Here is a 144,179-nt window from a genome sequence, read left to right as displayed (position 1 = left end):
TGCTCTTGCAAAATTTTATCATTCGATCTCCGGCATTGTTTCTATCACCAAGGCCATATTTTCCAACTACCCATCCTTCTTCTTTGTTTCCAACTTTGCATAAGAATACATAATATCTGAGGTGGAGCCAAAATGGCGGAATGGACAGACGCTTCCTTGAGCCCTCTTTACAACAAAGACCTGAAAAAAACAAGTGAAGCAAGTGTATTTGTGACAAGCTGGGAGCCCTGAGCATTAAAGGCAAGCTTAGACAATGAACTGAGGGGCAGGAGGAGGAAGAGGCCGTTCCAAAGTGGAGAGGAGTTACTGGACCTGAATCATGGGAAGCCCTCAGGCACCACTCCCGGAGCAGCGGAAGCAGTGGGGGGGGGGGGCTGGCCCTAGCATTCAGCCACAGTTTCCTCAGAGAGAAGCAGCCAGCCACACAGCCCACTCACACCTCCGGATCCTGAGGAGAAGGGCGCTCTCGGCAAAAGCTAAGTACTTGCATATATTTTACTGCCTCCCCCCCCAAGCCGGCTTCAGTGGCTGAATCCCTGGGCCTGGGATAGACCCTGGTGAGCACCTAGAGCCATCCTCCTGGCCTGGGGGAAGGAAAAAATTTGCAACTGGGGGGAAAAGATAATTTGCTAGCTCCGTTAACTAGGGGAGCTCAGGACAGAAGTGGCTCCTGTCTAGGCATAAACTGTCCGTGGACCTTGAGCACCTTTCCCTTCTGCATGAACCTGTGTGGGCCTATTTTGGGAGAATAGGCCCTTGTTGGCAAACTCCAACCATTTCAGCTGTGCGGTGGAGAGGTGGCTCTTTGACGTTTGACATTGCTTTGCCTATTAAACAAGGTCATCACCTACCCACATCAGGCACCTAAGGACTGGTAGCTCCACTCAGGTCACCCAGCCACACGTTACAGTGACCCAAAGATAACTGGTACCTCCCAGTCCTTACAACAAAAAACTTTGGGTGCCCATGGTCCCTCTGCAGAACCCACCCACCAGCATGCTCTAGGGAACAGAGATGCGTTTTCCTCAGAGACAGTTGGGGGTCGGTTCTGAGCCCCTCTGCCTTGTTCAGAGCGTGACCCCCTACTGCAATCAGATACCGGTATACACACCAATCACCCCTGCCCCTCTAAGACTGCAGGACAGGGCCTGTACCACACACTTGATATCAGCTATGTGGAAGCCTGAGCTGAATTCATACAAGAAAACTGAATGGACTTCTAGACTGATATACCTGATAACAGCTCTAGCCAGCTGGGGACAGGACACCAGAGCTCCAAATGTGAAAATAATCAAGCTAGCTCACTCAAGCAATGACACGGTAAGCAAGCATAAACTAATACAATAACTTATTGATGGCTTGGAGACAACAGTCAATATCAAGTCACATAAAGAAACAGATCATGATCACCTCAACAGGCTCTCAAAACAAAGAATCCAGGGATCTTTTAGATGAAAGTGCATTCCTGGAATTACCAGAGGCAGAATACAAATGTTTAATATACAGAACGCTTCAAGACATCAGGAAGGAAATGAGGCAATACGCAGAACAAGCCAAGGAACACACAGATAAAGCAACTGAGGGAATGAGAAATATTATTCAGGAACATAATGAAAACTTTAATAAGCTGGAAAAATCCATAGACAGACAGCGATCAGAAATTCAGAAGATTAACAATAAAATTACAGAATTAGACAACTCAGTAGAAAGTCAGAGGAGCAGAATCGAGCAAGTAGAAACTAGAATTTCTGAGCTAGAAGATAAATCACTTGGCACTAAAATATTTGAAGAAAAATCAGATAAAAGAATTTAAAAAATGAAGAAACCTTAAGAGTCATGTGGGACTCTATCAAGAGAAATAACCTACGAGTAATTGGAGTACCGAAACAGGGAGGGATAACAGAAAATACGGAGGAGAGTTTTGAAGATTTGTTGGCAGAAAACTTCCCTGATGTTGTGAAAGATGAGAAGATATCTATCCAAGATGCTCATCAAACTCCACATAAGGTAGATCTTAAAAGAAAGTCACCAAGACCTATTATAATCAAGCTTGCCAAAACCAAAGATAAAGAGAGAATTATAAGAGAATCGAGGGATAAATGAAAAGTCACCTACAAAGGAGAGCCAATAAGAATAAGCTCAGACTACTCGGCAGAAACCATGCAGGCAAGAAGGCAATGGGATGACATATTTAAAAAATTGAAGGAAAAAAATTGCCTGCCAAGAATCATATATCCATCAAAACTGTCTCTTAAATATGAAGGTGAAATTAAGACATTTCCAGATAAGCACAAGTTGAGGGAATTCGTAAAAACCAAACCAAAACTACAAGAAATATTAAAGGGAGTTCATTGGTTAGAAAATCAATAATATCAGGTATCGACCCAAGACTAGAACACTGGGCAGAGCAACCAGAAGTCAGCTCAGACAGGGAAATCCAAAAAACAAAGCAAGGTTAAAAAAAAAAAAAAAAAAAAAAAGCCCAACACGGGATAACGGTGATGTTATTATATAAAAGAAGACAACATTAAAATAAAGAGGGACTAAGGAATGTAATCATACGCCTGCCATATGGAGAGGAAGACACGGCAATACAAAGAAATAAAAGTTAGGTTTAAATTTAGAAAAATAGGGGTAAATAATAACAAGGTAACTACAAAGGAGACAAACTATCCTACTCATCAAAGTAAAATACAAGGGAAAAATACAGACTCAGTAGAAACAAAACCAACAACAACAAATATGAGGAAAGGACAATATATAAAGAAAATCTACTCAGCACATAAAATCAAGTGGGAAAAAGAAACTGTCAACACAAAAAAAGACATCAAAATGATAGCACTAAATTCATATCTATCCATAGTTACCCTCAATGTAAATGGAGTAAATGCACCAATAAAGAGACAGAGAGTGGCAGAATGGATTAAAAAACACGATCCATCTATATGCTGCCTACAAGAGACACACCTCAGACTTAGAGACACAAGCAAACTAAAACTCAAAGGATGGAAAAAATATATCAAGCAAACAACAATCAAAAAAGAGCAGGAGTGGCAATATTAATCTCTGACAAAATAGACTTTAAAGTTACATCCATCAGAAAGGATAAGGAAGGACACTATATAATGATTACAGGGACAATACACCAAGAAGATATAACCATATTAAATATTTATGCACCCGATGACAGGGCTGCAAGATACATAAAACAAACTCTATCAGCATTGAAAACTGAGATAGACAACTCCACAATAATAGTAGACTTCAACACACCACTTTCAGTGAAGGACAGGACATCCAGAAAGAAGCTCAATAAAGAGATGGAAGATCTAAATGCCACAATCAACCAACTTGACCTCGTAGACATATACAGAAGACTCCACCCAACAGCAACCAAGTATACTTTCTTTTCTAGTGCACATGGAACATTCTCTAGAACAGACCACATATTAGGTCATAAAGCAATCCTTAGCAGAATCCAAAACATTGAAATATTAGAAAGCATCTTCTCTGACCATAAGGCCATAAAAGTGGAAATCAATAACAGGAAAAGCAGGAAAAAGAAATCAAACACTTGGAAACCTGAACAATACCCTGTTCAAAAAAGACTGGATTTTAGAAGACATTAAGGAGGGAATAAAGAAATTCATAAACTCCAATGAGAATGAAAACACTTCCTATCAGAACCTTTGCGACACAGCAGAAGTGGTGCTCAGAGGCCAATTTATATCAATAAATGCACACATCCGAAAAGAAGAAAGGGCCAAAATCAAAGAATTATCCCTAAAACTTGAACAAATAGAAAGAGAGCAACAAAAGACACCCACAGGCACCAGAAGAAAACAAATAATAAAAATTAGAGCTGAACTAAATGAAATAGATAATAGAAAAGCAATTGAAAGAATTAACAAGACGAAAAGCTGTTTTTTTGAGAAACTCAACAAAATTGGTAAACCACTGGCCAAACTGACAAAAGAAAAACAGGAGAGGAAGCAAATAACCCAAATAAGAAATGAGATGCACGATATTACAACAGACCCAACTGAAATTAAAAGAATCATATCAGATTACTATGAAAAACTATACTCAAACAAATTTGAAAACCTAGAAGAAATGGATGAATTCCTAGAAACACACTACCTACCTAAGCTAACAGAAACAGAGGTAGAACAGCTAAATAGACCCATAACAAAAGAAGAGATTGAAAAGGTAATCAAAAAACTCCCCTCCAAAAAAAAGCCCTGGTCCTGATGGCTTCACTGCAGAGTTCTACCAAACATTCTGAGAAAAGTTAACACCACTACTACTAAAGCTATTTCAAAGCATAGAAAATGACAGAATACTACCCAACTCATTCTATGAAGCCACCATCTCCCTGATACCAAAACCAGGTAAAGACATCACAAAAAAAGAAAATTACAGACCTATATCCCTCATGAACATAGATGCAAAAATCCTCAACAAAATTCTAGCCAATAGAATTCAACAACATATCAAAAAAATAATTCAGCATGACCAAGTGGGATTCACACCAGGTATGCAGGGACGGTTCAACATTAGAAAAACAATTAATATAATCCACCACATAAATAAAACCAAAGACAAGAATCACATGATTTTGATGCAGAAAAGGAATTTGACAAAGTTCAACACTCATTAATGATAAAAACTTTCAGCAAAATAGGAATTGAAGGAAAATTTCTCAACATAATAAAGGGCATTTATACAAAGGCAACAGCCAACATCACCCTAAATGGAGAGACCCTGAAAACATTCCCATTGAGATTAGGAACCAGACAAGGATGCCCTTTATCACCACTCTTATTCAACATTGTGCTGGAAGTCCTAGCCAGAGCAATTAGCCTAGATAAAGAAATAAAGGGCATCCAGTTTGGCAAGGAAGAAGTATCTCTATTTGCAGATCGTATGATCTTATACACAGAAAACCCTAAGGAATCTTCCAGAAAACTACTGAAACTAATAGAAGAGTCCAGCAGAGTATCGGAATACAAAATAAACCTACAAAAATCACTTGGATTCCTCTACACCAACAAAAAGAACATCGAAGAGGAAATCACCAAATCAATGCCTTTTACAGTAGCCCCCAAGAAGACAAAATACTTAGGAATAAATCTTACCAGAGATGTAGAAGACTTATACAAAGAAAACTACAGTACACTTCTGCAAGAATCCAAAAGAGACTTACATAAGTGGAAGACCATACCTTGCTCGTGGATAGGAAGACTTAACATTATAAAAATGTCAATTCTACCAAAAGCAATCTATACATTTAATGCAATTCTGATCCAAATCCCAAGGACATTCTTTAATGAGATGGAGAAACAAATCACCAATTTCATATGGAAGGGAAAGAGGCCCCTGATAAATAAGGCATTACTGAAAAGAAGAATAAAGTGGGAGGCCTTACTTTACCTGATTTTATGAGATACGTAATATCTCATAGTGTTTTGTTAAGACTCAATGTGACATTTTTTGTTAAGTACTAAGCATGGTATCTGGTGCAAACTAAATGATGACTGAATATTGGCAAAGAACTATGAAATAAAATTAAAGAAATATATCAGAGCATATAGGGAGAGACTCACATATTGCTAGAATACAGACAAGCAGCGAGGATCCAAGTCTAAAATCTTCCAAGGGAAGAAAGTTTCCATAAAACAAAATTGGAGACAATTTATATTTCTCTTCCTTTTAACCAAGAAAAATTCCTTCCAGAGCTCTTCTTGGATCACACTTTAGAATACTTTTGATTTAGCAAGAGTAGGTATTTATTTCCACCACTTGTCTGTCAATTTGTCATACTGTGGTGGCTTGCATGTTGCTGAGATAGTGGAAGCTATGCTGCCGGTACCAAAAAAGAATTGATTGACATTCAGCACTTTCAGGACATAGCACAAGATCAAGAACTGATGGTGCAGAAGGAAGAAGTCCAAGCTGTTCTCTTTTTTTTTTTTCTAAAGGCATCGCTAAAAAAAGGCTCCAGGAATTGATGGGATACCAATTCAGAAGTTTCAACAAACACTTATAACACTGGAAGTGCTTACTTACCTTTGCCAAGAAATTTGGAAGACAGCTTCCTGACCAGCCAGCTGGAAGAGATCCATGTATGTGCCCATTGCAAAGAAAAGTGATCCAATGGAATACAGAAATCATTGAACAATATCATTAATATCACACACAAGTAAAATTTTGCTGAAGATGATTCAAGAACGATTGCAACAGTACATTGACAGGGAACGGCCAGAAATTCAAGCTGGTTTCAAAAGAGGATGTGGATCTGGGGACATCATTGCTGATGTCAGAGGGATCTTGCCTGAAAGCAGGGAATACCAAAAAGATGTTTAACTTTTTGTCTTATTGACTAAGGAAAGGCATTTGACTGTGTGGATCATAACAAATTAGGGATAACATTTCGAAGAATGGGAATTCCAGAACACTTAATTGTGCTCACGTGGAGCCTGTACATAGACCAAGAGGCAGTCTTGGAAACAGAAAAGGGGGATACTGCATGGTTTAAAATCAGAAAATGTGTGCATCAGGGTTGTGTCCTTTCACCATACTTATTTGATCTGTTTGCGAGCAAATAATCTGAGAAGCTGGACTATATGAAGAAGAATGCGATATCAGGATTGGAGGAAGACTCATTAACAACTTGCAATACACAGATGACACAACCTTGCTTACTGAAAAGTGAAGAGAACTTGAAGCACTTTATGATGAAGATCAAAGACTACAGACTTCAGTATAGATTATAACTGAATGTAAAGAAAACAAAAATCCTCACATCTGGACCAATAAGCAACATGATGATAAACGGAGAAAATATTGAAGTTGTCAAGGATTTCATTTCACAATCAAAGCACAGGGAAGCAGCAGTCACGAAATCAAAGGACATATTATATAGCCAATTCTGCTGCAAAAGACTTCTTTAAATTGTTATAAAGATGTCACTTTGAGGACTAAGGTGCTCCTGAACTAAGCTATGGTATTTTCAGTCGCCTCATATGCATATGAAAGCTGGACAATGAATAAGGAAGACAGAACAAGAATTGATACGTTTTAATTATGGTGCTGGCAAAGAATATTGAATATACCACGGACTGCCAGAAGAATGAACAAATCTGTCTTGGAAGAAGTACAACCAGATGCTCCTTAGAAGCAAGGACGGTCAGACTTCTTTTCATGTACTTTGGGCGTGTTATCAGGAGGGACCAGTCCCTGGAGAAGGACATCATGATTAGTAAAACAGAGAGTCAGTGAGAAAGAACACCCTCAAGGAGATGGATCGACACAGTGACTCCAACAATGGGCTCAAATGTGGCAAAGGTTGTGAGCACAGGAGCGGGCAGTGATGTGTTCTATTGTACATAGGGTCGCTATGAGTCAGAACCAACTCAATGGCACCTAACAACAACAAAAAGGATTTATTTGGAGGCGGGTCCAAGATGGCTGACTAGGCAGACGCTACCTCGGATCCCTCTTGCAACAAAGACTCAGAAAAACAAGTGAATCAATCACATACATGACAATCTATGAATCCTGACCATCAAACACAAGATTTAAAGAGTTGACCTGAGTGACAGGTGAGTGAAAGGCTGCCCCCTGAACCAGCGACCGCTTCTGGAACCTGCGACCCACCCCAGAGCCTTGAGCCCCCGCGGTTCCCCGGTGCCGAGTGGTGGGTCTGATTGAGGCTTGCTGAGGCAGGGCAGGCACAGGACACAGCCCTAACCCCTAACCCCCTGGGGTAATATCCGTAGAGACTCAGCCAGCGCAAGCAGGCTGCACACTGACGGGGCTAACGAGAGAATGAACAACCACGGGGAAGCAGCGACTGTTTTCGGAGCCTGGAGCCAGCATCCCAGTCAGAAAACCTTGGCGCCGGGCTTTGGTCTGGGCGCAGGGGAGCTGAGCACAGCATCCTGAGACGGCACAAACACGGGGCGCAGCCCTAGCCCCCTGAAGTGACCCCGGGGGAAGCCCAGCCAGTGCACACAGGCAGCGCAGTGATGCGGCTGACAGGAGGAGAAGTCACCGGGAGGCAGCGACTGGTTCTGGAGCCTGGAGTGCGGCATTCCAGCTGGGTGACCTTGGCGCTGGGCTTTGGACTGGGAGCGGAGGGACTAACCCTGGCTTCTGGGACAGCACAAGCCACAAGCACAGGACAGGGGCCTGACCCTCGGGGGCAGTCTCTACCCAGCCAGGGCACACAGTTGACACGCCCCTGGGGAATCTCAGATAAAACAGTCATCCCAAGCAAGATAAGTAACTTCGTCTATATTCCTGGGTGTACTTTCTCCTATCTATCTGATCCCTCCCCTCCCCTTCCCAGGCGGCTTCATTAACATTGGAATTTCCTGGGCCAGAGAGTGAAGTGCTCAGAGGTTTTTTCTTTCTTTCTTTCTTTTGTCTTTTCCTAACCCATTCTCCTGGTCTGAGAGAAGCAGCTACAAAAAACCCAGGGACCAAAAATCCTTCCCTGACTTCCCAAAATTGGACTAAAAATACAGAACGAGCTCCAGCCAAGGATTTGTGATCCACAGTCTTGGGCTTTCATCCCTACAGGGAACAAGGTGGCTATTATAATGCAAAGGCAATTCTGATAGTGATCTGACTGTAATTGTTTTATCAGATTACTGGAAAGACAAGTTTCCCAGGTCTGATATCTCTGCATATTCAACAGAGCCCTCACTGACCCACAATGCGGAACTGAGGGCTGAAGCTCCACCCAAACCACCTAGCCTCCTGCCATAGGGGTCTGAGGATAGTGACATCTACCAATCTGTAGAGGTACATGCATTGGGTGCCTACGGTACAGCTACAGAGCCCACTCACCAAAGTGCTTTAGGAATAGAGACACACCTACCTCCCTGGCACTTGGGGGAAGCCTATTAGCATCCTGCCCCCTCTGAAATGTGACCCCCTGCTGCTACTAGAATCTGGTGCACACAACTATCACCACTACTTCTCTAAGTGAATAGGTGACAGTCTACCCCACACACTTTGTGACCCAAAATCAGATTCTACTCAAGAATAGTGAATGGACTCCTAGTCTTATATTTCTGGTACCAGCCCAAACCAGCTGGAAGAGGACATAAGTGATTCAAAGCCTACAACAATCAAGACAGCACAATCTAGTAGCCCATCTGCATATACTGAAAGAAAACAAAACAAGATAAGACTCAGTGAGCAAATATAAAATAAATCATTACAATATATTATAGATGGCTCGGAGACAACAGTCGATATCAAACCACATAAAGAAGCAGAACATGATTGCTTCTACAACTCCCCAAATTAATGAATCAAAATATTTCCCAAATGAAGATACAATCCTGGAATTGCCAGATGCAAAATATAAAAAACTAATTTACAGAATGCTTCAAGACATCAGGAATGACGTCAAAAATGAAATAAGGCAACCTACAGAAAAAGCCAAGGAACACACTGATAAAGCAGTAGAAGAAATCAAAGAGGCTATTCAAGAACATAGTGGAAAAAAATAATAAGCTACAAGAATACATAGAGAGACAGCATTCAGAAATACAAAAGATTAACAGTAAAATTACAGAATTAGACAACTCAGTTGGAAGTCAGAGGAGCAGAAGTGAGGAATTGGAATGCAGAGTGGGGGAGCTGGAGGATAAAGCAATTGACACCAACATAGCTGAAGAAAAATCAGATAATAGAATTTAAAAAAATGAAGAAACCCTAAGAATCATGTGGGACTCTATCAAGAAGAATAACTTGCGTGTGATTGGAGTTCCAGAACAAGGAGGGATAATAGAAACTACAGACAGAATAGTTGAAGATCTGTTGGCAGAAAACTTCCCTGACATCATGAAAGATAAAAGGATATCTATCCAAGATGCTCATCGAACCCCATATAAGACTGATCCAAAAAGAAAATCACCAAGACATATTATCATCAAAGTTGCCAAAACCAAAGACAAAGAGAAAATTTTAAAAGCAGCCAGGCATAAAAGAAAGGTCTCCTACAAAGGAGAATCAATATGAATAAGAATAAGTTCAGACTACTCAGCAGAAACCATGCAGTCAAGAAGGCAATGGGATGACATATATAGAGCACTGAAGGAGAAAAACTGCCAGCCAAGGATCATTTATCCAGCAAAACTCTCTCTCAAATATGAAGGCGAAATTAAAATATTTACAAATAAACACAAGCTTAGAGAATTTGCAAAAACCAAACCAAAGCTACAAGAAATACTCAAGGAAATTGTTTGGTCAGAAAATCAATAACATCAGATAACAACACAACACAAAGACACAGAACAGAACATCCTGATATCAACTCAAATAAGGAAATCACAAAAACAAGCTAAGATTAATTTTAAAAAGGAAAAAATGCTCAAAACAGGGAATCATTGAAGTCATTATGTAAAAGATCACAATAATCAAAAAGAGGGACTAAATACAGGTGGCATAGAACTGCCATATGGAGAGGAAAACAAGGCAATATAGGACGATACAAGTTAGGTTTTTACTTAGAAAAATAGGGGCAAATATTAAGGTAACTACAAAGAGGTCTAACAATTCCATAACTCAAAATAAAAACCAAGAAAAACATAATGACTCAGCAAACATAAATTCGACTGCTATGAAAATGAGGAACACACAATTTACAAAGAAAAATGTGTCAGCACAAAAAAGTAAGTGGAAAAATGAAATTGTCAACAACACACACAAAAAGGCATCAAAATGACAGCACTAAACACATTCTTATCTATAATTATACTGAATGTAAATGGACTAAATGCACCAATAAAGAGACAGAGAGTCTCAGACTGGATAAAGAAACACAATCTGTCTATATGCTGCCTACAAGAGACACACCTTAGACTTAGAGACACAAACAAACTAAAACTCAAAGGATGGAAAAAAATATATCAAGCAAACAACTATCAAAAAAGAGCAGGAGTAGCAATATTAATTTCTGACAAAATAGACTTTAGACTTAAATCCACCACGAAGGATAAAGAAGAACACTGCATAATGATTAAAGGGACAATTCACAGGAAGATGTAACCATATTAAATATTTATGCACCCAATGACAGGGCTGCAAGATACATAAAACAAACTTTAACAGAACTGAAAAGTGAGATAGACACCTCCACAATTATAGTAGGAGACTTCAACACACCACTTTCGGAGAAGGATAGGACTTCCAGTAAGAAGCTCAACAGAGACATGGAAGACCTAATTGCTACAATCAACCAACTTGACCTCATAGATCTATACAGAACACTCCACCCAACAGCTACAAAGTATACTTTTTTTTCTAGTGCACATGGAACATTCTCTGGAATAGATCACATATTAAGTCATAAAACAAACCTTTGCAGAATCCAAAACATCGAAATATTACAAAGCATCTTCTCAGACCACAAGGCCATAAAAGTGGAAATCAATAACAAAAAAATCAGGGAAAAGAAATCAAATACTTGGAAACTGAAAAATACCCTCCTGAAAAAAGACTGGGTTATAGAAGACATTAAGGAGGGAATAAAGAAATTCATAGAATGCAATGAGAATGAAAACACTTCCTGTCAAAACCTCTGGGACACAGCAAAAGCAGTGCTCAGAGGTCAATTTATATCGATAAATGCACACATACAAAAAGAAGAAAGAGCCAAAATCAGAGAACTGTCCCTACAACCTGAACAATAGAAAGTGAGCAACAAAAGAATCCATCAGGCACCAGAAGAAAACGAATAATAAAAATTAGAGCTGAATTAAATGAAATAGAGAACAGAAAAACAATTGAAAGAATTAACAAAGTCAAAAGCTGGTTCTTTGAAAAAATTAACAAAATTGATAAACCATTGGCCAGACTGACTAAAGAAATACAGGAAAGGAAACAAATAACCCGAATAAGAAATGAGATGGGCCACATCACAACAGACCCAACTGAAATTAAAAGAATCATATCAGATTATTACGAAAAATTGTACTCTAACAAATTTGCAAACCTAGAAGAGATGGATGAATTCCTAGAAAAACACTACCTACCTAAGTACCACAATCAGAAGTAGAACAACTAAATAGACCCATAACAAAAAAAAGAGATTGATAAGGTAATCAAAAAACTCCCAACAAAAAAATGCCCTGGCCCGGATGGCTTCACTGCAGAGTTCTACCAAACATTCAGAGAAGAGTTAACACCACTACTACTAAAGGTATTTCAAAACATAGAAAATGATGGAATACTACCTAACTCATTCTATGAAGCCACCATATCCCCTGATACCAAAACCAGGTAAAGACATTACAAAAAAAGAAAATTATAGACCTATATCCCTCATGAACATAGATGCAAAAATCCTCAACAAAATTCTAGCCAACAGAATTCAACAACATATCAAAAAAATTATCCACCATGACGAAGTGGGATTTATACCAGGTATGCAAGGCTGGTTTAATATTAGAAAAACCATTAATGTAATCCACCATATAAATAAAACAAAAGACAAAAACCACATGATCTTATCAATTGAGGCAGAAAAGGCATTTGACAAAGTCCAACACCCATTCATGATAAAAACTCTCAGCAAAATAGGAATTGAAGGAAAATTCCTCAACATAATAAAGGGCATCTATACAAAGCCAACAGCCAACATCATTCTAAATGGAGAGAGCCTGAAAGCATTTCCCTTGAGAACAGGAACCAGACAAGGATGCCCTCTATCACTGCTCTTATTCAACATTGTGCTAGAGGTCCTAGCCAGAGCAATTAGGCTGGACAAAGAAATAAAGGGCATCCGGATTGGCACGGACGAAGTAAAATTATCTCTGTTTGCAGATGACATGATCTTATATGCAGAAAAACCCAAGAAATCCTCCAGAAAACTACTGAAACTAATAGAAGAGTTGGATTCCTCTACATCAACAAAAAGAACATCGAAGAGGAAATCAAAAAATCAATACCATTCACAGTAGCCCCCAAGATGATAAAATACTTAGGAATAAATCTTACCAAAGATGTCAAAGACCTATACAAAGAAAACTATGAAGTACTAGTGCAAGAAACTAAAAGGGACCTACATAAGTGGAAAAACATACCTTGCTCATGGATAGGAAGACTTAACATAGTAAAAATGTCTATTCTACCAAAAGCCATCTATACATACAATGCACTTCCAATCCAAATTCCAATGACATTTTTTAAAGTGTTGGAGAAACAAATCGCCAACTTCATATGGAAGGGAAAGAAGCCCCGGATAAGTAAAGCATTACTGAAAAAGAAGAAGAAAGTGGGAGGCCTCACTCTACCTGACTTCAGAACCTATCATACAGCCACAGTAGTCAAAACAGCCTGGTACTGGTACAACAACAGGCACATAGACCAATGGAACAGAATTGAGAACCCAGATATAAATCCATCCACATATGAGCAGCTGATATTTGACAAAGGACCAGTGTCAGTTAATTGGGGAAATAATAGTCTTTTTAACAAATGGTGCTGGCATAACTGGATATCCATTTGCAAAAAAATGAAACAGGACCCATACCTCATACCAGGCACAAAAACTAACTCCAAGTAGATCAAAGACCTAAACATAAAGACTAAAATGATAAAGATCATGGAAGAAAAAATAGGGACAACGTTAGGAGCCCTAATACAAGGCATAAACAGAATACAAAACATTACCAAAAATGACGAAGAGAAACCCGATAACTGGGAGCTCCTAAAAATCAAACACCTATGCTCATGTAAAGACTTCACCAAAAGAGTAAAAAGACCACCTACAGACTGAGAAAAATTTTCAGCTATGACATCTCTGACCAGCACCTGATCTCTAAAATCTATATGATTCTGTTAAAACTCAACCACAAAAAGACAAACAACCCAATCAAAAAGTGGGCAAAGGATATGAACACGCACTTCACTAAAGAAGATATTCAGGAGGCTAACAGACACATGAGAAAATGCTCTCCATCATTAGCCATTAGAGAAATGCAAATTAAAACGACAATGAGATTCCATCTCACTCCAACGAGGCTGGCATTAATCCAAAAAACACAAAATAATAAATGTCGGAGGGGCTGCGGAGACATTGGAACTCTTATACACTGCTGGTGGGAATGTAAAATGGTACAACCACTTTGGAAATCTATCTGGCATTTTCTTAAAAAGTTAGAAATAGAACTACAATACAACCCAGAAATCCCACGGCTCAGAATATACCCTAGAGAAATAAGAGCCTTTACACGAACAGATATATGCACACCCATGTTTATTGCAGCTCTGTTTACAATAGCAAAAAGCTGGAAGCAACTAAGGTGTCCATCAATAGATGAATGGTTAAATAAATTATGGTATACTCACACAATGGAATACTACGCATCAATAAAGAACAGTGACGAATCTGGGAAACATTTCATAACATGGAGGAACCTGGAAGGCATTATGCTGAATGAAATGAGTCAGATGCAAAAGGACAAATACTGTATAAGACCACTATAATAAGTTCTTGAGAAATAGTATAAACTGAGAAGAACACATTCTTTTGTGGTTATGAGGGCGGGGAGGAGGGTGGGAGAGGGTTATTTACTGAGTAGTTAGTAGATAAGAACTACTTTAGGTGAAGGGAAGGACAATACTCAATACAGGGAAGGTCAGCTCAACTGGACTGGACCAAAAGCAAAGAAGTTTCCAGGATAAACTGCATGCTTCAAAGGTCAGTGGAGCAAGGGCAGGGGTTTGGGGACTATGGCTTAAGGGGACTTCTAAGTCAATTGGCATAATAAACTCTATTATGAAAACATTCTGCATCCCACTTTGAAGTGTGGCGTCTGGGGTCTTAAATGCTAACAAGTGGCCATCTAAGATGCATCAATTGGTCTCAACCAACCTGGATCGAAGGAGAATGAAGAACACTAAGGTCACACGATAACTATGAGCCTGAGACAGAAAGGGCCACATGAACCAGAAACTTACATCATCCCGAGACCAGAAAAACTAGATGGTGCCTGGCCACAACCGATGACTGCCCTGACAGAGAGCACAACAGAGAATTCCTGAGGGAGCAGGAGAACAGTGGGATGCAGACCCCAAATTCTCATAAAAAGACCAGACTTAATGGTCTGACTGAGATTAGAGGAATCCCGGCAGTCATGGTCCCCAAACCTTCTGTTGGCCCAGGACAGGAACCATTCCCCAAGACTACTCATCAGACATGGAAGAGACTGGACAATGGGCTGGAGAGAGATGCTGATGAAGAGTGAGCTACTTGTATCAGGTGGACACTTGAGACTGTGTTGGCATCTTCTGTCTGGAGGGGAGATGGGAGGGTAGAGGGGTTAGAAACTGGCAAAAAGGTCAAGAAAGGAGAGACTGGAAGGAGGGAGCGGGCTGATTCATTAGGGGGAGAGTAAATGGGTGTATGTAGTAAGGTGTATACAAGCTTATATGTGACAGACTGACTTCAGTTGTAAACTTTCATTTAAAGCACAATAAAAATTATCTAAAAAAGTAAAGAATTTATTTGTAGAGCTTAACTGTTCTACTCACATTGCTGACACAACAGTTACATGAAGTTATACATAATTTAAAATAAGGTCCTGTTGAAGGACACGCATTTAACTTTGGAGCTTAGAATGATTTGAAGAATGATACTGCTTGATTTTGGTGGAGGGGTCATCAGACTTTACCTTCAGATTACAGTGGAAAATAAATTTATTTTCAGGAGCTTTGGTTAGAGGTTACCATTAAGGCATGCTTCTAGCATTTATACTCTCCTTCAGTTATTTCAGTAACACAAATCATTTCCTCAAAGAACTAGCCCCCACCCTGACCTCAGGGGCTATATCTTAAAATCTTTGTCTCTCAACAATAAATATAGCACCCCAAATCTCCCCCAAATCCGTCTCCATTGATTGGATTCTAACTCATAGCAACCTTACAGGACACAGTAGAACCACCTCATAGGATTGGCAAGGAGCTGCTGCTGGATTCCAACTGCCACCCTTTTGGTAAAAAATTAACCACTGCGCCACCAGGGCTCCAAATGCAGCACCAAACCAAACCCTTTGCCGTCGAGTCAGTTCCAACTTATAGCAACCCTGTAGGACAGAGTAGAAGTGCCCTCCCAGAGTTTCCAAGGAGTGCCTGGTGGATTTGAACTGCCAACCTTTTGGTTAGCAGCGGTGGCCCTTAACCACTATGCCACCAGGCTTTCCAAATATAGCAGCAGATACATTTCTTCATTACTTTTTATTGGCCTGGGTTTGGTGGTGCAAATGGTTATGCACTTGCTAATAAATGGAAGATTGGTGATTTCAATCACCCAGAAGTGCCTCAGAAGACAGGCCTGATGATCTGCTTCTGAGAGGTCACAGCCTTGAGCACCAAATGGAGCGCAGTTCTACTCTGCACACAAGGGGTCGCCATGAGTCAGTATTGATTCCACTGCAACTGGCTAGGCTTGGTTTTTGGTTTCTTGACACACCTTCATTTTCGCATAACCACGTGTTATGTAGTAGCTCTTTGAAAAGCCTTCCTTTACCCTGTCTAGACATGACTTCTCCCTCCTCAGAAGACTGTGGCCCAGTCTCTGTTTCTCTCTAATGACATTTGCACTGTACTGTTTAGATTAGTCAGATTAAATAAATTCACTGTCCTTTATCATCACTGATATGCTTGCACTTCAAATTGTCGTGCAGGTTCTTGGCCATCATGGCACCACTCTTAACCAGCCTATGGTGCGTATTATAAGACTTGGGCGAAGCCAGCAAAAGTTCACAGGGGTCAAATCCGTAACCTTTATTTTTTGGTGTCATAATGTGACTGTGGCCATTCTCTCAGTGATGATTGTATTTTCTAGCAATACTTTGTGCTGTGGACTTCAACTCTTTGGCAGGCTGGATGATGAAGCAGAAGTCTGAGCTTGGGTCAAAAGGTTTGAGTCTGAGTCTCTCTTGATATTTTCCTTATCTGAAAAGCTTTAACACATGATTGTGAGGAAGTGTAATATAAATAAAATAAGCTCTCCTCCATAAGATTTTATATTTTGAACATTTTTAAGGACCTTCCAATTTTTAATTACCAAACTCATATGATTTTTTCTTTTAAAAAGTTGAAAAAGAACATTTACACAGAGAGAGAGAGAAACCATTACAGGGATATAAATGCTCATGCCTTTAGAAGTGATACTATCTATAAAGTGACAAAGCTCTCCATGTATGGGTCTAGGCCCCCTGTGCCCTCCCTTAAGAAGTTTTGACTTGGAATTCAACTTTATGAGTCATGAAAGTATGAATTCCAGCTAAGTAAATTATAATTACAGTCCCAAGTTCTGATTAGGGAATTTTAGCATTGCTAAGCTGAGGAATGAAGCTTAAAGATACAATTAATATGAGCTTATATTAAAGGTTTTAGTGGACTTAATAAGTCTATAACAATAGATTATTACTCAAGCTTGAACACAGGCAACAGGCTCTAGTAGTCAATATATTGCAAACCAGCCTACCTTCTATTTGCTGCTTTTGAATCGTGGTATTTTATCAAATAAAACCCTGTACTCAGTGTAATTATGAGAAGCTTGGATAATTTTAGTGGAAAATAAAGAAGAAGGAAAAAAACACACACACAATTGCACAGACGAGAGTTTCCATGTAAACCTCAAATAAGAAAAATGCAAGTCCCGGTGCTGTAATATGTAATATGAGGGCAAGGACAGTGGAAAGACAAACAAGAGTAATTAAGGGGATGGAGTGCCTTTTCTTGGAATGACTAAGAATATATATGTCTAGATATATTCAGAGGACAATAAATTAAGAACTGGAATTTGTTTAGAGTGATGGCCACAATGTATTGGCTGCTTCATTTACTTAGGGCATTTCTTATCAATATAGAGAGCAATTGGTTGATACATTGAGGGGAAAATAGTAGTGACTTCTTGTTGAAGTATCCAAGCAGTTTACTGACATAAATCCAAAGAGCTGTTTGTATAAAAGCCTCAGAATTGTCAATACATCTGACATTAATAAATTCTGTTTTTGTTTAACTCAAATATTACCTTTCTGCAGGAATACCCAACAACAAAAGTGGCAGGCATGTTGTCCAACTGGACAATATCTTTTCAAATAAAGATGATTACATTCTGCCCTCCCTCTCAAATAAAAAAAAAAATAACTATGTCGAAATTCTCTTTCCAATGAAGAAACAATTATTAAGTACACTTCAGGAATATAAGAAAACAGGAGATTGTTTTAATTTACTCATGGATGGAAAGTTTGGATGAAGTTAAGGATATATTTCCTGGAAATAATGCAAGAAGCAAACAAAAATCGAATTAAAACTGGTAAAACATGAATGTGGTCATTGACTCTGTATGACCCACATTCACACAATTAAAGCAATGGAAGCATCTTATTGATATACGACTTTTGGAATCAACTATAGTCACTGCAGACTGTTGTAATATTATGCAATAGAAGTAAATATCATCAAATCAGAGGGGACAGGAGCTCAGAGGTGGAAATTTGGAAACAAAAACCACCAGAAATGGAGGCATGCTGGTAAACTCAGTTGGCAGAATGGGAAATGCAATGATACTATCTGTGTTGACAGAGTAAGGAATAAATATGGTAGGAATATATTTAGAAATACATCACCTAGTACAATTCCACAATCTTTTACCCACAATTTTAAAACCCTAAGAGCTCTGAAAATCAGAAGTTTTTTCCCCCTAAGTGATTAGCTACAAACTTTTACCTGATCTGAACTCATTTGGTGACAAAACCTTCCAAAAAACATGAAGCTCTTTATAAATTTTGTTTATAACATTTGTGAGGGTATCCATACATTTTTCTATAAAAATATGGACAGATTTTAACTATGGTTCTACAAATCCTGCAGGAAGTGTTACATGCTATATCTATATAGATATATATAGTATTTTTATTTAGTATATACAAAGTAATGTTGTTGCTGTTAGGTGCTGTACAGTTGGTTCCGACTAAGCAACATTATGTACAACAGAACAAAACACTGCTCAGTCCTGCGCCATCCTCACAAATGTTATGCTTGCGGCCATTGTTTCAGCCGCTGTGTCAATCTATCTCATCGAGGGCCTTCCTCTTTTTCGTTGACCCTCTACTTTACCAAGCATACAAAATAATGCCTTCCTTAAATTTGAAAAGTTCTGAATTCCAAAATATATGACCCCAAGGGTTTTGAATCAGACATTATGGACAAGTATTCAAAGAATAAAAAATTTATATGAGAATAAAAAACACCAAATTCAAGATGGTTCTTGTCTTTGGGGGGAAAAGTAAGGAGAATATGATTGGAAGGTTTGCACAGAAGACCTCACTGTATTTGCAACATTTTATTTACTAAGCTGGGTAGTAACCACATATGTATTTTTTATACTAATTTATATTCATTTTCTGTGTCTGTAATATTTCATCATAATAAAAAGCCATCCAAAAGAAAAGCTAAACATGATATAACCATATTGAAAGTACATGGAAAGAGGAGATGAAGCAGTAGTTTGAATGTGCTAAATCTTTATTGGCCATAGCTGGAAGACAGTAGACAATTACTCCACTTTCATAAATCAAGGATTAGTCATACATGTATATTATTTAGTGACATGGAGGTATCTAATAGAATAAATGGAGCGCTGGTGGTGCAGTGGTTAAGAGCTCAGCGGCTAACCAAAAGGTCAGCAGTTCAAATCCACCAGCTGCTCGCTGGAAATCCTATGGGGCAATTCTACCTTGTCCTGTAGGTTCACTATGAGTTGGAATCAACTTGATGGCAATGAGTTTTAATAGAATAAATAACAGAATGAGCTAGAAATCATTGCCTTCAGGAATTTGAAGTGGGAGTGGGAGCAGAGTATTGCAGCTTTAATCACGTCCACATATTACTTTGATGATAAATTTAAAATGTAAGTTAAAAATCAATGAATGCAAAAGGACAAATGTATATATTTTTTAAAAAAGAACCAATAAACATTCCTGGGTGCTTATCAAAGAAATTATATGAATGAATACCATCAGTTTTTATCATTTAAAAGAATAAAATTTTTGTTCTTTTATAGTAAAATGGGGTCTATAGGAGTCATCATAATTTAATGGAAAAGATTGTTTTAAGAATATAATAGATTAGTGAATGTGAAATGTACATCCTGTAAATCATTTTATTTATATATATATATCTTCTGGTAGTGCCATGTTCTTAGATGATTCAAAGTCACATGGAAAATGGTGTATTTGCAAAGAAAATAGAAGTTTCACTCATTTAATACAAATAAGCTTCTTCCATATAGAGACACAGGTTAATACGTTCTGTAACACTTAAATAACCTACATTATCAATAAGTGTTTCTAAAATATATAAATCTATACCACTAATCTTTTTGGTGGTAGATGCGTCTTTCCGATTTTTGGTGTAGTTACTATATATCCTTTCCTTCTCTCATCATCAAGCTTCTTCCAAATCACTGCCAGGGCTTGCTGCCCTTATTCTTAGAATCTTTGGCAGAATCACCATTAACTCAAACTATGTTTTATGGGACCTCTGTATTAAAATTTCAGAATGGATTTATAAACAAAATTGGGCATCATATAATACTGCATTGTTCCCTGGGCATAGCCTAGTATCTTTTCTTCTTGTTGCTTCTGTACCTGGTATGTGAGCCACCTAGAATCCCTCTCTCTCCTTCATATCTTGATATTCAAAACCCCAAAACCCAACTCAAATGCCAGTTTGCACACAATGAATTCCTTGATCACCGTAAGGAAGTTATCTGAAGGTTCTTTGCAATTTGGACCAGAGAAGAGAAAATGTGACTAGGCTTCAAAGGCTCATGCCCAAAATGTTGTAGTCGTTAGGTGCCATGGAGTCAGTTCTGACTCATAGTGACTCTATGCACAACAGAAGGAAACACTGCCCAGTCCTGCGCTATCCTCACAATCATTGTTATGCTTGAGCCCATTGTTGCAGCCACTACGTTAATCCATCTCATCGAAGGTCTTCCTTTTTTTTCGCTGACCCTCTGCTTCAAGTATGATGTCCTTCTGCAGGGAGTGATCCCTCCCGATAACATAGCCAAAGTATGTGAATGATGTCTTGCCATCCTTGCTTCTAATGTTTTTTGATGCCCTAAATAGCACCCCCAATTACATAAGGGTTAGAAGACAATTAGGAGGCAAGTTACCATTTATTGACTCATTCATTGATTCAGTCAGCAAATATCTTAGAACAACTACTATGTCCCAGGAGTAAAAATGTTTCACTTTCCATATTTCTAGAAGGAAAGCAGAATATGTATCACTGTGCAAACAGCCAAACCTTTTTATTGAGCAGGTCCAGATCATACCCATTGACATGTTGCCCCGTTGAGTCCATTTCAACTCACAGCAACCCTATAGGACAGAGTAGAACTGTGGTTTCCAAGGCTGTAATCTTTATGGAAGCAGACTGCCACGTCTTTCTCCCCCAGAGTGGCTGGTAGGTTTTAATCACCAGCCTTTTGGTTAGCAGCCCAGCACTTAACCACTGTGCCACCAGGTCTCCTTGGTAACATAACAGACCCATAAAAATAGTAGGTATTTTCATTTTAGCTGTGATCTAACAGCATATTAAGTGCAGTTCATTGAAGCTAAAGGCCACAGGTGTCAGAAAGACGAAGGTGAGGGTCATAGCTTCACCTACGCTCAGACCATGGGGCACAGACTTGACCCTTTCTGAACAATTATTTTCTGCTCTGGCAAGTATGTTCTTGAAGATCCTTGATCATGAACACAAGCGTATGGCGTTAAGAAGTTTAAGTATTAACATATGTACAAATAGCAGCTTTGGTTTTCCGGAAGTATTTCTTCCTAGTTTTATAAAATCATTGTCAACTAATTTTCAGACTCTTACCCAAGACATGAACAGCCTGCCTCATTCATTTGACATTTGTCACACTCAGCATTAGTTGTAAATATTATAGGAAAATACACTTATTTCTTTAATCTTTGACTTCTACAATGGCTGGTACTACTTTGGGTATCTCTAGATCTCTTGCAGTATTTGCTTGGGGCATCACATTACTCATGCGAAGTGCTCAATTCTTTTTTTCCCCAGAAGAAAAGGAAAATAGAAATAAAATATTCCTCTCCTATCTTAAGCTCCACATTCTAAACTTAGCTCTAATTCTTATGATGACCTTGATCTAGATGTTTCATACATTGAAACACGGATGCTGGTGAAGATTATTTGCAGTTGCTCTAAATAATTCTAAAACCATCTAATTAATAGAGATGGTATTTTTTGGGGGGGGGGGATAGCAATTTTAATTCAGCTTTTTCTTACCTCCTTGGACTTTATATCTCTTTGACATTTTCTCTTAAATATTTAAAGAATGACAACAATGTGCCAGCACTTTTATGGAAGTAATTTGAAGAAAGTCTCTTTAATTTTATGGTTAAGAATTAAAAACACTATATGTAAGCAGATTCCTTGGTCTAGTTCATTTTTGTAAATGCCTTAGTTTTAATCCTTTAGACATAAAAATATGCCAGATTTTAATGCTAGTCTTCAACTGGGGCAGGGGGGTGGAGGAGAGAGGGGAGAGGAAAGAAGAAAGGGTGGAAAGGAAGGAGCAAGGGAAGAAGAAAGGAAGAGGGGAAGGAAAGAAAAATGATAGAAAAATAGATTAGAAAGGTGGATGGATGGATGGATGGATGGATGGATGGATGGATGGATGGATGGATGGATGGATGGATGGATGGATGGATGGATGGATGGATGGGTGGGTGGATGGATACTAGTAACCGTAATTCAATCCTATCATTTCCATGAAAACCCTGGTGGCGTACTGGTTAAGGGCTATGGCTGCTAACCAAAAGCTCAGCAGTTCAATCCATTAGGGTGCTCCTTGGAAACCCCATGAAGCAGTTCTACTCTGTCCTTTAGAGTTTCTGTAAGTCGGAATTGACTTGATGATGGCAAGGGTTTGGCTTGGTTTATCATTTCCATGGCTTCTTATTTAATTTCCAGTACCAAATTGTTCCCCATATCTCAGCTTGGGGTTTTCAAGTAATTCTTAAATGATTTCCCATCTTTTCTCTTTATTTTGCCATTTCACCCATATAACTATTGTGTAGCCCAGACTTCCTCCTGGTTTATGTATCAGAACACTCATCTTTGCAGCCTTATGTTTTGAATAAATCTAGAGCAATTTCTTTGTCATTGTTTTAAAATCTCACTGCCTGCTTATCTTAATTTTAAGGGACACTGGAAATAATTATTTGAATGCAAGATATGCTATAAAGGGAAATTGCTTGATAACTATATATCTACAGCTATATCTTAAATTTACACCAAGGTTTCTATATAATTTCTCAAGTGTACAAATTGCAGATAGATTATCACGTAGCATCTGATGGCTCCCCTTATGCTGCAAAGAGTGTTTTCAAAAATAATTTCCTGCCACATTCCTGACTGTATTTGCAGCCTGAGTTGATCCCCTTCCCTGCTGTTCTCTGATCTGCCCCTGGGTTACTAACAGCCCCAACAGACAGACTGGCTGGTGCTACCTGCTGCTCAGACACAGATTAACTCACTACCAGCCATATGGGCTTGCGACTTCATAAATTCCTCTCCTTTTGCTTTTGGCTGTTAGGGAAGTTAATGGACAGTTTTCTGGTGAAGAGAAAAACAATCTGGTGGCGTGCAGACTGGGCAATAATCACCTGCACCCGACACAACTGGCACCTCCATCTGCCTTTCGGCAGCTATTTGTGAGGGGAATGGATTACTGCTTTCAATGCTACTACTGCGCTGTTAGCTGCTGCCATTTGCCTCAATTAGAAAGTCAAATGATTAAACGCCTAACTCATATTTCTATTATTTATGATAATTATTGAATGCATTCTTTGTTAGAGGGGGTCTCAAAGTTTTTCCAGAGTTAAAAAGAAATTTAAATAATTTCTATATATTTTTATAAATGTATTCAAACATATCTGCTTATTTTTAAATATAACCAAACAAATGCTCTAAGCAATAGCATGGTAAATTGAAAAGGTGATGGACTGTTCATCCTTCTTCTGATTTGGGTTTATCGTGACTTAGCGCAAGTCCATTTCTGTGTCTTAAGTCCACGTGAAATATCTGAGTTTGTGAAAGTACCTTGTAAGCTGTACGAAAGCACTGTAAAATATCATAAAAGGGTGTTATTACATGTTGGCTTGATTGAAAATAAAGGCAGAGGTTCTCAGGTAATCTATTCTGAATCTACAGTGTATTAACAGTACTTTTCATTAGCAAATGATTGGTAATATGATCATAATTGCTGGCGTGGATATACAAGTTCAGGTATTTAGCGTTGCATCAGCCTTCAACTCATCTTGCTCTCTATCCCTGGAAAGTAGCCTTTTATTGATTTTAGAGACAGACAGAATAATTACAATTGAAAAATTTGTTTTAGAATTTATAACCAATCAGAAAATGTCTTGTTTCATTAATTGTTTTTTCTTTGCTAGAAGCATAGCTTTCTCAACCTGTTGACTACATAATACCCATAGACTGAGACACTTAATTAACATTTAATCATTTTGGTGGTTTATGTGAAGGGGATAATTTGGAAGTCAGATACAAAATTATTTTAATAGCTCTTTATTAAATCTCTCATTTCCTTTAAATTTAGATTGCATTGAATTCATATTATTTTATTCATTATATTTATGTATATATATACATATATATAGTGTGTTGCATGATGTTTATTTGATAGTATCTGTGTGCACATATATGTGTGTGAATATTCTTAAAAATATACCTTTGCTCAGGAACAAAACACTTTAAAAAACTGGTACGTACTTAAAATAAATCATGCATTCTGCCTAATGAAAATGTATTCTGTTACTCATCCTAGTCTTTATTTTTAATTTTTTAATAAATACAAGGAGTACATCAAAATTGACTATATAGATCATTGTATATGAGAGCCTGATATTATTAACGACACTATAAATCCTTAATTGTTGTAATATTGAATGAGAACAACTGAGAATACAGGATATTTTTGTGCTCTCTTCTTATTATGATATGAGGAGTTGTATTTGCCTGGCACATCGTAAACCTTATAAATTACAACAAATGATTAAATGAGTAAGTGAACAAATGAACTGCAAAAACATATGAATGACAGACCATGGCTAATATTATGGGCAGTGACCCCAGCTGAAATTTATTAGGTCCAGTACTTATTACTTTCTATTTAATTGTTAAGGGAAAGTTTTTGGTTAAATTTTGAAATTGGCCATTTACTGTATCAATCTTGATGTTTAAAAACAATCCACAACTTCTGGTCTGTACAAGACTGCATACACCATTTCTTCCTAGTCTTCTCCAATAAGTACAACTATAAGCTCTGGAAATAATGTAAAAAGCAGCTAAGGAAGAACTTTGAAAGGTGGTAAAAGGAAGGTGATCTGGGATTCCAGGACCGAAGGAACAACATAGCAACAGGAAGTCTTATGGTTCCCTTCACCCCACTCAACAGATAAGGTTGATCTAGGCATTCCCCAATCTCCAACCCCCAACCTAGCAACGGAAGGCAGTCCAGTTTGGCTCATTTCTTCCTCCAATTGAACAGGAATTCCACTGAAAACACCAGACAAGCATGGCACCGCAAGCAAGGGAGATAAATTGGGAGACCTGATAACGATAAGCAGCCAGGGGAAGCTCTCTCCTTCCAATCCATGTTGAGACTCCCTCTTCCACCAAGAGATCCTGGATAGCTGGGGAGTACCAGCAAGATGGATGTTACCACAAGCCAGGAAGCCGCCATGCTCCTGAGTGTCTAAGACTTTCTCCTCCACCAAGAGACACAAGGGGCAGAAGGAGGAAGTACTATTAGGAAGGAATCCCACTATTACAGTGTTCTCTAACCACCATAGAAAAGGGGATCCCACTGCAAAAAAACACCTGGCCAGGAAAGTCTCTGTCCTAGAGGGACTGAGACTCCCCTCTCTTACTGAGAGACATATGGCCACTCTGCCAGGGGAAATCTCTTCTGCCCTCCTGAGGTAACATCATCAGGGACCAGTGGAAGCCTAACAATACCCAATAAACTAAACAAACCAAAATAATATGGCAAAGGCTTTGAAAATTAAACTGTTGAAAAGAAACAACAGCCCACAAAAGTATACCAGGAGCAGGGTGCTAAACCTAAACATGGTGCTTTAAGATAATAGGCTCCAGAGTCTCCTAATATAACAGACAAAATGTCAAGGATGCAACAAAAAAAATCACCCATCATACAAAGAATGAAGAACATCACAACTTGAATAACAATAAACTGACAACAACACCAAGATCAATCAGAAGTGGGAATTATAGGACAAAGATTTTAAAGCGGCTGTTATAAAAATAATTCAACAGTTACACATTCTCACGAAAAAAATGAGAAATAGAAAATTTCAGCAAAGAAATAGATGTTACAAAAAAGAACAAAATAGAAAGTATAGGCTGGAAAAACGCAATCACAGAGATACAGAATTCACTGGGTGTACTTTTTTTTTTTTTTTTACTCACTAGTAGAACGGAGAGGGCAAAGGATAGAATTAGTGAACTTGAGAACAGATCAATAGAATTTATCTAATTTGAACAAAAGAGAGAAAATAGAGTGAAAAATAAATGAAAGCACCTCAAGGATTGCAGACAATAACAGGTATCATCAGAGTCCCAGAAGAGAAAAAAATAGAGTGGGGCTAAAAGAGTTTTCAGAGAAATAAGGCCTGACCACTTCCCAAATTTGAAAAAAGACACAAGCTTACAGATTGACGAAGCTCTATAAATCCTATATAAGATAAACCCAAAGAAATCCATACTAAGCTATATCATAATTAAACTTCTGAAAGCTAAAGACAAAGAAAAAAATGCTGAAATCAGCCAGAGAGAAATGAGGCATTCCATGTAAGAGAACACCAATTTGAATGACAGCAAATTTCTCATACCATAGAGGCCAGTAGGTGATACTGTAGCATTTTTTAAGCACTGAAGTGTCAGCCCAGAATGAATAAAATGGCAATAAAGACATTCTCAGACTAAAAAAAAAAGTTATATATATATATATATATTTTGCCCTAGCAGACTTACCCTGAAAAATTGGCTAGAGGAAGTTCTTCAAGCAGAAAGGGAATAATAAAAGCAAGACTCTTGGAGCATCAGGGGAGAAGAAAGAACAACGGAAAGAGCAGAAATATTGGTACATAAAATAGATTATCATTTTCCTTATGAGTTCTATAAATCATACTTGATGATTGAAATAAAAAATTGTAACAAAGATGGTACGTAAATGGAAGTCAGGTGTCCACACTTCATTTGAAGTGGTAAAATGTGATACGCAATGACTACGAATTGAACAGAGATACACTCAAAAACATAATAAATAAATAAGTAAAGATGGAACTCTACAATATATTTATGTAATCCACAAGAAGGCAAGAAAAGTAAAACAGAGGAACAAGAGCCAGAGGAAACAACCAAAAAAGAAATAATAAACTGGCAGACTTAAGCTCTAATATATCAATAATTACAAAAAATGTAAATGGTCCAAGTAAACCAATCGAAAGACAGATTGATAGAGTGGATAAAACACAGACACACACATACACACACATAACTATTTTCTGTTTACAAAGACCTCACTTCAAAATCAATGACATAGGTTATATTGAAAGTAAAAAGATAGAAAAGATATGCCATATAAAGATTACTAAGAAAAACAGAAACAAGTAAATTATATTAAAGTCAGATAAAGCCAACTTCAGGGGGAAGAAAACTGCTAGAGATTGGAGGAATAGTAAATAATGATAAACAGTCAATCCACCAGAAGACTTAGCATACATGTAGCAAAAAAGTGATATAACTGAAAGAAAAAACAGACAATTCCACAAAGTTCACATTGGGCATTCAACTTGCCCTTTTCAGCAATTGGTAAAATTACTAAACTGAAAATCAGCAAGTATATAAAGCATTTGAAAATAATCTCCAGACCCAGATGGCTTCACTGGAGAATTCTACCAATCATCTGAAGAAAAATTAATACCAGTTTTATATACTCTCTTCCAGTATTACCCTGATATCAAAACCAAAGACAGAAAAAAAAAAAGACAGATATCTCTCATTAAATCAGACACAGAAATTTCCAACAAAATATTAGCAAAGCAAATTCAACAATGTATAAAAAGAATTATATGCCATGACAAAGTAGGATTTATTCTAGGTAAACAGCATTTGAAAATCAATCAATATAATCCACCACATCAACTGGCTTAAAAAGAAAAAAAATCCCATCCTCGTATTAATTGACACATAAAAAGCATTTTAACCTGGGGTGGAAAAGGGAAGTGTGCTGTCACATTGTGGGGATTGCAACTAATGCCATAAAACAATATGTGTGTAAGTTTTTGTATGAGAGATTAACTTGAGCTGTATACTTTCACCTAAAGAACAATTAAAAAAAAAAAACAAACACGTTTTCATATCCCTCAAATAAGAAGTTCCATAGAAGTTTCACAGGAAAAAAAAAAAAAAAAAGTGAAACCAAATGGTCCACAATTACTTTAAAACAAAGATGAGAATAGAAGGGGGCAGAAAAACTAGATTAATGGAAACAGAACAACCAGAACAGAAATAACGAGAATGTTCACCATTGTGAAGAGTGTAACCAACGTCACCGAACAATTTGTGTAGAAATCGTTGCATGGGAACCTAAACTGCTGTATAAACCTTCACTGAAAACACAATAAAATATTATTAAAAAATAAATAAAATCACTTTATAAAATCCCAGCCCCATTCCTGAAAAAAAAAATTCAAAAAGCTATAGCTAATTGTTTTTAACAGTAATAAAAACGAACATTTATTTAACATTTTTACACAGTACTTTCACATTATAATGCTATTGTATATCTAATCAATTTAATAATATAAGTTGATAAAAAAAATTTTTTAAGACACGTATAAATGTATTCTTAGCTATAAAATATCATAGATTATTAATATCATTGAGCAAGTGTGGTTTTAAGAAAAGTCCTAAAAGTGGTATTACTAAGTTAAAGGTTACAATATTTTTTTTATTCCCACCATAAGGTGCGCCTGACCCAAGCCATGGTATTTTCAATCGCATCATATGCGTGTGAAAGCTGGACAATGAGTAAGGAAGGCTGAAGAAGAATTGACGCCTTTGAACTGTGGTGTTGGCGAAGAATATTGAGTATACCGTGGACTGCCAAAAAAATGAACAAATCTGTCTTGGAAGAAGTACAGCCAGAATGCTCCTTAGAGGCAAGGATGGCGAGACTGCATCTTACATACTTTGGACATGTTGTCAGGAGGGATCAGTCCCTGGAGAAGGACATCATGCTGGGCAGAGTACAGGGTCGGCGGAAAAGAGGAAGACCCTCAAGGAGGTGGATTGACACAGTGCCTGCAACAATGAGCTCAAGCATAACAATGATAGTAAGGATGGCTCAGGACTGGGAAGTGTTTCGTTCTGTTGTGCATAGGGTCGCTATGAGTCGGAACCAACTCGATGGCACCTAACAACAACAACAAATAATGTGTCTAATTTCTTTGAAACATTACACAAATTTATAGAATGAAGAGAATTATGTGTTCTTATTTCCTCATGGTCTTTTAACTTTTTTTGTCATGTATGTGAATTTCTGCTAATTTAAGGGGTGAGAGGAAGTACCTTAAGTGGTTTGGAGCCCTGATGGTATAGTGGTTAAGAGCTATGGCTGCTATCCAAAAGATCAGTAGTTTGAATCCACCAGCTACTCCGTGCAAACCCTTTGGGGGCAGTTCTATTCTGTCCTATAGGGTCACTATGAGTCGGAATTGACTTGACGACAACGGGTTTGGTTTTTTAAATGATTGTAACTTGTATGTCAAGAGTGGTTTATTATTTTTACTTCTCGTTTGCTCTGTTCTGTCCATTCATATTCTTTGATGCTTTACTGTTGCCAATTGCCTGTACTTTTTTGATGCTATAGCTGATTTTAATGATGAAAGACTGAATTTTTTTTTCCCTAAGTTTAGGAACAAGACAAGAATGTCTGCTCTCACCACTCTTATTCAACAAGTACTGGAACATCTAGCCACCAAAATAAGGCAAATAATGAGTGAGCAAATGAATGGATAAATACATAAGTAAGTGGTATGCAGATTGAAAAAGATGGAATAAGGCTTTTTATTTGCAGATGATATGATCGTCTATGTAGAAATTCCAAAAAAATCTATGGAAAAAAAACTCTCCTACAACTAATAAATGAGTCTAGTAATGTTACAGAATACAAAACCAACACAAAAACAGAAATTGTATTTTTACATGCTAATAATGAACATATGGAAACTAAAACTACAAATAGAATGCAATTTATAATTACTCCAAAATTATTGAATACTTACACACTTAAAAAATCATATACAGGTACTATATGCTTAAAAATTACAGAAATAAAAGAATACCTAAATAAACAGACAAAAATACTGTGTCAGTGGCTTGAAAGATTCAAAGTAATAAAGATGTCAAATCTCCCCAGACTCAACTATCAGTCTTTAGGTTTAATGTAATTCTTAGCAAAATCACAGCAAGGGTTTTTTTTTTTGTTCATTTTTTGTAGACAAAAATAAACTCATTCTTAAATTTATATGAAAAGGTACAGGGTCTAGATTAGCTAAAACAATCTTCACAAAGAATAAAGTAGAAGGAATCACGCTGCCTAATATAAAGTTTACGTAAGCTGCAGTAATCTTGGCAGTGTGCTAATGGCGTAGAAGTAGGCTCACAGATCAATGGAACAAAATAGAGAACTCAGAAATCGACCCTTGCAAAAATGCTCAAAATTTTATTGATAAAAGTACAAAAGTTGTTCAATGGAGCAAGGATATCCTTTTCAACAAGTGGTGCTAGAGCGATTGTACATTAGATAGGACAAAGTAAAACAAAAAATCTTTTTCTCACATCTTATACAAAAAAAATAATAACTCAATATACATCATGGACTTAAATGTAAAACTATAAAACTTTTGGAAAAAATTTTGGAGAAAATTTGCAAGGTTAGAGTTAGGCCGAGATCTTGGACTTGACACCAAAAACATGATCCATAGAAGGAAAATTTGATACTTTAGACTTCATCAGAATTTAAAACTTCTGCTTTGTGAAGACTCATGTGAATAGGATGAAAACCAAGCTACACAGTCTGGGAGAAAATATTTTCAAACTAGATACTGAACAAAGGGCTATTGTTGATGTTGTTATCTGCCTTGGAGTTGGTCCCACCTCCTGGCGACCTCACGTGTTAGAGTAGAACGGCTCCATAGGGTTTTCTTAGCTGTAATCTTTATGAAAGCAGATCTCCAGGCCTTTTCTTCCACAGTGCTGCTGGGAGGGTTTAAACCACCAACCTTTCAGTCATCAGCCAAGTGCAAACTGTTTCACCACCCAAGAACCTTAAATTATTGATACATGCCACAAATTGGACAAACCTCCAGGGAAATATCCTGAGTGAAAACAGCCATTCTCAAAGATTAAATACTGTATGATTCCATTTACACAGCATTTCTGAAATGACAAATTTTTTAAAATTGAGAACAGACTAATGGTTTCCAGGAGGGATGAGGGGGGACAGGCAGGAGGTGGGTATTGTTATAAAAGGGCAACGTAACAGATCCTTGTTACGATGAAACCGTTCAGGATCTTGACTGTGGTGGTGGATACACAAGCCTTACGTGTGTTAATACTAGATGGAACTCAATATACACACACTCCCTCACCCATCTGTCAGTCTGTGGTACTGTGGTGGCTTGAATGTTGCTCTGAGGATAGAAGTTATGTCATCACTATTTTAAATACTAGCAGAGTCATCCATGGTGGACAGGTTTCAATGGACCTTCCAGACTAAGACAGCCTAGGAAGAAATTCCTGATGATTTACTTCTGAAAATTAATCAGTCAAAGCCCTACGGAGCACAGAATATTGTCTGAGACTTCGACTTGCTTACTTTGGATGTGTCATCAGGAGGGACAGATTGCTGGAGAAGGACACGATGTTTGGTAAAGTGGAGGCCTCGTGAAGGAGGGGAAAACCATCGATGAGATGGACGGACAGAATAACTGCAACAAAGAACTCAAACACGTCAATGATCATGAAGATGGTGCAGGACTGGGCAATGTTGTGTTTGGTTGTACATAAAACTGCCTGAGTTGCAGCTGACTCGCCAGCAACTAAAGACAGCAATGTACACACACTAATGTGTACAAGTAAAATTGGAAATCTGAATAAGATTGGTGGATTGTATCAATGTCAACATCTTGGTTTCAATATTGCACTACAATTTTGCATGAAGTTACTATAGGGAGAAATAGTAAAGGGTACATGGGATCTCCCCATATTAGTCCTATAACTGCATATGCATCTACAATTATTTCTATAAAAATGTCAATAAAGAAACTTCACAACTACAAAATACTTTCTAATGTTAATATTAGTGGAATGGTGCTGTGGTATTACTGGTTAAACATAGAGTTATCGAATATATTGGATAATGGCTCTAAGAATAAAAAAATAACATAATTTTAATATTGAGGGTTTGTCACATAACTTCATAGGATAGGGCAGCATCTTTTGGAAGTCAGGATAATAATGGAATTTTATGAGCATTAGGAAATAAGTATATCCTGGGTGTCATACGTTAATGCTCCTCTCCTACCAGTAGGCTTAAAAAGGTTAGTAACAATAATAATCACCCATTATACATATATAGTACTTTATTGCTTAAAGTACTGTGACATAAAGTATTTCATTTAATCGTTAAAACAACAATATGTATATGCTTAAATCTTTGGTTAAGAGCTAAGGCTGCTAACCAAAAGGTTGGCAGTTTGAATCCACCAGGTGCTCCTTGGAAACTCTGTAGGGCAGTTCTACTCTGTCCTATAGGGTCACTATGAGTCGAATCAACTGGACGGCAATGGGTTTGTTTTTTGGCTTATATCTTTTTTAAAAGTTCAAAACCAAGACTATTGGAATGACCATGGAGAGAACACTGCATCAGTGACATGCTTTAAAATACAAAGCTTGTAAAGAGGTCTACACGCTCCATCATTGACCCTTTGCCCTGCTATCTCTCTACTGTTGTTTCAGCCCAGGGCTGTAGGTCTTGGGTGAGCATTTTATGTCTCCTTTTTCATGGCTGTTCTTGTGTCATTCAAGTCTTCCCCTTGAAGGAAGTAACATTTTCTTTTCTTGGTCAACTCCACAGTGCCTAGTAGTGTACCTTGTACAGAGGTGTAACATTTATAGACATAAAGTTCTGTTATGTATTGAGTAATTACTATCTACCAGGCATTGCATTTAAAACTTTACTTACATTACCTCTTTTGAGCTTCAGAATCTCTGAAAATTAAAATTTATAACATTTGACAAATAAACACTCAGTAGAATAAGGATATTCAGTTGCAGAATCTGGATTTGAACCCAAGCTGTCTGAATTCAGTGTCTGTGCTCTCAAATATTACGGATGACTGGGTGGATGGATGGATGGATGGATGGATGGATGGATGGATGGATGGATGGATGGATGGATGGATGGATGGATGGATGGATGGATGGATGGATGGATGGATGGATGGATGGAGGGATGGAGGGATGCGGGATGGGGGGATGGGGGATGGGGGATGGGTGGATGCGTGGATGGGTGGGTGGACGGGTGCACAGATGAAGGAGTTATAGTGGAGTAAAATATGGGATATGTAATAAAATGTATTAGCTTTGTAAAATTAAGGCAATAAAATATGTATATGGTAAAGCATACAAATCTTAAATGTACAGCTTTATGAAATTTTGAATCCTATAATCTTGTAATTACTACCCAGATAAATATATAGAACATTTCCAAAACCTCAGAAGGCTCCCATGTATCTCGCATACCTCTTCCAGAGGGTAACCATTGTTCTAATCTCTGTTAGCATAAATTAGTTTTGCTTGTTTTTGAACTTCATGCATACGGGATATACAGTAGGCACAATTTTCTGTAAGACATCTTTTACTCAACATTATACCTGAGAGTTGCATCCATCCTTTTTTGTGTATTGGTTCTTTTTAATTGCTGTAGTATTACTTTGCATGATTATAACCATAATTTATTTACTCATTCTATAGTTGATTCAAGTTGGGGTTATTTCCAGTTTGGGAATATTACAAATTAAATTTCTGAGATGACAATACAATGAAAACAAGTCTAACTATCAATTTATTTTCTTAAGCATTTGTGTGGTGATGCCTACGTGCCAGACACTGTTTGGAATGCTTTAGAAATATCTAGTCACTTAAATCTCATACACACCCTATCAGATAGATGCTATTACTGGCTCCATCATTCAGATGGGGAAAATCCAGCCAAAAAGGATTGAGCGGGAATTTGAACCCAGGAACTCTCATCCAGAGCTGCGGTCTTGACCTCTATGCTACACTTAGTCTCAGTAGTCAGATAGTATATATTTGCAGTCATGAATAAAATAGCTAACGCTATTGTCTCTCTAAACCAGACGCAAAATTGGGTGGTTTACTTGGATGTGTTTACTTAATTCTAACAATAAACCCATTAAAGCAGTTACATTTATCCCCCTTCTATAGCTAAAAAGTGGAAGGGTATTTAAATAACTTGCCCATACCTCCACCACTATTATGTAAAAGAAGCATAGATTTTAACTCTGTTTGATTCTAGCATGGATGTATTTAATAATGAGCATGCTGCCTCCTAAGCAGGCACGTTTATTCTTTTGTAAGAAAACACACCTGACATGAACAGGGCTGATTCTCTGTCGTAGTGTTTGGACTTAAAATTACCCACATGTTAATTCTGAGAAAAGCAGAGGAGGCTTATTAAGAATTCAGTCCTTGTTTAGTGTCTAAAAATTAATATTCACCTGCCACTTGAACTTGGCCAGTTTTCTGTTGGCTCTCAAGGCACTTTTCCTCTGGTTAATTGACTCAGGCTTGAGGTCAAACACACTGCATTTTCTGTTTTAAGTGAGAATCCCAGATCACTTTCTGTTTGGAAACCTATCCTCACTCTCCAGCAGACTTCTCCTACAGCAGTCAATGGCTTCTCACTCTTGAGAACAGCTTGTTAAAGAGCTGACTACCCTGACAGCTTGCCCTCCAGCATGCTATTGTTTGCTTCCTAAACTGTCTCACCTGGGTCTTTTGTGGAAGCGCCTTTGCCGGATTAGCCACAAGGACTTTGTGGTAGCCCAGGGTTAGACACGATTCTGTGCCAAAGACACAAGCCAGAGAATAAAAATGGAGCATTTGAGTGTTTTTGTCTCTAAAGTATTTACAAATACCCAATAGTGGCATGTGAACAAACTAACAAAATTATTTTCATTTGGAAAATCACAACGGTCTATTTCAGTTTATCTTTTGGTGATGAAAGAGCTCTTAAATAAAAGCTTAATATAAGCTTCACACATTTATGTAGGAAGTATGGGTATAAGAAAGAGAAATCTTATAAAACCACATAATTAACCAAAACCAAACCAAATCAATTGCCCTCAAGTGGATTCCGACTCATAGCGACCCTGTAGGATGGAGTAGAACTGCCCCATAGGGTTTCCAAGGATTCGAACTGTCAACTTTTTGGTTAGCAGCCGAGTTCTTAACCACTGTATCACCAGGACTCCAAAATCATGTACTAGAATATTTTAATGGTTTTTTTTTAAGAGGAGAGAGCTGCTCAATCAACAATAATCTTTAAAACTGGGAAATATAAATTTCTCATCAGTGTTTATAATCTTTTATTATAAAAATTTTCATACACAGACAACAGTCTCAGAAGCGCTCGGTGAGCTCCTGGTAAAATCTCATTACCCCGTCTCAACAACCATCACCTCTGTTCTTGTTTCACCAACACTCTCATTTGCTTTTGTTATGAATTTATTGATACATTATACAAGACATAATTGGTGACACAAAGTGCTTTTATATCTAACGGATGTTTAATTTTTATTATTTTTTTACCCAGTACCCACACAATACTTACAATATTCTTTAGCAAGAAAGTGAAACAAGAGAGGGGGAAAAAATGGTGTTAATTATAAAGTGACTGTTAAGTTAATGGAAACCCTGGTGGTGTAGTGGTTCAATGCTATGGCTGCTAACCAAAAGGTCAGCAGTTCAAATCCACCAGGCGCTCCTTGGAAACTCTGTGGGCCAGTTCTACTCTGTTCTATAGGGCCGCTATGAGTCGGAATCAACTGGATGGCAGTGGGTTTTTTTTTTTTTTTAAATTATGTATAAGTAATATGTGGAAACCCTGGGGGCACAGTGGTTAACAGCTATGGCTGCTAACCGACAGGCCAGCCATTCGAACCCATCAAGCGCTCCTTGGAAACCCTATGGGACAGTTCTACTCTTCCCTATAGGGTCGCTATGAGTTTGAATCGAAGTAATATGTAAAAAGTACTATAATCCACATGGCCCAAATCCTAAGGGAATCTTTATAGTATAATTTCTTCTAAAAGGTTTGTTGTTGTTGTGTGCCCTTGAGTTGATTTCAACATACAGCCAGTAAAATTCTTTTAAGCAGTTCTACTCTGTAACATACGGGTCACCATAAGTCAAGATCAACTTAATGGCAGCTGGTTAATATATATATGTATATTTACATACACACACATATGTATGTATACATGTATGTGTATATATACATGTATATGTGTACATATACATAAATTCATATCTTTTCTGAGATTCTGACAACCCAAAGAATATTAAAACTTGAGAGAACGATGCCAAATGAAAAGACTTCATATTTGCTAAAAAGAAGTTAAATGGAGGCTTTCTGAAATTAACAACAATAATTTTTTTTTTAATAACTTTTATTAAGCTTCAAGTGAACGTTTACAAATCCAATCAGTCTGTCACATATAAGTTTACATACATCTCACTCCCTACTCCCACTTGCTCTCCCTCTCTTGAGTCAGCCCTTTCAGTCTCTCCTTTCTTGACAATTTTGCCGGCTTCCCTCTCTCTCTATCCTACCATCCCCCCTCCACACAAGAGTTGCCAACACAATCTCAAGTGTCCACCTGATATAATTAGCTCACTCTTCATCAGCGTCTCTCTCCCACCCGCTGACCAGTCCCTTTCATTTCTGATGAGTTGTCTTCGGGGATGGTTCCTGTCCTGTGTCAACTGAAGGTCTGGGGAGCATGGCCGCCGGGGTTCCTCCAGTCTCAGTCAGACCATTAAGTTTGGTCTTTTTATGAGAATTTGGGGTCTGCATCCCACTGATCTCCTGCTCCCTCAGGGGTCCTCTGCTGTGCTCCCTGTCAGGGCAGTCATCGATTGTGGCCGGGCACCAACTAGTTCTTCTGATCTCAGGATGATGTAGGTCTCTGGTTCATGTGGCCCTTTCTGTCTCTTGGGCTCTTAGTTGTCGTGTGGCCTTGGTGTTCTTCATTTTCCTTTGCTCCAGGTGGGTTGAGACCAATTGCTGCATCTTAGATGGCCGCTTGTTAGCATTTAAGACCCCAGACGCCACATTTCAAAGTGGGATGCAGAATGTTTTCATAATAAAATTATTTTGCCAATTGACTTAGAAGTCCCCGCAAACCATGTTCCGCAGACCCTGGCACTTGCTCCGCTGACCTTTGAAGCATTCATTTTGTACCAGAAACTTCTTTGCTTTGGTCCAGTCCAATTGAGCTGACCTTCCATGTATTGAGTGTTGTCTTTCCCTTCACCTAAAGCAGTTCTTATCTACTGATTAATCAATAAAAAACCCTCTCCCACCCTCCCTCCCTCCCCCCCTCGTAACCACAAAAGTATGTGTTCTTCTCAGGTTTACTATTTCTCAAGATCTTATAATAGTGGTCTTATACAGTATTTGTCCTTTTGCCTCTGACTCATTTCGCTCAGCATAATGCCTTCCAGGTTCCTCCATGTTATGAAATGTTTCAGAGATTCGTCACTGTTCTTTATCGATGCGTAGTATTCCATTGTGTGAATATACCACAATTTATTTACCCATTCATCCGTTGATGGACACCTTGGTTGCTTCCAACTTTTTGCTATTGTAAACAGAGCTGCAATAAACATGGGTGTGCATGTATCTGTTTGTATGAAGGCTCTTGTATCTCTAGGGTATATTCCTAGGAGTGGGATTTCTGGGTTGTATGGTAGTTCTATTTCTAACTGTTTAAGATAACGCCAGATAGATTTCCAAAGTGGTTGTACCATTTTACATTCCCACCAGCAGTGTATGAGAGTTCCAATCTCTCCGCAGCCTCTCCAACATTTATTCTTTTGTGTTTTTTGGATTAATGCCAGCCTTGCTGGTGTGAGATGGAATCTCATCGTAGTTTTAATTTGCATTTCTCTAATGGCTAATGATCGAGAGCATTTTCTCATGTATCTGTTGGCTGCCTGAATATCTTCTTTAGTGAAATGTGTGTTCATATCCTTTGCCCACTTCTTCATTGGGTTGTTTGTCTTTTTGTGGTTGAGTTTTGACAGAATCATGTAGATTTTAGAGATCAGGCGCTGGTCGGAGATGTCATAGCTGAAAATTCTTTCCCAGTCTGTAGGTGGTCTTTTTACTCTTTTGGTGAAGTCTTTAGATGAGCATAGGTGTTTGATTTTTAGGAGCTCCCAGTTATCGGGTTTCTCTTCATCATTTTTGGTAATGTTTTGTATTCTGTTTATACCTTGTATTAGGGCTCCTAGGGTTGTCCCAATTTTTTCTTCCATGATCTTTATCGTTTTAGTCTTTATGTTTAGGTCTTTGATCCACTTGGAGTTAGTTTTTGTGCATGGTGTGAGGTATGGGTCCTGTTTCATTTTTTTGCAAAGGGATATCCAGTTATGCCAGCACCATTTGTTAAAAAGGGTATCTTTTCCCCAGTTAATTGACACTGGTCCTTTGTCAAATATCAGCTGCTCGTACGTGGATGGATCTATGTCTGGGTTCTCAATTCTGTTCCATTGGTCTATGTGTCTGTTGTTGTACCAATACCACGCTGTTTTGACTACTGTGGCTGTATAATAGGTTCTGAAGTCAGGTAAGGTGAGGCCTCCCACTTTCTTCTTCTTTTTCAGTAGTGCTTTGCTTATCTGGGGGTTCTTTCCCTTCCATATGAAATAAGTGATTTGTTTTTCTATCCCCTTAAAATATGACATTGGAATTTGGATCGGAAGTGCGTTAAATGTATAGATGGCTTTTGGTAGAATAGACATTTTTACTATGTTAAGTCTTCCTATCCATGAGCAGGGTATGTTTTTCCACTTAAGTATGTCCTTTTGAATTTCTTGTAGTAGAGCTTTGTAGTTTTCTTTGTATAGGTCTTTTACATCCTTGGTAAGATTTATTCCTAAGTATCTTATCTTCTTGGGGGCTACTGTGAATGGTATTGATTTGGTTATTTCCTCTTTGGTGTTCTTTTTGTTGATGTAGAGGAATCCAAGTGATTTTTGTATGTTTATTTTATAACCTGAGACTCTGCCAAACTCTTCTATTAGTTTCAGTAGTTTTCTGGAGGATTCCTTAGGGTTTTCTGTGTATATAATCATGTCATCTGCAAATAGTGATAACTTTACTTCTTCCTTGCCAATCCGGATACCTTTTATTTCTTTGTCTAGCCTAATTGCCCTGGCTAAGACTTCCAACACGATGTTGACTAAGAGCGGTGATAAAGGGCATCCTTGTCTGGTTCCCGTTCTCAAGGGAAATGCTTTCAGGTTCTCTCCATTTAGAGTGATACTGGCTGTTGGCTTTGCATAGATGCCCTTTATTATGTTGAGGAATTTTCCTTCAATTCCTATTTTGGTAAGAGTTTTTATCATGAATGGGTGTTGGACTTTGTCAAATGCCTTTTCTGCATCAATTGATAAGATCATGTGGTTTTTGTCTTTTGTTTTATTTATGTGATGGATTACATTAATGGTTTTTCTGATATTAAACCAGCCTTGCATACCTGGTATAAATCCCACTTGATCAGGGTGAATTATTTTTTTGATGTGTTGTTGGATTCTATTGGCTAGAATTTTGTTGAGGATTTTTGCATCTATGTTCATGAGGGATATAGGTCTATAATTTTCTTTTTTTGTAATGTCTTTACCTGGTTTTGGTATCAGGGAGATGGTGGCTTCATAGAATGAGTTGGGTAGTATTCCGTCATTTTCTATGCTTTGTAATACCTTCAGTAGTAGTGGTGTTAACTCTTCTCTGAAAGTTTGGTAGAACTCTGCAGTGAAGCCGTCCGGGCCAGGGCTTTTTTTTGTTGGGAGTTTTTTGATTACCATTTCAATCTCTTTTTTTGTTATGGGTCTATTTAGTTGTTCTACTTCTGAATGTGTTAGTTTAGGTAGGTAGTGTTTTTCCAGGAATTCATCCATTTCTTCTAGGTTTGCAAATTTGTTAGAGTACAATTTTTCTAATAATCTGAAATGATTCTTTTAATTTCATTTGGTTCTGTTGTGATGTGGTCCTTCTCATTTCTTATTCAGGTTATTTGTTTCCTTTCCTGTATTTCTTTAGTCAGTCTAGCCAATGGTTTATCAATTTTGTTAATTTTTTCAAAGAACCAGCTTTTGGCTTTGTTAATTCTTTCAATTGTTTTTCTGTTCTCTAATTCATTTAGTTCAGCTCTAATTTTTATTATTTGTTTTCTTCTGGTGCCTGATGGATTCTTTTGTTGCTCAGTTTCTATTTGTTCAAGTTGTAGGGACAGTTCTCTGATTTTGGCTCTTTCTTCTTTTTGTATGTGTGCATTTATTGATATAAATTGGCCTCTAAGCACTGCTTTTGCTGTGTCCCAGAGGTTTTGATAGGAAGTATTTTCATTCTCGTTGCTTTCTATGAATTTCCTTATTCCCTCCTTAATGTCTTCTATAACCCAGTCTTTTTTTCAGAAGGGTGTTGTTCATTTTCCAAGTATTTGATTTCTTTTCCCTAGTTTTTCTGTTATTGATCTCTAGTTTTATTGCCTTGTGGTCTGAGAAGATGCTTTGTAATATTTCGATGTTTTGGACTCTGCAAAGGTTTGTTTTATGACGTAATATGTGGTCTATTCTAGAGAATGTTCCATGTGCGCTAGAAAAAAAAGTATATTTTGCAGCAGTTGGGTGGAGAGTTCTGTATAAGTCAATGAGGTCAAGTTGGTTGATTGTTGTAATTAGATCTTCCGTGTCTCTGTTGAGCTTCTTACTGGATGTCCTGTCCTTCTCCGAAAGTGGTGTGTTGAAGTCTCCTACTATAATTGTGGAGGTATCTATCTCGCTTTTCAATTCTGTTAAAATTTAATTTATGTATCTTGCAGCCCTGTCATTGGGTGCATAAATATTTAATATGGTTATGTCTTCCTGATCAATTGTCCCTTTTATCATTATGTAGTGTCCTTCTTTATCCTTTGTGGTGGATTTAAGTCTAAAGTCTATTTTGTCAGAAATTAATATTGCTACTCCTCTTCTTTTTTGCTTATTGTTTGCTTGATATACTTTTTTCCATCCTTTGAGTTTTAGTTTGTTTGTGTCTCTAAGTCTAAGGTGTGTCTCTTGTAGGCAGCATATAGATGGATCATGTTTCTTTATCCAGTCTGTGACTCTCTGTCTCTTTATTGGTGCATTTAGTCCATTTACATTCAGGGTAATTATAGATAAATAAGCTTTTAGTGTTGTCATTTTGATGCCTTTTTATGTGTGTTGTTGACAATTTCATTTTTCCAGTTACTTTTTTGTGCTGAGACTTTTTTCTTAGTAAATTGTGAGATCCTCATTTTCATAGTGCTTGACTTTATGTTAGTTGAGTCGTTACGTTTTTCTTGGTTTTTATCTTGAGTTATAGAGTTGTTATACCTTTTTGTGGTTACCTTATTATTTACCCCTATTTTTCTAAGTAAAAACCTAACTTGTATTGTTCTATATCGCCTTGTATCACTCTCCATATGGCAGTTCAATGCCTCCTGTATTTAGTCCCTCTTTTTGATTATTGTGATCTTTTACCTATTGACTTCCATGATTCCCTGTTATGTGTATTTTTTTTTTTAATTAATCTTAATTTGTTTTTGTGATTTCCCTATTTGAGTTGATATCAGGACGTTCTGTTTTGTGACCTTGTGTTGTGCTGATATCTGATATTATTGGTTCTCTGACCGAACAATATCCTTTAGTATTTCTTGTAGCTTTGGTTTGGTTTTTGCAAATTCTCTAAACTTGTGTTTGTCTGTAAATATCTTAATTTCGCTTTCATATTTCAGAGAGAGTTTTGCTGGATATATGATCCTTGGCTGGCAGTTTTTCTCCTTCAGTGTTCTGTATATGTTGTCCCATTCCCTTCTTGCCTGCATGGTTTCTGCTGAGTAGTCAGAACATATTCTTACTGATTCTCCTTGAAGGAAACCTTTCTTTTCTCCCTGCCTGCTTTTAAAATTTTCTGTTTATCTTTGGTTTTGGCGAGTTTGATGATAATGTGTCTTGGTGTTTTTCTTTTCGGATCAATCTTAAATGGGGTTCGATGAGCATCTTGGATAGATATCCTTTCGTCTTTCATGATGTCAGGGAAGTTTTCTGTCAGGAGTTCTTCAACTATTTTCTCTGTGTTTTCTGTCCCCCCTCCCTGTTCTGGGACTCCAATCACCCGCAGGTTATCCTTCTTGATAGAGTCCCACATAATTCTTAGGGTTTCTTCATTTTTTTTAATTCTTTTATCTGATTTTTTTTCAGCTATGTTGGTGTCGATTCCCTGGTCCTCCAGATGTCCCAGTCTGCATTCTAATTGCTCGAGTCTGCTCCTCTGAGTTCCTAGTGCATTGTCTAATTCTGTTATTTTATTGTTAATCTTTTGGATTTCTACATGTTGTCTCTCTATGGATTCTTGCAACTTATTAATTTTTCCAGTATGTTCTTGAATAATCTTTTTGAGTTCTTCAACAGTTTTATCAGTGTGTTCCTTGGCTTTTTCTGCAGTTATCCTAATTTCATTTGTGATATCATTAAGCATTCTGTAAATTAGTTTTTTGTATTCTGTATCTGATAATTTCAAGATTGTATCTTCATTTGGGAAAGATTTTGATTCTTTTGTTTGGGGGGTTGAAGAAGCTGTCATGGTCTGCTTCTTTAAGTGGTTTGATATGGATTGTTGTCTCCGAGCCATCACTGGGAAACCAGTTTTTCCAGAAAATCCGCTAAAAAAAAAAAATGCAGTCAGATCCCTATCAGAGTTCTCCCTCTGGCTCAGGCTATTCAGATGTTAATGAAGCCGCCTGGGGAGGGTGGGGGAGGGAACAGAGAGATAGGAGAGTAGCACCTCAGAATATAGCCAGAGTTGCTTGTCTTGCTTGGAATGACTATTATATCTGAGACTCCCGCGGGACGCGTCGCCTATGTGTGCTGGCTGTGTGGAGATTGTCCCCGGGGGGTCTGGCCCGCTGGAGTCATGGTCAGATCCTCCGCTTCCAGCCCCACGCCCAGCGTCAAGGCTCCCGTACTGGGACGGTGCACTCTCGACTCCAAAATCAGTCGCTGCCTCCCGGGGACTTCTCGTCCCTCCAGCCGCGTGGCCGTGCCGCCTCCGAGAACCAGTTGGGCCTCCTCCCGGGGTTAGTTCAGATGGGTGGAGCAGGTCCCCGTGCTTGTGCCGTGACCGAGTGTTCTGGCTGGGATGCTGTTCTTCCCACTCCAATACCAGTCGCTGCCTCCCAGGGACTTCTCCTACCGGCTGCGTCTCACGCCGCCCGCGCGACCCGGCTGGTCCCCTTCCCGGGGTTAGTTCAGGGGGGTGGAGCAACTGTCTGTGTTTATGCCATACCTGCGTCCAGTCCAAATCCCTGTGGGACGGTTCCCCGGCTCGGACGCTGCTCTTTCTGCTCCAAGACCAGTCACTGCCTCCCGGGGACTTCTCCTACCGGCTGCGTCCCACGCCGCCCGTGGAACCGGTTGGTCCCCCTCCCGGGGTTAGTTCAGGGGGGTGGAGCCGCTCCCTGTGCTTGTGCCGTACCTGACTGGTACGCTGGCTCCAGGCTCTGGAAACAATCGCTGCTTCCCCGTATTAGTTCGTTCTCCGTCTCTAAATCTGTGTTTGTTGTTCAGGGTTCGTAGATTGTTATGTATGTGATCGATTCACTTGTTTTTCCGTGTCTTTGTTGTAAGAGGGATCCGAGGTAGCGTCTGCCTAGTCCGCCATCTTGGCTCCGTCCCCCAACAACAATAATTTTTTAATGTGAATATCTTATCTCCTTTGCAAGAAGGTTACAAATGTCTTATTTGTGATTTTTATTTTTTTCCTTCTTTTTTTTTTTTGAGCAACTGAGTATTTTATTGGTTGGAATATATCTCAATTGGATTAAGCCAGACTGTGTTACAGAGGGGGGCAGCGATAATTCAGTGGTAAAATTCTTTCCTTCCATTCAGGAGACCTGGGTTTGATTCCTTACATACAGCCACCACCCATCTGTAAGTGGAGGCTTGTGTGTTGCTATAATGTTGAACAGGAGCCTCCAGACTGAGGCAAACTAGGAAGAAAGTCCTGGATATCTACTTCCAAAAACCAGGTAGTGAAAACCCAATGGATCAAACCAGTCTGATCCCCAGTTGATCATGAGGATGGTGCAGGACTGGGCAGCATGTTATTCTGTTGTGCGTGGAATTGCCGTGAGTTAGGGGCTGACTTATCAGCAGCTAACAGCAACAGCAATACTCTACAGCCATTAACTCCTAATTGCAGTGCCTTACGAACCTAAAGCTTTATAATTTGCTCAGGACAATACGTACCCATTATAGGTCAAGCATAGGTCTGCTCCATTCATCTCCGCCCTGAAAAAATCTTACAAGATAGCCTGTATGTGGAATACTGCTGATGTGTGGCCACGAAAAGAGGTTGCCGTGGGTCTTGTATTGGGATTAAGTGCTCCAGCCTGGAAGAGACACATACATCACTTCCATTCACAACTCATTGGCCACACTAGTCACACAGCCGCTCAGCCAGAAGAGAAGGAAGTACAACCCTCTGTGTTCCCATATCCCTTTCGTCGGGGAATTTTTTTTTTTTTTTGGAATTGTTTGATGGTTCCATGTTTTTCCACTAATGGAATGGATGCTGAATCATTGTTCGTTGGTAGCTTTTTATTATTTCAAAAACTGGGTACCAATTGCAAGCGGGGCTTATCAGTCCCATGTTCCATGAAGCATGTCACACACATGGGATATATCTGCCCCATGGCCCAGGAAGTACATCAACTTCCTCGTTACACTTGAACCATGAAATATCTTACTCAGCTTTCCAAAAATACACACAAAATGCTGAATAAACATTGCAGTAGCTGCACGTAATTGTTATCAGTTTGATTTAGAGTGGGCTTTTTTTTTTTTTTATATCAGTACCATGTTCCATGAAGCATAGCATACACGTGGGACATATCAGTCCCATGGTCCAGGAAGTGTGTCACCAAATGTTTTCATCCAAAAAATAACTCATTTACTTGAATATTTGCAAATGCGGATAACCGTACCTTCCCAATAACACAAAGGAAATAGTAAACATACTTGCAAGCCCTCTCTCGCTGTACAGAAGCCAAAAGACATAAAGGTTTTACACAATCACTTCTCTGAGAAGCATCCCTCATGGGAATGGCTGTCAGCATTCAGATGTGTCACAGACTAACTTTCTTGCTTTTGAGGCAGTTGCACCAGTATCCACCTCAATTCCAGAATGTGCTAAAGTGACTCAAATGCCCACCAATAAACCTCCAGGGGTAAAAAATATAGCTGTAACATATGTGTGCCATCACCTGTTAAAGAGATAAGGGAGAACAGAACCAAAGGGTTTGGTATTCCTAACAAATATCATGAACTTGTTGATGTAGTGTCAAAATGCTTGTGCTCTGCTTTCTTTGGGATCATGAGCTCTAAGAAAATCCAAAGCTCAAAAACTGAAATTTATATACGAATAATCACCTTTATAAAGCGCCTTGATTTCACAGGACTTTCTCTCTCTCTCCCTTTTTTTTTTTAATTGTGCTTTAGTTGAAAGTTTTACAGTGAAAATTAGTTTCTCATTCAAATATCTCTATACAAATTGTTATGTGATACTGGTTGCAATCCCCACTATGTGTCAGCCCTCTCCCCCTTTCCCTTTCCACCCTGGGTTCCCTGTTTCCATTCATCCAGTCTTCCTGTCCCTTCTGCCTTCTACTTTTTGCTTTTGGGCAGGTGTTGCCCATTTGGTCTTGTATACTTGATTGAACTAAGAAAAACGTTGCTCATATGTATTATTGTTTGTTTTATAGGCGTGTCTAATCTTTGGGTGAAAGGTGGACTCCTGGAGTGGCTTTAATTCTGGATTAGTAGGGCATCTGGGGGCCATTGTCTTGGGGGTCCCAGGGCTCTTTTTAGTGCTGGACTTCTAATGAAAAGTTGGCAGTTCAAACCTGCCCAGAGGTGCCTCAGAAGTAAGGCCTGGCAATCTGCTTCCAATCACCAGGTCTTACTTAGGGAGCAGTTATTCTCTGCACACATGGGGTCATCATGAGGCTGAATTGACGTAATGACAACTAACAACAACAGCGGAAAATGGTGTGGGTGCTGCTACCTAGCTCCTGATCTCCAGAGGGTACTGGGCACTGATGAGACTGTGAAGTAGGGCAGAACATTGTTTGGATTGATGTTACCCTCCTGTCACTGATACGGCACAGATCTCAGGAACAAGAAAAATAACCACCATTCTGACTTGAGTTAGAGTGGTATCCCAGATAGAGGTGAAAAAGGCAAGATCAGTATTTTGCTACCCTCTTTTTTTGATTTCTTAAGTGAACTACTGGAAACCCTGGTGGTGTAGTGGTTAAGGTTAAGGTTGGCAGTTTGAATCCACCAGGTGCTTCTTGGAAACCTTATGGGGCAGTTCTACTGTGTCCTTTAGGGTCACCATGAATCAGAATTGACTCGAAGGCAATGGTTTTTTTTTAATGAACTGCTATACACAAAACTTCATGAATGAATCCCAAAAACATTATACTTAGCAAAACTAGCCAGACATAAAAGAGTACCTATCAGATGACTCCACTCATATGGACTCCTACAAAATGCAAAACTAATCTATAGTGACATCAAGCAACTTAGTGGTTGTTTTGGGTTGGGGTGTGTTTGGAGTAGCTCAAGAGAGAACTGAAGAAACTTTTGGGGCTGATGGAAATATTACGTATCTCTGTTGTGATGGTGTTTACACCACAGATGTATGTGTTTGCCAAAATGCACCAAACTTTACCCTTAAAATGGGTATATTTATTGTATGCAAATCATATTTAAGATTCATTTTAAAGACGGCAACAATTGGAAAGATTTTTGAGAATTCTCAGAGTCCCAGGCTGCAGGGTCAAAGCTGTATATGGCCCTTCCCTTTTCACAGTACGGTAAAACCACCCTGGCCTGTTCTCTACCAGGGTACAGAGTACTTAATGAAACCAGCAGCTAAAACGTGAGCCTAAACCTCCTCACAACTGTTTACTTTGGAAAAAGGCACTAAGACCCTTCCAGAGGTAACCCTCTTAAAGAAGTAAATTTGCAGGAAATATTTTCTGGGGAGTCCCTTCCCTGTTCAGATATTTGGTTTAGTTTTGTTTTTAATTCTGCTCAGTATAGACCCATAGGCTAGTAGGGCAAGCAAGTAGCTATGTTAATGGATTAGTTCTTTAATATCTAACAAATTCCATCAAGGTTTGCAAGGACTAGTAAATGGGCATATAGGGTCCCTAAGAGGTGAAAACTATGGGGGAGACCGGTTGCCCTATCTTAATGTCACCCGTCAACTGTCTTTAAGCCAACTTGAAAGGATAACCACCATGGAAAGGAAAGGTTGCTTTGTAAACCCTCAGTGCTCACGGGAGCATACTTGCACTAAGAGGTGGTAAACGGGGCCATGGGCAAATTGGTGTGTTAGAAAGACGAGAGGTTTGTGGTCAAACCATTCTGGGTTTAATGCCAAGCTCTGCTTTTTATTAGCTTAATCATTACCATTGTTTAGCACAATCGGAAAGCAAATGTAGTTGCTTCATGCCTTACTTTGGGAACCTTACAAAAATGAAAAGGATTTACAAGGTACCAATATGGACACGTTGGGATGTAAGTGGCGCTCTCTGAATCCATTCGTTACTTAATAATCACTTTAAATGAAACTCTTAAATGATTGATCCAGAAAGAGCCAGAGGAAAGAGATGTGGCCAGGAGATCTCACAATCAATGAGATTTTCTAGAGCATGTGCTTAACTTTCACTGTTTTCTAAGTGCAAAAAAGACACTGACCTTTCGATAAATGTGACCAATTTGCTAGTTTACTTGACCAAGTTTCTTAATCTCTTTAAGCCTCAGTTTTCTCATCCGTTGAAAGGACAAAGTACGCCTTCTCTAAAATCCAGCAAAGTGCTGAGAGTCCTTAAAAGTGTTCATTTCAATGTTTTTGAGCTGAGATGAAAGGAGATAAAAAAAAAAAAAAAAGTGGGAGTTTATTCTCTTTCCCTAGAATGACACTAGCAGGACATAGTTCTCCAACTGAATAGCTTCTATAAGCATTCAAGAGTTTGTTTCTGCCATAATACTCTTTTTTGCTAAAACCTTGTCATTTTTTCCATCGAGGAAGAGTTGGCCCTACTGCTTAGGAAACATGGTAGCTCAGTGACATGGTCTTTAATTTTCCCCTTTGCTTATCTTTTTTAGAATGGATTGAAAGAAAACTACTGGCTAGTCACCAAAAATCTATCCCCTCATGTCCAACAAGATATCCTTTAACATGAATACCAAAACCTGTTGCCATTGAGTCGATTTCAACTCACAGCAATCCTATAGGACAGAGTAGAACGGCCCCATAGGATTTCCAAGGAGCAGCTAGCTGGTAGATTCAAACTGCTCACCTTTTGGTTAGCACCTGCGCTCTTAACCATTGCACCACCAGGACTCCTTAGAATGACTAATGCCATCTAAAGGAAATTTTTCCTGTAGAAATAAGTCCCTAAGTTAAGCTTTTAGTCATTTAGTCAGTGTCTTAATAGTTATCAAACCAAATTTATTTCAGTAGCTTAAATGATTGGATCATCACGGTACTGGAACTTCTGTGATGGTGACCAATGAGTTTCACCTAGATCCAAAGCTAATGATTGTATGACCAAGCCTGATCAATCAATACAGAACAAATATATAGAAGAAATGTAAAGAAAGAAGTTTCTAAGCTCCTGAAATAACCTTCATATCAGCAATCTTTAATTACTGAAAACAGAAGAAAAATAATTTAACTATTTTTCTTATTAGATAGCAGAGAAAAGGTATGACATTTATATTCAGAGATATATATTTTTCCTGGAACCAAACACAAACAAGAATGTATCTAAGGATTTCTTGTGTATATAACAGAGTGAATAACGACTTCCTTGTACGAGCCAACATCTGGATCCAACGAATAATTTTTGCAGAGACCATCAGTACAAGCTGAAGGAGTAATGCTAAGTGATAAATCAATGGAGACATTTTGCTGGAGATTGCGAACAAGAGTCCAATGTACTTCGATTTCAGTTCTAATTATCTTACAGTATTGGAATGGAATTAGGAGTCTACTAGAATATTAACCGAGCCATTTGCTTATCTGTCTGAAATGTCAGCTGTCTTCTGCAAACCTTTGCAAGTGCTACATTGGCAGTCAATTCAGAGAATTATCCATGATGTGACTGCCATGTTGGTATTCCATATGGTTGGTTTAAGTGAAAGTTTGAGTCTAGGGACCTGAGGGAAGCAAAATTATGGCTCTGTTTTTGAATTTTAAGAACTCACTCTGTATACCTGCCCAGACATAAAATGTTCTCTTGATTTTCATTATTTGCCAAAGCTACAATGGTCTTCTAAAATACTTTAAAACCTAGGGAATTAATTTAAATATGTATTGGCACATGTGTGTTTATGTGTGTGTCTGTATTCAATTCTGCTAACTTGCTATTTCCCTTTTGAAGCTGAAGCCGAGAGAATAATTTTCTCCTTGTCATTATTCAGTTCAAATTATTGATTTAAGAAGAAAACAAACAAACCTGTGAAGAATGACTAGCACACTAATTAGCAAATCAAGGTACATTGAAAGAAATCAGCCCACTTCACTGTTATTACCCGTTGCCTTGGAGCCGATTCCAACTCGTAACGGCCCTATAGGAAAGAGTAGAATTGCCCCATAGCGTTTCTGAGGAGTGGCTGGTGGATTCAAACTGCCGACCTTTTAGTTACCAGCCGAGTTCTTAACCACTGTACCACCAGGGCTCACAATGTTCATAGCCCTAGGAAACAAGAAAGTAGGCCTTACAATTGTTGCCAACCCTAGAAGGTGAGTTCTGTCCAGGGCACCGAGACCTGCCAGTAACCTGGACATCGGCCTTAGAGAAAGAGGAAGTAACTTTATTGGAATGCGCAGAGCAAGGAGCGGAGAGGAAGTTCTTCAGATCCGACTCCCTGAACTATGGGGAAGCAGGGCTTCTATGTGATTTGGGCAGCAGGATGGTGGCCTCGCAAGTGACTTGGGAAGGGAAAATTTCAGAAGGAAGACGTTGCAGGAATTATGGCAGCCAGGAAACAGGAGGTGAGGTGGTTCTTGTCGGTCCTCTCGCTTCGGAACAGGTTCAGGGCGATGATTTTCCTTCTGATTCATTCCACCTGTTGCTGCGTCTTTTGTCGCGTTCAACTAACAGTCACAGCTGGCCCTTCTGCACATGTGGGGTGGGCCAGATCTGGCTCCAGCTAGTTTAAGGCAGTCTTTTCTGACTGATGGGAATTTACTGGCATTTGTAACATCAGGCTACACAAGGACAATTTAGAAGAGAGTCCTCCCATTTCTGATTCTCTCTACTACCTGTTTTTTCATGCTTTTTTCTCTTTATCTCCCTGTTTGTCTCTTCCACAATATCTTTCCTGTTTCCAGCCATCTTTCCTCATTTTCTTCTCCTGGTCTTCTTAAAATGCTTAGCGTCTTTTCTAAACGACACATACAGATGAACATAGTGGAGGACAATAGCCGATAGTTACCATTTATTACATTTTTGTTATATGCCGGGCACAATTATAGTAGTTTTGTAAGTACTTATTCATTTTCTTCTTACCATATTCCTGAGAAAGTTATTATTATCTTAGTTTTACATATGGGGAAATGGAAGCATATTAAAGTTGAGTAACTCATCCAAGGTGACACAGCTATTAAGTGAGAGAGCTAAGTTTCGGGCTCTAAAGGCCTCACTTTCATTCACCATATCATATCATGTACTTTTTGTAGTATATGTTGTACTTTTTGATGTAATAACATTTATATTATTAACATCGTATTAATTATTTATAATTTATAAAGCAGATGATATGGGGAAACATAATAGGCTACCAAAAGATTTTATCCAATTTGAATCTATTTTTTTTAACATACACACACACGCATAGTGTTCATGTCTATATATCTAAGTTTTATCTAGCTTTATCATCTTTTACATTATCGATGCCACTGGGTATATTCTATTTTAAATAACCTCTAACTCAGGGACTTCTGCTTTGTTTATTTACAAGCACGCAGTGTGTACCTATGTTTTAAAAGATCAAATGTTAATGGCAGCTAAAATTGCACAGAATATGGTTGGAAAACCAAAACACTGACTCAAAGACTTGGCTTCAGGTTTTGTGCCTAGGACCCTATGGCTGACTAAGTGTATAGGCTGAGGGTAGAGAATGGCTGTTCTACACTGATTATTCCACCCCTCATCTAGTTCCCTAAGTATTTGTAATAAATTTAATAGGTTATGTTGGGAATGAAAGGGATGTTTTCAGCCTGAGAGTAAAGGAAAGGCCCGCTCTGTCTTAGTTACCTAGTGCTGCTATAACAGAAATATCACAAGTGGATGACTTTAACAAAGAGAAGTTTATTCTCTCACAGTTTAGGAGGCTAGAAGCCTAAATTTGGGGTGCTAGCTCCAGAAGAAGGCTTTCTCTGTCTGCTCTGGGGAATGTCCTTGTCACCCATCCTCCCCAGTCAAGGAGCTTCTTGGCACAGGGACCCCGAGTCCAAAGGACACGCTATTCTCCTGGCTCTTGTTTCTTAGTGGTCTGAGGTCTCCCTGTCTTTCTGCTTGCTTCTCTCTTTTATATCTCAAGAGATTGGCTTAAAACACAATCTAATCTTATAGATTGAGTCCTGGTTCATTAACATAACAGCCTTTGATCCTGCCCCATTAACATCCTAGAGTTAGGATTTACAACACAGGAAAACCACATCAGATAACAAAATGATGGACAATCACACAGTACTGGTAATCATAGCCTAGCCAAATTGACACACGTTTTGGGGGGTAACACAATTCAATTCATAACACTCTCCATGACAGTATCATGGTAAGTAAGACAGTATGGTGCAAGGAATAAAGCCGAGGTCTTCATATTAGACCTGGATTTAAATCTTGACCATTCCATTGAAGAATCATATAAACTGGATCAAGTCTTATAAAAAGAATTTTTTCCACATCCACATGAGAACCAAAACTTCTGATAAGATTTTATATAAACAGCTCTAAAAAGTGTGCATGCTAAGTGCTATGCAATATAAAATTTAGTTCCATCCCAAAATGTGGAATAGCTACTCACTGATTTCTCCTTTACAGAATTTGAGGACAGTAAATTCCATTTTCTCAAATTAAATGTTAATTTGTCACTATATTACTGGGCAGTTATCTGAGGTGAAACAGTTATTCTGAATTTCAATAATACAAAAATACTTCTACTTGCTGTCCAAAGCCTTGGTGCTTGAGTTATTTCTTTAGGGCAAGGGCAGTTCTTTACTAAACTACAAATAGTCAGCAGATTTTAGTAATATATTGTGAATTTTAAAAAAAAAAAAAAGGTTGGATTAGAAGACCTTAAGACAGTTTTAATTAAACAGAGAATCAGAGTAGGGACAATTTCATAAACTCAAAGTCAGGCTTGTGCTCCCCTCTGACTTTCTCTTCATCTGGCACAGCCTTGATTCAAAGAAGATGGGATAAACCAAGGGACATAAAACAACTGCAGCAGCCAATCTAAGGAGCCCCTCCAGGAAGACAGAACTTCAAATATGGATCATTATGACCCCTTTCAAGAGCAGAAAATGATTAACTGTTCTGTCCAGTTCTTGCAATGATAGAATGAAGAGAAATCAATCTTCCTTTAGCAGGACTTGGGCACCTGCTGAGAGGATCAACAGTATAGGTGTAAGTTCCTAAAGCCCCTAGGAAATAGAGTCCAGGAAAGTTAGACTCACACATAGAGTTAGCTGGGTAATCATCCCAGGTCTCCATTTGTGAAACGCTCAGCATAGGGGCAATTGCTTTTCAGTGCATCCTTTTTTATAGCCTGTTATCTTTAAAACTTAAAAAAAAAAAAAAAATCACTGCCCTCACTCCTTTGCCTTTCTTACTTCTACGTAAACATCTCCAATGACTAGAAAACTCCTATCCATTATGGCAGCCCATTCTAAAGTAGGACCCCTTTGATTATTTAGGGGAGCTTCTTTATTCTGACCATCTCTGTGTACAGAAGTGGGTTTTAAATACTGGAAGATTTAAGCGTATGATGGAAGGCCTGAGAATGGGAATAAAATTACTGGATATTTGATTTATAGAGGAAAGAGAATGTTCCAAAGGGCAGCAATGTTTTGAAGTCAAGGCTGTGTACAAAGCAAAACAAAACTTTTGATACCCATCATGGACTGAATTGTATCCCCAAAATTATGTGTCAACTTGGCTAGGCCATGATTCACAGTATTGTGTGGTTATTCACCATTTTGTGATCTTACCTGATTATCCTGTGTGTTGTAAATCCTAATCTCTATGATGTTAATGAGGCAGAATTAGAGGCAGTTATGTTAATGAGGCAGAACTGAATCTACAGGACTAGGTTGTATCTTGAGTCAATCTCTTTTGAGATATAAAAGAGTAAAGCAAGCAGAAAAGAGAGAGACCTCATCTACCAAGAAACAAGCACTGGGAACAGAGCGTGTCTTTTGGACCGGGGGTCCCTGTGCTGAGAACCTCCTAGACCAGGGGAAGATTGATGACAAGAACTTTCCCCCCAGAGCTGACAGGGAAAGCTTCCCCTAGAGCTGGCACCCTGAATTTGGACTTTTAGCCTCTCAGACTGTGAGGGAACAAATTTCTGTTTATTTAAAGCCATCCACTTCTGGTTTTCCTTTTACAGCAGTGCTAGATAACAAACAACATAGGTAACTGTTTTCCCAAGGATAAATTCCACAATGCAACCCCCTTTAAAATGATCTTCACCTTTACTTCTCATTCACAACACTCCAGCAGCTCAACCATATGCAATGTATTGTAAATATATTTAAGTTTGTAGTAAAGAAGCCCAGGTGGCACAAAATCATCCAAATGCTGGGCTACTAATGAGCAGTCAGCAGTTCAAACGCCCCAGCCTCTCCATAGGAGAAAGATGTGGCAGTCTACTTCTGTAAAGATTACAGCCTTGGAAACCCTATGGGGCAGTTCTACTCTGTCCTATAGGGTCGCTATGAGTCAGAATCTATTTGATGGCAACAGGTTTAATTTGTACTGTGATTAAATCATATGCATAAAAATGCATGGATAATTTTTAAAAATATATTTTTTGAAAATGTAATGGGATTCCTGATTAATTATTGCAATTTTTGAACTCAAGAGAATAAAAGGAAAGGCAGTCAAGTTATGTTGGAGAAGGAAATCACAATGTGTGTTGCAGTGGAAAGAGAATGATACTAGAGTTAAGAGATCTAGGTTCTTGTTTCAACTTGTCTACTTACCAGTTGCATGATTCTGGTCAAGTTACTTACCATCTCTGAGCCTCAGTCCCCTCACTTGTGAAGTGGGATACCAGTAGTACTTACCACATAGGGTTGTTGAAAGCATTAGGTGGAATAATCATCCACAAACTCACTGTAACCTACAACCAAAAACCCAGTGCCGTCGAGTTGATTCCGACTCATAGCAAACCTATAGGACAGAGTAGAACTGCCCCATAGAGTTTCCAAGGAGCACCTGGTGGATTGAAACTGCTGACCTTTTGGTTAGCAGCTGCAGCACTTAACCACTACTCCACCAGGGTTTCCGTAACCTACAAAGCGTTATACAAATGTTGGCTACTATCCTTGTTTTTGTTTGGTTTTGTTTTTTCTATTTCTTTATCTTGCCTGTCTAACAGGGAAACGTGTTCATAGATTGGATCCTCCTCATTAGCAGCGGTATTGCTGCATGCGAATGAACAAACAAAATCATCCGATTTTTTTTTGATACGGGTAGTAGTGGAAAAATGATTTCGGAAACAGAGAAGGCTGAGTCCAAATCTGAAATATTTTCCTTCGTATCACTTAACTTTATTTTTGTCATTTGCAAAATGTGATATGATAATTCTGAACAGGTTATAATCACATTGAGTAAAATGAAATACGTAACTAGTATTTAGCACATGGCACTTTTGATATTTCTTCTTCTTTCTCATTTAAGTCAGAAAGCATTAATACAATTGTAATGGTTTCAAGAATCATAGACTTCTAATCAATATTTTTAAGTTTTTGTTTTGTAGCCAACCCTCTGCCAATCCAACTTAAAATGTTTTGTATAGATAGATAAAATGCAAATTAAAACATTAAATAGACATGACCACATTAAAAAAACAAAAATATTTTATGACACATATCAATAAATCTACAGCCTTCCTGGGTTCAAAGTCCAAAATCAATCAATAGTTTCCCTCCTGAGGAATAAAAGTTCTGCATGTTAGGTGGGACATTGGTGCCTGGTTCATGCTTATTAAAACTAGGGAATTTTCAAAGCTCTCCAACTGAATAAAGGAATCTGAAGAAAGTTGTTGCTGGACATCTCTCAGGGCTAATGTGGCGCTCTGGGCTCTCGTGATGCAGGAGGTAGCAGAGCCTCACATTGAGGACCTGAGCCAGCCTGAGATGAGCTAGTCCAAAGTCATTTCAGGGAAGGACTTATAGGCCCCAACATAAGATGATGTTCTAGACTAGGCAACAAATGAATTCATATGGAGACAACAATAATAAGAAACTATTAGGTAGACAGAAATGTAGAGGCGGGGAAGAAAGAGAAAGAAATCTCCCATTCAGGAGGAGACTAAGAATCAATATCCCAATACAAACATGAAAGCTATGAGGCACATTCATCAAAATCAACAATTAGAGATAGATTTATCAAAATGATACAAAAATACTAGAAAATTATGTACCTGACTATGAGATGATGTGCTAGGAGCTGCATATAAGTAACTAAAATGATAATATTGAAAATTGAACAATACATCATGAAATGAAAACAGAAAGGCAAGGGTAAGAAAAATTTAAAAACTTAGTTATTAAAATAATAAAAAAAAAAAACAGATTGACAGGATGAACTGTAGAATGGACACAGTAGTCAAACAGATACTTGAAAAAAAGGAGACAATGCCAAGGAATTCACTCACAAAGCATAGGTAAAGGAGATTTTAGATAAAAGAATAGCATTTAAGAATCGTGAAAGTAAGATGGAGACTCTAATAGATATGTAGAATCATCATACACTGTTATTCGGCACCCATTTATGATTGAAAATCTTATTGCAAACTTAAAATAGAAGAGAATTTCTTTAATATCTTAAAAAGAAATCTATTTAAAAGGAAAAAAACTAACAATACATATGGTAGTAAAACTTTAGAAACATTTACTTCAAAAACAAGGTCACAACCAATGATACCACTTTTATTCAACTTTTACTTTACAACTTGAACAGAATAATAAAAAAAAAAACCAAGCATCATAATTATAAAGCTAGAAAAAAAGTAACCTTATTTTAAGTGAGTATAAGTGTCTACATAGAAATTGACAGAACTCATATTTGAAATAAATAGTAGAGCTCATCAAGATCAACATACCCAAATCAATAACCAAGTGAAAATGTAATAAAAAAGGTAACATAATTAAAAAAAAATGATATTTCAAAGAGCAATAAAATTAGAAGCTTCTTAGGAATAAATCTTACTAAAAAATGTTCAGTATATTTATGGATGAAATAATAATTGAGACAGGTAAAATAACACCTCAATAAGCTATACAATATTCATAGATAGGAAAATTCACTCCAAAAATAGATGTTGATTAGTCTGGAATTCATTTATAAATCTAATCAGTCACAAATCAGAATATCTAGGAGGTTTGCATGGAAAAGAAAAGGTCAGAATGAGCCAATGAAATTTTGAATAATTGAAGGAGGTTTGGCCTACCTAAACATTGATATTTATTACAAATATAAAGTATTTAAAACTGTATCCTGTTAATATAAATAGAAAATAAACAGTGGAAGAGAATAGAATAGCCAGAAACATTCATGTATATACATTATGACATGCGACAGAAATGACATTTTAAATTAAAAATAAAAGGATGTTTCATTTTGAGAACAGTTATTTTTCATATAAAAAATTCTATTTATACCTTACACCACACAGATAGACAGACACAAACACACATAAACACACACACACAGAGAGGGAGAGACAGAGAGAGACTTTAAATGGGTTAAATACCTACATGTTAAAAACAAAAATTCTAGACATTTAAAATGAAATTAAAAATACCTATCATAATTTTTGTAGGAACATTTTCTTAGACTTCAAACCACTAATAAAAAGGAAAATTATTGATTTATTTAAGTTATTAAAATCAATAACTTCTGTAAGATAAAATACCACATAAGCAAATTTGGAAAGAAATTCAGACTGGAAGAAGTTATTTGCATCAATATCTAGAATAGATAAAAAGTCCAGCAAATCAAGTAGAAAAAGGTAGTCTAATGTAAATTTTCCCCACGTGTCTGTCAGTTTGTCGTACTGTGGGGGCTTGTGTGTTGCTGTGATGCTCGAAGCTACGCCACCGGTATTCAGATACCAGCAGGGTCACCCATGGAGGACAGGTTTCAGCTGAGCTTCCAGACTAAGACAGAATGGGAAGAAGGACCCGGCAGTCTACTTCTGAAAAGCATTAGCCAGTGAAAACCTTATGAATAACAGTGGAACATTGTCTGACATAGTGCTGGAAGATGAGCCCCCCAGGTTGGAAGGCACTCAAAAGATGATTGGGGAAGAGCTGCCTCCTCAAAGTCGAGCCGACCTTAATGACTTGGATGGAGTAAAGCTTTTGGGACCTTCATTTGCTGATGCGGCATGACTCAAAATGAGAAGAAACAGCTGCAAACATCCATTAATAATTGGAACCTGGAATGTATGAAGTATGAGTCTAGGAAAATTGGAAATTATCAAAAATGAAATGGAATGCATAAACATCGATATCCTAGGCATTAGTGAGCTGAAATGGACTGGTATTGACCATTTTGAATCGGACAATCATGTAGTCTACTATGCTGGGAATGACAACTTGAAGAGGAATGGCGCATTCATCGTCAAAAAGAACGTTTCAAGATCTATCCTGAAGTTCAACGCTGTCAGTGATAGGATAATATCCGTGTGCCTACAAGGAAGACCAGTTAATATGACTACTATTCAAATTTACCCACCAACCACTAAGGCCAAAGATGAAGAAATAGGAGATTTTTATCAGCTGCTGCAGTCCGAAATTGATCAAACATGCAATCAAGATGCATTGATAATTACTGGCGACTGGAATGTGAAAGTTGGAAACAAAGAAGAAGGATCAATAGTTGAAAAATATGGCCTTGGTGATAGAAACAATGCTGGAGATAGAATGATAGAATTTTGCAAGACCGACGACTTCTTCATTGGAAATACCTTCTTTCACCAAGATAAAAGACGACTATACAGATGGACATCGCCAGATGGAACACACATAAATCAAATTGAATACATCTGTGGAAAGAGATGATGGAAAAGCTCAATGTCATCAGTCAGAGCAAGGCCAGGGGCCGAATGTGGAACAGACCATCAATTGCTCATATGAAGTTCGAGCTGAAACTGAAGAAAATCAGACCAAGTCCACGAAAGCCAAAATACGACCTTGAGTATATCCCACCTGAATTTAGAGACCACCTGAAGAATACATTTGATGCATTGAACACTAGTGACTGAAGACCAGATGAGTTGTGGAATGACATCATACATGAAGAAAGCAAGAGGTCACTGAAAAGACAGGAAAGAAAGAAAAGACCAAGATGGATGTCAGAGGAGACTCTGAAACTTGCTGTCGAACGTCGAGCAGCTAAAGCAAAAGGAAGAATTGATGAAGTAAAAGAACTGACCAGAAGATTTCAAAGGCCTCTCGAGAAGACAAAGTAAAGTATTATAATGACATGTGCAAAGAGCTGGAGATGGAAAACCTGACGGGAAGAACACACTTGGCATTTCTCAAGCTGAAAAACTGAAGAAAAAATTCAAGCTTTGAGTTTCAGTAGTGAAGGATTCTATGGGGAAAATATTAAACGACGCAGGAAGCATCAAAAGAAGATGGAAGGAATACACAGAGTCATTATACCAAAAAGAATTAGTCGATATTCAACCATTTCAAGAGGTGGCATATGATCAGGAACCGATGGTACTGAAGGAAGAAGTCCAAGCTGCTCTGAAGGCATTGGCAAAAAAACAAGGCTCCAGGAATTGATGGAATATCAATTCAGATGTTCCACCAAATGGATGCAGTGCTGGAGGTGCTCACTTGTCTATGCCAAGAAATATGGAAGACAGCTTCCTGGCCAACTGACTGGAAGAGATCCATATTTATGCCTATTCCCAAGAAAGTTGATCCAACCGAGTGTGGAAATTATAGAACAATATCATTAATATCACACGCAAGCAAAATTTTGCTGAAAATCATTCAAAAACGGCTGCAGCAGTATATCGACAGGGAACTGCCAGAAATTCAGGCTGGTTTCAGAAGAGGATGTGGAACCAGGGACATCATTGCTGATGTCAGATGGATCCTGGCTGAAAGCAGAGACTACCAGAAGGATGTTTACCTGTGTTTTATTGACTATGCAAAGGCATTCGACTGTGTGGATCATAACAAATTATGGATAACATTGCGAAGAATGGGAATTCCAGAACATTTAATTGTGCTCATGAGGTACCTTTACATAGATCAAGAGGCAGTTGTTCGGACAGAACAAGGGGATACTGATTGGCTTAAAGTCAGGAAAGGTGTGCATCAGGGTTGTATTCTTTCACCATACCTATTCAATACGTATGCTGAGCAAATAATATGAGAAGCTGGACTATATGAAGAATGGGGCATCAGGATTGGAGGAAGACTAATTAACAACCTGTGTTATGCAGATGACACAACCTTGCTTGCTGAAAGCGGAGAGGACTTGAAGCACTTACTAATGAAGATCAAAGACCACAGCCTTCAGTATGGATTACACCTCAACATAAAGAAAACAAAAATCCTCACAACTGGACCAATGAGCAACATCGTGATAAACGGAGAAAAGATTGAAGTTGTCAAGGATTTCATTTTACTTGGAGCCACAATCAACAGCCGTGGAAGCAGCAGTCAAGAAATCAAAAGACGCATTGCATTCGGTAAATCTGCTGCAAAGGACCTCTTCAAAGTGTTGAAGAGCAAAGATGTCACCTTGAAGACTAAGGTGCGCCTGACCCAAGCCATGGTATTTTCAGTCGCATCATATGCATGTGAAAGCTGGGCAATGAATAAGGAAGACTGAAGAAGAACTGACGCCTTTGGACTGTGATGTTGGCGAAGCATATTGAATGTACCATGGACTGCCAAAGGAATGAACAAATCTGTCTTAGAAGTACAGCCAGAATGCTCCTTAGAGGCAAGGATGGCGAGACTGCGTCTTACATACTTTGGACATGTTGTCAGGAGCGATCAGTCCCTGGAGAAGGACATCATGCTTGGCAGAGTATAGAGTCAGCGGAAAAGAGGAAGACCCTCAACAAGATGGATTGACACAGTGGCTGCAACGATGAGCTCAAGCATAACAACGATTGTAAGGATGGCTCGGGACCAGGTAGTGTTTTGTTCTGTTGTGCATAGTCGCTATGAGTTGAAACCAACTCGATGACACCTAACAACAACAATGTAAATTTAAGAAAGGTGCTGGGTTTTTGGGGGGTTTTAAGGACAAACATACCTCTGAGAGGATGGATCAAAAGCTGTTTTTCTGCATAACTAATTACCATGAAATGTAGTGGCTTAAAAACAATAAGCATTTATTACATCACTCTTTTCTTTGGTCTGGAATTTGAGAATGACTTAGCAAGGTGGTTCTGGCTTAGGACCTATCCTGAAGGGCTTGACTGGATCTGGAGGGTTGCACTTCCAAGACTGCTTATCCAGGTAGCAATTGGAATAAGTAAAATAATAATATTGCTAGTAGTTGACAGGAAGCACCAGTTCCCTGCTGCCTATCATCCAAAAAAAAAAAAAAAAACACCAAACCTGTTGACCCTGTAGGACGGAGTATAACTGCCTTATCCTTTTTCCAAGGAGTGCTGATGGATTCATACTGCCTGGTGGCTACTAATTTAGCTGTGCAAATACCCAGCTAAAGCTTTTAAGGTGCCACTTATCAGAGATTAAGTCCTTAGACAAGACTTACTACAGTCCTAGCTTGTGCAGGTGGTGGTGGTAGTAAAGAAAGAGGTTTGAGGAGAAAAATGATATGTTCTTGAGTTTGGGGAGGGAGCAGTATATTCTTCAATTAATTGCTATTATCATTATTGTTGTTGTTATTGTTACTGTCATCATTGCCATTTATTATAAAATCAGAATACTTTCCACTTGGCTTTATGGAAGGAAGATTTACTGTATACCTTTTTTTAAAAAATAATTTTTATTGTGCTTTAAGTGAAAGTTTACAAATCAAGTCAGTCACATATAAGCTTATATACACCTTACTCCATACTCCCACTTACTCTCCCCCTAATGAGTCAGCCCGCTCCCTCCTTCCAGTCTCTCCTTTCATGATGATTTTGCCAGTTTCTAACCCTCTCTACCCTCCTATCTCCCCTCCAGACATGAGACGCCAACACAGTCTCAAGTGTCCACCTGATACAAGCAGCTCACTCTTCGTCAGCATCTCTCTCCAACCCATTGTCCAGTCCCTTCCATGTCTGATGAGTTGTCTTCGGGAATGGTTCCTGTCCTGGGCCAACAGAAGGTTTGGGGACCATGACTGCCGGGATTCCTCTAATCTCAGTCAGACCATTAAGTCTGGTCTTTTTATGAGAATCTGGGGTCTGCATCCCACTGTTCTCCTGCTCCTTCAGGGGTTCTCTGTTGTGCTCCCTGTCAGGGCAGTCATTGGTTGTGGCCGGGCACCATCTAGTTCTTCTGGTCTCAGGATGATATAAGTCTCTGGTTCATGGGGCCCTTTCTGTCTCTTGGGCTCATAGTTATTGTGTGACCTTGGTGTTCTTCATTCTCCTTTGATCCAGGTGGGTTGAGACCAATTGATGCCTCTTAGATGGCCGCTTATTAGCATTTAAGACCCCAGACGCCACATTTCAAAGTGGGATGCAGAATGTTTTCATAATAGAATTATTTTGCCAATTGACTTAGAAGTCCCCTTAAGCCATAGTCCCCAAACCCCCGCCCTTGCTCCACTGACCTTTGAAGCATTCAGTTTATCCCGGAAACTTCTTTGCTTTGGGTCCAGTCCAGTTGAGCTGACCTTCCCTGTATTAAGTATTGTCCTTCCCTTCACCTAAAGTAGTTCTTATCTACTAACTAATCAGTAAATAACCCTCTCCCACCCTCTCTCCCTCCCCACCTCGTAACCACAAAAGTATGTGTTCTTCTCGGATTATACTATTTCTCAAGATCTTATAATAGTGGTCTTATACAATATTTGTCCTTTTGCCTCTGACTAATTTCACTCAGCGTAATGCCTTCCAGGTTCCTCCATGTTATGAAATGTTTCCCAGATTCGTCACTGTTCTTTATCGATGCATAGTATTCCATTGCGTGAATATACCATAATTTATTTAACCATTCATCCGTTGATGGACACCTCGGTTGCTTCCAGCTTTTTGCTATTGTAAACAGAGCTGCAATAAACATGGGTGTGCACATATCTGTTTGTGTGAAGGCTCTTATTTCTATAGGGTATATTCTGAGCAGTGGGATTTCTAGGTTGTATGGTATTTACTCTATATTTTTATGAAATGTTTTATATCCACTTGAGCACTATATTTCTTATGTTTTCTTTTTTAGATCACTCATATATGTATGAACATGTCTAGAAATCTAGATACGGTGGCAACTGAGTGGGATTCAAGAGTTTTGCATTCTAATTACTTGATTTGGTAGAAAAAGGAGAAAAGAAATTGATCATTCTCATTCACTTAGAGGTCCTCTGCAGCAAATATGTTAAAAGAAAGAGTTAAATGTGAGGATTTGATGGGAAACAAGGAGGAATTCATTCTTAATCAAGCCAAGATCATGTAGAGTCAGTTTCAAAGCAAATTGCTATTAGCAGAGAGAATTTGTTCACCAAAAGGCAAACCGATGAAAATCAAGTGGATGAGATTGGATGGATGCCATCTTCCCTTAGACACATCAAGTGAGATTATTCAGGCTTTTGCATTTTAGGTATACTACTAAGAATCTTGTGGAATGAGAAAAACTCAAAAATTAGACTCTGCTTCTACAAATTTTGGCAATTAATTAATTGTCCCTTCTTTAAAAAGTAAGGTTTTCTCCTACATAAAATCTGGTTTATTGGAATTTGCAAAATAGTCATCCCTTTAAATTAAATCATTGTTTATCAGGGGAAAGTTAATTGAAAAACATGTTTTTCTAACTAAACGGAAGCCTGCATCATGCAGGCAATAAACATTCTTGCTTGAAAGGAATTCTTGTTCGTTCTTCTAAGACTACCATGGGAATAAAATAGAAAGGAGGAAAAGAAGCCTGCAGAGCTCTGAAGTTGTGTCTGGCCTTGGAACCAAATGGGATTTTGAAGCCCACAAGTTTTCTATACACTTCTAAATTTAGCACCCACAAATTTCCCCTTTTGGCAAATCATGTTCCCCAAACTCAAGTGCAAGCCATTTATTGAGGGATTCTTGTCATTTACTCCTTGTTACCAGCCATAGCTCATCTGCCCACTGGACATTGGGCAGAAGTGTATTTCATAGTTCTTGGATGCTTATATAGGACAGGATAAAAGTAGAAGAAAGTAGTTGGTCTATAACATGAGTAAATGACATAGTGTTGGGAAATATTTTCTGATGCAAATGACCTTTGGTTCAGGACTCAGGGATGGGTAGCCTTTATGACAATGGCCTATCCAAAAATAAGATACTTTTATTCTTTGTTTTTTGTTTTTCTTTTTGATAATTTCCTGCAACTAGAACTTTCCTATGTGTTCAGAGAATTTTACTTGAACCGTTATAGCAGTACATCTTAGACACCTGGTACTGCTATAACAGAAATACCACAAGTGGATAGCTTTAAAAAAGAGAAGTTTATTTCCTCACAGTAAAAACAAAGTAAGCTAAAAGTCCAAATTCAGGGTGTCAGCTCCAGGGGAAAGCTTTCTCTCTCTGTTGAACCTGGAGGAAGGTCCTTCTCAGCAACCTTACCCCTGACTAGGAGCTTCTCTGCACAGGGACCTTGGATCCAAAGGACATGCTCTGCTCCTGGCACTGCCTTCTTGGTGGTGTGAGGTCCCTCTGTCTCTCTGCTCTCTTCTTTCTTTTATATCTCAAGAGATTGCCTCAAGACACAATCCAGTCTTGTAGATTGAATCCTGCCTCACTAACAGAACTTCTGCTTCCCATCCTCCCTCATTAACATCATAGAGGCAGGATTTACAACATCCAGGAAAATCATACAATACCAGGAATCATGGTCCAGCCAAATTGATACACACATTTTTTGGGGGATGTAATTCAAGCCATGACACAGTAGATTATCAAGCCCTGTCATATAGATTGTCTTTTATGTCAGTACCATCCACTTTTTAATGAACTCTTTATTTTATTAATTCCTAAAACCTTCACAATGCCTAGTGCAGTGATTTGCCTACAGTAATGAGAGGAGGCAGTCCTTTGGATGGCCCAAATGCCTATAATTACTCCTTATTCCTGCCCTCTGCTAGCATCTTTGGAATTTGGAACAAACCATTGCATCTCTCCCTCTGAAGCCTAATTAATGGCTTGTCTAAATAAGCAGCAGAGTTCAAGAGATACAATTCCAAGCTAGAAATTCTGGGCTGGCACCCCCACCCCCATGTCTGTCTACCGTTTTCTTTGGGTGATCAGGTGGGAAAACTTGCATTACGCTCTATGCAGTGAAATACACAACCCTTGGAATATAAAAACTAGGTGAGGGAATACCCCTTGGGTCCTTTGTCCAGGGTACAAAAAGAGAGGGGACACCCATGGAAGCTTTCCATCCTGCCCAAACAGCTTTTGGGCTGGGGAGAACAACTCATGATGGAACTTTTTCTGTTGTATACTTTCTGTTGTCTGTGTGTATTTAAAGCTGCTTACCAACACTGTTTATGACTTGATCAGGATAAATGGACACAATACCCATGGAGTGTTTGGTACCACTGAGTGGAATTCTCATCCCAGTACTCTGGTGGCTACTCAGGATCTGGAGACAGCCTTTAAGGCAACCTGCCCGTGTATCGAAAGTACATACATGGAAACATATGATAATAAATGAAAATGACTGTTTCCTCTTCCTCCTATTTATAAATCACCTAAAGCCCCCGAGGATGTGGTGCTCAGGGGAGAAAAGATGATTCACAAGTAACATCCATTCACAAATCTATAAGTAAGTACAATCTCTATACTTGGAGTGAAATGTGATTGAGGAAAATGGCAAACAGACTCACATTTCTTAATCTTCCTTTGTGCCAGGCCCGTATCTTATTTAACCTGTCCCCAAATCTTATATATTACTTCCATTTTGTAAAATGAGGGAACTGAGTTTCAAAGAGGCAAAAAATCACCCCAAACATGTAACAGTTATGCCAGAGGTGGAATCCAAGCCCGGATGCCTGATTCCAAAGCATAAAATTTTCCACTAAACATAATTGGAAAAGGATGTAAGATGATCGACGGAGTCCTCAAAATAAATACATTCTAAGGGTAAGAGTAAAATATGCAGAAGTGAATTTTCTCTGAACTGGAATCTTCCCTGAATTCCTCCTGTATCAATGGAATCTGGCTATTTCATAAAAAGAGCATCTTTTCCCCTTTAATTTGAAAGCAGAAACTGCATTAGACTGGGAGACAAATTTTATGTATTTAATTGCTTGGAGTTTAGTTAAGGGAATAAAGTCTGCCTTACATTTTCTATGAAGCAACCCTTTTCAACATTTACTCAAAATAACATTGTCTGGTAGCACCTGATTACTTAGCATGTGTTTAATAAAGGAGATGATTTTTTTTAATGCCAGAAGTAATCAAATCAGAAATTCTTAAGAGATCATATAACCTAAGGACACCCCATGATGCACCCCCTTCCCCAGCTCACACAGAATCAAGGAAAAACTCTTTTCTCACCAATTCTAGAGCTTCTACCCAAAGAGATTCTATTTACTGGAGGTTGAATTATGTGTTATAAAATGTACAAAATATCAGCTGATTCCTATATAATCTGTTTAAACCAAAAACCAAACCTGTTGCCATCAAGTCCATTCTGACTCTGGCAATCCCATGTGTTACAGAGTAGAACTGCTCCACAGGGTTTTCTTGGCTGTAACCTTAATGCAAGCATATCACCAGACCTTTCTTTCATGGTACTGCTAAGTGGGTTCAAGTCACCAATCTTCAGGTTAGTAGTCAAGTGTAAACCATTTGTAACACATAGGGAACCATGTAAACTGTTCAGGAGACTACAAATTAGACCATAGTTGAAATATTTGTGCAAAATACACTCGCCTATAAACATACTTGCACACATACACATTCCCTCCACCATGGACTGTTAGGAAAATTACACGGAGTATTCAGAGAAGGCTATAATGTTAGTGATGTAGAACAGCAGTAACAGTAGCCCAAACTTCTGTTCATTCCATCTGACGTTTTCTCCAAATTTTAATATATACAATTATTTCATTTTTAGAACACTTGTACAAGTCATTCATTATGAGCCTCAGAATATGTCTATTAGAGTAAGTATCAGTTTCCATAAACTCGAAGACTAACGTTCACAAAAGTTTAGTGATTTTTCTTTTGGGAAAAAATTGAAGATGGACACATTGATTGATGGGTGGATAGATGATGAGATGGATGGATGGATGGAAGGATGGTAGGATAGATTAGATAGATAGGTGGGTAGGTAAGTGGATGGATGGATGGATGGATGGTTGGATGGATGGATGGATGGATGGATGGATGGATGGATGGATGGATGGATGGATGGATGGATGGATGGATGGATGGATGGATGGATGGATGGATGGATGGATGGATGGATGGATGGATGGACAATATTGCCCCCACGAGTAAAAAAAAATCTTAATTTTTAACATATAAACTCAGATATATAAAACATGAACAGGAACATAGTATATTAGTGGAATATAAAATTTTATCAGAGGATTATTAGGAAAAAATATCTAAAAAGGTGCCTTGTTGTTTTTATTTGCCTTCCAGTTGGTTCTGACTCATGGCAACTTTTGTACAACAGAAGGAAATGTTGCCTGTTCCCTCACCATCCTCCGAATCAGTATGTTTGAGACCGTTGTTAGAGCCACTGCGTCAGTCCATCTCATTGAGGGTTGCCCTCATTTTTACTGACACTCAGCTTTACCAAACATGATGCTGTATTCACCGCGATTGGTTATTCTTGATGCTGTGTCCAAAGTAAGCAAGACAAAGCCTTACTGTCCTCACTTCTAAGGAAATTCTGGCTGTACTTCCTCCAAGACTATTTTGTTTGTTGTTCTGACAATTTGTGTTTATCCGGTATTCTTCACCTTCCAAAAAATACAAGCAAACCCATCATCACTGAGTCAATTCTAACTCATAGCCACCTTATAGGACAGAATAGAACTGCCACATATTTTTTTCCGAGGAGCGGCTGGTAGTTTCGAACAGCTGACCTTTTGGTTAACTGCAGAATACTCAACCACTGGGCCACCAAGGCTCCATTCTTCACCTCAGGGAGGAGATAATTAAAAAAAAAAAAAAAAAAGAAATACAGAGAGAGGCTGAGAGGTTAGATTGGGACAGAATGTGACATGCACAGTCAGACAGTTGAAGTATGGATATTTAATTACTTTGTTATTCTCCCATTCCTTGGGATGCAAGAATTTTTCCTCAGTCCTTCTGAAGGGATGGAGATTAAACCCGCCATGTGCTTGATGACAGAGAAACAAGTTTTCATTTGCCATAAATTCACGCTTTGGTCTCAGTAGGTGTCCCAGGTTTATTGTGAGAGATTAGCAAGATTACTGGGTATGAGAAGAGAAGAAGGCAAAAGAAGGTCAGGATGGGGAATGAAGAAATGACTGAAGGGCATTACCAAAGTGAGTCTCAGAAGCCTGGGTGATGAGCTGAGAAAATTTTCTTAAAATAAGAGGAGACCTGCAGCCCATTAAGAGTCAAATAAGTGGGCCTAGTGAAAGAGCAGAATAAGAGATATTGTTCAAACCAGGCACCAAATGGGATTGCTTTTCCTCTTTTAAACAGTGTATTTAACTCCTGCCATTCCCTTCCTCTCTTCTGTACCTAGCTCAATTATTCAGCCATGAAACATCTCCAGGTTTCCTTGATGGACCCTAATCTCTGACTCATCTGTGCTCATCTTGTAATTTGCACTTAAGACAGTACTTGACACATTTCCTTAGCATGGTTTATGCCCATAGAGAGTGACCTCCTAACATGTGAACTGGTTTTTACTCATCTTGGATTGTTTGTTGACTACTACATATCTTGCACATAGTAGACGAATAAGATATGTTTCAGTTGGTCCCTGAGCAAATTAATTATGGGTAAGCAGAATTATGCTTAACCCAAGCATCCATAACCTATCCATATGAGTTGAATTGAAAACTCTTAACCCCAACATCCTAAAAAAGAAAGGCTTTTTTTTTTTTTTGGATGATGCAGACAGCGCAGCAAATAGGGACACCAACTCCCTGCCAAGCAGAATACTTTCCAGCATGGGAAGTCTGCAGGATGAATATAGCAGATGATGGATGAAATGTGAATGCTTTCTCCTGGACTATGTGCTGACTGCTACTGGACCACTATATTCAGTTGCATATTTAAAGTGGAGAACTGAGGAATCCAGTTGTTTTTGAAAGTATCATTCTTAAAGCAGTGTGCTATATTCTGGGGTTCTTTTTTTTTTTTTTTTTTTTCTTGCTCCTGCTATCATCAGCTGTAGGGACATGATAGTCACTCAATTATTTCTTCAATCTCTTTAGATCAGTCAGGGGAGCCTATTCATCAATGGCGTATTTACTTTTGAAAGATCAATTTACATGAAATTCAGTTCTAATTTTTATTGACTCATCTGCTTAACTGAGCTTACTAAAGCAAAATTTAGAACCACCAGGAAATAAAACCTGGTTAAGTGCTACCGCTGCTAACCAAAGGGTGGACAGTTCGAATCCGCCAGGTGCTCCTTGGAAACTCTATGGGGCAGTTCTACTCTGTCCTATAGGGTCGTTATGAGTCGGAATCGACTCGATGGCACTGGGTTTTTTTTGGGGGGGTAGTCAACAATTCTTAGGAATATCATGTTACTTGTATTCTTATCACAAACTTGCTATTTGTTCTATTTTCTCTACCAAGAATGAAAATCACAAATAATTCATATGTAGTACAAATATAAAATGAAGCATGAAAACAGACAAAGGAGTAATTTAGAATAACAGTCACAGCTGCAGAAGAAGAGAAGGGACCATAACCTATGCTGACTGCAGAGGAGATCATGAATATATTTGTAATTTTCTTTCTTGAAACAAAGAGCTGAGCCAATGTTAATATTTAATAAAACCGAGTGATTGTATACACAGGTGTTCACTATATTACTATCAATTTTTGTCCATGTATGTGAAATATTTTGGAACCCTGGTGGTGCAGTTATTAAGAGCTGGGCTGCTAACCAAAAGTCAGGCAGTTCAAATCCAGCAGCTGCTCCTTGGAAGCCCTATGGGGCCATTCTACTGTATCCTATAGGGTCGTTATGAGTAGGAACCCACTCGATGGTAGTGCGTTTGGTTTATGTGAAATATTTAACCATAAAAGGTAAACTGTCAATAAAAAAAATTCTCTAGGGAGTGCATTGTGGCCAGTGCTGACACTTGTCTATGTGACGGTCATTGCCTAGCTTCTTTCTAGCTAATAAAAAATAGAACCCTAATTTTTTCACCCTCCTCTGAGCAACCTAGTCCTTCACAGTAGATTGGGCTTCTTCCATGTCCCAGGGAATGAATCTGGTCATCTCCTTGCCAATGATGCTTTAGACAAAGATATGCAATGCAATGCTCGTCAGTAAGAGGGGACAAAAATCTTTTGAGGGGATTCTGGGAAAGGTTTCTAAATTTTAGATGAGGATATATAAATGGAATCATCTCTTTCATGCGTCTGGACATTGTTGTCTGTGTGCGATTCCTGGTATTGCTGCAGTCATGCCATTCCATGATGGACCTTAATAGTGAGTGACTTTGTGGGAGAAGAGAGCCCCACCAGACTAAGAGAGGAGCCCTAGCGGTGCAATGGTTAAGAGCTGGGCTGCCAACCACAAGGTCTGCAGTTTGAACCCACCAGTGGCTCTATGGGAGAAAAGACCTGGTTACTGGCTCCCGTAAATATTACATCCAAGAAACTAATGGGTCAAACAGGGTTGCTATGAGTTGCAATCAGCTTGACTGGCCATAACAACAACAGGGCCAAAAGATGGGAGGTGATATTACTAAATTAACTTACCATGTAACGCTTATCTTTACATTTCTATGTGTTGACAAATATTCTCATTTGAAAAGCTATTTATTAGTTGAGACAGCTAAAAGCTTCCTAATTAATATATACTTGTTAACTTTTTCTTCTACCGAATTTCGTCTATTCTTGTTGTTATTGTTAGGTGCCATCAAGTCAGTTCTGACTCATAGTGACCCTGTGTACCACAGAACGAAACACTGCCCAGTCCTGCATCATCTTCACAATCATTGTTACGCTTGAGCTCATTGTTGCAGTCACTGTGTCAATCCATCTTGTTGAAGGTCTTCCTCTTTTTCGCTGGCCCTCTACTTTACGAAGCATGATGTCCTTCTCCAGGGACTGATCCCTCCTGATAACATGTCCAAAGCATGTGAGATGTGGTCTCACCATCCTTGCCTCTAAGGGGCATTCTGGCTGTACATCTTCCAAGACAGATTTGTTCCTTCTTTTGGCAGTTTATGGTGTATTCAATAGTCTTTGCCAACACCATAATTCAAAAACGTTGATTCTTCAGCCTTCCCTATTCATTGTCCGGCTTTCACATGCATATGAGGCTATTGAAAACAGCATGGGTTGGGTCAGGCACACCTTAGTCCTCAAGGTGACATCTTTGCTTTTCAACACTTTAAAGAGATCTTTTGCAACAGATTTGCCCAGTGCAATGCATCTTTTGATTTCTTGACTGCTGCTTCCATGGGTGTTGATTGCGAATCCAAGTAAAATGAAATCCTCAACAAATTTAATCTTTTCTCCATTTATCATAATGTTGTTTATTGGTCCAGTTGTGAGGATTTTTGTTTTCTTTATGTTGAAATGTAATCCATACTGTGGTCTTTGATCTTCATCAGTAATGGTTCAAGCCCTCTTCACTTTCAGCAAGCAAGGTTGTGTCATCTGCATAAAACAGGTTGTTAGTCTTCCACCAATCCTCACGCCCCATTATTCTTCATATAGTCCAGCTTCTCAGATTATTTTCTTAGCATACAGATTGAATAAGTGTGGTGAAAGAATGCAAGCCTGACACACACCTTTCCTTACTTTAAACACAGTATCTGTTCAAACAACTGCCTCTTGGTCTATGTACAGTTTCCTCATGAGCACATCTAAGTGTTCTGGAATTCTCATTCTTTGAAATGTTATCCATAATTTTTTATGACCCACGTAGTCTAATCCCTTTACATAGTCAATAAAACACAGGTAAACATCTTTCTGGCACACTCTGCTCAGCCAGGATCCATCTGACATCAGTAGTGATATCCTTTGTTCCACATCCTGTTCTGATTCCAACTTGAATTTCTGAAAAGTTCTCTGTCAGTGTACTGCTGCAACCATGTTTGAATGATCTTCAGCAAAATATTACTTTTATGTGATAGTAATGATATTGTTTGATAATTTCTGCATTCCATTGGATCATGTTTCTTTGGAATAGGCATAAATATGGGTCTCTTCCAGTTTTTTTTTTTTCTTTTTTCCAGTTGGCTGGCCAGGTGACTGTCTTCAAAATTTCTTGGCACAGACGAGTGAGCACTTCCAGCGCTCCATCCATTTGTTGAAACATCTCAATTAGTATTCCATCAATTTCTGGAGCCTCGTTTTTCACTAATGCCTTCAGTGCATCTCGGACCTCTGCCTTCAGTACTATTGGTTCCTGTTTGTTATTGTTTACTTGGAGTAAATTTCCAGGACTACAGTTATCACTTTTGATAGCTCTTGCAATATATTTAAAAATTACTTTGTAATTCATAATTTTCAAATTTAACTCCCTAGTAAAATTAAGACTATGAATAACAATAATATTTTATGAGCGAGAAACTATTTTAAAATCTGTTCAAAGTCATTGATCTTCTCTCCAAAAAAAAAAAAACTACAGATGGGCCTGAACTACAAGATTACCTAAAAAGGAATAAAAGAAGCCTTCCCAAAAACCCATTCATTATGCACAAATTATAGGTTAGGTATACCTGATACAAAGGTTTAAATACTACCAAATATTTACACATCAGTTATTTCATTTAGTGGTTTGGTATGCTAATCTTTAAGTAAATCCTATGTCAACTTCTATTTTTATTTATCAGTATCTTTCTTATTTGAGCAACATATTCCAGGGCTTTTAAACCATGTAATGCTTCTTCCCCCTCGAATCAAGACCATTTTATCTTTCTGCGTTGGTTTTCTGTTTTCAAACTTCTTTAAATTCCCCAGTCAAAAGTTGCTTTTAGTAGACACTGCTCTTAGTATTCTCCCCACTCTTACCTTCTTGAGTTGAAGAAGGTGGCCCTGGAATTGTTGGCAAACACGAGGCATTTTTAACTATCATTAGCAAAGTGTTGCGAACAGAGCATATAATAGAGTCTCTGGTTTTCCAAGCCATTAATGATGATTTAAATAGGCTTTGTGGGCCCATAGTGCAAGTTTGTTTGTTTTGAAGCATTCACATTGTGAGGAATCCAGGCCAGCCTTCCCCATTGCCATGGAAATATCCAGGTCTCCGTGTGCGTATATGATCTATGATCGTAGAGTGTGCTCTAACAACTGAAATAGTAGCCTATTCCAAAATTATACTTGAAGAAAGAGAAAAGAAAAAAAAAAAAGCCTGTGTGTGCTTATAAAAATTGAACCAATCCAGTTTCATTAGAATCATTTTATATTCATTAAAACACTTATTAGGAGCTCTGATGGTACAGTGGTTAAGAGCTTAGCTGCTAACCATGAAGGTCGGCAGTTCCAATCCAACAGTCGCTCTTTGGAAACCCTATGGAGCAGTTCTACTCTGTCCTATAGGGTGGCTATGAAAACGTGTATTATATGGACACTCCCATCCCTACATTCACACATTTATTCCCATGCACTGATACCGGTAAAATATGAAGACTGTATTTCAACAATCTCTTTAGCCTCTTTCACTGAATGCCTTTCCTTGTGAAGATCTTTCATTTTTTTTCATTAACTCCTTTTATTTTTAGTAGATTCTTATTTAATAAAGACAGACAACCAACAAGGCAATGGATCAAACCAAATGTGGCGGTAAGAAAATATGTAGCATGAAAGACTAGTTGAGCACCTGCCAAACGCAATGCACAATACTAAACCCACTACATACATGCTTCCATTTAATTTAATCATTTAAACAACCCTGTGAAATAGGAATTATTATTTTCATTTTATATACAAGGAAATTGTAACTTGGAGATTTTAATTAATTGCCCAAGTTCATACAATTACATAAAGTCAAGATTCAAATCCAGATCCATGATATTGTCATTGTTATTAGGTGCCATCCAGTCGGTTCCGACTCAATAGTGACCCTATGTACAACAGAACGAAACACTACCTGGTCCTATGCCATCCTTACAATCATTTTTATGCTTGAGCCCATTGCTTCAGCGATGTGTCAATCCATCTTATTGAGGGTCTTCCTCTTCATTGCTGACCCGCTTATCTACCAAAGGTGCTGTCCTTCTCCAGGGACTGGTAGCTCCTAATAACATATCCAAAGTACGTGGGACAGAGTCTCACAATCCTCGCTTCTAATGAGCATTCTGTCTGTACTTCTTCCAAGACAACTTTGTTCTTCTGGCAGTCCATGGTATAGTCAATATTCTTGCCAACACCTTCATTCAAAGGTGTCAGTTCTTCTTTCGTCTTTCTTATTCATTGTCCAGCTTTCACATGCACATGAGGTGTTTGAAAACACCATGGCATGGGTCAGGCACACTTTAGTTTTCAAGGTGACGTCTTTGCTTTTTAACAGTTTAAAGAGATCTTTTGCAGCAGATGTGCCCAGTGTAATGAACCATTCGATTTTTTGACTACTGCTTCCATGGGCATTGATTGTAGATTCAAGTAAAATCCTTGACAAGTTCAATCTTTTCTCTGTTTATTATGATGTTGCTTATTGGTCCAGTTGCGAGGACTTTTATTTGCTTTATGTTGAGGTGTAATCCATACTGAAGGCTGTAGTTTTTGGTCTTCATCAGTAAGTGCTTTAAGTCCTCTTCACTTTCAGCAAGCAAGGTTGTATTATCTGCATATAACCCAAACCAAACCCAGCGCCGTCGAGTCAGTTCCGACTCATAGCATATCCGCATATAGCAGGTTGTTAATGAGTCTTCCTCAAATCTTGATGCCCCGTTCTTCTTCATATAGTCCAGGTTCTCAGATTATTTGCTCAGCATACAGATTGAATAAGTATGGTGAAAGAATACAACCCCGATGCACACTTTTCCTGACTTTAAACCCTGCTGTATCCCTTTGTTCTGTTGGAATGACTGCCTCTTGATCTAAGTACAGGTTCCTCATGCGCACAATTAAGTGTTCTGCAATTCCCGTTCTTTGCAATGTTATCCATAATTTGTTTTGATCCACACAGTGAAGTGAATGCCTTTGCACAGTCAATAAAACACAGGTAAACATCTTTCTGGCATTCTCTGCTTTCAGCCAGAATCCATTTTATGTCAGCAATGATATCCCTGGTTCCACGTCCTCTTCTGATCCAGCTTGAATTTCTGACAGTTCTCTGTCAAGATACTAGTGCAAATGTTTTTGAACAATCTTCAGCAAAATTTTCCTTGGGTGTGATATTAATGTCATTGCTCAATAACTTCTGCATTCAGTTAGATTGCCTTTCTTTGGAATGGGCACAAATGTGGATCTCTTCTAGTTAGTTGGCCAAGTAACTGTCTTCCAAATTTCTTGGCTTAGATGAGTGAGTACCTTCACTGCTGCATCCATTTCTTGAAACATCTCAACTGGTATTCCCTCAATTCCTGGAGGCTTTTTTTTTCGCCAATGCCTTCAGTGCAGTTTGGACCTCTTTTCCTTCAGTACCATGGCTTCTTGATCATATGCTACTTGTTGAAATGGTTGAATGTCAACCAGTTCTTTTCGGTATAGTGACTCTGTGTATTCTTTCCATCTTCTTTTGATGCTTCCTGTGTCGTTTAGGGAAACCCTGGTGGCGTAGTGGTTAAGGGTTGGCAGTTCGAATCTGCCAGGGCTCCTTGGAAACTCTGTGGGGCAGTTCTACCCTGTCCTATAGGGTCGCTATGAGTCAGAATCGACTCGACAGCACTGGTTTTTTTTTGGCTTTGTGCCGTTTAGTATTTTCCACGTAGAATACTGCAATATTGCAACTCGTGGCTTGAAGTTTTTGTTCAGTCTTTCAGCTTGAGAAATGCTGAGCGAGTTCTCCCCTTTTGGTTTTCTGTCTCCAGGTCTTTGCACATGCCATTATAATATTTTACTTTGTCTTCCTTAGCAGCTCTTTGAAATCCTCTGTTCAGGTCTTTGACTTCAGCATTAATTCCTTTTGCTTTAGCTATTCTACATTCAAGAGCAAGTTTCAGAATCTCTTCTGACATTCATTTTGGTCTTTTCTTTCTTTTGTCTTTTTTTTTTTTTTTTTATTTTTTTTTTTTTATTTTTTATTTTTTTTTTATAATAACTTTTATTAAGCTTCAAGTGAACGTTTACAAATCCAATCAGTCTGTCACATATAAGTTTACATACATCTCACTCCCTACTCCCACTTACTCTCCCCGTCTTGAGTCAGCCCTTTCAGTCTCTCCTTTCTTGACAATTTTGCCGGCTTCCCTCTCTCTCTATCCTCCCATCCCCCCTCCAGACAAGAGTTGCCAACACAATCTCAAGTGTACACCTGATATAATTAGCTCACTCTTCATCAGCGTCTCTCTCCCACCCGCTGACCAGTCCCTTTCATGTCTGATGAGTTGTCTTCAGGGATGGTTCCTGTCCTGTGTCAACAGGAGGTCTGGAGAGCATGACCGCCGGGATTCCTCCAGTCTCAGTCAGACCATTAAGTTTGGTCTTCTTATGAGAATTTGGGGTCTGCATCCCACTGCTCTCCTGCTCCCTCAGGGGTCCTCTGCTGAGCTCCCTGTCAGGGCAGTCATCGATTGTGGCCGGGCACCAACTAGTTCTTCTGGTCTCAGGATGATGTAGGTCTCTGGTTCATGTGGCCCTTTCTGTCTCTTGGGCTCTTAGTTGTCATGTGGACTTGGTGTTCTTCATTTTCCTTTGCTCCAGGTGGGTTGAGACCAATTGCTGCATCTTAGATGGCTGCTTGTTAGCATTTAAGACCCCAGACGCCACATTTCAAAGTGGGATGCAGAATGATTTCATAATAGAATTATTTTGCCAATTGACTTAGAAGTCCCCGCAAACCATGTTCCCCAGACCCCCGCGCTTGCTCCGCTGAGCTTTGAAGCATTCATTTTATCCCGGAAACTTCTTTGCTTTTGGTCCAGTCCAATTGAGCTGACCTTCCATGTATTGAGTGTTGTCTTTCCCTTCACCTAAAGCAGTTCTTATCTACTGATTAATCAATAAAAAACCCTCTCCCACCCTCCCTCCCTCCCCCCCTCGTAACCACAAAAGTATGTGTTCTTCTCAGGTTTACTATTTCTCAAGATCTTATAATAGTGGTCTTATACAGTATTTGTCCTTTTGCCTCTGACTCATTTCACTCAGCATAATGCCTTCCAGGTTCCTCCATGTTATGAAATGTTTCAGAGATTCGTCACTGTTCTTTATCGATGCGTAGTATTCCATTGTGTGAATATACCACAATTTATTTACCCATTCATCCGTTGATGGACACCTTGGTTGCTTCCAACTTTTTGCTATTGTAAACAGAGCTGCAATAAACATGGGTGTGCATATATCTGTTTGTATGAAGGCTCTTGTATCTCTAGGGTATATTCCGAGGAGTGGGATTTCTGGGTTGTATGGTAGTTCTATTTCTAACTGTTTAAGATAACGCCAGATAGATTTCCAAAGTGGTTGTACCATTTTACATTCCCACCAGCAGTGTATGAGAGTTCCAATCTCTCCGCAGCCTCTCCAACATTTATTATTTTGTGTTTTTTGGATTAATGCCAGCCTTGCTGGTGTGAGATGGAATCTCATCGTAGTTTTAATTTGCATTTCTCTAATGGCTAATGATCGAGAGCATTTTCTCATGTATCTGTTGGCTGCCTGAATATCTTCTTTAGAGAAATGTGTGTTCATATCCTTTGCCCACTTCTTGATTGGGTTGTTTGTCTTTTTGTGGTTGAGTTTTGACAGAATCATGTAGATTTTAGAGATCAGGCGCTGGTCGGAGATGTCATAGCTGAAAATTCTTTCCCAATCTGTAGGTGGTCTTTTTACTCTTTTGGTGAAGTCTTTAGATGAGCATAGGTGTTTGATTTTTAGGAGCTCCCAGTTATCGGGTTTCTCTTCATCATTTTTGGTAATGTTTTGTATTCTGTTTATACCTTGTATTAGGGCTCCTAGGGTTGTCCCAATTTTTTCTTCCATGATCTTTATCGTTTTAGTCTTTATGTTTAGGTCTTTGATCCACTTGGAGTTAGTTTTTGTGCATGGTGTGAGGTATGGGTCCTGTTTCATTTTTTTGCAAATGGATATCCAGTTATGCCCGCACCATTTGTTAAAAAGGCTGTCTTTTCCCCAGTTAATTGACACTGGTCCTTTGTCAAATATCAGCTGCTCATACGTGGATGGATCTATGTCTGGGTTCTCAATTCTGTTCCATTGGTCTATGTGTCTGTTGTTGTACCAATACCAGGCTGTTTTGACTACTGTGGCTGTATAATAGGTTCTGAAGTCAGGTAAGGTGAGGCCTCCCACTTTCTTCTTCTTTTTCAGTAGTGCTTTGCTTATCCGGGGCTTTTTTCCCTTCCATATGAAATTGGTGATTTGTTTCTCTATCCCCTTAAAATATGACATTGGAATTTGGATCGGAAGTGCGTTAAATGTATAGATGGCTTTTGGTAGTATAGACATTTTTACTATGTTAAGTCTTCCTATCCATGAGCAAGGTATGTTTTTCCACTTAAGTATGTCCTTTTGAATTTCTTGTAGTAGAGCTTTGTAGTTTTCTTTGTATAGGTCTTTTACATCCTTGGTAAGATTTATTCCTAAGTATCTTATCTTCTTGGGGGCTACCGTGAATGGTATTGATTTGGTTATTTCCTCTTCGGTGTTCTTTTTGTTGATGTAGAGGAATCCAAGTGATTTTTGTATGTTTATTTTATAACCTGAGACTCTGCCAAACTCTTCTATTAGTTTCAGTAGTTTTCTGGAGGATTCCTTAGGGTTTTCTGTGTATATAATCATGTCATCTGCAAATAGTGATAACTTTACTTCTTCCTTGCCAATCCGGATACCTTTTATTTCTTTGTCTAGCCTGATTGCCCTGGCTAAGACTTCCAACACGATGTTGAATAAGAGCGGTGATAAAGGGCATCCTTGTCTGGTTCCCGTTCTCAAGGGAAATGCTTTCAGGTTCTCTCCATTTAGAGTGATATTGGCTGTTGGCTTTGCATAGATGCCCTTTATTATGTTGAGGAATTTTCCTTCAATTCCTATTTTGGTAAGAGTTTTTATCATAAATGGGTGTTGGACTTTGTCAAATGCCTTTTCTGCATCAATTGATAAGATCATGTGGTTTTTGTCTTTTGTTTTATTTATGTGATGGATTACATTAATGGTTTTTCTGATATTAAACCAGCCTTGCATACCTGGTATAAATCCCACTTGATCAGGGTGAATTATTTTTTTGATGTGTTGTTGGATTCTATTGGCTAGAATTTTGTTGAGGATTTTTGCATCAATGTTCATGAGGGATATAGGTCTATAATTTTCTTTTTTTGTAATGTCTTTACCTGGTTTTGGTATCAGGGAGATGGTGGCTTCATAGAATGAGTTGGGTAGTATTCCGTCATTTTCTATGCTTTGGAATACCTTTAGTAGTAGTGGTGTTAACTCTTCTCTGAAAATTTGGTAGAACTCTGCAGTGAAGCCGTCCGGGCCAGGACTTTTTTTTGTTGGGAGTTTTTTGATTACCGTTTCAATCTCTTTTTTTGTTATGGGTCTATTTAGTTGTTCTGCTTCTGAATGTGTTAGTTTAGGTAGGTAGTGTTTTTCAAGGAATTCATCCATTTCTTCTAGGTTTTCAAATTTGTTAGAGTACAATTTTTCATAATAATCTGAAATGATTCTTTTAATTTCATTTGGTTCTGTTGTGATGTGGTCCTTCTCATTTCTTATTCGGGTTATTTGTTTCCTTTCCTGTATTTCTTTAGTCAGTCTAGCCAATGGTTTATCAATTTTGTTAATTTTTTCAAAGAACCAGCTTTTGGCTTTGTTAATTCTTTCAATTGTTTTTCTGTTCTCTAATTCATTTAGTTCAGCTCTAATTTTTATTATTTGTTTTCTTCTGGTGCCTGATGGATTCTTTTGTTGCTCACTTTCTATTTGTTCAAGTTGTAGGGACAGTTCTCTGATTTTGGCTCTTTCTTCTTTTTGTATGTGTGCATTTATTGATATAAATTGACCTCTGAGCACTGCTTTTGCTGTGTCCCAGAGGTTTTGATAGGAAGTATTTTCATTCTCGTTGCTGTCTATGAATTTCCTTATTCCCTCCTTGATGTCTTCTATAACCCAGTCTTTTTTCAGGAGGGTATTGTTCATTTTCCAAGTATTTGATTTCTTTTCCCTCGTTCTTCTGTTATTGATCTCTAGTTTTATTGCCTTGTGGTCTGAGAAGATGCTTTGTAATATTTCGATGTTTTGGACTCTGCAAAGGTTTGTTTTATGACCTAATATGTGGTCTATTCTAGAGAATGTTCCATGTGCGCTAGAAAAAAAAGTATATTTTGCAGCAGTTGGGTGGAGAGTTCTGTATAAGTCAATGAGGTCAAGTTGGTTGATTGTTGTAATTAGATCTTCCGTGTCTCTGTTGAGCTTCTTACTGGATGTCCTGTCCTTCTCCGAAAGGGGTGTGTTGAAGTCTCCTACTATAATTGTGGAGGTATCTATCTCGCTTTTCAGTTCTGTTAAAATTTGATTTATATATCTTGCAGCCCTGTCATTGGGTGCGTAAATATTTAATATGGTTATGTCTTCCTGATCAATTGTCCCTTTTATCATTATATAGTGTCCTTCTTTATCCTTTGTGGTGGATTTAAGTCTAAAGTCTATTTTGTCAGAAATTAATATTGCTACTCCTCTTCTTTTTTGCTTATTGTTTGCTTGATATACTTTTTTCCATCCTTTGAGTTTTAGTTTGTTTGTGTCTCTAAGTCTAAGGTGTGTCTCTTGTAGGCAGCATATAGATGGATCGTGTTTCTTTATCCAGTCTGTGACTCTCTGTCTCTTTATTGGTGCATTTAGTCCATTTACATTCAGGGTAATTATAGATAAATAAGTTTTTAGTGCTGTCATTTTGATGCCTTTTTATGTGTGTTGTTGACAATTTCATTTTTCCACATACTTTTTTGTGCTGAGGCGTTTTTCTTAGTAAATTGTGAGATCCTCACTTTCATAGTGTTTGACTTTATGTTAGTTGAGTCGTTACGTTTTTCTTGGTTTTTGTCTTGAGTTATAGAGTTGTTATACCTTTTTGTGGTTACCTCATTATATACCCCTATTTTTCTAAGTAAAAACCTAACTTGTATTGTTCTATATCGCCTTGTATCACTCTCCATATGGCAGTTCAATGCCTCCTGTATTTAGTCCCTCTTTTTGATTATTGTGATCTTTTACCTATTGACTTCCATGATTCCCTGTTATGTGTATTTTTTTTTAATTAATCTTAATTTGTTTGTTTTTGTGATTTCCCTATTTGAGTTGATATCAGGACGTTCTGTTTTGTGACCTTGTGTTGTGCTGATATCTGATATTATTGGTTCCCTGACCAAACAATATCCTTTAGTATTTCTTGTAGCTTTGGTTTGGTTTTTGCAAATTCTCTAAACTTGTGTTTGTCTGTAAATATCTTAATTTCGCCTTCATATTTCAGAGAGAGTTTTGCTGGATATATGATCCTTGGTTGGCAGTTCTTCTCCTTCAGTGTTCTGTATATGTCGTCCCATTCCCTTCTTGCCTGCATGGTTTCTGCTGAGTAGTCAGAACATATTCTTATTGATTCTCCCTTGAAGGAAACCTTTCTTTTCTCCCTGGCTGCTTTTAAAATTTTCTGTTTATCTTTGGTTTTGGTGAGTTTGATGATAATATGTCTTGGTGTTTTTCTTTTTGGATCAATCTTAAATGGGGTTCGATGAGCATCTTGGATAGATATCCTTTCGTCTTTCATGATGTCAGGGAAGTTTTCTGTCAGAAGTTCTTCAACTATTTTCTCTGTGTTTTCTGTCCCCCCTCCCTGTTCTGGGACTCCAATCACCCGCAGGTTATCCTTCTTGATAGAGTCCCACATAATTCTTAGGGTTTCTTCATTTTTTTTAATTCTTTTATCTGATTTTTTTTCAGCTATGTTGGTGTTGATTCCCTGGTCCTCCAGATGTCCCAGTCTGCATTCTAATTGCTCGAGTCTGCTCCTCTGACTTCCTAGTGTGTTGTCTAATTCTGTTATTTTATTGTTAATCTTTTGGATTTCTACATGTTGTCTCTCTATGGATTCTTGCAACTTATTAATTTTTCCAGTATGTTCTTGAATAATCTTTTTGAGTTCTTCAACAGTTTTATCAGTGTGTTCCTTGGCTTTTTCTGCAGATATCCTAATTTCATTTGTGATATCATTAAGCATTCTGTAAATTAGTTTTTTATATTCTGTATCTGATAATTCCAAAATTGTATCTTCATTTGGGAAAGATTTTGATTCTTTTGTTTGGGGAGTTGGAGAAGCTGTCACGGTCTGCTTCTTTAAGTGGTTTGATATGGATTGTTGTCTCCGAGCCATCACTGGGAAACTAGTTTTTCCAGAAAATCCGCTAAAAAAAAAACTGCAGTCAGATCCCTATCAGAGTTCTCCCTCTGGCTCAGGCTATTCAGATGTTAATGAAGCCGCCTGGGGAGGGTGGGGGAGGGAACAGAGAGATAGGAGAGTAGCACTTCAGAATATAGCCAGAGTTGCTTGTCTTGCTTGGAAAGACTATTATATCTGAGATTCCCGCGGGCGCGTCGCCTATGTGTGCTGTCTGTGTGGAGATTGCCCCCGGGGGGTCTGGCCCGCTGGAGTCACGGTCAGATCCTCCGCTTCCAGCCCCACGCCCAGCGTCAAGGCTCCCCTACTGGGACGGTGCACTCTCGACTCCAAAATCAGTCGCTGCCTCCCGGGGACTTCTCGTCCCTCCAGCCGCGTGGCCGTGCCGTCCCCGTGAACCAGGTGGGCCCCCTCCCGGGGTTAGTTCAGATGGGTGGAGTAGCTCCCCGTGCTTGTGCCGCGACCGAGTGTCCCGGCTGGAACGCTGTTCTCCCCGCTCCAATACCAGTCGCTGCCTCCCGGGGACTTCTCCTACCGGCTGCGTCCCACGCCGCCCGCGCGACCCGGATGGTCACCTTCCCGGGGTTAGTTCAGGGGGTGGAGCAACTCTCCGTGTTTATGGCGTACCTGCGTGCAGTCCAAATCCCTGTGGGACGGTTCCCCGGCTCGGGTGCTGCTCTTTCTGCTCCAAGATCAGTCACTGCCTCCCGGGGACTTCTCCTAACGGCTGCGTCCCACGCTGCCCGTGGAACCGGCTAGTCCCCCTCCCGGGGTTAGTTCAGGGGGGTGGAGCAGGTCTCTGTGCTTGTGCCGTACCTGACTGGTATGCTGGCTCCAGGCTCTGGAAACAATCGCTGCTTCCCCGTATTAGTTCGTTCTCCGTCTCTAAATCTGTGTTTGTTGTTCAGGGTTCGTAGATTGTTATGTATGTGATCGATTCACTTGTTTTTCCGTGTCTTTGTTGTAAGAGGGATCCGAGGTAGCGTCTGCCTAGTCCGCCATCTTGGCTCCGCCTCAGTCTTTTTTTTCTCTTTTGTCTTTTTAATAACCTTTTGCTTTCTTCATGTAATATGCTCTTGATGTCATCCCACAAGTCTGGTCTTTGGTCATTAATGTTCAATAAGTCAAATATATTCTTGAGATGGTCTCTGAATTCAGGTGGGATATACTCGAGGCTGTACTTTGGCTCTTGCCGATTTGCTCTAATTTTTTTCAACTTGAACTTGCATATGAGCAATTGATGGTCTCTTCCAAAGTTGGCCCCTGGCTTTGTTCTGACTGATGACGTTGAGCTTTCCCATCATCTTTTTCCACAGATGTAGTCCATTTGATTCCTGTGTATTCCATCTGGTGATGTTCACGTGTATAGTTGCCATTTATGTTGTTGAAAAAATGTATTTGTAATGAATAAGTCGTTGGTCTTGCAAAATTCTATGAAGTGATTTCCCACATCATTTCTGTCACCAAGGCCATATTTTCAAAAAACCAGTTCTTCTTCTTTGTTTCTAATTTTCCTATTCCAATTGCCAGTAATTATCAATGCACTGTGATTGTATGTTTGATCAGTTTCAGGCTACAGAAGTTGGTAAAAACCTTCAGTCTCTTCATCTTTGGCCTTAGTGGTTGGTGTGTAAATTTGAATAATAGTCGTATTAACTGGTCTTCCTTGTAGGCATATGGATATTATCCTATCACTGACAATGTGTTTCAGGATAGATTTTGAAATGTTCTTGTTTACAATGAATGTGACACCATTCCTCCTCAATTTGTCATTCCTGGCATAGTAGACCATGTAATTGTCTGATTCAAAATGGTCAATACCAGTCCATTTCAGCTCACTAACAACTAGGATATTGATCTTTATATGTTCCATTTCATTTTTGATGATGTCATGGATTGAATTATGTCCCCCCGAAATATCTGTCAACTTGGCTAGGTCATGATTCCCAGTATTGTATGATTATCTACCATTTTGTCATGTGATGTGATTTCCCTATGTGCTGTAAATCCTATCACTATGATGTAATAAGATGGATTAGTGGCAGTTATATTAATGAGATCTACAAGATTAGATAGTCTCTTAAGCCATCCTAAACAAAAATCCTCACAACTGGACCAATGAGCAATATCATGATAAACAGTGAAAAGATTGAAGTTGTCAAGGATTTCATTTTACTTGGATCCACAATCAACAGCCATGGAAGCAGCAGTCAAGAAATCAAAAGACACATTGCATTGGATAAATCTGCTAAAAAGAACCTCTTTAAAGTGTTGAAGAGCAAAGATGTCACCTTGAAGATGAAGGTGTGCCTGACCCAAGCCGTGGTATTTTCAATCGCATCATATGCATGTGAAAGCTGGGCAATGAATAAGGAAGACTGAAGAAGAACTGACGCCTTTGGACTGTGATGTTGGCGAAGAGTATTGAATATACCATGGACTGCCAAAGGAATGAACAAATCTGTCTTAGAAGAATTACAGCCAGAATGCTTCTAAGAGGCAAGGATGGCAAGACTGCATCTTACATACTTTGGACATGTTGTCAGGAGGGATCAGTTCCTGGAGAAGGACATCATGCTTGGCAGAGTACAGAGTCAGTGGAAAAGAGGAAGACCCTCAATGAGGTGCATTGACACAGTGGCTGCAACAATGAGCTCAAGCATAACAACTATTGTAAGGATGGCTCAAGACCAGGCAGTGTTTCATTCTGTTGTGCATAGGGTCGCTATGAGTCGGAGCCAACTCGACGGTACCTAACAGCAACAACAACTTTTGAGAAATAAAAGAGGGAAGCCAGCAGAGAGCCAGGGGGACCTCATACTACCAAGAAAGCAGTGCCAGGAGCAGAGCATGTCCTTTGGACCTGAGGTTCCTGTGCTGAGATGCTCCCAAAGGAAAGACTGATGACAAGGAACTTCCCCCAGAGCCAACAGAGAGAGGAAACCTTCCCCTGAAGCCAGCGACCTGAATTCGGACTTGTAGCCTACTGGACTGTGAGAAAATAAACTTGTCTTTGTTAAAGACATTGTGGTATTTCTGTCGTAGCAGCACTAGATAACTAAAACAGACGATTTCCAATTTTCCTAGATTCATATTTCGTACATTCCACATTCTGATTATTAATGGATGTTTGCACCTATTTCTTCTCATTTTGTATTGTGCCACATTAACAAACAAAGCAAATGACAAAAGCTTGACTCCATCCGTGCCATTGAGGTCGACTCTGAGGAGGCAGCTCTTCCCCAGTCGTCTTTTGTGTGCCTTCCAACCTGAGGTGCTCATCTCCCGGCACCGTATTAGGCAATGTTCTGCTGCTATTAATAAAGTTTTCACTGGCTTTTTTTTTTTTTCAGAAGTAGACCACCAGGTCTTCTTCCTAGTCTGTCTTAGTCTTGGAAGCTCAGCTGAAACCTGTCCTCTATGGGTGACCCTACTATTATTTGAATACCAGCGATATAGCTTCGAGCAACACGCAAGCCCCCACAGTACAACAAACTGACAGATCCAAGGGGGGGGATCCATGAAATACTGATATGTATTTCTATACTTAAATATATGTATGTTTTATGTGTATTTGTCTTCATTCTACAGCTTATGTGTATATAAATCAGTGTATATGTGTGTGTTTATATGTATGTTCCTCTCTCCCTCTTTGTCTTTCTCCTGCTCTCTTTTTCATTCTTTACATCAAAACCTGTTTTTATTCATACGAATGGGTCTGCAACTTCAACAGGCACGTCTGTTTAATTCAAGCTCTAAATATCATAGAATGCTTTATCTCACAGGCTATAAGAATATAAGGAGGAAAAAAAAATCACCCTTCCAAAGTTTTAATAATATAAACCAAAGTCTTACTCAAGGAATGAGGCCTATCATCCCTTTTAATTTAGAGTCTAATAACTGTAATACATATAAGTGTTGTCTTTCAAAACTAACAGTGAAATTTTTGCATACTAAACCTGCATATGTTAAGGTAGAAATGTTCTTTTTTCTGTGATTTTGATCGGGGTCAGAGTGAACCTGTTTGTATCTCTCTGTCATCTTTCTAGTTTGATGAGAGGGACATTTCTTTGCAAACACACAAGTGTCGCCTTTCACTCTGGTTCTTTTTTCAGATTATTGAAGGGACTTCTAACTCAGATTGTTCAGATTCTGATTATTGAAGGAAGTTCTCATTACAATAAAATATCCAAACCCTGACACTGACTGAGCTTCCATACCCGCAGCCTCCACAGTTTGCTTATGGCTAGGACTGCGATCCTGTACCTGAGAAAGGCCGAATCTTCTCCACGGTAGACCTTATTTTCCTTTTTACCACACCTTTAAAAAAAAATTTTTTTTTTTTTCTGCACAATGGAGGGTGGATGCTTTCTACAGTGGGTGAATACATATTTCATTCAACATTTCATAACTTTAGTATTTAAAAAAATTATACTCATCAAATATACCTTTTTTTTTTTGGAAAAAGAAAAAGTGAGTAGTACTTCTCCCTCACTTTCTGTACACTTCTTAACTCCTGCATATGTTCAGGTTGCAGAGGAGGAATTGTCATCTATGTTCTCTAAACCGTCCTCTGAAGAGCCAGAAATCATGGTGTTTTCTGCCGAAATGCAAACCAACTATTTATCTGGATGCCCCTGAAAGGACTTCATTTGCTCAACTAGTCAGTATTCTGCCTCCGTTAAAGGATCCCAGACGCACACTTGGAATGTTCTTTTAACTCACGTTTCTCCCCCTGCTTCCCCCCACGCCCCATCTCTTCAAGCTTTCCCCAGAAAGAACTGGCTGCCAATCCCTCCCCTTCACAACCCTTCACCTCCTTGAAGCTATTCTTCTGTGTTCTAGTTACCACCAGGGCTGCATCTCAAACCCAAGGGCTCCTATTTGCCTAAAATAAATAATCAGCGGAGGGAACAGACAACCAGCTTGTTTTTGCCACCTTTTCTGAGAGCATGAGGTAATGCTGACCTATTCAGCAAGCTTTGCAACTGGCTGACAGACATTTAGAGAATCTCAGTGGTAAGAGATGAGGAATGTCCCAGCTAGGCCTGGCAGCAGAATCCAGACTAGCACACAAGGGGCTTTTTAAAGGCACAGTGGGAAGAATGTTTAATGTTTCTATTCAGAGGGGGATTTCACTGCGCATTGACAAACCACCTAGACGTTTTGTTATGCTTGGAGCTAGAATGTGTCTTTTCTTGGGTCCTTACACTCTTCTACACGACTCTGAACAGGATCAAAACGATTAAACTTTTGCTTGTTCTATAAGCATTTCTTATTTTCCAGCCAGATTAGAGAGAAGAGAGTGAGAGAGAATGAACATTAAAAGAGATTGCAGGAGTATATTTAAATTCAAAAGAACTCTGTTACCAAGAATGACTGGTAGATACAATCTATAATTTTGGACACTTCCTAGAATTTTTTGCAAGGCTTTCCTCCCAATCAATTCAACAAATCTGACAAATAAATAACACTTTAGTTTTAGAATCCAAGGAGATAATGAAGAAACATGCAAGGAGGTAAACAACTAAGAGAATGTATTTTATATATATATATATATATATGATGTGTATGTATGTATGTATATACATATATACACTAGGGAAGCCACAGAATTTCCTTGAGGACTGGTTCTAAATCATAAATTTCCCCCAAATAACAAGTTATAATCACAAAAATATGTACCTAGCTAAGAAACCTGGAAAACCAGGAATATTTTTAGCTGAGGATTTGGCCTCTGTGCCAGGGAATCAGGACAAGTGAGAGTTAACCAGGCTGCATGCTAACCTTTCGGTTAGCAGCCTAGTGCTTTAACCACTGCACCACCAGGGCTCCTTGGAGCAGATTCCAGAGGACCAAAAACCCAAACCCACTGCCCTAGAGTCGATTCCAGCTTTCGGTGACCTGACAGGATAGAACAGAGCTGCCCCATAAGGTTTCCAGGCTGTACATCTTTATGGTAGGAGACTTTCATACCTTTCTCCCGCCAAGAGACTGGTGAGTTCGAACTACTTACCTTTCAATTAGCACCAGAGCACTTAACCCCTGCGCCACCAGGGCTCCTCATAAGTGTGCATTTGTTGTTGTTGTTGGGTCTGTCGAGTCAGTTCTGACTCACAGTGACCCTATGTACAACAGAATGAAATACCACCAAGTCCTGCACTATTCTTACAATCACTACTATGCTTGGGCCCATTGTTGCAGCCACTGCATCAATCCATCTCGTTGAGGGTCTTCCTCTTTTTCACTAATCTTCTACTTTACCAAGCATGATGTCCTTCTCCAGGGGCTGGTTCCTCCTGATAACATGTCCGAAATACATGAGATGAAGTCTTATCATCCTCACCTCTAAGGAGAACTCTGACTGTACTTCTTTTGTGTGTGTGTGTGTGTGCGTGATTTAGGTGAAAATTTGCAGGGGCAATTATCTTCTCATTAAACAGCCAATACACAAATTGTTTTGTGAGACTGGTTGTCAACATTGCGTTGGTTGTACTTCTTCCAAGACATATGTTTTTTCTTCTGGCAGTTGGTATTCCATGTGTATATTCCATATTCTTCACCAACCCCGTGATTCAAAGGCTTCAATTCTCCTTCAGTCTTCCTTATTCATTGTCCAGCTTTTGCATTCATATTAGGTGATTGAAAATACCATGGCTTGGGTCAGGTGCATCTTAGTCCTCAAAGTGACATCTTTGCTTTTTAACACTTCAAAGAGACCTTTTGCAGCAGATTTGCCCAATGCAATGTGTCGCTTGATTTCTTGACTGCTCCTTTCATGGGCATTGGTTATGGATCCCAGTAAAATGAAATCCTGGACAACTTCAATCTTTTCTCCATTTATCGTGATGACACTTATTGATTCAGTTGTGTGGATTTTCGTTTTCTTATGTTGAGATGCAATCCATATGGAAGGCTGTCGTCTTTGATCTTCATCAGCAAATGCTTCAAGTCCTCTTTGCTTTCAGCAAGCAAGGTTGTGTCATCTCCATATAGCAGGTTGTTAATGAGTCTTCCTCCAATGCTGATGCCCTGTTCTTCATATAGTCCAGCTTCTCAGATTATTTTCTTAGCATACACATTGAATAAGTATGGTGAAAGGATACAACCCTGATGTAGACCTTTCCTGACTTTAAACTCTGCCATATTCCCTTGTTCTATTTGAATGACTGCCTCTTGGTCTAAGTACAGGTTTCTCATGAGCACAATTAAGTGTTCTAGAATTCCTACTCTTTGCAATGGTATCCATAATTTGTTATGATCCACACAGTCGAATGGCTTTTCATAGTCAATAAAACACAGGTAAACATCTGTCATATTCTCCACTTTCAGCTATGGCCCATCTGACATCAGCCATGATATCCCTCTTTCCACATCCTCTTCTGAATCTGGCTTGAATTTCTGGCAGGTCCCTGTCAAGGTACTGCTGCAACCGCTTTCACATTATCTTATTGATCAGTAATTGCCACATTCTGTTGGATCACCTTTCTTTGGAATGAGCACAAATATGGATCTCTTCTAGTCGGTTGGCCAGATAGCTAGCTGTCTTCCAAATTTCTTGGCATAGATGAGTGAGCACTTTCGGTGCTGCATCCATTTGTTTAAACATCTCAAATGATATTCCATCAATTCCTGGAGCCTTATTTTTCACCAATGCCTTCAGTGTAGCTGGGGCTTCTTCCTTCAATATCATTGGTTCTCGACCATATGCTATCTCCTGAAATGATTGAACATCGACCGATTCTTTTTGGTACTGCTTGAGACAAGTTGGAGAAATAAGGACTACACAAAAATTCATGTAGATAGATTCATAATTAATTGAGTGAACATTTCCACAGAGTCACTATTGAATCCTCACGTTAACCTGGAGGAAGCCTTAGTTATGTACCTAGGGATCTGTGCTTACTTCCGTCCTGTTCCACATTTAGTAATAACCTGAATGGAGCTATTAAAAGGGAGAACTAAAATATGTCAGTGGGCTACAGTGGAAGGCTGAATAAAACATGTTTAATATAAGAAAATATTTAAGGTTATATACTACGATCCATTATTGAGAGAAATTAAGGAAGATCTAACGGACTGGAAGGCTATGCCTTATGAATAAGAAGACTCAGTATTGTCAAGATGTCATTTCTATCCAAATTCATCTGTAGATTTAATGCAATCCCAAGAAAAATCCGAAGAAATTTGCTTTCTTCTCTTATTCTATAAATTGAAAAGCATTTCTAAAATATGTATGGAAATGCAAATGATCAAAATAGCAAAGGAAATAATTACACAAAACAAAACTGAAGTACTTACTGTACCAAAAACAAGACTTAACAGATCCACACATATATTAATATTTGGTCTATGATGAAAATAATACTGCAAAGCAGAGGAGGAGAAATGGTCTTTTCCATAAATGGTTCTGATTCAATTGAATATATGTATTTTTAAAATATCTAAATATTGGTCTCCACTATACTCAATATTCAATTTTAGAAGAACTGTACATCTAAAAGTTAACAGTAAAACAGTAACAAAGAAAAAGTTTCTATCAGAGAACATAGCAGAAAACCCCATGTCTTTGGAGTAGTCAAATAATTCTTAAACAGATTAATTAAACACTAAAACTTGGTAACGTAGTGGTTAAGAACTACGGCTGCTAAGCAAAACATTGGCAGTTTGCATCTCAGCAGGCCCTCTTTATGGGGCAGTCTAACTCTGTCTTATAGAGTCTTTATGAGTCGGAATTGACTCGACGGTAACGGGCTTGGTTTTGGGAACCATAAACTACCAATAAATTAGTCTTTGTTAAAATTGAAAACTGTGGTTCATCAAATACATTATTAAGAGTGAGAAAAACTCAAGAGAAAGATTGGGAAAAATAGTCGCAATACACATTATCCTACTTGTATTGAAATATATAGTAAATTCCTACAAATGGATAACAAACTGACATAAAACCCATCTAAGCAATGGGTAAAATACTTCAACGGTCACTTCAGAAAATGAGATATACAAATGCCTGATAAGCCCATGAAAATGCCTTCAAATCTTTAGTTATCAGGAAAGTGATCTATGTTGGAGAACGATCCCTGTGCACTGGAGAACACTCGCTGTGCTGCTGTTGAGTGGTATGTTCTATATGTGTCTGAGAAGTCCAGTTGGTTGATTGTGTTATTTATCTTTGTTGAGTTTCTTTCTATTCGTTCTGTGCATCATCTAAAGTAGTGTGGTAAAGTGCCACACATTGTAGAGCTATTTCTCTTTTCAATATGTTAGAGTTAGTTTTACGTACTTTGGACTCTGTCATTGGGTACATAAATATATATTATGATTATGTCCTCTTGGTTGATTAATCCTTGAATCATTATATAATGCCCTTCCTTGTCTCTGATAGTGGATTTTGACTTAAAGTCTATTTTATCAGAGATTATTATTACCATTCCTGCTCTCTTTTGGTTACTGTTTGCATGATATTTTTTCCATCCTTTGATTTTTAACCTGTTTATCCATTTCTGTCTGAGGTGTGTCTCTTGTAGGCAATATATTGATGGGTCATGTTTTTAATCCACTCTTACATATCTCTGTACCATTTACATTCAGTGTAACTATTGATAGGTGTGAATTTACTGCTGCCATTTTATTATGCTTTGTATTATGGTATTAATTGTTTCTTTGTTCTGCTTAGTTTTCTCTGCTGAGTTCTTTTTGTTTATGGATTTTCTTTTCATTTCCTTCACTGTTGGTTTTATGTTTCCTGAGTCTTTTTGATTATCTTCTTCTTTATTTTGGTGAATGGATTTATAATTTTAATTGTGGTTACTCTGAAATTTACCATTCTCTTCATAAGTTTAAATTGTTATAACTTGACATTGCCTTAATTTTCTCTCCATATAGAAGTTCTATAACTACACCATTTATTCCCCCTTTTTGTATTGAAGTTGACATCATTTACAGATTGACACCTCTGGTTCCCTGTTTTCAGCTTTGTACCCTTATTTTGCTTTTGAGAATTCTTTATCTGGATTGGTATCTGGGTGATGTTGTTGTGTGTCTTCCTCTCAGTTGTCTGATGTTGGTGGTGGTCTGTCCAAAGGACTTCCTTTAATATTTCTTGTAAGGTTGGTCTGGTTTTTACAAATTTCCTTTAATTTCTTTATGTCTGGGAGTGTCCTAGATTTGCTATCATATTTGAAAGACAATTTTACTGGATATGTGATTCTTGGTTGGCAATTCTTTTCCATCAGAGCTTTTATGTCATCCCATTGCTTGCCTTCTTGCTGCATGGTTTCTGCCGAGAATCAGAGCTTAGTCTTATCGGTGCCCCTTTGTAGGTATTATTTCTTTTTTCATGAGTTGCTGTCAGAATGCTTTCTTTGCCTTCGTTTTGGAAAGTTTAATTATGATATGTCTTGGTGACTTTCTTTTGGGGTCTATCCTATATGTGGTTCATTGAGATTCTTGGATGGAAACTTTTTCATCTTTCATGATATTAGGGAAGTTTTCTGCCAATAAATCTTGAACAATTCTATGATTTTTTTTTTCTTCACCTGTCTGCAATTCATTACGCTTAAAATATTCCTCTTGATAGGGTCCCACATAACTCTTAGGCTTTCTTCAATTTTCTTCATTCATTTTTCTGATCGTTTCTCAAACAAATTAGTGTCAAGGGATTTGTCCTCTATTTCTCTACTTTTTTCTTCCATTAATTTAATTCTACTTCTGAGTTCTTCTATTGAGTTATTTATTTCTGATATTTTATTGTTAATCTTCTGGATTTCTAGTAGTTGTTTTTGTATGGTTTCTACTTGTCTTTATTTTGTCATTTTGTTTTTGCATTGTTTTCCTGAATTCTTCTAGGATTTTGTCTGTGTTTTCCTCATCTCTTTGAGGTTCCTATATATGTCTTTTGAATTCCTTGTCAGGTAGTTCTATTATCATTTCTTCCTCAGAAAGGTTTTCTACCCCTTTATTTTGCTCACTTGTTTGAGTCATCTTATTCTGTTTCTTCATATGATTTGTTATTTTCTGCTGTCTCTGAAGCATTAAGTTTGGTGCTAGCAGTTGGTACGTTCTCTGGAGGTCAGGGCAGGATGTCTCCATATCCACTGTGAGGGAATACTATCCAAATGAACAGGGGTAGGCCTGCTGTGTGTGTACAAATTGGTGTTTCAGTACATGGTGAGGTATTAAGGGGTTTCAGTGAAAGTGCAAATGGCCTGCAGGAATGTACTGGGTGTGCGATATGTACTATTGCACTAGTATACATTGCTGGTAAGGTGATGTGTTTGTCCAGCCCATCACCTGGGTATGGGTACAAGAAGCATTCTCGCTGGTCACTGGATTGGGTGGTGTGTGTGCACCACTGGTTGCCGCGTGATTGGGCAAGGGTGCACGAGTCATCAGATGTCAGGTGGGTGAATTGGGAACTCACACCACTGGTCATCAGGTGGGTAGAGTTGTGCAGGGGTGGTCAGAGCAAGCAAACACAAGCCTCTGGTTGCAGGTTCAAGAGTGTGTGAGCATGTGGTGTAGATTGCTGGTGGGTGTGGCTGCATGGGAATGGGTGGGGGTGGTCATGAACCTCCAGGTGCAGGTCCACTGACACAGGAGTATGCATGCCCAGGTTGGGGGTTGGGGGGGAAGGCTCACCACTGGTTGCCAGGAGTGGGGCATGAAGGGGACCGTGTCCCCACAGAGTGCAGCCGGCAATCAGGACCAAGCCTCAACAAAATGCAAGAGTGGGGGGCTGTCCAGAGTCCAGTCGGGTGGGGGATCTCTAGCCACTACTCCAAGGATCCTCCACTCTACCAGCACCACCCACCCAAACGATCAGGGACCACCACTGGTGAGTAGTTCTGTTCCTATTTTATAGCTCCCTCCCTGCTATGGTCACCTGGGTTCCTAGGTCTCTCACCCACCTTCCTACACTTTCCCTCCTTAGATCCAGTTCGAATTCTGCTCACCTTCCTTTGCTCCAGGTTTGTCTACATAGTATCTCTTGTCTCCTATTTGGGCTTCCATGAAGTTGTCTTCCTGTACTCCTCAACTGGGAATGCTGCTCACTTTGTCTCAAGATGGTGACGCTGTGCCAGGCTGGCTGGTAGGGTGCCTACAGTCTATAAATCTCCTCATTTGCTGTTTTCATTCAGTTTCTGATTCCATTTGGTGTTCAATTTAATTATTTATCCTTCTGTTGCTTTTCTGGGTGCCCAGCTTGTTTCTGTATATGTTTCACTTGGTTTCTTGGTTCTTCGTTGCATGAGGATAGCAATGTGTGTGTGACTAAGTTGCCATCTTAAGCTGTCCTCCCCTTGATTTTTAGTAGTATGTTATTTGGTTTCTATATATTCATCTATTTCCCTTATTCTTCTTGTTACTTATTGCTAACTTTATTCCACTAGAGTCAGAGAAGATGTTTTGTATGATTTCAATCATTTTAAATCTATCGGGTTTTGATTTGTGTCCTAAAATATGGTCTAAACCTATGTGCATTAGAGAAGAATGTACATTGAGTTGCTGTTGGGTGGAGTATTCTATATATATCTGTTAGGTTCAGTTAGTTAATAGTGTTATTCAATTCTTCTGTTTATTGATCTTATTTTTAGTTGTTCAATCTATCATAGAAAGTGTTGTGTCAAAGTCTCCTACTGTTATTGTAGATCTTTTTCCCCTTTTAGTTCTGTTAGAGTTTGCTTTATAAATTTTGGGACTCTGGCAGGAGGTGCATGGATATTTACAACTGTTGTATCTTCTTCGTTAATTGACCGTTTAAGCATTACGTAGTGACTTTTTTGTCTCTTGTAGTAGATTTTTGACTTCAGTCTATTTTGCCAGATATTAATATTACTACTCCTTCTATTTTTTGGTTACTGTTTGCATTGAAATTTTTTTTTTTTCCGTTCATAGACTTTTAACCAATTTATATATTTGTGCCTAAGGTGTGTTTCTTGTAGACAGTATATGAATAGGCTGGGATTTTTTTTTTTTTTTTTTTTTAAATCCACCCTGACATTCTCTGTCACTTGACTGAAGTGTTTCATCCACTTACATTCACTGTAATTATCAGTAGGGGAGGATTTACTTCTACCATTTTATTTTCCTTTTTTTGTGAGATTAATGTTTTCTTTGTTCCTCTTTACCTTAGTGCTGAGTTATTTTTAAATATAGATTTTCTTTTTGTTTTATTTATTATTGTGGTTTTTGTGATCGCTGAGTCTTTTTTTTTCCCCCTTCTTTATTTTAGTGAGTAGTTTTATTTACTTTCTTTGTGGTTACCATGAGGATTACATTTAACATCTTACATTTAAAACATCCTGCTATTATCTTTGCACCACCTTAACTTCTTTACCATACAAAAATTCTGCATCTACACTAATCATTCTCTCTTTTATTGTTGACATTGTCATCAATTACATCTTTGTATCTCAGTTTGCCTGTAATCTAAATTTAGTTTAATGTTATTTTTATTTAGTTCCTAATCTCCCCTTCTGTTTTATTCTTCCCTATAATTATGTCCTTGTAACGCATGGAGCACATGCCCTTTATATTTATCAACCAAAATTACCTTAGGTCTGATTCGTATATTGTCAATGGTTTCTCTTTAATGGAGTACCCCTCCCTTCCCCTGTGTATGTATCACTTTGAATGGCTATTAAATGTTGCTACTTTTCTTTCTAGAGGACTCCATTAGTATTTCTTGTAGGGCTGGTCTGGTGGCAAAAAAAAAAAAAAAAATCCCTTTATTTTTGTTTATCTGGGAATGTCTTGATTTGCCATCATTTTTGAATGAAAATTTTTCTGACTATATTATTCTTGGCTGACAGTTCTTTTCTTTCAGCTGTTTAAATATGTTGTTCCATTGTCTTCTTGTTCACATGGTGTCTCAAGAGAAGTCAGAAATTAATCTTATTGGGACCCCCTTGTATGTGATACTTTGCTTTTCTTGTGCTGCTCTTAAAATTATCTCTTTGTCCCTGATTCTCCAGAGTGTGATTGATATGCCTTAGTATCTTTTAAAATTTACCCTTCATAGAATTTGTTGCACTTCTTGATTGGGAAAATTCCCGTCTTTCAGGGTGTTTGGAAGTTTTCTGCTATTATTTGTTGAAAGATTTTCTCTAGACTTATATCCCTCTCTTCTTATTCTGGAACTCTGATAATCCATAAATTATTCTTCTTAATGATGCCCCACATATTTCCTAGGCTTTGTTCATTTTTCTTCATTCTTTTTTCTGTTTACTTTTCAGACTGAATAATATCAAATATGCTGTCTTCAACTTCACTGGTCCTCTCCTCTGTCATTTCAATTCTACTTCTGTGTCCTTCCACGATGTTGTTCATTTCTGTCATTTTACTTTTATTCTCCAGTATTTGTAATTTTTTTTATGATTTCTATCTCTTTATTTAAATTTTTGTTTTGTTCTTGTATTGTTTTCCTGATTTTCTTTAGATATTTTTCAGTGTTTTCTTTATCTCTTTGAGCATTTTTAGTATTAATGCTTTGAAATCTTTGTCAGGCAATTCCATTATTTGTTCTTCCTCGGGGACTATTTCTGACCCCTTGCTTTGTTTGCTCGCACAATTCTTTCCTGTCTCTTTGTATGTTTTATAATTGTTATCTATGGGGCATTAGGAAACCCTGGTGGCATAGCGGTTAATAGCTGTGGCTGTTAACAAGAAGGTCAGCAGTTCGAATCTACCAGGTGCACCTTGGAAAACCTATGGGGCAAGTCTACTGTCCTGTAGGGTCACTATGAGGCAGAATCAACTTGACAGCAACAGTTTTGTTTTGTTTTGGTATTGAACATTAAAATTTATTTGTTTTGCTTTAGTAGATAAGGAGATTAGTTTCTTTCTCTTCTCTTTAAATTGTTCTTTTAGCTCATTGATTATTCTCAGAATTCACAGGATCGCCTGTCCTAGCCATACTTATCCCTGGACAGCTTTGGCCTGTGCTACTTCAATCTCATGTTTCCGTGTCTAGGTGTGTCCAGCATCAGGATGGGGTGTGATGTTTGTCCTTATAGTGTAGAGCTGGGCAGAAGTGTCAGCAGTGCTCGGCTGCGGTTGGGCATGGCTGCTACACTAGTCCGAGGCAGGCCCAGCAGGTAAGGCACCAATTCAGGGTCACAGCCTAGGTGCTGCTCTGGTCCAGGGGTGGGACTACACACTTGGCATGGGCCCAGTGGCAGGATCTCAACTGCTGCACCTGTCAGTGGTTGGACTGGTGCCATGGTGTGGTGAGAGTTCAGGAATGGGGTCACCATGCAGGTCCAAGGCCACTGGCTTGCTCAGGTTCAGAGGTGGGGTTGCAGGTGCTATGCTGACCTGGACTAGGCACTTCAGGCTTCTGGGTGAGCGTGCGTGTGCCTGTGGGGTTAAGTTTGGGTGGGTGTGTCCACAGCATCAGGGAAGTTGCCCTTGCTGCATTGGGCTGGGTAGGGTGTGTTTATGATGTCACGTGTGGCAAGTGCATTTCAAGGCGGTGGGTCAAGCTGGGTGAAGGCTGCCTGGGCAGTGTTTTTGCCATGAGTGCCCAGGCAGAATTCCTGCCTCAGGCCAGTTGGCTTCTGGTAGGGAGTTCAGCCTGCGGTGCCTACTGCCATAGATGACTGGACTAGCCTCCAATGGATGGCTGTGCTTTGGAGTGTACCCAGCTATCTCCAACAGAAGAGTTCCCTGGGTCATTCATGTTTACAGGACCAATTTCCTGTGGTTACACTTTGCTGCACTCCCTTGGGTTAGGGGAGCACAAACCTGTGTCATTGTGTTTTCTGTTTGCCCCTCCTTAGTGGCACTAGCACCGGCCTTTCCACTCTTTGCCTGGGATTTCCTATAGTTCAGTCCGTACCACTGTCCTTGTGTATCAACTCCTTGGAGTTCCCAGAACTCCACTCTATGCTACACCCAAGCTCTGCTCTCTTCCAGGTCTGCACCCAGTCCCTATATGCACCCACCCATCTTGTCACTCCATTCCGGGATTGTTTTCTTAATTTCTCCATCTTGATTTGTTTTCTTCACATTGCTCTCTCCCTGTGCTCTCTGCTCAGAAGTGCCTTTTGTCTCTGCCCTAAGGTGGCTGAGTTAAACTGGGCTGCCGAGTCAAGTGTATACATTCTGCCGAACTCTGCTTTTCCACCGTGTGTATTTTACCTTTCTCTTGATTCAGCTTTCCCTATGGTTCTCCAAGTCTTCAGTTACTGTCCGGGCCTCTGAAATTTTTGGTTACGTTATGTTTCTGTTGTCTGCTTCTGATGTTGCTGGAGGGAGGTGTGATTGTATGACCAGCTATGCTGCCGTCTTGCCTCCTCGTTGAAATCTGCTTTATTGTAAAAGCATCATGGAGATCACATTTGTAAAATCTATACAAATAAGTTGGGAATAAAACATTGAAGATAAAATAAACAAAGGAGAGTATGTTTAGAATTTCAAAAAAAAAATTAAATAACGAATAGATAAGTTCAGAAATCAAGATCAAATAGTACTTAGAATTGAACGACAGCTAAAATACCATATAGCAAAAACCTGTGAAATATAATTAAAGCAGTAATTTGAAGAGGAAATGTAATTTCTTAAATAATTACATTTGTGAAGAACACTAAATATTAATGAGCTATGCTTTCTAGATAAATAGATTTTTAAAAAAGCAATTGAATGAACTCAAGAATAATAAATAAGAGAAAGTAATAAATTAAAACTAATCTACAATTAAGAACTTAAACAAGTCCAGAGAAATTTATTGGAGGAAAAAAATGGATGAAATTTATAAATATCTGAAAATAAAGATGAAAAATAAAGCAGATTTGGCAAATAGTTTGTAGACTTATCTCTGATCAGAGTAAATTCTCAAAAAAGCAAATACACTTAACTTCAAGAGCAGAATGTACACAAACGCATATTCAATATGCTTTTGTTTATCCATTTTATGGATTTTAACTAAAAAGTGGTCTCTTAAACCTATGCAATAAATTTTTCTAATGGGCTGATCATTAATGAGGAAATCAGAAATATACAGGAAGAGAATACAAAATACTTCTTAGTTTACAAATTTAGATATAAATCTTCAGCAAAATGAGCACATAAGCAAAGTGTAATGTATTGCCTCCGAACCAAAAGTTTGGCAGTTGGAGTCCACCCAGAGGTGCCTCAGAAGAAAACCCTGCTTACCTACTTCTAAAAAAATCAGCCATGAAAATACTGTGACATACCTTTCCACTCTGACACACATGGGGTCATCATGAGGAGCAACCGACTTGACAGCAACTGGTGTTGGCCTTTGTATTATTTCAGACAGGAAGTGGTATACACTAAAATTTTAATGAGAAAAAAAAAAAAAAAGTGTGAATGGTGCCCCAATATAGAAACTGAATCTTTCTCATTATATCCAGATATGGCAACAACACTGAAAATAACAAGTCCTTATATTTGTCTTGTGCAGTAGAGTTCATAAAATACTTTTCAAATTTTGTGTCATAAAAGTCATCTAGCTCAACTTATTTAGGCTCCCCAAATGTTTTGATTAAGGGGGAAGAAGAAAGTTGGTATTTTCCCTATGAAAATCTTCCAGTGATCCCCACCTAGACCATCCTCATGATGGATATGGTCCCCCAAAATCAGTAAGTACAGTCTTGCCCTACTCCATTCATATCCAAAAATTCTTTTTTTCTTTTTCAAAGTCCTTTATTTGTGGATTCTAATCATCATTCTACATTCCTCCTCCCCCTCTTTCATTCCCCCTCATTTGTGTGTTGCCCCCAGGGCTCAGAGGCACTCCAGGCACAATGAAGTCCTGAGGAGATCACTACCACCCATCCCAGTTTACCAGTCTTATTCGCCACCACTCCTTCTATCCCCTCCCCTTCCTCCCTTCCCCACACTATTCAAATTTAGTTCAAGGACAAAATAAGCCTTGGCAGTAGGTCATCAGCAACCTTTCTTTCCCTCACCCCTGCTCTCCCCGTTTTACCACTGCTCCTCCTCCACCTTAACCTTTCCCAGTGCTTAGAGGCTTGAGAGAGGAGATTAAACTAATCCTGTCCACCGACAAGCTCACTAAGCTGTTCCTGAGTAAAGTCCAAAATTCCTGCTAAGCGATAGAGCTGGGGGGGAGCCGGGGGCAGATTAATGTAACAATTGGCACATTATAGCAGTAGCTTTTCCAGAAAAATTCTTTCCTTTTTAATAATCCCATACAAAGCCAGGAGAAAGTATGAGGTGTGGAGTGTGTGTGGTGAGGGGGAACATAAAGACAATTAGTTTTTCTTTTCTTTTTCGTATTAAATATAAATTAAACAACTAAGTATGTTGGCACCGTGACACTTTTCTTTTAAGTAATTTAACCTACCCTTTTCTTCACAAAATGGGCATGAGTGTATAAATAGCCAACATTTAAGTGGTTTTGGATTGGTTCATTTGCTAATTAATACTTAAGAGAGGAGAATTAGAAAGACTCGGGAAGGAGTAAGGCGGTTTCTGAGAGTTCTGCTTGCCGCATATTGATGCTTCTGTCTGTAGCTGTATTTCTGAGAGACAAGGAGAGTGGCAGAGTCATCACTCCAACTTTGGGAGAATATAGCACCCCTCTCTATTTTATTGGAAACCCTGCTGGCGTAGTGGTTAAGCGCTATGGCTGCTAACCCAAAGGTCAGCAGTTCGAATCCACCAGGCACTCTTTGGAAACTCTATGGGGCAGTTCTACTCTGTCCTATAGGGTCGCTATGTGTTGAAATCGACTCGATGGCAATGGATTTTGGTTTTCTCTTTTATTACTCTCCTACCTTGGCTTACTTGCCCCAGCGTACATAAATTTCTCTAGACAGCACATCCCAAATCAGATTAATCTGATATGTAACATTTAAATTAGTATCTTGAATTCCTTTAGGTTTGCCAGCACACGGACTCTTTTTTTCTCCTCTATGGAATTGATTTGAAACAAATTTTTGAATCTCAAAAGCTGAGGTAGGCAGAGGCAATCATTGCCAATGACTGTGTAGGGGGTAAAAAATTTCTATTCAAATCAGGGCAAATGCAATTGGTGTGCTAAAAAAAAAAAAAAGTGGGAGACGGTTCAGAGTAAAGTTGAATCTTGAGGATAAAACCCATGGTTTTTTTATTCTTGGCATTCATTATGCCGAAGAATTCCATGCTAAAATGGAAAAGAATTTCAAACAAACAAACAAATAAAAACAGTTCCAAAGACTCAATTGAAATGCTCAAGCCACATTGAGGTGAAGCTGGATAGAAGTATTAAAAGCTGCCTTCCAGAGCAGGTAGAAGAAGGTCCTGGCTAATTGACTGTTAGTTTCAGTCTTTAAAAAAGTTGCTTCTAACTGGCAAAAAAAAAAAAAAGTGAATTGTGTTCCAAAGGGCATTTAAATCACAGTTATGCAATGTCAGATTTCCCAAAGCTGGCAGTGGATCTTTTCCAAATACCTTCATGGTTTCCTGAGAAACTTCAGAAAGCAAACACCCAAGCACCTAATTTGGTTTCTGTTTATTATTTGTATGTGTGTGTGTGTGTGTGTGTGTGTGCGCGTGCGTGTGTATTTTAACCAAGGAAACTTAAAATAAGTCAGGTCATTGTCAAACCAAAATGGAAACCCTCACAATTTCACTAAACGTTTACTGGACACCTGTTCCTGGTAAATCTCTATGTTTGAGACAAGGTCCTTGAACCCTGAGGGGACAGCTATGTAAATACCTTTGTGTTATAATTTCTTTTATACTTGTATTTCTCTAAATTTAAATATATATGTATTAGTCTTCTACTTTAAATTGAGTTAGTATTGGAGTAAATGATAATATACTAAACAGATTATTTCAAATGGGATGGACAATCTATTCTTTATTTCCTTGTATAATTATAAGTTTTCATTAATATTTCATTTGTGAAATCTGAAGGATTATCTGCCACATAAACTTACATAAAGCTGGACTATATAAAGAACGCAGCATCAGGATTGGAGGAAGACTCATTAACAACCTGCGATATGTAGATGACATAATCTTGCTTGCTAAAAGTGAAGAGAGCTTGAAGCACTTACTGATGAAGATCAAAGACTACAGCTTTTAGTATAGATTACATCTCAACATAAAGAAAACCAAATCCTCACAACTGGACCAATAAGCCACATCATGATAAACGGGGAAAATATCGAAGTTGTCAAGGATTTCATTTTGCTTGGATCCACAATCAATGCCCATAGAATCAGGAGTAAAAAAATTAAATTGCTGCGAAAGACCTATGCAAAGTGTTAAAAAGCAAAGATGTCACCTTGGGAACTAAGGTACACCTGACCCAAGGCATGGTATTTTCAGTTACCTCATACACACACGAAAGCTGGACAGTGAATTAGGATGACTCAAGTCTGATGTATTTGAAGTATGGTGTTTTTTTTTGTTGCTAAAGAATATTGAATATTCCGTGGACTGCCAGAAGTCATGACTCTGCCTCTGACCGGCTCTGACTTTGAAGAACTGGTTTACCTTGTCAGACCTCAGTTTCTTTAACTCACTGAATCCAGCAACAATTAAATGCCACACCACGGGATCTCATACTATATGAAATAGCAAATAACCCTACTGTTTAAACCACTTTGAGTTGAGCCTTCTGTTATTTGCACTGGAATATTTAACAGATGCATATATTTAGGCCAACAGGAAATATTTGAGTCAATACAGCTTAGTGCAAGAAATAATCCTTCGCTATCATATACTGTCATATTACATATTTTTAAGAAGCAAGCTAGTGGCCATGCCAGAACCAAAACCAACAAAAAACCAAACCCATACCGCTGAGTTAATTCCAACTCATAGTGACCCTATATCCAGATATCCTGGTTCCAAGTTGCTTATTCTTTCCTGTGCACTAATTAGTACATGAATATCTTAAATATTCTTCATTGGTATGATCATCTAGTGTCTATGATTCCTATGTTCTTGCCTTCAGTTTCAACCTGAAAGATGACCTGAAATCATTTTTAAAAATATTTTTCTGAATAGTAAGTAGCGGTTTCTAGATACAACATTAGGTCTTATGGCACGGAAGAATTTTTTTTTTTTTCTCCATACTCAATATTATGTAAAATAAAGTTCTCTAAGTAAACTTCCCTTTTTTCAGTTTTCTGTCTCACAGATGGGTTGTCAAAAACTGTCACCTGTTTCACATAGAACACATCCATCTAGTTCTTTAAGAGGTGCAAGGAATAACCCAAGCTGAACTGAAATGAGTTTTTTGCCACACTTTTCCAGGCAGTCAAAAGGTGAGGATGAAAGATGATTGACAAGTAGTGTGGCTTGTCAACTCCTCAATCAAATGCAATAAAATTTGGAAAGAGAGATGTTGTCATGACTGGCATTTTCATGTACTGTATTTCATTTCTGAATAAATACTGAAAAGATTATGTGGTCATAAATATGAAACATAGTTGTGCCATTTTTCTCAGAAATTTTAAGAAAGTCCTTTCTGTCTGTTCTATCGATTTTTTTCCCATTTGCACTGTCCTATAAAAAAGGGGATTACAGAATATGAAACATCACATGAATGTTCGAGATCGTTGAGTCCAAGCCCGTTATTATAGAGTTAAAGAAACTGAGGTCTGATAACGTACATGACTTCTTTAGAGTCAGAGCTGGTCAGAGGTAGAATTGTGACTAGGCCCTCGATTTTCAACGAAATGGGAGAATATCAAGATATTTAATTTGCCTACATTCTTCCAGCAGAAACATAGAGAAACCAGAATTTACTACAAGCCTCTGACTCCCTAGTTTACATACCCAGCCATAAAGCCATTCTGACTTAGAATTGTGAAATGTTATCATTTGTGTCTCCAGCAATTAGCACAAAAGTTTATTGAGGCAATGACAGTGTGCCAGACATTGGACTAAGCACTAGGTATATAGCGATAAATAACCAGTCATGGTCTAGAGTTACATTAAATAGAAAATTGTGGAAATAAGAAACTAGCAAAATAAGATAGGTCATATGGAAAGGCCAATTTGAAGTGGTATTACTCTGACACCAAAGGAATAAGAAAGGACAGTCCTGGCTTTGGTTTGGAAGAGGGATAAGAGGAAGAAGAGTAGTGGAGTGAAACATATCATCAAGAAGGAACTGTGTATATAAATGCTCCGGATTAAGAAAGATGCATGTATTGAATGAACTCTGACTGGTGTTTAGTGAGCAAATGAAACATTGGCTGGAATGATGGAGAGATAGAAAAAGAAAATATCACTCGTAGATAGACTCTTAGTGAAAGTATTTAAGAGAGGAGTGGGAAGGGATACTATGGAATATTTAAGAGCAAGAGGATGTACAATCATCTCAATGAGTCAGGAAATATAGCAAGATTGCTAGGCAGTGTTAACAACCCATTCAAATTTTGAGGTCATGAATTTAAAGTGAAACCTACTGTGGGTGGTTGGAAAATGGTCCCCCCAAAATATCAGGTCCCAATTTCTGGAACTCTAGATTATCTAAGTGGGTCCTAAATGTCATCACAAGTGTCCTTGTAAGAAGGAGACAGGGAGACATTAGATATACAGAAGGAGCAGGAGGTACTGTAACCACAGAGACAGAAATTGGAACGACATGACCACAGATCAAGGAATGCCAGCAGTCACCAGAAGCTGGAGGAGTCAAAGAATGGCTTCTCCACTACAGCCTCCAGAGAGAGAATGTACAACACCTTGATGTCAACCAGTGATACTGATTTAAAGCTTCTGGTCTCCAGAACTGTGAAAGAATAAATTTCTGTTGTTTTTAGCCACAAGTTTGTGGTAATTTGTTACAGCACTCATGGGGAACTAATACACTATTCTGCCCAAATGCATGACTGTTTCCAGCTTCTCTGGTGTAAGTATAAACATAATAGATGGTTGAGTTCTTTTTGCAAGAATGATAGAGGAGAAAAGGAAGGCTAGCATCCTGGGTGTTTTCAAAGTAATGATTTTAATAATGAAACTTGGAATCTAAGTTGGTAAACAGAAAATGAAGACAAAACGGGACTGATGGATAATGAAAATATAGAGATATTAAAGGTTAGAGATAATAACTTGGTGGAAGAACCACTGACAGTTCTTAATGCCTGCCACCACTCGCTAAATGTTGATTGAAACCAAATCAAACAGCAAGTTCAAGGTTCTTGTGAATTGTCAAGGTAAAATGTCAGCACTCAAATGTAATTGGTGGATATCAGAAAATTGGAAGTGTTGTACATCAGAAGCTTGGCCAAGGAAGCCACTTTCTAGTCTATATCAGAAACTTCATCATGTACAATAAAAACTGAAATATCTACTTATAAGATGTTGGAATTCAAGTACTCATTGAGAAATTAGTAGAAGAAAGAAACACCTCAACAAATACTTGTTAGTTGCCATGGAGACAGTTTCAACTCATAATGACCCTATAGGACAGAGTAGAACTGCCCCATAGGGTTTCCAAGGAGCAGTTGGTGGATTTGAACTCCTGACCTTTCGGCTAGCAGCCGAGCTCTTAACCACTACACCACCAGGGTTCCAACCAACAAATACTTAGCTCCCTCTATATCCCTTTGCATGAGAAAAATACTTAAAAAAAATTTTTTTTTTCTTTTAATTGTGCTTTTCTTTTTTTTGGGGGGGGGGTAAAAGTTTACAGAACAAATTAATTTCTCATTAAACAATTATTACATATATTGTTTTGTAACATTGGTTGCCAACCTTGTGATCTGTCAAACACTCCTTCTCAACCCTGGGTTCCCCATTTCCATTCATCCAGCTTTCCTGTCCCTTCTTGCCTTCTAATCCTTGCCCCTGGGCTGGGGTGCCCATTCAGTCTCGTATACATAGTTGAACATTCGGTGTTATTGTTTGATTTATGGGCCTGTCTAATCTTTGCCTGAAAGGTGAACCTCAGGAATGACTTCAGTACTGAGTTAAAAGGGTGTCCAGGGGCCATACTCTTGGCATTTTTTCAGTGTCTATCAGACCAGTAAGTCTAGCCTTTTTTTGTGAGTTTGAATTTTGTTTTGCATTTTTCTCCCACTCTGTCTGGGATCTTCAATTGTGATCCCTGTCAGAGCAGTTAGTGGTGGTAGCCAGGCACCATCTAGTTGTGCTGGACTCAGTCTGGCGGGGGCTGTGGTAGTTGTGATCCATTAGTCCATTGTACTAAATTTTCCCTTATGTCTTTGGTTTTCCTCATAGAAAAGTACTTTAAATTTTAATGCTCCCTGAGTTTAAAAATTATATATATACGCATATAAAACAAAAATGAAACTGATGGCCGTCAAGTCAATTCCAGCTCCTAGCAACCCTATAGGACAGAGTAGAACTGCCCCGTAGAGTTTCCAAGGAGCACCTGGTGGACTCGAACTTCTGACCCTTTGGTTAGCATCTGTAGCTCTTAACCACTACACCACCAGGGTTTCACATATATAAATACATAAAACCCCCTGCGGTCAAGTTGATTCCGACTCATAGAGACCCTATAGGACAGAGTAGAATTGCCCCATAGAGTTTCCAAGGAGCATCTGGTGGATTCGAACTGCCGACCTCTTGGTTAGCAGCCGTAGCACTTAACCACTACGCCACCAGAGTTTCCAAATATATATATATTGTCCTGAAAAGCAGAAAGTCAAGCAGAGTAAACCAGACACTTCCTTAACCTTCTGATTCAAAAGGTAAAATACTCAATTATATACGTAATGAAGAGAAATTTTACATTTAGGATGACTTGCTTTCTTAATTGTTGGTTGGAACTGTCAAATTTTATTTTTGTCCAGTCAGTAATAAATAAAATTACATTTTACGTATAAATAAGGATATGCCTTGTGTACTCATTTTGTATACAAAAACTTCTAGACAGTGTGCTCATAAATACATTAGAAACCACCAAATTACTATTGTTCGTAAGGATTTATTCTGAGCACATTACGGTTCTTAATTTTTGGTCTAATGTACTGGATATAGGTAACTCAGTTCAATTCAGTTTAATACAACACATCTATCCTGTGCCAGGCCTGCACTTGACCTATAGACAATTCTCAGGTAGGACTGATCCTGAGCTCACAATAATTTAATACTTCAGTTAAGGTGAAGCCTAAGGAATATAATGGACACAGACGAATGACTCATGGATTTGTTCTCTCCTTAAGCCAACTATCATTACTCTCCTTGCTGCTCCACATGGTCAGCAAGAGGGAAAAAAGAATCCTGTCTGACTCACACAGGAGCTAATGTACTTCAGAGCTTTGAACAGTAATGAGGGGTAGTCCTGACCAAAGGCCTTAGGAAATTCTATTCCAAAGAATGTTGGAATGAAAGGCTTCGACTGGGGTCTAGAGCCAGGGTTCTGTACCATATCCACATTGGAATTCCTGGTCACATCCTCTGAAGATTTTCACCCCAATCCTCAAATTCTCAAGGCTTTTTATTGCCATTTTACTGTTAAAGTTCCTAGCTATAAAGAGCCAGTTCTTGCTGCTTTGCCATAGGACATAGTACCTTCAAATCTAAAACTTATCCCAGCAACCAGTGATATGCTGATAAATGCATAACAACCAGTTCCGTGACATTGGGCAGAGCCACTATTTGTAATACTGCCAAATTCCTTGGTGTAAATACTCCCCTTGTGGCTAATTTGTAACTGCCAAAATGAAGACAGTGAATGCGGACTTGGAAGGAGATACAATAGATGTGAATACCTTCAAGAGCATACCCGTTGCCGTCGAGTCCTTTCCAAATCATAGCAACTCTATAGGACAAAGTAGAACTGCTCCATAGGGTTTCTAAGGAGAGGCTGGTGGACTCGAACTGCTGACCTTTTGGTTAGCAGGCTTAGCTCTTAACCACTGCACCACCAGTGCTCCATCAACAGCATAGATAGCAATAAAGTGTTGTAAAATAATTAGAAATGGTAAGTTCTGAGTACTCATTACCTCTGTTTTTAAATATAATTTATTTTAAGTTTATAAAATTTAATTTTAATAATATCTGTACTTAACAACTTGCCTGCAAAATTCCCAAAAAGTTAACAATTAGTTCGGATGAGCTGACACCAGTAATCTACTGCTGGCAACCATATCAAAATGGTTCTCCTGATATATATATATACACATATATATACTTACTATTTTATATCATGATTTTCTTTTTCTTTGTTTTCACCAAGTTTTGTAAGGTCATGAGATAAATTGCTCTGAAAAGGCATAAGAGGAATAAACTTTCTGTGATTTATCATGCCCTCTGTGGTAAGGAAAATTCTAAGGTGATCCTCACTGTGTCATACCCTTGAGTGTACATAGAATCTGCAACTGGCTTCTAGCAAAGATAGTAGGATAGTCACTCCCTTGATTACACGATGGCATCTTAGAATACCAGAGAGAAGACGCAATCTGATTTCGAGGAAGTAAGCTGCCATGTTGTAAGACAGCCTGTGAGAGGGCCATATGATGAGGAACTGTGAGGGCCTCTAAGAGCTGAGCAGCACCCAGCTGACAGCCAGCAAGGAAGCAAGCGCATCACTCCTACAATCACAAATAACTGAATTCTGCCGGTAAACACTTGAAATTGGAAGAGTTCTCCCAGCTCCAAAAAGGAATCTAGCCCACCTGATGTACCTAGATTGAAGCTTTTTGAGACCCTGAGCACAGGATGAGCTAAGCCATGCCTGGACTCCTAACACATGGAAATTGGTCAGTGTAGGTTGTTTAGAGAAGGACATAATGCTAGGTAAAGTAGAAGGTCAGTGAAAAAGAGGAAGACCCTTGATGAGATGGATGGACACAGTGGCTGCAACAATGGTCTCAAGCATAACAACGATTGTGAGGATGGCACAGAACCAGGCAGTGTTTCGTTCTGTTGTACATAGGTTTGCTATGAGTTGGAATCAATTCGACAGCACCTAACAACAACAACGGGTTGTTTTAAGCTGCTAAGTTTGTGGTGATTTGTTTAGCAGCAATAGAAAGCAAATGTACCACTCAGACTTGAATGAGAACAAGTCTAGGTAGAAATCAAATTTACAATGAATTTTTTTCTCCAGAATTTTGAAATCCTGGCTCTATTTTTTACAAATGAGTTTTCTAATACTATGTTGATTCTTGTTCCTTTTATAGGTAATCTCTTTTGCTCTCTGAAATATTTTTGAAAACCTTTTCTTGCTCTTATTTTTCTGAAATTTATTAAAGACATGGCAAACCTTGTTTTATAATACTTTTATTTAAATATAATTTACATACCATAGAATTCATCATGCTAAATTTCACCCAGCCTATGGTAATAATTAATCTTTTTTTGTCTCAAAGGATTTGCCTATTCTAGATATTTCATAAAAGTGGAATCATACGCTATTTGACCTTTTGTGTCTAGATTATTTTACTTAGCATGTTTTCAAGGTTCATCCACGTATCAAACTTCATTTCTCTTTATAGCTGAAAAATAATCCATTATATGTATATATCACATATTATTTATCCACTTATCAGTTGATGGGCACTTGGATTGTATCCACATTTTGGCTATTGTGAATAATTCTGCAACTAACGTTGGCATTTCTCAAGCTGCAAGAATTGAAGAGAATATTCAAATGTCAAGTTACATTATTGAAGGATTCCATGGGCCAAAAACTGAATGATGCAGGAAGAATCAAAAGAAGATGGAAGGGATATGCAGAGTCATCGTACTGAAAAGAATTGGTCAATGTTCTACCTTTTCAAGAGGTACCATATGATCAAGAACTGTGGGTACTAAAGGAAGATATTTAAGCTACACTGAAGGAAGGCATTGGTGAAAAATGAGGCTCCAGGAATGGAAAGAACATCAACTGAGATACTTCAACATACAAATGCAATGCTAGAAGCACTTACTCATCAATGCCAAGAAATTTGGAAGACAGCTACCTGCCCAACTAACTGGGAGAGATCCGCATTCTTACCCATTTCAAAGAAAGGTGATCAAACTGAATGTGGAAATTATTGAGCAATATCATTAATATCAATGCAAGCAAAATTTCCTGAAGATAATTAAAAAATGACTAACATCATATATCAACAGGGAACTGCCAGAAGTTCAAGTTGAATTCAGAAGAGGATGTAGAACAAGGGATATTATCGCTGTTTTCAGATGGATCTTGACTGAATACGGAGAATACCAGCAATACGTTTAACTGTGTTTTATTGACTGTGTTACAGCATTCAACTTTGTGAACCACAACAAATTATGGATAGCATTGCAAATAATGGGAATTCCAGAATCCTTAATTGTGCTCATGTAGAACCTGTACCCACATAGAAGAGGCAACCATTTGAACAGAACAAGCTAGTATCCTTTAATCTTTCTTGTTTAATCTGTATGCTGAACAAAATAATCTGAGAAGCCAGACTATAAGAAAGGGAATGTGGCATCAGAATTGGAGGAAGACTCATTAGCAATGTGCAATATGCAGATGACACAGACTTACTTACTAAAAATGAAGATGATTTGAAGCACTTACTGATGAAAGTCAAAAACCGACAGCTTTCATTATGAATTACATCTGACCCAAAATGAAAATCTTCACAACTAGACTGATAACATCATGATAAATTGAGAAGAATTTGATGTCAATAATTTCATTCTGTTTGGATCAACAATTAACACCCATGGAAGCAGCAGTCAAGAAATTTAATTTAATTAATTGGGAAATCTGCAAAAGATCTCCTTAAAGATTTAAAATGCAAAGATGTCACTTTGAGGACTGTGATGTTTCTGATCCAAGCCATGGTCTTTTCAGTTGTCTCATATGCATGTATAATCTGGATAATGAAAAAAGAAGACAGGAGAAAACTGATGCATTTGAATTGTGGTGTTGGCAAAGAATATGGAACATACCGTGAACTGCCAGAAGAAAAACAAATCAGTCTTAGAAGAAATGCATCCACATTGCTCCTTAGAAGCAAAGATGGTAAAACTTCATCTCACTTACTTTGGACATGTCATCAGGAAAGACCAATCACTAGAAAAGGACATCATATTTGGTAGAGTGTCAGTGAAAACAAGGGAAACCCTCCATGAGATGAATTGACATGAAAGCCACAACAATGGACTCAAACATTTCATTGATCATGAAGATGGGGTAGGACCAGCAACATTTCTTTCTGTAATGAATGGAGCCAACTTGATGGCAACTAATAACAATGACCAATGATGCTGAACATCTTTTCATGTGCTTATTGGTGGTTTGAACATCTTCTTTGGAGAAATATTTGTTCAAATCCTTTGTCCCTTCTTAATTGGATTGTTTGTTTTTTATTATTGAGTTGTAAGGTATTCTTAAATATTTTTGATAAAAGTCCTTTATAGACATATGGTTTGAATTTTTTTTTCTCCCAATAGGTTGTCTTTTCACTTTATTGTTGTGTCTTTTGAAGTACAAAAGTTTTAATTTTGGAGATGTCCAATTTAGCTAATTATTTCCCTTGTTTGTGCTTTTCATGTCATATCTAAGAAATCATTGCATAATCAAAGGTCAGGAATATTTATTCCTTTGTTTTCTTCTAAGCATTTTATAGTATTAGCTCTTACACTTAGGTCTTTGATATAGTTTGGTTACCTTTTGTATATGGTGTGAGACGGGGTATTAATTTATTCTTTTGCACGTGATTATCCAGTTGTCCCAGCACCATTTGCAAAAAGACTATTCTTTCCTCACGTATTTTCTTGGCATCCTTGACAAAAATAAATCAACCATAGTGTGAGGATTTGTTTCTGAATTCTCAATTCTATTCCATCGATCTATATGTTTACTCTCATTCTAGTACCACACTGTCATGATTACTGTAGCTGTGCAGTTAGTTTTGAATTAGGACATGTGAGGCCTCCAACTTTATTCTTCGTTTTTAAAGATGGTTTTGGCTAGTTAGGGCCCCTTGAAATTCCACGTGAACTTTAGGATCAATTTCTGCCAAGAAGCCAGTTGAAATTTTAACAGGGTTTGTGTTGAATCTGTAGGTCAATTTTGGGAGTATTGTCATCTTAACAGTGATCTGTGAAAATGGGATATCTTCCCATTTATTTATTTATTTAGATCCTGTTTAATTTCTTTTAGCAGAGTTCTGTAGTTTTCAGTGTAAAAGTCTTGCACTTCTTTTTGTAAGTTTATTCCTACTCCTTTTATTCATTTTGTTATTGTTGTCACTTTAAATGGAATTTTTCTTAGTTTTATTTTTGAATTGTTTATTGCTACTGTATAGAAATCTGCAAACTTGCTGAACTCACTTGTTAGATCAACAGTTTTGTTCTGTTTTTTTAAGGGGAGGGAGTTCCTTAGTTTATTATATATATATATGTATAAACCACCCACTGCAGTTGAGTCGATTCCGACTTAGAGGGACCCCATAGAGTTTCCAAGGCTATAAATCACGATGGAAGTGGACTGCCACATCTTTCTCCCACGGAGTTGCTGGTGGTTATGAACTACCAATCTTTTAAATTCCAATCTTTAACCCTCACATTTGCAAATATCAAAAAATTTCTTTTTGTCTCACTGTTATATTTTCGTGGCATCCTTCAAAATTTCTCACATCTTTCTAATTTAGGAGTTTTGTTTGTTCATTTATTTTAGGTCCCTGTCTATTCCCTGAATTATCCCCCCCCCCGGGGGTAAACATCTTCTTTGTTCATCTCAGTCTTTCTCTTTCTTCGTATGTCTGTCTGAGCTTAGTTGTCTTTTAATATTTAAAAGTGAAGCACTGGATTTATTATTCTAGTTAGCTGGTGTGGTTTCTTTTAGGTACGTGCAGGTCTGTCTTCCCAGTGTCCTCCTCTCTAAATAAAAAGGCTGTGTTGATACCCTGTATCTTTGGTTGAGGCTGAAGACCAAAGCGCTTCCCTTTCTGATCTGTTCATGGGTTAATATTCATTAGACTACCAGAACAAGGAATGACTTTTCCCTGGAGGCCAGTATTGCCATTAGCTGTCATAATTTTCCAGGAGCTGTTGATTCTATTTCTTTAGAGAGGAACCCTACAGTTTTCTGCAAGGTCATAAATGCTAGCAACTATCAGCTATCAGTTCCACAGACAGGAGCCAGCATCAAGTCAGGGAGCTCCTATGTACAGCTGTACTATAGACAATTGATTAATTTTATTACTTTACCCTTTTTCTTTTTCCTCACCTGCCATACCTCTGATTCTCATCTGGAACTTCCAGGAAGTTTTGCAGAAATTGTCAGATTTTGCCTCCATTTTTAACTCTTAATGTGTTATGAGCAGTTTTTTTAACTACTTTTTTTGTCTGTATTCTTCCATCTGCTGCCTATTTTACAAAAAAAAAAAAAATTATATTTTAGCTACTGATGACCCTTTCCTATCTCTTTGTGAAACTTTTAAAGAATGGATGAATTTATACAAATCATGTCAGCTTGCATGCACGTGCACACGCACACACGCGCGCACACACACACACATACAAGCCTTCAAATTCTCCTCAGAATGGAATTTGTTGAGTTGGCAAATCCCTGAGAAGGTTAAGGGTATTTCACTGATGTGAATTATTTTTAATCAGAAAAAATGTTCTAATATAATACTATAAGGAATTGAGAAAAATGTCATTTTCATAGGGTTGGGTAAAAAAGATTTTTAATTTTGAGGCATTTATGCGATTGGTGAAGCAAGATTTTAGCATGTGTACAGTAGAGCTTTGAGTGAAAAGGAGATGACATTAAGACTTTGAGAATTTGGGAAATAAAGAGAGAGAGAACACAAGAGACTTAGAACAGGCTGTTGATGAGAGCCAAGGAAAATCTCCAAAACTGACTTGTGGCCAGCCATACCATATTCCCTGTCCTATTGTTAGCTTCTGTTGAGTTGGCTCCAACTCATGGTGCTCCCATGCACTACAGAACAAAATGTTGCCTCGTCCTGTGCCAGCCTTACAATTATCAGCACATTCAAGTCCATCGTTGCCATATGACCAACTCATCTCACCAAGGGTCTCCCATACCCTCTCTGGCCTTCTACTTCACCAAACATGTTGTCTTCCTCTGGCAATTAATCCCTCCTTATGATGTGTGTCAGACAATGTTTCATTGTGATCCATAAGGTTTCTTTGGCTAATTTTTGGAAGCAGATCACCAGGCCTTTCTTCCTAGTCTCTTAGTCTGAAAGCTCCCCTGAAACCTGTCCATCATGGGTGACCCTACTGGTATTTGAAATACAGTGGCCTTGCTTCCAGCATCACAGCAACATGCAAGCCACCACAGTATGACAAATTGGCAGGTGACTGGTGAATTCTTTGTCTTAGGGCTGTCTTGTTTCTTTTCACAGGTTTAGCAAAGATCATTTATAGGAGGATCATAAATCCCAATATCTATACAACGTGACTTAAAACTCAAGGTATATCCTTGGGAAGGTTCAGAAAAATGGGCCCTCAGGTACCTTAACTGAGAGAAAAGAAGGGGGGAAAAAAAAAACCCAGCAACAATGAATTAAATCACTTACATAGCGCTATATGTTGGAAGTGACATTTTAACAGTTGGTCATGTATCATGAACTCTAGGACATTATGCCGAGGATGAGGCCAATAGCCACAGCTGGAGGCTGTAAGAAGACAATATGTGTGTGAGGGTGGAGGTGGAAGTGGGGAAGTTGAGAGAGAATATATGTGTACTGGAAGTAGGGTGAATGTGCAGAGAGAACCTGGAGGCATTGGAAAGAACCAGAAAGTTAACTTTGAAATGGTGTTGAGTAGGGGTACTGGAATTCTCCAGTTCCCTTCTCCCCATTATTGAATGTGAAAGCTAAAGAGAAAACAGAACTTATCTAATACCAAACGAGAATCACCTGCTCATAAGAGCTGGTGGAAGCGGGCTTCAAAACTGCTCTCCCCATAGCTCTACCATCCAACCCCACTTACAAAGCTCTATGTTCTGTCTTTCTTAGTCACTTGTTCCATGATTTATCTTACTCAGTGATAAAAACATTGAAATCTGGAGTAACTCTAGTTCTTCTTTATTGCCCGTTCAGAAATCTTTGTGGCCCACATATCAGCACCTTTAGACATTAGGAAGGATCTTTCTCTTGGCTCAGCCAACTGTCATGTGGATGCTTTTGTCAGTCCTAAGGTGCTGAGTGACCAAAGAGTGCTGCAGAGTGGTGCTTACCAGCCACCCAGGTGAATACCATGTGGATTAGTACACTTCCTACATTAAACCAGTACAAATTCTGCACAGATGCAACATTTCCATACTTTATCAGCGATCCAAGTCTTCTATCCTGTGTCCATTTTATGTTGGATTCTGAATGAGTAGATCTGTCAGAGAAATCATCTCAATATTTTACACTGTTGACTGAACGTGAATCACTTCCTCAAAGGAAAGGTAGTCTCTTGGATTATTTGGTTTCCTCTTTAGTTCCACTTTTCAAATAACTGTAAAAATGGCTCCACCATGTGGCCAAATTGTGCACATTGTTCAAGGGATCCAAAAGAGCAACAATACAGTAAATCAGACCATTTATGTCATTCATTCATTAATTCAGTACGTACTTATTGAGAGAGCCTACTATGGGTCCGTTCCTGTTCTCAGCAGTGAGGATATTGTGAACAAAACAAATGCAACCCCTGCTTCTTTGGATCTCATATTCACTGTTGATCCTTTCTCTGCATAAGTAAACGATACCAAAATCATACAAATCACACCTTTTCAATTCTCTTTACTTGAATATAAGAAAAAAGGGCACAGAGCTTTCTTGATAACCAAAAAGGGGTCCATATGGCGTAGTCCTGGGTTCCTGTCACGACTTAAACGAAACCTTTCACAATTTCAGAGCCCTTGATGTCCTGCAGACAGAAGAGAAGGGTGTCCTCTAACTTGCAGCAGGGACCCACTTAAGTGGCACCAACCTTGACTTCCAAAGGGAACAGGACATCTACGTAAAAGTGATGTTGTTTACATCATACACCTGAGAGAAGCCTCTGCTGCTGGCTCGTTCCATTGTTGCCACTGAAAACCCGGTTGATGTTAGTGTCATATCCCCCAGGAATACCGTCCAGTGGGGTAGTCTGAAGTTTGCTGCTGCCCATGGAGCTGCTTCTATTGATGGACGCTTCACTCCTGACACCTTCACTAGCCAGATCCAGGTGGGTTTCTGGGAGCTGTGTCTTCTGGTGGTTACTGATCCCAGGGCTGACCACTAGCTTCTCACAGAGGCGTCTTATGTTAACTTCCCTACCACTGCTCTATGTCACACAGATTCTCCTCTGTACTACATGGACATTGCCAACCCACGCAACAACAAAGACGCTCACTTGGTGATGCGGTAGATGGTGGCCTAGGAAGTTCTCCACATGCGTGTTGTCATCTCCGGTGAGGACTCATGGGAGGTCATGCCGTATCTCTACTTCTAAAAAGATCCTGAAGCGTTTGTGAAGAAAATGCAGGCTACTGCTGAAGAGGATGTGGCCAAGAAGGAATTTCAGGGTGAATGGACTGCTCCCGCTCTTGAATTTACTGCTGCTCAGCCCAGGTTGCAGATTAGTCTGAACCAATTCAGCAAGTCCCCTACAGAAGACTGGAGTGCTCAGCCTGCAACTGAAGACTGAAGACTGGTCTGTAGCCCACCCACCGACCAGGCCACTGAGTGGGGAGGAATAATCACTGAGTGGTCTTAGGACTTTGGGACTTATCATTTTCTAGGCTAGTCCAGATAAATGGTTCCTAATTCTGAACTTGGCTGCTAACCAAATGGTCGGCAGTTTGAATCCATCAGCCACTCCCTGGAAATCCTATAGAGCAGTTCTACTGTGCCCTATAAGGTCGCTGTGAGTCAGAATCAACTCAAAGGCAATGAGTTTTTGGTTTTAATTCTGATAATAAAAAACAATGAGGATGTTCCTCTCAGATTAAAAAAAAGGAAAAGGAAAAAGCACATTTAAAACGCATTGCAAATTTTGCCTACGATGTTATCATCAGTGGTCTCTATGGGTCCACATACGTGTCTATTAAGACTAATTGGATTAGATGACTTCTAACGTTCCTTCTGAAGTCCCTGGCTGGTGCAAATGGTTAATGTGCTTGGCTACTGCTATAGATTGAATTGTGTCCCCCCAAAATGGGTGTCAACTTGGCTAAGCTATGTTTCCCAATATTGCCTGGTTGTCCTCCATTTTGTGATCTGATGTAATTATCCTATGTGTTGTAAATTCTAACCTTTATAATGTTAATGAGGCAGGATTAGAGGCAGTTATGTTAATGAGGCAGGATACAGTCTATAGGATTAGGTTGTACCTTGAGTCAATTTCTTTTGGGATATAGAAGAGAGAAGCAAAGAGAGAGGAGAGGGACCTCCTACCTCCAAGAAAGCAGAGCTGGGAGCAGAGTGTGTCCTTCGAACTCAGGGTCCCTGCACTGAGAAACTCCTAGACTCAAGGAAAGATTGATGACAAAGACCTTTCCCCAGAGCTGACATAGAGAAAAAGCCTTCCCTTGGACCTGATGCCCTGAATTCAGACTTCTAGCCTCCTGAATTGTAAGAGAATAAATTCCTGTTTGTTAAAGCCATGCACTTTTAGTATTTCTGTTATAGCAGCACTAGATAAGACAGCTGCTATCTGAAAGGTTGGAGGTTTGAGTCTACTCAGCGGTGTCTTGGAAGAAAAGCCTGGGAATCTACTTCTGAAAAATCAGCCGTTGAGAACTATGGAGCACAGTTCTACTCTGACACACATAAGGGTCACCATGAGTCGGAATTGACTAAAATGAAACTGATATTGGTAATGTTCTTTCTAGCAGCAGCAATTTTTGATCCTTATGGTCAGGAATAATTAATAAAGAAAAAGCTAATCTCAGGGCAGAGTCAGAATTTGTGTTAAAGGCTCCTGTCTTCTGACCCTACCCAGTGCATCCACTGAAAGCTCTGGTTGCTGCATTACAGCACAATTTTGCCTTATTTTCCACTTCTTTTTCTCACCTGGAACCCTGGTGGCACAGTGGTTAAGATCTCGGCTGCTAACCAAAGGGTTGGCAGTTCAAATCCACCAGCCATTCCTTGGAAACCATATGGGGCAGTTCTGCTCTGTTCTATAGGGTCGCTATGAGTTGGAATCCACTCGATGGCAGCAAGTTTGGTTTTATTCTCACCCAGGAACAAAGTGCTGCATGACTGGGTGACCACAAAATGTAATTTCCAAAGCAGGACTTTTTGAGAGTGAAGTGGGGGAAAACATGCGTTAATAAATATTCACCACATAAGTTATTTGTAAAAAGTAAATTAGACTACAAGAAATTCAAAAGGACATACTTAAGTGGAAAAACATACCTTGCTCATGGATAGGAAGACTTAACATAGTAAAAATGTCTATTCTACCAAAAGCCATCTATCCATATAATGCACTTCCGATCCAAATTCCAATGTCATTTTTTAAGGTGATAGAGAAACAAATCACCAACTTCATATGGAAGGGAAAGAAGCCTCGGATAAGCAAAGCATTACTGAAAAAGAAGAAGAAAGTGGGAGGCCTCACTCTACCTGATTTCAGAAGCTATTATACAGCCACAGTAGTCAAAACAGCCTGGTACTGGTACAACAACAGGCACATAGACCAACGGAACAGAATTGAGAACCCAGATATAAATCCACGTATGAGCAGCTGATATTTGACAAAGGCCCAGTGTCAGTTAATTGGGGAAAAGATAGTCTTTTTAACAAATGGTGCTGGCATAACTGGATATCCATTTGCAAAAAAATGAAACAGGACCATACCTCACACCATGCACAAAAACTAACTCCAAGTGGATCAAAGACCTAAACATAAAGACTAAAACGATAAAGATCATGGAAGAAAAAATAGGGACAACTCTAGAAGCCCTAATACAAGGCATAAACAGAATACAAAACATTACCAAAAATGACGAAGAGAAACCAGATAACTGGGAGCTCCTAAAAATCAAACACCTATGCTCATCTAAAGACTTCACCGAAAGAGTAAAAAGACCACCTACAGACTGGGAAAGAATTTTCAGCTATGACATCTCCGACCAGTGCCTGATCTCTAAAATCTACATGATTCTGTCAAAACTCAACCACAAAAAGACAAACAACCCAATCAAGAAGTGGGCAAAGGATATGAACACACACTTCACTAAAGAAGATATTCAGGAAGCTAACAGACACATGAGAAAATGCTCTCGATCATTAGAGAAATGCAAATTAAAACTACGATGAGATTCCATCTCACTCCAACAAGGCTGGCATTAATCCAAAAAACACAAAACAATAAATGTTGGAGAGGCTGCAGAGAGATTGGAACTCTTATACACTGCTGGTGGGAATGCAAAATGGTACAACCACTTTGGAAATCTATCTGGCGTTATCTTAAACAGTTAGAAATAGAACTACCATACAACCCAGAAATCCCACTCCTCGGAATATACCTTAGAGAAACAAGAGCCTTCACACAAACAGATATATGCACACCCATGTTTATCGCAGCTCTGTTTACAATAGCAAAAAGCTGAAAGCAACCAAGGTGTCCATCAAAGGATGAATGGGTAAATAAATTGTGGTATATTCACACAATGGAATACTACGCATCGATAAAGAACAGTGACGAATCTGTGAAACATTTCATAACATGGAGGAACCTGGAAGGCATTATGCTGAGCGAAATGAGTCAGAGGCAAAAGGACAAATATTGTATAAGACCACTATTATAAGATCTTGAGAAATAGTAAAAACTGAGAAGAACACATACTTTTGTGGTTACTAGGGGGGGAGGGGGGGAGGGAGGGAGGGAGGGAGAGGGTTTTTTATTGATTAATTAGTAGATAAGAACTGCTTTAGGTGAAGGGAAAGACAACACTCAATACATGGAAGGTCAGCTCAATTGGACTGGACCAAAAGAAGTTTCCGGGATAAAATGAATGCTTCAAAGGTCAGAGGAGCAAGGGCGGGGGTTTGGGGACCATGGTTTAAGGGGACTTCTAAGTCAATTGGCAAAATAATTCTATTATGAAAACATTCTGCATCCCACTTTGAAATGTGGTGTCTGGGGTCTTAAATGCTAACAAGCGGCCATCTAAGATGCATCAATTGGTCTCAACCCACCTGGAGCAAAGGAGAATGAAGAACACCAAGGTCACACGACAACTAAGAGCCCAAGAGACAGAAAGGGCCACAAGAACTAGAGACCTACATCATTCTGAGATCAGAAGAACTAGTTGGTGCCCGGCCACAATCGATGACTGCCCTGACAGGGAGCACAACAGAGAACCCCTGAGGGAGCAGGAGATCAGTTGGATGCAGACCCCAAATTCTCATAAAAAGACCATACTTAATGGTCTGACTAAGACTAGAGAAATCCTGGCGGCCATGGTCCCCAGACCTTCTGTTGGCACAGGACAGGAACCATCCCCGGAGACAAGACAACTCATCAGACATGAAAGGAACTGGACAGTGGGTGGGAGAGAGATGCTGATGAAGAGTGAGCTAATTATATCAGGTGGACACTTGAGATTGTGTTGGCATCTCATGTCTGGAGGGGGGATGGGAGGACAGAGAGAGTTGGAAGCTGGCAAAATTGTCACGAAAGGAGAGACTGGAAGGGTTGACTCATTAGGGGGAGAGCAAGTGGGAGTACGGAGTAAGATGTATGTCAACTTATATGTGACAGACTGACTTGATTTGTAAACGTTCACTTGAAGCTCAATAAAAGTTAATAAAAAAAAATGGGGTGGGAAAATTAGAAATAAATTTGAATACTTTTAATGCAAAAAAAAAGTAAAAGAAAGCTTGAATCTTAAAAAAAAAAAAAGTAAATTAGTCATTGCACTAAATTAGCTCAGAATATTACTTGGAACATGGTGCAAAGTCTATAAATGTTAGACCACAATGAATAGCCCAGAATTCAGAGGCAACTAGCTGTATCTGAACTCTGTGGGGCAGTTCTCTGCCCTACAGAGTCACTATGAGTTGGAATCGACTCCACAGCAACAGGTTTGGTTTGATTTTTTGGTTTGCTGTATCTGTCTACTGGTTTTCCTATTTCCTTTCTCCAATTCACCCTCCACTCGTCTTCCAAAAGTGTTTTGTTTTTGTAAAGTGCAAAAATTCAATTTCTTTTCCTCCTGATAAAGCTGTTAATGGTTTTGTAATCACAAACAGAAGAACATTCAAATTCTGTTTAATTTGTCCTATGGCTACGTTTCCAGCCTTCTGTCTCTACCCTCACCCCTCCTGACCTCCACCAGTCTACCTCCCTGCCTTGTATCCTACCTAGGATGCCCCTCTTCCTAAATCCAACCTACCAAGATCCTTTTAACACTTGAAGTGAGGCTCTTCTAGGCAACATCAGACCAAAAATTATCTTTCCTTGTCTGTTTAATAATTATAGTAATATTGGTAATCATTTAATAGACTCTTACTAAGTGACTGCACTGGAGTCCAAGTGGTGCAGTGGTTGAGCCTTCAGCTGCTAACCAAAAGGTTGGCGGTTTCAATCCACTAGCTGCTCCTTGGAAACTGTATGGGGCCATTCTACTCTGTGCTACAGGGTCACTATGAGACAGAATAGACTCAGTGGCAACAGGTTTGTTTTTTAGTTTTGGTTCCTTGTCTAAGTAAGCTCTTTACATGTCATTGTCTCTCTGTGTTGGAAAGAAAGTCCTAGACACATGTAACTGTAAGTCAGTGAACAGAATAGTAAGGTTTATGCCGAGGTTAGAGTTTAGTTCAATGAAATGCAGAACACTATAGTGGTTAAACACGTGGGTTAACCACTGGATGAAGACTACCCGAGTTTTAATCCTGGCCCTGTAACTGATTGCTTGTGTGACTTCGAACATTTATTATTTTTTTTACCGTCTCTGCACATATATCTTTATTTATAAAGTTCGTTACAATGATGGTTTTCACTTACAAGGTTATTGTGGCAATTAATCAGTGAACTTCTGAAACAAAGATATTGGATTTTTATTTTCTTTGCTGTTTCCCACAGAGTAATCCAGATCAATGCATCACCTAGTCAAGAGATGTACTTTCTGACCTCATCATTCAAATATCTGGCATATCTCCACGGGCTCATACAGAATATTAATGGAGGAATTTGTGGATGTTTCCTGGACAGGAACATGGAAAATAAAAGTTGAGAATAAAAATTCTATCTTCTAATTCTAACTTGGAGCCCTGGTGGTGCAATGGTTAAGAGCTCGCCTGCTATCCAAAAGGTTGGCAGTTCACATCCACCAGCCGCTCCATGGAAACCCTATGAGGCAGTTCTACCCTGTACTATAGGGTCGTCAGGCCTCGGAATTGACTGGATGGCAACTGGTTTGGTTTGGTTTAATTCTAAATTCAAATGGAGTCAGATCTGGAAGGTAGTTACGCTGACTGGATCGCACTAAGATTTGTGATTTCTTCAGATAATTCTTCATACTTCTTATGATGTGTCCAATCGTGCAACTGCATCCATTTTTTAAAAAAGGGAGAGTTTCACGACAAGACTATGTGTTGATTCTCAAAGGTTGCAAAGTCCTTCACAGACTCATAAAGAAGACACTGCACAACCGGGAACTGCAGTCAGTTGATAAATGGTTTCAAACTGCCCCGTGGAAATTGTATGCAGGGAAACACCCTGTTATTTAGGCTGCAGAAGGGCTGGAATATGACGGGGCAGTGGGAGGAGGAGGGAGAGAGGAGTAAAATCGTCTTCACTCTGGAAGTGAAGTCTTGCAGTCTATAAACAAAGGCAGAGTTTCACTGTGTAACTTTTCCCCCACCTGACTTTTCAAAATGGCGGTGCTCCCCTGACTTCCGCGCACGTTTGCGGCGTGTCTGATCCGAGGGAAACGCCCAGGAGCTAATCCTCCCAACGTAGTGCTGGATGAAAGCAGCACTCTTCTGAGTGGTTTTCTTCTTCTTTTTTCTCCACTTTCCTTTCTACAATGCCAGAGCAAACTTGTTTATGCAAACCCTTGATCCTCAAAAATAGTGTCTTTGAGGTAGGCTAAACTACTCAGCTTGGTATTCAAGGGTTTTCTCAGTAACACCGCCACCTACCTTTCCTGCATTTCTTCTGCCTTCCCTCACAGTACTCTACGTTCCATCCGCTTTGGATTCACTGTTCCGTGACCAAGCCTCCACATATTTCTCGTCCACTCTTAGGCCTTTATTCATGCCATATCTTTTTATGTGAAATATGGTTGTTGGCTATTCATATACTTCTATGGTGAAGCGTCTATTTGTTTGGATTGAATTGTGTTCCACAAAAATATACACTGAAGTCTTGGCCCTTTTAGAAGCCCTGGTGTCACAGTGGTTAAAGCACTTAAATGCGCACCAAAAGGTTGGAGGTTCAAACCTGCCAGCCACTCCACTGGAGAAAGATGTGGCAGTCTGCTTCCATAAAAACGACAGCCTTGAAAATCCTATGAGGCAGCTCTACTCTGTCCTATGTAGGATTCCTATTAGTTGGAATCTACTTGATGGCAATGGGTTTGGTTTGGTTTTTTGTTGTGGCCCTTGTACCTATTTGTGATCCTGTTTGGAAATGAGTTTTCATTTTGTTATGTTAATTAGATCATACCAGAATAGGGTGGGTCCTACACGTAATCACTTTTGAGTTATAAAAGGAGTGACACACACACACACACACACACACGGAAGACAGACGCTATGTGATGACCCAGCTGCAAGCAAAGAAATGCCAAGGATTGCCAACAGACAACAAAAACGAGAAGAGAGTTCACAGAATTTGAAAGGGCCGCAAACTTGATTTGGATTTTTAGCCTCCAAAACTGTGAGAAAACAAATTTCTGTTCTTTAAAACTACCTACATGTTGTTTTTCTGTTAGAGCAGCATTAAGTAACTAAAAACAACAAAAAAACAGTGGCCCTGAGTCAATTCCAACTCATGGCGACCCCATGTGAGCAGAGTTGAACTGTGCTCCATAAGGTGTTCAAGACCCGGGCCTTTTGGAAGCAGATAGCCAGGCTTTTCTTCTGAAGCACCTCTGGGTGGGTTCAAACTAACAACCTTTCAGGTAGTTGTTGAATGACACTATTCAATTTTTTTCTATCTTTATCATTTTTGTTTCAGTTCTTCTTATTTATTTGTGTTCTTTATATATATTGGGTACAGATAGTTTATATAATATCTGTTTTATACATATTTATTCACAGCCTGTGGGTTTCATTTTTTTTTTAACTTTGTCAATTGAAAAGTGAACATTTTAAATTTTGATGAAACATATTTTTTTTCACAGTTTATGCTTCTTATTTATTATCTAATAAAACTTGACCAAACCTAAGGCCACAAAGAATTTTTCCTGTTTTCTGCTAAAAGTTTTTTGTTTCAGCTCTCACATTTATGTCAATAATCCATTTTAAATTACTCTTTGAGGATAGTGTGAGGTAAGGGTCAAGATTTATTATTTTTACAATGAATCTATCTAATTGTTCTAATTGTTCCAGTATATTTATTGGAAAGATTATCCTTTCTACATCAATTTGGCACTTTTATCAAAAATTAATTAATCACTGTAAGTCTGTACCTGGACAGCATTCTGTTAATTGATCTAGATGTGTACCGTTTTAGCAATACCATGATGTCTTGACTGCAGTAATTTTATAAATGACACTATATAGTATATCCTGTAGTCAGGTGTGTCAGTCCTCCAGCTTTGTCCTTTTTTCAAAGCTGTTTTATCTATCCTACAAAAAAGCCTCCTGGAATTTTGGGTTTAATTCTACTGAATCTATAAATCAACCAGAGAGAACTGAGTCTTCTGATCTGTGAACATTGTATGTATGTATCTCCATTTATTTAGGTCTTTGATTTCTCTTGGCAATATTTTGTGGTTTTCAATGTACAGGTCTTAAACACAATTTTTTAAATTCATGACAAATTATTTTATATTTATTGATGCTATTGTACATTTTGAAATCAGTTCCCAATTATTCATTTCTAGCTTAAAAAAATAAAACCAAACCCATTGCCATCGAGCCAATTTCGACTCATAGTGACCCTAAAGGACAGAGTACAACTACTCCAAAGGGTTTCCAAGGAGTGACTGCTGGATTTGAACTGCCAATCTTTTGGTTAACAGCAGTAGCTCTTAACCACTACGCCAGCAGCTTGGACAAATACAATTGATTTCTGTATACTGGCCAATATTTTGCAACTGTGCTAAACTCACTTATTAGTTCTCCTAGCTTTTAAGTACGTTTCTTAGGACTTTCTACATAGACAATAGTTTGTCTTTTATTAAAGATAGTTTAAATTCAACCCTCCATATTGAACTGGCTGTGATCTCCAGTATGGTGTTAAATAAAAGTGATGAGATTGGACATTCTTGCCTTGTTCTTGATCTTATGGGAAATAAGATATTTCTATCACCATTATGTATGATGTCAGGTATAGGTCTCTCATAGATATCCTTTAGTAAGTTGAGAAAATTCCCTTCTTTTCCCAGTTTTCTGAGATTTTCTGTCTTGACATTGAACTTAGTCAAATGTCGTTCTGCATCTATTGAGATGATTATATGGTTTTGCTTTCCTTAGCCTAGTAAGTGCTGAATTACATTGATTTTTAAAAAACATTAAAACAACATTATTTTCATAATATGAACCCAACTTGCTCATGGTCCTTTTTCTATATTGTCTAATTTTATTTGGTAAGATTTTGTTTAGAATTCCTTCATCTCTATTCATCTGAAACATTGGTCTACAGTTTTCTTATAATGTCTTTGTGCTGTTTCAATATTGGTAATTCTGGCCTTATGAAGTAAGTTGGAAGTATTCCTTTTCTTCTATTTCTCAGAAAAGTTTGGACTGGTTGGTAGAATTTCATCCCCACGTGTTTGATATAAATCATTAATGAAGTCACCTGGAACTTGAATAGAAAGGCCCAGAAAGGTATTTAACTACTAATTCAATTTTAATTTTTAACTACGAATTCAAAAACTTTTTAAATATGAGTTCATTTTTAAAGGGATAGGACTATTTAGATTATCTATTCCTATTGAGTGAGCTTTGATAGTTTGTCTTCCAAGAAATTTGCCCATTAAATCTCAGTAGTCAAATTTATTGTTATAAAGTTGATTGTAAAACTCCATTATTATCCTTCTAATGTCTGTAGTATTTCTAGTGATGTCCACTCTATTATTCCTGATATTGATAATTTACGTGTTTTTTCTTGTTTTCATGTTCAGTCTGCCTAAGGATTTATTGATTTTATTTCTCTTTGTGCCAGCTTTTATCTTCATTATTTTTTATTGGTTTTCTGATTCTAATGAATTATTTCTTCTCTGATCATTCTTATATTCTTTTTCCTGCTTATTTTGTGTTTAATTTTCTCTTCTTTTTCTAGTTTCCTTTAGTGGAAACTTAGATCATTTTGAACTTTCTTCTTTCCCAATTTGAATGATATAAATTTTTCTCTACCGAATGACCATATTTGCATCCTATATTTTTATAGGATATTTTCTAACAATCCCCCTACAATACTGGTGATTTATTCTTTGATTCATGGGTTATATAGGAATGTGTTTAATTTCTAAATATTTGAGTATATTTTTTCATACATCTTTCTGTTATTGATTTTCTAGTTCAACGTCATCGTGGTTAGGGAATATATTTTGTATGACTTAAAACTTAAAATTTATTGAGAGTTATTTTATGGCCAATAATGCAGTCTAACTTGGTGAATGTTCCATGTGCATATGAAAAGAGTGATTAGAGTGATTTTTTTTTTTCATTTTGGGTGGAGGACATTTAGGTCAAGTTGATGGAGTTGTTCAATATTCTACAATATTGCTGGGGTTTTTTGTCTTTTTTGTTCTATTGGTCACGGAGAGAAAAGTTTGAAAACTCGAATTACTTTGAATTAGTTTATTTTTCTTTTTGTTTTTATGGGTTTTTCTTTGTGTATTTTGAAACACTGATTTAGGTGAAAAACACAGGACTGTTTTGTCCTCTTGGTAAGTTGATACCTTTATCATTAGGAAATTTCTCTCTTTATTCTTGATTTTTCTGAAATCTACATTTTCTGATATTTATATAGCCACTGCAGCTTTCTTTTGATTCATTTCTGTATATCTATATATCTTTTTCTGACTTTTACTTTAAATCTATTATGTCTTTATGTTTAAAGTGGGTCTCTTATATGATATGTAGTTGAGGTCCTCTTTTTTTTTTTTTAAATCCATTATAGCAAACTCTGCCTTTTAGTCAGAGCATTTAAATCACTTACATATACTGTGATTATTGATATAGTTAAATTTAATTAAGCCATCATGCTATTTGTTTTCTGTTTTCCCATTTGTTCTTTCTTATCCTTTTTTTTTCTTGCTTTCCTTTGGATTTATTGAGTATTTTTTATGATTTCTCTTTATGTTTACCACTGGCTTATTAGCTATACTTGTTGGTTTTATTTTAAGTGATTTTTCTACAAATTAAAATATGCGTCTTTATCTTATCATAATCTAGCATTCAAGTAATGTTTTACCCCTTCATGCATAGTGTAAAAACTTTACATTCTTATGTCCCATTTTCCCTAATTTTTATGCTATTTTAATCATACATTTTACTTTTACATATGTTATAATCCCCACTATTCCTTGTTACTATTTTTAATGGTTATATTTTAAGGGGATTTAAGATTGAAAATAAAACATCTTTTATCTTTACATATTTACCTTTTCTGTTGTCCTTTATCATGTGTGTGTGTGTGTATGTGTGTGTGTATCCAAATTTCCAACTAGTGTCATTTTACTTCTGCCTGAAAGACTTCCTTTAACATTTTTTGTTGTTTAGGTTTACTGATAATAAATCATCTCATTTTTTATAGGTCGGTAAAAGTTATTCTTTCATTAACAATTTTGAAAAATACATTGTTTTTTTTTCTTTTAGTACATTAAGGATGTCCTATATTATTTTCTGATTTTCATAGTTTCTCATGAGAAACCTTCCATCATTCTTATCTTTGTTCCTCTGTAAGTAATTCATCTTTTTTTCTTTGACTTCATTTATGATTTACTCTGTATCACTGGTTTTCTTCACATTAATCAATGTGATATGTATTAGGATAACTTGTTTCATGTTTATTCTACTTCATATAATTTGAAATGCTTTACTTATATTTGTTATGAAGCTGTGTGTTTTGATGAATATTGATTAAGAAACTTTAATTCCTTTAAATTATGGCTGAAGGAAAATTTGCATCTTAACAAAAACTAAATGTAGCACTTTAGAAAAAAAATACATACCCTAGTTTAGATGCTTCAAAATAATAACTTAATAGTTATTCTGAGTAACTTTTGGACAGTATTTCTTCAAACACCTTTTTTTTCCTCTACTCTCTTCTCCTGGATCTCTAATTAGCCATATTTTAGACTACGTTATATAGTCCTACAAATCTCTGGTGCTTTGTTAATTTTTCTTTTTCAATTATCTTTTTTTCTGTATACGCTTTACTTTGAAAAGTATATATTGTATTTTTACAAGTTTATTGCTATTTTTTCTAGTGCCAAAACTATTCTTAATTCCTGTCCAAACTATCGTTAATTCCATCCAATGTAATTTTCACTTTATTGAATATTTCTGATCTAAAAGTTTCATTTTTTCCTTTTCTATAACTTCCATTATTCTTCTAACCCTAATATTTTCCTCTACCTGCTTAAACATATGCAGCGTATTATAATAGCTATTAACAAAGATATTAAAAAAGATTTTTTTTTTTTAATATCTTTGTTAATTCTATTAAACTTACCATTTCTGGATATGTTTCTGTTGATTGACTTTCATCCTGATTATAGTTAAGCCAGCCAGCCAGTGCCATCGAGTCGATTCCGACTCATAGCGACCCTATAGGACAGATTATGGTTACTATTCCTTCTGCTTTTTTGTATGCCAGATTATTTTCGATTAGAAGTTGGACATCCAAAATTTTCTGTTACTGGTTGTTAAATTTTTTGGTATTCCTTTAAAGACTTTTGGATTTTTCAGGTGCTTATTTAAGATACTAAGAATCTATTGGAGACTTTTGAGGCTTACTTTTAAGCTTTCTTAGCGGGAAGTTCCAGAAAAAGTTTAAATCAAAATATAATTTAGACATTCTACTGAAGTGGCACCCTTCTAAAGATCGTACTTATTGCCAAGTGTAAAGTCTTTTCATTCTGTCTGGTGAGAGTGTGAATTATTCTGAGCCCTTTGTTGGGATCTGGTTATTGTTATGCCTTATCCTTTATGTGAGTTTCTCCTAGCTTCTGGTTGTTTCCTCTTATGCATGCACAAATCAGCACTCAACTGAAGATTTAATGGGACCTTTCTGTTTTTTTTTTTTTTTCCTATGGATCCTTGAGCCTTCTCCCTGTGCAGTTCTCTTTATTCTGATATTCTGTCCCCAAACTCTAGCCATCTTGACCTTTCTGACCTTTTATCTCTGTTTAAAGGACTGAATTCTGTCCTCAGTTCAGTAGGAATAGTAGGTTCTCTTTAGCTTCCCTTTTTGAGCTGTAGCCTGGAAGTACATTCTAGGCATTATGCTGGTGAAAGTGTAGGACTTAGCTTTCTGTTTCTCTTCTTCCGGGAACCAAATTTCTTCAATGTTTCATATATTTTGTCCAGTTTTCTAGTTGTTTAAGTAATCAAGATAAATCTACTCTCTTGTTACTCCACCTTGATTAAAATGTAAGTTTACATTGATATTTTAGGATTGTTTTTAGACTAAGTAGTTTTAATATTGTTTTATCTATAAAACAGTTTCTAGGTAGTATGCTAATGTACGTACTGTGTTTGAATTGTTCTTAATTATGTAAGAGTGTGCCAGATCTCTCTGTATTAGAGCTCAGTTGTTTTTTTTTTTTTCTATAAAGATGTAATGTGGAACATGCAGTCCAGAGACTTCAGAACTTTCTCTTCCAGGTCGCCAGGGTATTGAGTTTACACTTAATCCTACTCAGGCCAGTTAGAATAATGGGGAGATACAATGAATTTGTTTGGTAAAAAAAAAAAAAAAAGGATTAAAGTTTAGGAGATAAAGCTATAGTTAAGAACTAATACACTGTTGAGCTCTTAAAAGGCAGAAAACCAACTCCATATCTTGCACAATGCCTGCTACAATGCCTGTACATAACAGTTGGTTAAATTGAATTGAATATGTGGAGATTATTTCTTTATGATATTGTGAGATTCAGGGCAAGAACTCCATACAGTCTTGATTTTATTTATTTCTTTTTAATTGGGATGATAATTGAAGCTTATTAGAATGAAGTAGGCTTAAATTATATTTATGATAGAATTTGAAATGCTTTACTTATATTTGTTATGAAGCTGTGTGTTTTGATGAATATTGATGAAGAAACTTTAATTCCTTTAAATTATGGCTGAAGGAAAATTTGCGTCTTAACAAAAACTAAATGTAGCACTTTAGAAAAAAATACATACCTTAGTTTAGATGCTTCAAAATAATAACTTAGTAGTAAATATCAAGGTTTCAAATGATCTCTAATAATAACTCTAGATTGCTCCTCAAAAAGGAAAATTTTAAAGATTTAAATAAAAATTTTTTGAGGGGGATATATTATATATTTTTAATTTTACTGTACTGTAGGTGAAAGTTTATAGCACAAATTAATTTCTCATTCAAAAATGCATACACAGATTGATTTGTGATATTGGTTGCAATCCCTGCAATGTGTCAGCACTCTTCCCCTTTCCACCCCAGGTTCCCTGTGTCCATTTGTCCAGGTTTCCCGTTCCTTCCTGCCTTCTTGTCTTTGCTTTTGGGCAGGTGTTGCCCATTTGGTCTTGTACACTTGATTAAACTAAGAGCACATTCCTCACGTGTAGTATTTGTTTTATAGGCCGGTCTAATAGACCTGGAAACCTTGGTGGCCTAGCGGTTAAGAGCTACAGCTGCTAACCAAAAGGTTGTCAATTCAAATCCACCAGGCACTCGTTGCGGAACCCTATGGGGGCAGTTCTACTGTGTCCTGTAGGATCCCTGAGTCAGAATTGCCTTGAGGGCAATGTTTTTGTTTTGTTTTATTTTGTTTTTAGTAGACCTGGTGAAAGGTGGACCTCAGGAATGGCTTCGGTTCTGAGTGAGCAGGGTGTCCAGGAGCCATAGTCTTGGGGGTTTCTCTAGTCTTCACCAGACCAGTAAGCCTGGTCTCTTTTCGTGAATATGAATTTTGTTCTACATTTTTCTCCTACTCTGTCTGGGACCTTCTACTGTGATTTCTGTCAGAGTGATCGGTGGTGGTAGCCAGACAACATTGGTTTCTTCTGGGCCCAAGCTAGTGGGCGCTATGGTTCATGTGGTCCATTAGTCGTTTGGGTTAATATTTTCCTTGTGTCTTTGTTTTTCTTCATTCTCCTTTGCTCCGGATGGGATAAAATAGGACCAATAAGTATATCTTATTTAGATGGCCACCTGCAAGCTTGTAAGACCTCAGATACTACTCATTAAAGTAGGATGGATAATGTTTTCTTTTTTGAATTATGCAATGCCAATCGACCTTTATATCCCCTGAGACCATGGTCCCCAACCCTCAGGCCTGGGAAGTTGGCCCCTCAAGGTGTTTGGATGTGTCTAGGAAGCTTCTATGGCTTTGCCTTGGTCAAGATGTGCTCACTTCCCCTATAGTGTATGCTGTCTTTCTCTTCACCAAATTTAACACTTGTCTACTATCCAGTGAATGATTTCCCTTCCCCATACCTCCCCTTCCTTATAACCATCAAAGCTTGTTTGTTTGTTTGTTTTCCTGCACTTAAACCTTTTCTTGAGTTTTTACAGTAGTGGTCTCATCCAATATTTGTCCTTTTGTAATTGACTTATTTCACTCAGCATAATGCCCTCCAAATTCATCCATGTTGTGAGATGTTTCACAGATTCATCATTTTTCTTTATTGTGTAGTATTCCATTGTGTGTATGTACCATAGTTTGTTTATCCATTCACCTGTTGATGGACATTTAGGTTGTTTCCATCTTTTTGCTATTGTGAATAATGCTGCAATGAACATGAGTGTGCATATGCCTGTTTTGTGTGACGGCTCTTATTTCTCTAGGATATATTCCTAAGAATGGGATGGCTGATTTCTAGCTTTTAAAGGAGGTGCCTCCTCATTTTCCATAGTGGTTGTACCACTTTACATCCCCACCAGAAGTGGGTAAGAGTTCCGTTCTCCTCACAATCTCTCCCACATTTGTTATTTTCTGTTTTATTTATTTATTATTAGTGCCAGTAATGTTGGGGTGAGATGCTATCTCATTGTAGTTTTGATTTGCAATTCTCTAGTGGCTGATGATCGTGGGCATTGCCTCATGTGTCTGTCAATCACCTGAATGCTTTCTTTGCTGAAGTGTCTGCTCAATCATTTGCCCATTTTTTAATTGGATTATTTGTCTTTTTGTTGTTGAAGTGTTGAAGTATTTAGATTGAAAAACTTCAGATGCTCACTGTCTCCCTTTTTATTAAACCAATTCCTGGACTAAGATAACATAAATTTTGAAAACTACATGTGTTCTATTTGATTAAAGTTGCTGAGATTTTCCAAAGATTATAGCAAATATTTTGCTCTTTATAAAAACAACCACAAAAAAACTGCCTAGATATTTCCTTTATAATGAAACTGCCTACTCTGCTTAAATGTCCCAAATATTATTCCCTTGTATATAATGACTTTTCTCTTTCTGCAATCATTTCAAAATAATCAATATTGCTTTTATTGCAAAGGAAAAATATAATATGAATAAATTTCATTACCAGTCCCTGAGATGTCCCATATTTATAACCTTCTTGATCTCCGCTTTTTTGGTTTGCAGTTAGCACTGAGTCCCAAGAACAATTATGACTCTGCTTTTTCTTCCCCTTTTATTTATTCTTTGTTGCTCTGTTTGGAACTTTTAAAATATGCAAAACCTTTATAATTCCTTATTGAAGAATGATTCCACCATTTATAGCAGTTTGGATTATCACAAAGGAAACAAATATGCTTTGCCTTACACATGTGCATGACAAATTTGCTAAAATGTTAATATGGCTTTGAGTGAAAGATTCATTCTTGCTTTGAGTTAATATTTTTAATCATCAGAAGGCACCCACCCCTCTGCCAGAATGGCATGAAACAGATTCAAAGCAAATAACCTTTTCAAAAACTTCAATAATTTTGATGAAAGGGTTGAGTAAAATGTAGAGATAGATATGGATCTAAAATGAAATCACAAAAACCCATCTTTTATTGCTACTTCTTTAGTTTGACTTTTCAAGTACCAAAGCCACCATTTTTAAAGTGTGATTAACCCTTTTAAACCATGAGTTTTACAGTTTATTTCCTTTATGAGTCATAAAGATAGAGGGAACAATTGTGATCCTCAACATTTTAAATATTGTTGTCTCTCTCATTTGTTCATGTATTAATCATTGATTTGGCACTTACTGTTTGCTGGCACTATGCTGGGTGCTTGCAATACAATGTTGTACGAAAGCCGTGCAGTGCCTGCCAGCTTTTTTTTCCTCCTTTTTACCAGGTTGTAAATCTTCCTGAGGCCACAGATTTTTGTCCTATTCCTTTTGGTAACCCTTATAATGTCTAGCATAAGACTCTTCATTATCTGTCTGTCTATCTATTTAATTTTATTTTTATTATTCTCCTCCTTTTAGCAGAGATTGTATCTTCCTTGAGAATAGGAAACCTGCATATTTTGTTTGCCTCTGCAAATCCAGTACCTAGTCAAAAACAATCCAGACATATATCAAAACCAAAACTGAACCTATTGCTCTCTGGTTGATTCTGATTCATGGTGATCCCATATGTTACAGAGTAGAACTGCTCCATAAGGTTTTCTTGGCTGTAATCTTTATGGAAGCCAATTGCCAGGGCTTTCTTTCATGGTGCCACTGGGTATGTTTGAACTGCCAAACTTTAGATTAGTAGCCAAGAGCAAACCATTTGCACCATCAAGGGACCTAGACATATATCAGGCACTTAATAAATATTTATTAAGAAAATAGATGAATGAATGTAGTTCTTTCAAAAATTCTTATTATACGAATGTCTCATTTATTCTAGGCTCTTCTTTATAGATGAGGAAATAGAAGTCAAGACAAATAAGTGATTTGTCCAAGACCATATAGTTAGTTGCTTTGAAGTAGAACTCTTAAAAAAAAAGTTGCCATTGAATTGATTCTGATTCATGGCGACTCCATGTGTTTCTGAGTAGAACTGTGCGACATAGGGTTCCAAGGTGCCTCTGGGTGGTTTCAAACCACCAACCATTCCGTTAATAACCAAGTACTTAATCATTTGTGCTAGCCAGGGACTCCAGCAAGCAACTAATATTAGGCTAATAGCTTTTGCTTATCCTAGATAAATTTTGCTGCTTTGATGCCTAGTCTAGAGCGAAGCACCTGTAGCACCTACTGTGATACTGAGCTACTTCTGCCAGCTATAAAAAGATGAATAAAGCATGTTAATTTTGTGTGTGACTATAGGCTAGTCACTTCCCTGCTCTAAGCTAAGGTACCCTTATCTGTAAAATACATGGTTGGAATAAATTATCTTGAAGTTCCTTTTTTGTTTTAATATTCTATGATTCTGTGATACCTGATATTCAATTTATGCCTAAGCTAAAAATATATGAGAGCTAGAAGGGACATGAAAGGTGATTTTCTAACACTACTGGAGGCTAGGGAGAAAAATGACTTCTCCAAGGATTATATGGTCATTGGGAAGAATTATACTTGAACCTTAGGCTTTTCAAGAGCTCTTTCCTTGTCCCACAGCACCTCAGTGAATTTTGGAGGTTATATTTTGTTAAACATTATTTTAACTGATTTTACATTCCCTTTAAGGAAAATTACGCTACTGGGTTACCTTATTTTGTAAGTGGAACACGGATAATTGATTTTTTGGGTACTGTATTAGGAAAGACAAAGTCCTATCCAACTGCAGCTGTTTCTGAATTTTTAATCAAATCCAAACCTTTGGGACTTAACATAGTTTCCTTTTAAGAAAAATACATGTTCAATGGTATGATAAGCACTGGGCTTAGAGTCAGAGAACCTAGGTTCTAATCATTCAGTTCTTTGAGTTACTAGTTCTTTGACCTTAGGCTTCAGTTTTGTTCTTTCTAAAAAAAAAAAGAAATAAAAAGCTTAGCTTATCAACCTCACCAAACCAAAAACCAAACACATTGCCATCGAGTTGATTTTGACTCATAGTGACCCTGTAGGACAGAGTAGAACTGACCCAAAGAGTTTCCAAGGAGTGTCTGGTGGATTCAAACTGGCAGCTTTTTGATTAGCAGCCATAACTCTTGACCAGTGTACCACCAGGGCACCTTTCAACCTCACCAAACCAAACCAACCCCATTGCCATCTAGTCAATTCATACTCATAGCAACCTTATAGGACAGAGTAGAACTGCCCCCATAGAGTTTTTAAGGAGTGCCTGGTAGATTCAAACTGCCAACCTTTTGGTTAGCAATCGTAGCACTTAACCACTACCCCACCAGGCTTTCCATCAACCTCACAGTGTGGTATTTAAGAGTACATGAAATAGCAAGGGGTAAGCAGTTTGTAAACTCCAAACTATTTTACAGATTTTGTTAGGCATGAAATCATTATTTGTAAATTAAGCCAAACTTTTAATATCACTTGATACCTACATGCAAAATACAATAACGTCCATTCAAAATAAAGATATGTTTATTGTAAAAAATCAGCAAAATGGGCTAGATTTTTTGAGTGTTTATGAATGTAAACTTTAAGCGAAAAGATTTGTGACCTAAAAAAAAAATCCTATAAATATAAATCATCCTATAAAATATGAAAGGCACGAAAACATCCTTTCAATCTTCACCATTTAAGCCAGTATTTTTTAATGCCCCGTAAGACTTTCATACTATATGCTTAATATAAATATATTCTGACAATAAATTTGCATTCTTTCTATCCATATTTATTTACCAATCACCGCATGCATACAACAATATATTTCTTTGGCATTATCCCACTGTTACTTGTATCTCTATTAAGTACTAAGCTCACTCTGCCTTGGAGTTATATATCTATTGCCATCATTAGAATTTAATGACCTTTCAAGAGAGTATCTGTGTGTTTTTCTTAAATTAGCCTGAGTACTTAAGAAACTTCAGAGATAATTTAAATCAGCTCTTTCCTGTTATAGATTAAGAAACTAAAAAAACGAAATGTCAGGTGCTTCATTTGACTACAAAGAGGCAGGTCTACATTTCAGAACTGTGGTTTTCCTCCCCTGTATAGGATCGCGATAGGTCAGAATCATCCTGTTGGCTATGGGTTTGGTTTTTTATTTCATATCAAATACGAACATGCTCAGGAAAGATGACCCTTCCACTGCCCCAAGGGGTGAATTTTGGTTTAAGTGGGTCGTTATAATCCCATTTCCTTTGTCTGATTAATTTAGGCATGTGCAAAAATAGAATCCTGGCCAATGATTTATAAGAGCAGTTTTGTTGGAATGTTCTGGAAAATAATTTTCTCCCAACAATAAGACATAAGGAGAAGAAACCGTCCTCTTCTCTCTCTCTCTCTCTCGTGTCTGTCTGTCTGCCTGTCTGTCTGTCTCCGTCCCTGAATGGCAAGTATGAGGATCAAAGGCAGTATGTTAATGTTCCCAAATCCCTGACATCATTGAGTTACTGAATTAACCAACCCTTCAACGGCTTTATCTCCAGCTTTTATTGTATAAGCTTACAAATTCCTTACGGTTTATGCCAGCGGAGTGGCATTTGCTATTACTCACTGCCAAAAACGTCCTAACTGAAATAGAGTTTAGATAGTGGAGTGGAAGATGCACTTTGTTTGTTGCCTAAGGTGTAAGTGCATTATGGGAAAATATTTTCATTAAGTGTATGGGGAGAGAGATGTGTGCTGAATTTGGGAAATCAAAGATATCTAGAGTAGACATTTATTATTATTATTATTTGCCATCCAGAATTGTAGCACCTTTCCTATGTCTGGGGAATTTCCCTACGTTATAAAGCAGAGACCTTCTCCTGCTATAGAAGCCAAAAAAAAATCTCAAGTACTTATTTCCTCATGCTCCTTTACTAAAGGTATTAAAGTATAGGCCTATAACCTTGTGCATTGATCCAAGTCTAGACTCAGAAAATAGCTAAATAAGAATAAATAAATCAGCGTCTTAGTCATCTAGTGCTGCTATAACAGAAATACCACAAGTGGATGGCTTTAACAAAGAGAAGTTTATGCTCTTACTGTCGAGGAGGTTACAAGCCCAAATTCAGGTCATCAGCTCCAGAGGAAGGCTTTCTATCTCTGTCGGCGCTGGAAGAAGGTCCTCGTCATCAGTCTTCCCTTGGTCTGCGAGCATCTCAGCCCAGGAACCTCAGGTCCAAAGGGCACGCTCTTCTCCTGGCACTGCTTTCTTGGTGGTACGAGGTCCCCAACTCTCTGCTTGCTTCCCTTTCCTTTTATCTCTTGTATAAAAGGTGATACGGGCCACACCCCAGGGAAACTCCTTTTACATTGGATGATGGATGTGGCATGAGCAAGGGTGTTACATCCCACCCTAATCCTCTTTAACCACAGGCAGAGATTATCACAAAATGGAGGACAACCACGCATGGCCTAACCAAGTTGACACATATTTTGAGGGGACATAATTCAATCCATTACAATAAGGAATCTGTTCTTGCAACAAAGACAGCTCTGGAGGTAGCAAATCCAGTGTCCAGTGTGGACAGTGTTGTTAGAGATTGTGGCCTCCCTTATAGTTTCTTTCTGAGATCTCCAGCCTTCTTGGAGTTATAAACTATCTTTTTATTACTTCCTTTAAATGCTTCAATTAGTCATATGTAGTTTCTGTTACTTGCAAAGAAGAGCTTTTGCCTGATGTATTAAAAGACCTTCTGAAAGTTTCACAGGGTATTATTCACAAAACTCTGATGAGAACCTGACTCTAGGTTTAATTTAATTGAACCCAAAGATTAAAAAAAAAAAAAAAAAAAGGCTCAATCCTAGCATTCAAAGAACTCTCTCTGTGGAAGGAAGGCAAGTATTGTACACCAGTACCAATAAAGCAAGGAAGGGTGGTAAGATGTCAAAAGAGAAGTTTTAACAGTGGCATATCAAAGTTGTGAGTGAGAAACCACATCCCTGAGAGGATTGGGGGTGATTTCCAGGTGGAATTGGAATTTTCTCTTGAAAACTTTATTCAGATATCTAACTGCACAATTTTTAATGGAGATAAAATAACCACTGTAAAGAAGCAAGTTAAATTCAGGCAAAGACGGATACACAGTAGCTAGAATAACAGACATGAGTATTCTTAGAACCTTAAGATTATTACCCAAAATTATGAAATTTCTTTCTGATTTTTATTTGTTTTTAAAGGATCCCCATATCCATTCCTACCTGGTACGTCTTCGAATACAAGAAGCATGAACCGTATTTACTAACGTATGCTATCACGGGATTAACAGGATACAGTAAGGATACAGTGAATAGTAAACTAAAAAGACTTTTCCAGATGGTCTTTTAAATTTCTACTCTACAAAATGTACCATATTTTTGCACAAATAACATGTGCCTTCTATGTTTGTTTGCCAGCTGTGCCCTCTCCCCATGAGGTATTTTCATAAGCCCTGCTAGACCAATTTTTTTTACATGTTGCTGTAAAAAAATTAGCATAGCACACTTCTGAAAATACTTGCGGGGCGGGGGGAGGGCACGGTTGGCAAACAAATGTAGAAGGGTGTGTTATTTGTATAAAATACGGTACTTTGAGGTACCTGTTTTGAAATAGTTCAATGCCCAGGAACCATGCAATTTCTCATAGAAATGAAACTCAAACACTGGGGAATCACAGAAGAAGAATCATTTTACATCTTAAAATGAAATCTGGCATAAACTAAGAGTTTAGGATCATAAAATCTCAGAGTTGGAAAAGAGGCTAAAAGTCTTTGGTATAGTGGTTCCTACAACTTGTACATCAAAATCACTTTGGGGACTTAAAATTCTAAACCTGACCCAGAATTAATGCAGCCAGAACTTGGCTGCTAGCCAAAAGGTCGACAGTTCAAATTCACCAGCCGCTCCTTGGAAACCCTATGGGGCAGTTTTACTCTGCCCTAGAGAGGGTGTCACTATGAGTTGGAACTAACTCGACAGCAATGGCTTAAGTTCTCGGCCAGAAACCCTGGTTTCATAGTGATTAAGCGCCTGACTGCTAATCAAAAGGTTGGCAGTTCGAACTCACCAGCAGCTCTGAGGCAGAAAGATGTAGCAGTCTGCTTCCGTAAAGATTTCAGCTTCGAAACCCAATGGGGCAGTTCTATTCTGTCCTTCAGAGTCTCTTTGAGTCGGAATCAACTTGATGACATTAAGTGCTCAGCTGCTAACTGAAAGGCTCCTCCGGCTCTACAGGATAAAAGACCTGGCAGTCTGCTCCCGTAAAGATTACAACCTAGGAAAACCTGTGGGGCAGTTCTACTCTGTCCCATGGGGTTGCTATACATTGAAAATCAACTTGACGGCAACTAACAACAACACTGTCTAGATAATTCCAACTGTATCACCTTCATGCTTACCAAGTTGCATGATGTTGTTATTAGTTGCTGTCAAGTCAATTCCAACTCATGGTAGCCCCACGTGCGTAGAGTAGAACTACCCTATAGGGTTTTCAAGGCTGTGACCTTTTGGAAGCAGATCACCAGGCCTGTCTTCCTAGACACCTCTGGCTGGGTTCCAACCACCAACCTTTCAGTGAGTAGTCAAGTGCTTTACCAAATGGTCCACCCAGGAACTCCCACCAAGATACATTATTGTTGTTGGGTGCTGTGGAGTGGATTCCGACTCATAGCGACCCTATAGGACAGAGTAGAACTGCCAAGATCCATAGTAGATTAAAAATAAATAATAAATAATTATTTTAAAGTACAGGGGAAGGTCAGTTTTGGCAAGTTCCTGTTTCCTATTTTGATGAGTTCGTAAGAAATAATATAGAAGAAGAGAGAAAGGAAGACGGTAAGCAAACAGCTGGAAAGTTGGAAGGACACAGAACACTGAAGTGTTTTTTCGTTTTGAACAAACTAGAAAGAGAAGCCAGCTCTAACAGTTTAACCTTTCTTGCTTGCAAAATACATTTAGGATCCTGAGAAAAGAAGCTATGAAAGTTAAGAGTGAGGCATCTAAAGTACTTTTTGCTGCTCTGGGGAAAAACAGAGAAAATGTCACATTACTGTATCAGACAGAATTTGCTATGGAAGAGAACAGAAATTCAATGTGAGTTCCATGATTCTCTCAGCAAGCGCCCAAGTTGAACTGAAGAAAATTAGTAGGGACAAAGAACAGTACATGGTAAAATGCCAGCCAAACTCATTCTTTCGGTGTAGAGAGTCCTCTAGCTATGGCTTAATTGTTAAAACATTTTCAGCCATTTTCGGTGGCACACATTTCCAAGCCTTCGTGTTAGATAGCCATTCAACTACCAGAATGGAGAAGAATCTGAAATGCACATTAATGGACTTCAATTCCTTTTTTTCTAGAAGACAATCAGTGTAGAATGCTGGGCTCAGTGTTTTTATACATATACCCAGAGTGTTCAGGTTGAATTTCCCAACCACAAAACTGGCAGTAGGTTGCTAAAAGATAAAAACTGTCCAAAGACTCCCTAAATTTGTTAACATTCCACTTTATTGTACTAGACTCATGAATGCCAATGGATAAGAAAATGGTTCCTTTTGAACAAGCTTACAGGAAAAGAATATTATTTACTAATTTTTTTTTTTTTTAATATACCTAAGACAATGACTATAGTAGATGCTGTGATCCGCAGTCTAGGACCCCCTTCAAGAAAGTGAACTTACTCCTCCAGGTTCCAGATGTACTGCCAGTTCTCAGTGGTTAGCCTTTTAAAGAAATTTCTTAAGCTGAGGAGAGTCAACGTGTCCAAGGTCATATCCCCTTCCTGCCGTGGCTTGTCTTCAGTAACTGATAGACTTGGAGTATAATGATCCAGTCTTCTCACCCATCTTAGGGTGGTTCTCAACAATCGTCCATGTTTCAGAACGTTAGGCGAGCTGGCTGAGGCCTCTGTTGGGACTGCATCAAAGTTCAACTTCTCTCTGTGCCCAATCCTGCTTACTTTCCTTCCTTTTCACAGGGTTTGATCCCAACAATACTTCATCATTAACTTACAACCCACTGATATCTGTATCAGAGTCTGTTTCCCAGGGAACTCAAGCTACAACAGTTGGTACCACAGGTGATTTGAGAAAGCAAGTGTGAATACGCAATTTTCGAGCTGAATGACTTACCACCCGGGCAACGTTAAAGACCCCATCCCTGGTAGTAGGTAGAGCACAGAGAACCCTAGCAACGCAATTGTTAAAAGTGCCTGTAGTAGTGAACTGGGGTATTACACCAGTGGAAGGGAATCCATTAAAGCAAGGTTTCCCAACCTGAGCACTACTGATATTTTGCTTGGGGGGCTGTCCTGTGCATTATATGTTTAGCACCATCTCTGGCCTCTATCCTCTAGATGCAAGTAGCATGTCCCCTAACCCCCAACCCTGAGTTGTTACAAAAATGTCTGTGGACATTGTCAAATTCTCCTCCACTGTTGACTTTCATGCTTCTGCTCACTTAAGTCTCTACCTAAATATGTCCTCTCCATCTGTCTGTCGATCACTCACCTTTCCTTCGGTCCTTGTCAAATGCCACCTCCATCAAAGTCTTCTTAGATATCCAAAACCAATTGCCATAAAGTCGATTCCAACTCATAGTGACTCTATGTGTTGTAGAGTAGAACTATGCTTCATAAGGTTTTCAAGGATGTGACCTTTTGGAAGCAGATAACCAGAGTTTTCATTGGCTGATTCTCTGAAGTAGATGGCCCAGGCTTTCTTCCTAGTCTACCATAGTCCAGAAGCTGTGCTGAAACTTGTTCAGCATCATGGCAACACACAAGCTTCCACAGACAGATGGGTGGTAGCCGAGCATGAGGTGCATTAGCCAGGAATCAAACCCTGGTCTCCCGCATGGAAGGCAGGAATTCTACCACCAAACCGTCACTCCCTCTCAGTGTTGGCTAGTCATACCCTGTTTCCTTTATAGAGGGTTCACCTTGCATTTGTTCTTTGGGGCCGCCCTAGTACATCAGTCATGCTTGGATATCCTTGAAACTCAATGGTTGTCAGAGTTTAGTCTATTTTTCTTCTCAGGAGACCTCTTTATTGCAAACAAGTTAGTGAGGCAGATAGGTTTGTGTAAGGAGGGTTTCTTTGAATTCCTCTTGCTGGAAATAGATGACCCCCGTTTCCATTCAATACATAGCACACTTTTACCTTTTTATAATTGACGAGGGTGTGTATCAAATTCTCTTGTCCCTAGCTAAAGTAAAGATATTGTCTCTTTTCTTTAAAACTCTCACAATACTAAACATATTTCCTTGTATTTGATTGTTGTTGTTAGATGCCATTGAATCAACTCCGACTTACAGTGACCTCATGTTCAATAGAACAAAACATTGCCCAGTCTTGTGCCGTCCTCATAGCAGTAGGTAAGTTTGGGCCCATTGTTGCAGCCACTGTGTCAGTCCATCTCATTGATATTCAATAAACGTTAATTATGTTGAATTATGGCATGGGACTACTGATATAAATATAATGACCTATAAGATATGTCATAGTCTTAGATTTTTTTTTTTAGAGCTTGATGTATTCTTAAGATGATCTTAGTAGGCTTCTTATTTTAGACATGTATAAAGTGTAGTGGACATTTCTCTTTTTTTTTAATAAGGCCAAGTATAAAGCTCTGGTTTTTATGTTTTCCTACGTTAGTGACTACTTGAAAAGTTAGTGCTCAAAATATGACCTTGCCATTCAAATGGTAAACCATCTGTACAGATGTGGGTGGACCAATTGACTCTTAGCCTAGTCCTAGATTTCCTAAAATTATTATAAATATGAAATATAATGAATATTATGGAATACATCTTTCCATATAGAACTCCATGTTATTACAACAACAACCCAGTGCCGTCGAGTCCATGTTATTCGTGATTTGTAAAATAAGCAGAATGTATCAACCTCTCCCTTAGCGTTTCATGGAATTCTGTTCCTCTCACTTTTGTAAGATTTGTCTTCATTTCCCATATTATGGGGGCCTCTTGAGAGCAAGGGTGAGATTATACTCATCATACTCTGCCAGAACTCTAATACTAAATATAATGAAAATGCTGTATCATTATTTTTGAATGACAATGAATAAAATTAAATATGTGTGACAGCAGATAGCTGGTAGATCTTGATTCAATTCTTCTAATTTAAGGCAAGATATCAAGGATTCTTATTTGGATAAATGTATGTTTAATCATTTCTAAAACTCCCACAATTTGATGATTTTCAAAAGAGAAATGAGAAGAAACATGTAATGATTTAGGCACACTAAAAATGTCCTTCATAAAGATATAACTTTGATCAGATGGGTCCTGGCTGAAAGCAGAGAATACCAGA

The 144,179-nt window shown here is 38.4% G+C and overlaps 1 pseudogene; it reads left to right on the top strand.

Annotated features, from left to right (window-relative positions):
• Positions 1-94,264: 94,264 nt before the first annotated feature.
• Positions 94,265-117,331, top strand: LOC126071554 (40S ribosomal protein SA-like; annotated as a pseudogene).
• Positions 117,332-144,179: the final 26,848 nt, after the last annotated feature.

The sequence above is a fragment of the Elephas maximus genome, chromosome 1, assembly GCF_024166365.1.
Source record: "Elephas maximus indicus isolate mEleMax1 chromosome 1, mEleMax1 primary haplotype, whole genome shotgun sequence".
NCBI classification, from domain to species: Eukaryota; Metazoa; Chordata; class Mammalia; order Proboscidea; family Elephantidae; genus Elephas; species Elephas maximus.
Note: the sequence above shows the minus strand (reverse complement) of the source record. Positions and strands in the feature narration are given on the sequence as shown.